Source organism: Diospyros lotus, chromosome 8 (assembly GCF_014633365.1).
Source record: "Diospyros lotus cultivar Yz01 chromosome 8, ASM1463336v1, whole genome shotgun sequence".
Classification (NCBI taxonomy): Eukaryota; Viridiplantae; Streptophyta; class Magnoliopsida; order Ericales; family Ebenaceae; genus Diospyros; species Diospyros lotus.
Window position 1 is genome coordinate 5413641 of NC_068345.1, and position 144179 is coordinate 5557819.

General features: G+C 34.4%; 7 protein-coding genes, 1 long non-coding RNA gene and 1 pseudogene across 15 annotated transcripts; 3 read left to right on the top strand and 6 right to left on the bottom strand.

The window, feature by feature from the left end:
• The first annotated feature begins 8198 nt into the window (after nucleotides 1–8198).
• On the top strand, nucleotides 8199–19405 carry LOC127808125 (putative transcription elongation factor SPT5 homolog 1). Its single transcript, XM_052346511.1, has 22 exons — nucleotides 8199–8635; nucleotides 12512–12750; nucleotides 12840–12986; nucleotides 13102–13263; nucleotides 13395–13478; nucleotides 13786–13856; nucleotides 13952–14309; nucleotides 14425–14580; nucleotides 14675–14772; nucleotides 14863–14911; nucleotides 15205–15357; nucleotides 15454–15597; nucleotides 15734–15827; nucleotides 16024–16185; nucleotides 16268–16316; nucleotides 16404–16498; nucleotides 16582–16660; nucleotides 16926–16977; nucleotides 17063–17180; nucleotides 17259–17402; nucleotides 18542–18642; nucleotides 19025–19405. Exons 1-22 carry the CDS (start codon nucleotides 8308–8310, stop codon nucleotides 19268–19270), a joined length of 3129 nt encoding a protein of 1042 aa, XP_052202471.1. The 5' UTR covers nucleotides 8199–8307; the 3' UTR covers nucleotides 19271–19405.
• Nucleotides 19406–23119: 3714 nt separating this feature from the next.
• On the top strand, nucleotides 23120–28302 carry LOC127807183 (auxin efflux carrier component 6). 2 transcript variants are annotated; one of them, XM_052344844.1, is made up of 8 exons: nucleotides 23120–23680; nucleotides 24187–24546; nucleotides 24666–24925; nucleotides 26576–26786; nucleotides 26932–27017; nucleotides 27155–27328; nucleotides 27430–27506; nucleotides 27815–28302. In XM_052344844.1, exons 1-7 carry the CDS (start codon nucleotides 23235–23237, stop codon nucleotides 27468–27470), a joined length of 1578 nt encoding a protein of 525 aa, XP_052200804.1. In that variant the 5' UTR covers nucleotides 23120–23234; the 3' UTR covers nucleotides 27471–27506; nucleotides 27815–28302. The 2 variants fall into 2 exon arrangements, with proteins under 2 accessions (XP_052200804.1, XP_052200803.1); XM_052344843.1 differs by having other exon boundaries at nucleotides 23121–23680; nucleotides 27171–27328; nucleotides 27815–28300.
• Nucleotides 28303–52255: 23953 nt separating this feature from the next.
• On the top strand, nucleotides 52256–55200 carry LOC127808826 (alcohol dehydrogenase 1). The gene is made up of 10 exons (XM_052347476.1): nucleotides 52256–52423; nucleotides 52769–52905; nucleotides 53030–53076; nucleotides 53399–53724; nucleotides 53846–53928; nucleotides 54128–54203; nucleotides 54290–54351; nucleotides 54451–54546; nucleotides 54634–54795; nucleotides 54878–55200. The coding sequence occupies exons 1-10, from the start codon at nucleotides 52393–52395 to the stop codon at nucleotides 54992–54994; spliced, it is 1137 nt and encodes a 378-aa protein (XP_052203436.1). The 5' UTR covers nucleotides 52256–52392; the 3' UTR covers nucleotides 54995–55200.
• Nucleotides 55201–60070: 4870 nt separating this feature from the next.
• Nucleotides 60071–65314, bottom strand: LOC127808752 (uncharacterized). The gene is made up of 2 exons (XR_008024968.1): nucleotides 60726–65314; nucleotides 60071–60626 (listed from the first exon to the last, which is right to left on the bottom strand). It is a non-coding gene; the product is annotated as an uncharacterized LOC127808752 (long non-coding RNA).
• A 1172-nt stretch (nucleotides 65315–66486) lies between these two features.
• On the bottom strand, nucleotides 66487–68448 carry LOC127808751 (stearoyl-[acyl-carrier-protein] 9-desaturase 6, chloroplastic). The gene is made up of 2 exons (XM_052347337.1): nucleotides 67813–68448; nucleotides 66487–67185 (listed from the first exon to the last, which is right to left on the bottom strand). The coding sequence occupies exons 1-2, from the start codon at nucleotides 68407–68409 to the stop codon at nucleotides 66616–66618; spliced, it is 1167 nt and encodes a 388-aa protein (XP_052203297.1). The 5' UTR covers nucleotides 68410–68448; the 3' UTR covers nucleotides 66487–66615.
• A 2638-nt stretch (nucleotides 68449–71086) lies between these two features.
• LOC127807576 (protein TRACHEARY ELEMENT DIFFERENTIATION-RELATED 7-like) lies at nucleotides 71087–72053 on the bottom strand. The gene has a single exon (XM_052345549.1). The coding sequence runs from the start codon at nucleotides 71718–71720 to the stop codon at nucleotides 71292–71294; it is 429 nt and encodes a 142-aa protein (XP_052201509.1). The 5' UTR covers nucleotides 71721–72053; the 3' UTR covers nucleotides 71087–71291.
• LOC127807574 (protein trichome berefringence-like 7) lies at nucleotides 71347–99747 on the bottom strand. 6 transcript variants are annotated; one of them, XM_052345547.1, is made up of 5 exons: nucleotides 99522–99746; nucleotides 98558–99418; nucleotides 97290–97448; nucleotides 96685–97000; nucleotides 78511–78854 (listed from the first exon to the last, which is right to left on the bottom strand). In XM_052345547.1, exons 2-4 carry the CDS (start codon nucleotides 99394–99396, stop codon nucleotides 96700–96702), a joined length of 1299 nt encoding a protein of 432 aa, XP_052201507.1. In that variant the 5' UTR covers nucleotides 99397–99418; nucleotides 99522–99746; the 3' UTR covers nucleotides 78511–78854; nucleotides 96685–96699. The 6 variants fall into 6 exon arrangements, with proteins under 6 accessions (XP_052201505.1, XP_052201503.1, XP_052201504.1 ...); XM_052345545.1 differs by lacking the exon at nucleotides 78511–78854 and adding an exon at nucleotides 71347–71495 and having other exon boundaries at nucleotides 96696–97000; nucleotides 98558–99745; XM_052345543.1 differs by lacking the exon at nucleotides 78511–78854 and adding an exon at nucleotides 71347–71495 and having other exon boundaries at nucleotides 98558–99744.
• A 3057-nt stretch (nucleotides 99748–102804) lies between these two features.
• On the bottom strand, nucleotides 102805–104388 carry LOC127807738 (putative UDP-glucuronate:xylan alpha-glucuronosyltransferase 3; annotated as a pseudogene).
• Nucleotides 104310–112483, bottom strand: LOC127807721 (pentatricopeptide repeat-containing protein At3g09040, mitochondrial). 2 transcript variants are annotated; one of them, XM_052345765.1, is made up of 2 exons: nucleotides 108512–112483; nucleotides 104310–104781 (listed from the first exon to the last, which is right to left on the bottom strand). In XM_052345765.1, the coding sequence occupies exon 1, from the start codon at nucleotides 112301–112303 to the stop codon at nucleotides 109211–109213; it is 3093 nt and encodes a 1030-aa protein (XP_052201725.1). In that variant the 5' UTR covers nucleotides 112304–112483; the 3' UTR covers nucleotides 104310–104781; nucleotides 108512–109210. The 2 variants fall into 2 exon arrangements, with proteins under 2 accessions (XP_052201725.1, XP_052201724.1); XM_052345764.1 differs by lacking the exon at nucleotides 104310–104781 and adding an exon at nucleotides 107816–108271.
• Between the last annotated feature and the right edge of the window lie 31696 nt (nucleotides 112484–144179).

A 144179-nucleotide genomic window follows, 5' to 3' on the forward strand; every position in this document is an offset into this window, starting at 1 on the left:
ATTATGGCCTTCACCATTATTATTGGACACCTAATAATCCCCTAGAAAGCATAACGTTGCCACAACCCATGCCCATGTAGGGACGAACAAACAAGGGGGCAGAGGTGGGCCTAATGGGTTTGGATCTGGGCCCAATCTAATTCATTGACAGAGGTATAAACGGATTAGATCCCTGGGAAGATGTGAGATTTTTTATTTTTGACTTGGGATTATTGTTTTTCGTGGTCTTCCGTTACTCGTATTTTCGATTTTGATAAAAAGATAAATTATAGGTGGAGACTTTGTCTTATAGCGTAGGGCAAGAAATCGAACTCACGATTTACTGGTGCGAATCCTATCTTATTGTGATCTAATTATTTGACCTATATCTTGAAAGTTTTTTTTTGTTTTTTTTGACTGGCTTATATGTTTGGTTGTAATTTAAATTGTTATCGCTCTTGATGTAATACCCCAAGAGTTCAGAGAAAGGTTTATATATCGAGAAGTAAGGAAAGGAACAACACCAGTTGAATACCTTTTGGACTAAATGTAGACAAAGAACTCCTAGGTTAAACGTACTTGAGCTGGGGAAGTTTAAGGATGGGTGACTCTTGAAAGTTCGTATAGGCCCATTAAGGTAATTAAGTTGTTCCCGTCCTTTCTGTTACTTGACGCGGATGTTACAGGTGATATTAGAACTAGCATTTGGAGAAGGCGGTCCAATGAAGGCGAGGAATGGCGCGCGGGGCTCGAGGACCTGTACAATGAGCGACTTCTGGTAGGCTTTTAGAATGGCAGTCTCTAAAGGGAAGAAGATCTGTAACCAGTTGTAAGGTCACATGACGAGAGCGTCATGTGCTCAAGGGGAGAGAATGTAATACCCCAAGAGTTCAGAGAAAATTGTATATACCGAGATAAATAAGGAAAGAAACAATACTAGTTAAATACCTTTTGGGTTGAATATAAATAAAGAACTCTCGATTAAATATACTTGAGTTAAGGAAGTTTAAGAATGGATTATCCCTTAGAAATTCGCGTATGCCCATTAAGATAAGTTATTTTGATCATTCCTATCACTCGACGGGGGATCTTATACTTGATGTTGTGAATTCTAACATGATACAATTTAATTTAAAATATTGTTATATTTCTTCACTTCTTATTGCATTGCATGAAAAAAAAAAGAAATGAGTGTAAACTTAAAAAAAAAAAAAAAAAAAACTAGAGAGGTGGTCCATGCAATGCGCATGTAAAAAAATAAATAAATAAAAATACATTGGTGGGCGTTGGATATATGTAGTTTATTTTTAATTTATTTTAGACAATATTTTAAATAAAATGAGATTTTATATAATGATAAAATTGTTTGAAAAATTAATTAGAACTCACGAGTTTAAATTTGTAATGTATTTTAATTTAATTTTTTAAGTAAGATACATAATGGGAGAGCAGAAGATTACATAGATAGGACCTAAAAATTTCAATTTTTTTTTTAACAATTTTGACTAACTTTGATTGAGATTCTAATTCCTGAGTTTGAAGGAAATGTAATTTCTATTCTTATTCTTTTTTTTATTCTAAACACATGAATTCATTAAAACTCGAGAATTTGAATTTTACTTTCACAATTGTTTTACATTTCTCAAAAAGCTAACATATTCTTTTTGTCAATTATAGAAGAGATGCTAGCCGTAGTAAACACATTAGTCACGTAAGAATAAGCCAAGGCCAATAAAAAGAGGTTGCAGTTAAAATTAGAGTTAAATTCAACTATTTAAGTTGTACGAAAACATAAACGAAAAATAGATATGATATGAAATAAAAATTAAAAAAAAAATAATATTTTTTCAAAAAAATAAAAAATATAATTTTTTTTTATAAATATAAAGTATTGAATCCCAACAAGTTTTTAATATTTTTTTAATATTACAAAACGACCCAAATGTTTTCAAAATTATGAAAATTACTCGAAAATATTTTTTGATGTTTCAAGATAAAGAAATATTTTGGAAACACAAAAAAGGTACCATTTTGATGTTTCGTTTATCAAAGTCAACTACAACCATCTTTGCTTGAAAAAATATCAATATTTCAAATTTGTATTTCAAAACTATCTCTAGTAGCCATTTACTATACCTTATAATAAATTCAAAGTTTAAACAAAAAATTACCATTTATTTTTTTAAATTTAATCAACCTCTACCTTACAAAATCATTAAATGAAATTTTATTTTAAAAAAATTAAACTAAATTACAACCATGGAGAAAGCCCATATGAAAGTAAGCTCTAATTTGAAATTATCATCTTTTGTTTATTGCTATAAAGAGTCATTTAAGTAGCATGGGGGTCAAGGGATGACCTTTCATCCACTATCAGTGCAAGTATGCATCCATAGTGGCATTGGTGCCTTCCCTTCTTGGTTATAATAGTCAGTGAGCATAATTAGTCAATTTAGCTAAAAGTGACCCTCAATAAACAGGTATTGCATTTTATGGCATAATATGCGTGAAAATGATTTTTAAACTTTACTAAAGAACAATACTCATCACAGCACATTCAATGTGCTATATTTCACAAGTACCAGCAAAAGGGAAGAGTTTAATCTTGAATTAAATCAATTTTAGTTTTTGAAAAATTTAGGAAAAAACAATTCAAAGTTGACTTTAAAGTCACGAAACAATTAAAAGGAACAACTCAAACATAATAGTCAAACACGAAAGACTTGACCGTCCGCACTATGATAGAAGAGAGAAACAAAAACGAGATCAAAAGTCTCGATAGTCTGTAAACGACTCAAACCTAACAACCCAATTTTCAAGAAAAAATGAACACGTTTTGTGTGTGATAAGTCAAGATATCGTGCTCCGTAATGTAAATACAAGTGGACAAACAACCACCTTGCTAAACTAAATACAAATTTGGTTGATGTAGATGTCATTGGTGCAGTTGTTTCTCATGGTTATGATCTCTGACGTCAAATGTTAGGAGGTTGATTTTGAGGTTACCATAGACATTTGTGTAAATGGAAGCATTTTTATCTCCTACACAATGGTAGAGAATGAAGAAGAACAATTTTTCATGGGTGATTCCAAAACTGCCCAAAGTGTTAGGTAAGGGAAAAGTTTTTCTTATGCTGACTTTAGGTAAGACTCTTATCACTTTTTGATATGTTGGAGGATTATAAAATTGTCATGACAAAAAGTAATATCTTTGTTGGTAAGGGGTGTTGTGATTTGGGTCTATTTTATCTGAATGTTTTGAACCATATTTTAATCAAATTACATCCACTTTTGCTTATATAATTGATTTATGTGATTTATGGTATGACTGATTAGGACATGTTAGCATTTTTTATATAAAAAAAAAATAAAAGAATCTGAATTAATACCATGCTCTAATGGTATCGTGGGTAAATGTAAAATATGTGTAGAAGCAAAATTAACTAAAAAGGTCATGTAAATCAGTTGCAAGAGAATCTAATTTATTAAATTTGATTTACGCGAATTTTAGTGATTCAAAACAAACATAGACTAGAGGTGGAAGAAGATTTTGTATCATATTTATTGATGATTTTTTAAGATATGTTAAAGTTTATTTATTTAGATCTAAAGATAAAGCTTTTGAAATGCTTTTTAAATGTAAAGGAAAAGTAGAAAATTAATTAAATAAGACAATAAAAATAATTAGATAGAGGTGAAGAATATGAATAATTAATTGATTTTTTTTAAAAAAGAATATAATATATAAAACGACACCGCCATACTCTCTAGAATCAAATGGGATAGCAAAAAAGAAAAATAAGATGTTGAAAGAAATTATAAACTTTATATTAGCTAAAAGAAAACATAGGGTAATGAAATTTAAACAATCTAATCGTCAATAAAATTTTATTTAAAAAATTAAATTACAATTATCGAGCATTTAATTTGAAATTATTATTTTTTATTGCACGTGCACAAGCAACCTTCTCATATCGAATAAATGAATTAAAAAATTTAAAAGAAGTCATTTTGAAAAACTTAATTAGTACACTAAATTGGGGGTTTGCTTAAATTATTTGAATAGGAGAATAAATGGGTGGGGCCGAATTATTGTAATTCTTATTTTAACAATTCGGACTAATTTTGATTGAAATTTTATTTCCAAAATTTAAAGAATGTGAAATTTGGATTCCAAATACAAAATGCAAAATAAAATAGTTCTTTAAAACTCTGGAATTGAAATTACAATTCTAGAGCTTTTTATACTTTTAAATGGTTAGGGGATTTTTTTTATTTTAAATTTTAAATTTATTTTTTATTTTATATGTTAAATATATATTTTGATATTGTTAAAAATATATTTTTTTATCTGTAGCATTTTTCTTATTTTAAAAATTTTAAGTGTGTTTGTGGTAAAAATAATCAAAATAATTTTTTTATTATTTTGAGTTTTTTTATAATTTTTTTATTTTAAAAGTATAAAAATAAATATATTTTTAGTGTTTTAAAAATTAAAAATGATATGAAAATAAAAAAAAAAGAATATAACCTTAACATCTTTGCAAACGAGGAAAAAGTAATAATATCTCCTTTACCTGGTCGATAATCTCCCCATAATACACAATGCTACCACTAATATAGAAAGAAATGCTATTGTTTTCTATTCTCAAATGAGTTCTTCTACAGGCATTGTTGTTAAAATCCCGATTTTATGCATACGATTTTACGATTTTACGATTCGAAGACCCCCAAACGATTCAAATCCCATGTAAAATCTAATTTAGGATAAAATCCTATAAAATCTCGATTTTACATGTACGATTTTACGATTTTACGCTTCAGAGATCCCCAAACGATTTTACGATTCAAAGACCTCCATTGATTTAAGTTGTAATTTAGAGGATGCTTCCAACGTCTCAATGTCACATAGCATCTGACATTGGAACTTATGCAATGAATTGTTATATTTTGCCTCTAAATTGGAACTTGATTTAACATTGATTGCATAAGTTCCAATGTCACATAGCATCTAACATTAATTGCATAAGTTCTAATTTACTTGATTTAAATTATAATTTTTACTTGATTTAACATTGATTGCATAAGTAAATCAAGACAAACAAGTAATTAATTAATGGACCACCCAACTCCAAATTGGGATATTACTTGATTTAATCAATGTTAAATCAAGAAAAAATTACAATCTAAATCTAATGGAAGACGTTGGAAGCATCATCTAAAGAATTTTAAGCTATATTTTACCTCTAAATTACATATATTTTGCCTTTAAATTGCCTATACCAACCTGTTAGTTTTTGAGCTATATTTTGAAAATATCATCTTTTGAATTATAATAAGGAATAATTAGGTTATTAAATGATATTAATTCATTTTCTACAAAATTATGTTATTATAAACATATATTTACAAAAATTAAAGGATATTTTTAATTATCTCTAAAATCTTACGATTTTACGATACGATTTTATGGACCCTTTGTCGATCTCACTTAAAATCCCGATTTTAACAACCTTGTCTACAGGACCAAACAAGTTGATAGAATGAGCGTTAAAAGACTAAAATACTCTCACTCACATTGTATTAGAAAAAATGTAATGTAATGTGGACGATGGTATTTTAATTCTTTAACCCCATTTTATAAACCTATTTATCAATCTGTTTAGCTATCAAGAATTTTCCTCATTGAATAACGAAGATGGTTTTTTTACAACATTTTTGCGCAAAACTTGCAAAAGAGGTAAATATTGCAACTGTTGATGATTTTCGTTTTCAAATCTTTCACTACGTTTCCTATTTTCTTTTTTATTTTCTTTTTAAATAGTATTTGTTAAAATAAATAAAATAAAAATTTATCAATATAAGGTTATAATATTTTTTGAATCAAGATATAAAATGATCAAGATAAAGTTGAGAACTATTCCAAATTTTTTATCAAACTATTTGTTAAATTTTTTAAAATATACTAGAAGATACAAGTATCATTTTTTTCTTATCTATAAAGATTAAGATATGTTTATCTTGAGAGGAAAGAGAGAGATAAGCATGTATAAAAAAATCAAGATAAGAAGTCATGTGACTTATTTTTCAAGGGTCATCAGATAAGTTTAACTAATACGTTGAAAAAACACACATTTAGAATATTTCCCATGATCTTTTCCACTTCATATCTTAGTTAACAAATACTACCTTATAATATAAATAAAATACATTCGGTTGATTTGGCCATACCAACCATTTTGGCTAAATTGATTTTAAGAATTTTAGTTTGGTTCAATTTTTACCTTAAAAACACAATTAATTTGATTTGGTTACCAATTTCCTAAAAAGATTGATTAAACTAATCAAATATTTCCAAACTGATGATACTGGACCGATCACTGAGGTCTACCTCAAACCAAATATCTGCAAAGGCGGGGCTTTAATCTCCCGGGAGGACTCCAAAGCTCAAGTCAATAGAAGAAGATACCCGAAATAGAAAATCACTCAGTAGTTAGATACCCATACCTGTAGAAGTTGACCTCTATTTAAAGATGACGTAGAACTTACTCTGAAAGAGATATAATAACCTTTAAAAAAGACGTTAGAGAGAATCTCGGTTGATCGAGTCACTTTCGTTCAAAATCAAATATGGGATGAAGATCTAGAGGACACGTGACGTTTCCTGAAATAGGTACGTGGTGGCACTAGGTTGTAGTCTTTGAGAGTAGTATAATAAATTTGCTCTTAGTAAAATATTCCTTAACCACAAACCCTCAATTTAGGTATGAAAAAAAAAAAAAAAAAAAAACCAATTGAGAAGTTCGGGGGACGTTAAGTAATGGGGGTAAAGGGTTAGAGATAGATTTAATGGGGTTTGTCTAATTTTAGACAGTCTAATTAAGATGCTGTCTAACAATATTAACCTAATATGAATCTTATCTCGATTTAGTGGGCTCTCTTTGTTTTATGTGCATTGATTGGTAGTTGCTTGTGTTGTGCTTATATTGTCTATCTGTGAGCTGGAGTGATGAATGTTACTACCAAACAGCACTTCCAAATTTAGTACTAATAAATTGGCATTTTATTTTCTTTAGATTTTTTTTATTTTTCTTCTAATTAATGAGTGAAATTAAAGACGAGACTAAAAAATTGTTATGAAATTATTTAGATATTTAAAAAATAAAATTTAAAGGATAAATGAGTATGAAAATGACTGAGTTAAACAAAATATTTGTCTTTAAGAAAAATGGGATACGAGTACAAATACGAGGTGAAGGATTTCTTGTCCAAACTCTTCCCACGATCTTCTCCTCATGTTAGATGTACATCATTTTTGTATATCTTAGACTAACAAAGGAGTATTATGACCAAAATATCTCACTTCTATAAGTCTCACGCGCTTCTATGCGTTTTATGAGCTATATTTTTATCATTGGCACACTTTTGTGTAGTTTAAAATGTACATAAAGGTGTACGAATAACATTGTTCTTTAGAGATTCATCTTTTTTTTTATTTAAATACTCAATATAGGGTTATTGATTCGTTCTCTAATTTTTATTTCTTTGAGTTCTTTTTTTATATAAAAAAAAAAGGATTGGACGAATAACATAAAAATCTTTCAAGTACATATTTATGACAACTCTTTTTATATAGAGTTTGTCAACCAAGATATAAATTGAAAAATGTGGAATACGAAAAATATTTTGGACAAAAATATTTTTATTATATTTGTTAAATTAAAAATAAAAATCACATAATTTGTTATCTTGTACTTTAAAGATAAATTTATTTTTTTTCTCCTTCGAATAACTTATTTTAAACTTTACAGATAAATTATTTTAATAAAAACTTATATTATTTATTTTAACAAATATTACGACATAAAAATATTCACTTTAAACTATAACAATTGTTAAGAAATCGACCAACGTAATCACCCCTTCAAGTACATAATCACCCCTTAGACTATACTATAGCGGTGGTGATCTGTCTTCTTAAGCTTTTCTTTTACTCGCTTCTCCAATCTATCTTGTTTTCTGGCTATTTCAGATCAAATTTGGTATCAATTTTTAGCAATCTTTTGCTTCTTCGTAGTCAAATTACTTGCTTTTCTCAACACCGCGTTAACAATACAACCACGTGGCGCAACCGGACCCAACCCAACAAACCAATTCCAAGGACCAGGACGTAAAACTTGACCCACCCGACCCGAGTATAAAAACTCACGGCCCAGGGTCCGGAAACAAGGACCCGAGATCACTCCATCACCGCCAATCTCTTTCTAGGGTTAAACACACTCTCTCTCCTCTCATACACATCTAAGTTTTTGATCGGGAAGTGCCGCGATGCGTCACCGGCGGCGAGACGAAGACGAGTACGAGGATGAGCTGGAGCCGGAGGAAGATGAAGAGGAGGCTCTGGATGAAGAGGAGGAGGAGGACGAGGATGAGGGCGGCCGCGGGGGCGGCCGTAAGCGGCGGAGATCGGACTTCATAGACGATGTGGCTGAGGAGGACGATGAGGAAGATGAAGAAGACGACGAGGACGAGGACTTCGGCGGTGGAGGTCGTCGCGGCGACCGCCACCGCGCGAAGAGACGCGGCTCTGAATTCTTCGACCTTGAAGCAGCGGTCGACAGCGATGATGAGGAGGAGGAAGAAGAAGGGGAAGACGGTTAGGGTTCCTTTCTTCATATTAATTGCTGTTCTTTTTTATGCCTCTGTGTGTATATTTGCGTACAGCTGAAATTTGGGATTTTAATTTTACTATAAGCTTAAGCCAGTGTGAACAAGTTGATTGATTCCTACATTCTTCCGCCGAATTTCATTTTGAAGGATTGGAATTGTGACAAGTAGTGAAGTGCATTCGAATTGTTATGGAGTTGAGTACCAGATCTAGTATCGCTGGAATTCGCTATTGGGGGGAAACATTTTAAGTTCCTCAGGAAATTATTTGCTGCAATGAAGCTCCTGTAAATATTTCTTATTGATATCTATCCTATTAAGTTGGTATCAGTTTCCCCCCTCGATGCCAATTTTTTAAAGTTCCCAGTCACACTTGCTTCTCTTTAGATTCATTGCTTAACTAAGGTTTCTAGTTTTCAGAAGTGTTATGAGCAGCAACTATTTGCCACCTAATGGTGCTCTTTTGTTATACCGTACATTGTAGCACTTAATTCATTGTAGCACTATTTGCCACCTAAGGTTTCTTGTATGTACAACACTTCTCCCCCGCACGAACTTCTCGTTTATGTCTTTACCTGAGTCCCATGTTTCCCTTTGCCTCTTTCCTCTTTCTCCCTAATCATGTGCCCTCTTTCATGAGCTATCATCAATTGATGCTGGTCTCATGCTATTTTTATATTTTACCAGTGGTGTCGCATACTTGGTCCATGCTATTAATTAGCTTATATGTAATAAAATGGAGACTCATGTTTGTAAGTACAAATTTGTTTATAACTTGTTGCAACAGTACCCACTCATGTTGAATTGACATGGAAATGTTATCAATAGCTTCTGCTTCCTTAGTGACATGATTTGTGCACTCTTATGGGAACCAAGGGGTGATAGCTGGTTGCCTGGTCTGTGGAATGCAGTATGGGTTGTGGTGCACCACTTTTTTTGGGGGGGAGAGGGGGGAGGTCTTTCACTCCTTAATCTATTCCTAATTTGTCTTTCTTTATTTTCTCCTTAATTTTAGGCTTATCCCCCTTTCTTCCATAAAATAAAATTTAAGACTGATGTTTGTAAGTACAAATTTATTGATAGCTTGTTGCAACAGTACCCACCCATGCTGCCTTGACACGGAAATGTTATCAATAGCTTCTTCTTCCTTAGTGACATGATTTGTGCGCTTTTATGGGAACCAAAGAGTGATAGCTGGTTGCCTAGTCTGCGGAACGCAGTATGGGATGTGGTGCACCGTTTTTTTTTTTTTTTTGGGGGGGGGGGGGGGTTGTTCTTTTACTCCATAATTTATTCCTGATTTGTCTTTCTTTATTTAGGCTTATCCCCTTTCTTCCATAAAATAAATTTCAAGACTGATGTTTGTAACAACAAATTTATTGATAACTTGTTGCAACAGTACCCACTCATGTTGCCTTGACATGGAAATGTTATCAATAGCTTCTGCTTCCTTAGTGACATGATCTGTGCACTTTTATGGGAACCAAAGAGTGATAGCTGGTTGCCTAGTCTGCGAAACGCAGTATGAGATGTGGTGCACCACTTTTTTTTTTTCTTGGGGGCCCCCGGGGGGGGGGGGGGTTCTGTCACTCCTTAATTTATTCCTAATTTATCTTTCTTTATTTTCTCTCCCTAATTTTAGGCTTATCCCCTTTCTTCCATAAAATAAATTTTAAGTTTTCCATTAAAATAACTAAATGTAATAAGTTATATATTTGTTGTTGTTCCACTAAATAATTTTTATGTTTTTTCCATTTTTACTAAGTGTAAAGACCACTAAGTTTTTGGGCCTTGAAAAAGAAAAGGCCAACCAGAGAGGCTGGCCTATAATGACTGAAACCCTACTGGGGAGGGTAAAAACCTTCCCTCTTGCTGCTGCTACGGCCTTCCATTTTCGCTCCTCCCTTTTCTCTCCCCCCCCTCCCCCCTTCCCAACCCACATTTTTGTTCTCTTTTGGGTCATTATTCTCCCTTCCCCACTCCTTTTTGTTTTCTCTTCCCCCACCGCTTCTTTCTCCCTCTCTCTATATATATTTATATATATATATATATTTATTATTCAGTTGGGATGGCACCAGAGCTTGAAAAAGAAAAACCCATCATTGCAACATCTCTCTTCTGTTCTTTTTGATCTGGATCTCTGATCTAGACAAATTTCAAGATGCTAAAGCACCGCGTTCTGGTGCATGGGAAGTGGGAACTCTGTTCCCAGGGGTAAGGGGACCCTGGTAACTATGAGCTGCATTATTAGGTCATGTGTTCAACTAGAATGATAGATGGAAACTTGTGAGCAGTAGATTGCTGGAAAGTTGTCAGTACTGGAGATGTAGTCGATTTTAGTGGTTAAATTAGGGTTATTTGGGTTTCTATTATTATGGACCAATGGCAAATTTTTTGAAGTCCATGGTTAAGTTGCCTGTTGTGCCAGAGGCTATGGTCCACTTAGCTCCTTCTTTGTTCAAGTTTCAAATAGAGGTGGTGGTGTTGCTCTTCAAGAATACAAATCATCCAGTACATATTCTGATCATACAGGATGCAATTATTTGGTGTAGGAATTCTCCTCTTTGAATTTTTCAATGAATTTTTGTGGGACTCAGATTTTTAAACATCATTGATGGAACTGTAGTCCTTCAGGACTTGCCATTGAAATGAAATTCATTTACCTGATGTCACGACCTAGGGTTTGGATGGGAAATTGAGAAGAGTATGGGGAAGAATTAGACAGAAATGGAGGGAGACAGCAAGAATAGAGGGAGAACAGAAGAGATCGATTGGGAGAACAGAGGAGAATGGGAGAGAGAAATGTAGAGAGAGAAAACAGAATTCAGATTATTATTTCACAATAATCCTTTCTTTATAGCTCCAGTAGCTTTATATAGCTATTACTCCTAGGTAAGTATTTCTGTTACAAAGTAAAGAGAAAATATAACAACTAAAATAACAAAATAACTACTCCTAAAGTACTATAATACGAGACTTTAGGAGTGTTATAGAGATGAGAATATTATAGTGGATGTGCAAATATACAAGAAAAGATAAAATTAACTATAATGTTATCTATAATGTTAGGCATGGGATGTTATATAATGGTTGTCTACTAGATATAGTCATTGATTAAGATGTTTTGTGAGTCAGAAGTCATGAATATAACCTCACCTAGTGGGAAATAGGCATTAGAGTTGGAGATGTCCGAAGCTGGGTTGACATATCTGGTTTATTTTGCTGATTTTTTGGTCCATTACAGAGGAGGTTGGCTGGGTGGTTATGAAGGCTGGTTCATACTTTTCTGCAGTGGATCTCTTAAAATTGGGCCGGGCCACTATTCTTATGCCACTGAGATCTTGTTTCTAACATCTTCATTTTTGCTAGTAATACACCTACCTGTTAAAATTCATGCACATATTTTGGTTACCAGACAGTTAAATGCTACACCTTGTGTTTAATTTTGAAATCTGTACCAACCACATAGAAGATGGTAGAATATGGGTGGGGCCTGGTGCTAAGACTCTTAGTTTGAACCACTGAAGTTTATCTTAAATTTTTTAACTGAATGTTTCTACCTAATCACATAATCAGCATGATCATATGCATGAAATAATGTAGATTAAGGAGCAGAATTTAATTGTTTTTGTTGATAATGGAGCTTGAGCTTTTATGTTGCATAGCCTCTGAGATTGTTGATTCTCCTCAACAACTTAAGTAGTAACTTTGAGGTTTTTTTGCTTGTGATATGTTTCACATGTTTGTTTGGCCATTCTTGCTCATAATCATCCGTGGTTTGTCATGGATGTTTATGCATCTTATATGGTCATTCTTGCTTTCTCTACATCATCCAAGTTGATCATTTGAGCATCTTAACTTGCAGACTTCATAGTACACGAGGGAGCTGAGTTAGCAGATGAAGATGACAGTAGAAGGATGCACCGTCGCCCATTGCTTCCAAGGGAGGATGATCAGGAAGATGTTGAAGCACTTGAGAGAAGTATTCAGGCAAGATATGCCAGATCAAGTCATACTGAATATGATGAGGAGACAACAGATGTCGAACAACAAGCTCTTTTGCCATCTGTCAGGGATCCAAAGCTATGGATGGTGAAATGTGCGGTATGATTGTTATGCTTATGCCATTGACAATTTACCATTTCTTCTATATATCAACATATTGTGTTGATTAGTTTTTTTTTTTAATCTAGATTGGTCGAGAGCGGGAGGCAGCTGTTTGCCTAATGCAGAAGTATCTTGATAAAGGATCAGAGTTACAAATTAGGTCAGCTGTAGCCTTAGATCATCTCAAAAACTATATATATGTTGAAGCAGATAAAGAAGCTCATGTGAGGGAGGTATGTATTATTAACCTGCCACATGTTTTCATCTTACTTCATTGCGGAGTATGATTGCGCGTACTTCGTGATGCAATTGGTAACTGATCTTATCTCCATCTTTATTTTACTTCAGGCTTGCAAGGGTCTACGTGTAATATATACAAATACGAAAATAACACTTGTCCCAATCAAAGAAATGACTGATGTTCTTTCAGTGGAAAGCAAAGCAATTGATCTTGCAAGGGATACCTGGGTGAGAATGAAGATTGGAACATACAAGGGGGACCTTGCAAAAGTATTGACCTTTACATGTCTTATTCTTTCCTTTTTTTTTTTTGTTTTTTTGGGCAGAGCAGGCATGGAGGGGGTCCAATATTTTCCTTCCAAGTTTTTTGTTACCTAACATTTGAGTTTCTATGTGTATAGGTTGTGGATGTGGATAATGTGCGTCAAAGAGTTACAGTGAAGTTAATCCCACGTATTGATTTACAGGCCCTCGCAAATAAATTGGTATGTACATATCCATAATTTATTACTTAGATTCTTCCTTTGTAAAGTTTAACATTTACAGTTAGTAACTTAATATGGGAAGTTTATCTATTGTTGTTTATAACTGGTCTTAATTTGTTTTGACCAATAACAGATTGTTGGGGATTTGTTTTTTTTTTTTGACTGAAAATATGGAAGGATCTCAGATAGTCTAAAAAGCCTCATTCTCATCCCTAAATTTGGGGTCACTATGATTCTGACATTGAATGCTTGTATACTTTAAACTCTTTACATTTTTTCTTACAATGGTTAACATTTTCTGTTTTAGGAAGGTAGGGAAGTTCCAAAGAAGAAGGCATTTGTTCCTCCTCAACGTTTTATGAATGTAGATGAAGCTAGGTATACTTTAATCTGTCATCTCGAATTCCATCACAGATGGTATTCAATCTTTGTTTGGGTAAGTTTTTGATTTATCGCTTGCATTTCATCTTCAGGGAAATGCATATACGTGTTGAGCGTAGACGAGACCCAATGACTGGAGATTACTTTGAGAATATAAATGGCATGATGTTCAAAGATGGCTTTTTGTACAAAACTGTATCCACGAAATCAATCAGTACTCAGAACATACAGCCGACTTTTGATGAATTAGAGAAATTCCGGCAACCTGGTGAGAATGGGGATGGAGACATGGCCAGTTTATCAACTTTGTTTGCCAACAGAAAGAAAGGCCATTTTATGAAGGGTGATCAAGTTATTATCATCAAGGGAGATCTCAAGAATTTGAAGGGATGGGTTGAGAAAGTTGAAGATGACACTGTCCATATCAGACCAAATGCAGAGGGCCTTCCAGTAAGACATCAGTAGAAAATCTTTTGTCATTTTTCCATTTCCTTTTTTAATGGCCATCTCAATTGAAACTCTGTAAATGTTGGGTATCATATTAATTAAATTTGCTTTCCTGCAGAAAACACTTGCTCTAAATGAAAAGGAGCTCTGCAAGTACTTTGAACCAGGGAATCAAGTGAAGGTTGTATCTGGTGCATCAGAAGGTGCAACTGGTATGGTTATAAAGGTTGAGGGGCATGTTATTATCTTATTGTCTGATACGACTAAAGAACATGTAAGCTGTTCCTCCCCCCCCCCCCCCCTTCTCTCCAGGGCTTAATAATTGTTATATTTGTTCTTCCAAGGCTAATGCCAGTGTTTATTTCCAGATACGTGTGTTTGCTGATAATGTTGCAAAGAGCTCCGAAGTAACCTCTGGTGTTACCAGAATTGGGGACTATGAGCTTCATGATCTTGTGATGCTGGAGTAAGCTCTGTTTTGGCCCGCACCTCTTTTCTTGTTTTTAGTTGAAATCTTATGTGTTTATTCTTTTTCATTTTTTTTTCCTTTGAGCAGTAATATGAGCTTTGGGGTAATCATTCGTGTAGAAAGTGAAGCTTTCCAGGTGAAGTAGCTGTGTTGAACAATTCATAGAGGCTAGACCTGTACTGCATGATATGCTCTGTTCCTCTATTATTAATTTAGTTTCTTTGTACTTTAACATCAGTTTTATTAATTTTGAATCCAGCACCTATTACTCAATGAGAAATATTTAGTAGTATTGGCGATTTCAACCCACCTCCTTCCATATTTCAATAAGGATTCATGCTAGAGACACAGAATGACATGGATAACTATGTATTTGATCATTCAGTGGCTTCCTTCTCACATTGCTATGACTCTGTGTATGATTTGCAGGTGTTGAAGGGAGTGCCAGAGAGACCAGAGGTTGTACTTGTCAGATTAAGAGAGATAAAATGCAAGCTCGATAGAAAAACCCATGCACAAGATCGGTCCAAGAACACAATATCTGTGAAAGATGTCGTTAGGATTGTTGAAGGTCCACACAAGGTGAGATGCCACCAGTGATTATCTGTTGACATTGTGTTGTTGGTTTACTTATTTATTATTTGAACATCAAGGTTTTTACTGTTCTATTACATTCAGGGAAAACAAGGTCCTGTTGAACATATTTTTAGAGGAACTGTGTTCGTTTATGATCGCCATCACCTTGAGCACGCAGGTTTTCTATGTGCTAAATCTCAGTCCTGCATGGTAATTGGTGGATCACGTGGGAACAGCAACAGAAATGTACACATTTCACTATTAGTGTATATATTTTGTTACTTTATATAGATTGAGTTGGCTGATTTGTTAGATTTTGTTGTTAGATTGCCCATTTCCTGATGCTCTTATACCAAAGGTTGCTTTTACATCCTTTTTGCAGGCTGGTTCACTGACTTCAAGATTTGCTCATCTTACAACTCCTCCTCGTGTTCCTCAATCTCCAGGAAGAATGGCTCGAGGCCTTCCAGGAGATTGTATGTTGCCAATATAATTATGTAGAATGATGGACTTCTCTCTGCTGGCGCCCCACCCCCCTTCTCCTCCTTCCCCCACAGCACACACAAAGAAAAGCTTGCATGCAATCTGATCTTGCCATTGTTCTTTATGGTCTCATTCAACAAACCCATTTCTGTAATCATCCTTCTTAACTCTTCTTGGTTTTAATTACAGTTCGAGGCAGGCATAGAGGTGGGAGAGGAGGACATGATCCTTTGGTTGGGACCACTGTAAAAATTCGTCAGGGGCCTTTCAAAGGATATCGGGGTCGTGTTGTAGATGTTAAAGGTTCATCAGTCAGGGTTGAGTTGGAGTCACAGATGAAAGTTGTTACAGGCAAGTTTTTTGTTCAAGGAGCTTGTTATCTTTCTGTTTTTATTTTGTTTTATTTGTAGCATATGACTCCTGTTTTGTGCAGTTGATCGCCATCATATTTCTGACAATGTGATTGTTTCAACTCCATATCGGTAATCATGATCTCTTGCTTTGTTTACTTTAAATCTCTTAATAGTGCAGATATCCTAACAGGTTCTTTCCCCCCTTCCCTCTACCAGTGATGTACCTCGATATGGTTCGGGTAGTGAGACCCCTATGCATCCTTCTCGAACTCCACTGCATCCATATATGACTCCTATGAGAGATCCTGGAGGTTTGGTAGATCATTTTGAAATTATGTTGTTTGCAACTGTGTTTTAGTTAGTAATAATAAATTTTTCTGTCATTTTACGACAGCAACACCTATTCATGATGGCATGAGGACACCTATGCGTGACAGAGCATGGAATCCATACACACCAATGAGTCCACCAAGGTTTTTTGCTGTACTTGTTGATTTTTTATTATTTAGGCTAGCAGGTGAAGAAGGTCTGCAACATGAATTACATTAAAACAAGGGCTTGTAGCTAAATTTTTATTTATTTATTTCAGTTGGATAGATATTTTCCAAATAACACGTGCACACACAAAAAGTTTATTCTCTATAAAACATGAAGCAATTCCATTTTCTGTTCCGTTGGCAAATTCTAGTAACAACCAGAGCATTAGTAACAACCATGCTTGGCATGACTGCAAATTAGGGATTGGGAAGATGGAAATCCTGCTTCCTGGGGGACAAGCCCACAGTATCAGGTTTGCAACCTTGCCTCCCAATTAAGATGCCTTTATCAAGTGAATTATTGTTTCTTATTTGGTATTGGTGTATACCATCTTTCAGCCTGGAAGTCCACCTTCACGAACGTACGAAGCACCTACACCCGGTTCTGGTTGGGCTAATACTCCTAGTGGCAATTACAGTGATGCTGGAACACCAAGGGATAGTGGTCAAGCCTATGGTAATCAAACGAACAGCTTCCTCTTCAGTTACTTGGGCCTGCCTTGAATTGTAACTCTTTATTCTTGTTTCTGTGCAGCAAATGCCCCAAGCCCTTACCTGCCATCTACTCCTGGTGGACAACCGATGACACCAAGTTCAGCTTCTTATCTTCCTGGAACTCCTGGAGGACAACCAATGACACCAGGTGGCGGCGGTTTGGATATTATGTCCCCTGTAGTAGGTGAGTTTACACTTTTTGGGTATGAGATTCAGTAATGAATATCCTACTCTATTTGTTCATGACAATCTTTTATTATTGATTATAACCTGTTTGAGGGAAGCTGTTATTTGCGTTACAAGTCTGCAAGGTTAGTCCTTGGTTTCTGAAGAACTGCCGTAATTACATGGTTTTCTATTCTTACTATCATGTCTCTGCTCTACTGCTGCCACTGCTTTTTGTCATATTGAATTATATTTTTTCTCCACTATGTAATGTGTTGGAACAACCTTGGTAGCAATGGTAAAGTTGTTCTTTGTGATTTGAAGGTCACTTGTTTGAGTAGTAAAAATGATCTCTTTGCAAGTAAAGGTAAGGCTGTGTACAAAAAGTACTCTTTCCTGACCCTCACAAAGGAGAGAGCCTCGTGCATTGGGGTGTGTTATGTGATGTTGGGAAGTATAGGTCATAAACCTTTACAGTCCACTGTATCAATGGACCGTAGTAGATTGTGGCATCTAATACAATTTACTATTTGTTTCCAGTCTTCCTACACTTCCTCTCTTTGGATACCTGTTGTGGCCTAGGCAGCATGGACTTTGGGATGTCAAACCCAATGCTTGACATTGTATCAGGCAGAGTACCTGCCAAACATTGGATACGAGCCTGACACATCAAATTGCATGTCCTAATGTCTTGTTATTTGATTCAGTTTTGAACATGCCTGGAAGATATTCATGTTTATTTGTTTGGCGTACGACACACACCCCCTGAGGGCTCAATGGGGTTTCTATTAGAGTTCTTAGATTTTGGTGGGGCAAGATGTACAAATACAAATTGTGCATAATTATAACTTTGACAAAGTAATTAACTTTTTTTTATGTTGGATAATGTTTATATTATCATTATTATTTATTAAATGCTATTTTTATATTAAGGAGTTAATAATTTCGTATATTATTTTTATATTAAATCTTTGTCACTTTTTCAATATTGTCTAACATTTTTTAATTACCATGTTCATGAACACTTCTAGTAAAAAATATATATTTTTTGTGTCATAATTCTTGTATTTTTTGATAAGTATATTCTTGTGGAATTCATAAACATTGTATCACTATGTTTTTGTATCCGTATCTATACCTCCCATCTATTATGGACAGGTGGGGACAATGACGGACTTTGGGCAGTGCCAGACATATTGGTCAATGTGCGAAGGCCTGGTGAAGACTCTGTTGTTGGAGTTGTTCGAGAGGTCCTCCCGGTATGTTTGTGCCTGGATTTCAATCCTTAAATAGCTTGAGAAATATCATTGAATTTGAATTTCGAAATCTGGTTTTTAGATACATTAATGTTGAAACCTAGATTTTAGACCCAAAAAAAAGAAGAATTTGAAATGCAATTATTTCAAATTATAAATTTCAAATGACATTTGAACTTCCTCTATCCAAACGCAACCTAAGTGTATAAGATGCTACCAGCTTCATTCCACAGCCTTGGGTTTTGTGGAAAGTATTAATTGAAAAAGGAGTTTACATTGGTTTAAATTTTATGGTCGTTCGTTTTTGAGAAGTGACACCAACTAGGACATATTGATCTGAAACATTGTTGAGAGAGTTCCTTGACACTGCTACTTTATCTTGCAGGATGGTTCGTGTAGAGTAGCCCTAGGATCAGGCGGCAATGGCGATACGGTGACGGCGTTTCCCAATGAAATTGACCTAGTTGTGCCCAGGAAATCGGACAAAATTAAGATCGTTGGTGGGGCACAGCGTGGGGCCACCGGAAAGCTGATCGGTGTTGATGGCAGCGACGGAATTGTTAAGGTAGATGATACTCTTGATGTTAAGATATTAGACATGAACATTCTGGCAAAACTAGCACAGCCGTGAAGATGAAATCAATATAAGGCATTTAACATAATTTAGAGCCGTATATCTGTCTCAGTTGCAGATAACAGTTGCTTGTAAAAGTATAGTGTATAAATTTGCCATATTTTGCTTATGGATTTTGAATGGTTAAAGCAAGCTCTTTTTTTTTTTTTTTTTATACTCCCTCTCTCTCTCTCTCTCATTCATATCCTTTGCTAACGTTTGTATAGATTGTTCCCTTTATACAACAATTCGTGTAGAGATTGATGTTGGAATACGTGTATGAAGTGTTGCATGTTTTTGTAGAATGAAATTAACTATACCATCTAAGGTGGCAGTAGCCAGTAGTTCCATTTTTGTAGTCTTACTAATGTTTCTGTTACAGGGTCTATTAAGTTTTAGTGAAAGGAGCAATGATGCCTCCTAGGAGGAGGTTAGGTTTTAATACAGTATGCGATGGTAGAAGAGGGTCGTCGTGTGAGGAAAATTTATTGTTTTTAACTTTTTTTAGCTTTTGCATAATCAATATGTTTTTTGGAAAGCCGACAAATGTTATATAACTTTAACTTGGTTTGTTGGGACAAAGTGCAGATGATAATAAGAATTCGACAAGAAAATACGGTAATTTTGTTAGTCTAGCAACAAGCATTTAAATGTGTTATTTTTAGAGCATATATGATGGTTGCCCGGAATGGAAGGTGGTCGGTGTTTGGCCTTCTAATCATCAAATCATGGTATGGGTTTAACTGTTGCTTGCTTAGCAAGGAAGGCCAGGAACCCATGGTAACTTGTTTGTTCTATTCACGAGGTTTTAAATTTAGCACTGCGGCTTTGCTTTAGGCTGATTAACTCCCACTCCATCGTAAGCCAGCCTCCCTCTTTATATCTACTTATTGTGTATATGATTATGTTCATTTGTCTATATGCACCATTTGTTATTTAAGATTTAAATTTTGAAGTGATTTATTTAGATATATTATATTAGTGGGTGTTTCGTATTATATATGTGTAAATAAAAAAATAATGAATATTGGGTGACATTCAACATTTGTCATCTATCGTCACTCTTTGTATTATTCAAATTTATTTTATTTAAAGAGTAATGTTAGAATTCATGATTGATAATGATTTCATTAGTTATGTGTCGCATTCTCAATAAAAAAATGTGTTAAGACAGAGAAGATAATGTCATATGATCTTCTTAACCTTTTCAGTGAAGAGACGTCACATAATTGATAACACTGTTATCAATCATGACTTTTAACATTATTTAATAAATTTTGGTAGTATTATAGTAAAGTTAATTAAAAAATTCTTTATTATTTAGAAATCATAAATTCACGTTTTATTAATATAATTAATTTTTATTTTTAAACAAGATATATAAAAATTATCTTAAAAAATATTTTATCTTATTTTTAATTCTAAAACAATTACATTACTTGATTAATTATTTTAAAATACGATGTACCTATTATAAACCAATAAGATTATTTGAATATTAAAAATAAGGTATAATAAGTACACAATATTTAAAAATAAAATATATTCAGTACATCTTAATTATTGTTTTTAAGACAATTATTAACATTAGCTTCTAATAAATAAATAATTCTTAAAAAATTGCTTTCATTTATGTATATTATATTTCAACTTATTTCTTTACATTTTAGAAAAAGTCCACAATATTGTTATAAATCCTTAACTAAAATGGACATTTAAATCATTATCTTAGACTACAATTGTAAAATTAAATTTATTATAGTTTATGAATTATCAACTACTAATGTAATGTGTATAGACTTAACAATAAGAGGAAATTGCTACATACAATACAAAAAATGGTTAGGACATAAATAAATACATATAAATTTACGGAAGTTTGACTGAAGTGAGAAAGGAGGGATTTGTTAGGTGTAAAATGTAATAATGGAAACAAATGGGAAAGGGGACAAAGAGTGATGGGCCGGCGCACGCGTGCCAGCGTCTCAGGTGTTGGGCCTTGGCCCACTTGTCTTTTCGCTGTCACTATATCCCAACCTCGCAACCTAACGCTGCCCTAAATTCTCCCAGCAGTATCACTCCTTTCAAGTCCCATCACCCCTCTCTCTCTCTCTCTCTATATATATATGTATGAAAAACAAGTCTATTTTAATGGGAATTAATTAAGAATAAAATGAGTTGTGCCCAACAAAAACTATAAACAATCTTGCTTGTTACGATAACCCTTTTAAAAAAACCCATGTTGACACGTATGGGTGTGTCTCTAAGCCATAATATGCAACACCTATGTTGATTGTGCTTTACCAAAAAAGAGTTTAGGATATGATGCAACGAAAATGATGAAATCCAAGGAAATGAAATGATGGTGGGCTATGGCTATGGCTATGGCTATGGCTATATATATATATTTTTTTATTATATGTATAAAGATAAAGTTTGTTTGACTTGTGGGGGGGTGTGACACAGACACAGACACAGGTATATAGAGATACTAAATAAATAAATAAATTGTGTATGTATAATGCAATGAAGTAGCGAATAATATGGCACGAAGCACAACGCATGCTCGCCATCTTTCTTTTTAATTATTATTATTATTAAGTTTATCATGGATCATGAGAAAGAGAGAGTACCATCCATCCATCCATCCATCCATTTTGTCTTCCCAAGCGTGCCCACAGCAGTGTCTGCTATTGGAAATAGCAACTAGCTCTCCCTCCTTCTTCCTTCCCTTGGCTTGGATTTGGAATGTTGGGTGGGGTCAGGTGGGGATTAGATTTAGAGCTCTTATTATTATTAATTGTAATGTGAATCATGATTAACATAAGGGGTCCATCCATCGACTTGGCTCTCTCTCTCTGGTCAGTTTATAATCATAATCATTAATTTGTTAAAATTAATTACACCACAAAACACTATTTAAACACACCTAATTAAAATTTAAAACTTTAATTGTAATTAAAATATTTAATGAATCAATTCATTTATTTAAATATTAAAAATAAGGTGTAATATATATATATATATTTTTTTAAAACAATAGTTATCAAGTATAATTAATTAATTGTCCTAAAATGGATCTATATATATTTTGTTTAGTCCATACATAGTTCTTTTTTTTTTTTTTTTAATAAATTACATTATTATATATTCTCCCTAAATTTTGAGTAAAATATATCTAACGCCTCTAAAATTTTATATAAATACAAAGAATATCCTCTCATGTTCTACAAGTACACACACTTAACTACGTACTCTATTATTTAATTAAAGGGTAAATTACAGCCCTCATATTCTCAAAGTCATCATAAACAACATTAATTAATGACTTTCATTACCTTTATTAAACTCAATTTATCTTCTTACGTACTTTATGTCGTCACATAACTATTATATATATATATATATATTATGATATAACAAATATATACCCTCACAATTTTGCTTTTTCTAGCCTCCCTTCCTCACTCACTCGATCTGTGTATGTATAAACCCATCTAATAATCAAAAATTGCCATGGTAATGGGATTTGGTTGAACACACAATCTAGGAATTAATGGGGATCTACTTTATGGGGTTTAGCCAGAGAAAGAGATAGAAATTAATTAGGAGAGGGATTGGACCATGGCTATAAAGTCTTCGTCTTCTCAATTTGTATATATCTGTCGATGCTCTTAATTTACATTTCAATAGATATCTTTGAAATGAAAATCTGTACAATTTTTAGAACGTGAAGAATATATACAAGGTATATATGTACTACTAATTTAGTAACATCTCTCTGGAAATTTATATTATTTAATTGGCTTAAAGAAAAAAAAGAAAAGAAAAAATATGCACCAATCTTGTCCCTAATCTAAGTTTCTATATAAACTGCTCCATGCTTCCCAGTCTCACCCTCTTCCATTAAAATTAACCCCCACGAACCAATTAACGAGCTGCTGAGCTGACACAGAGAGAGAGAGAGAGAGAGAGAGAGACGATGATAAGCGCAGATGATTTCTACAAGGTGATGTGCGCAATGGTGCCGCTGTACTTCGCAATGCTGGTCGCCTACGCGTCGGTGAAGTGGTGGAAGATCTTCACGCCGGAGCAGTGCTCAGGCATCAACCGCTTCGTCGCCGTCTTCGCCGTGCCGGTGCTCTCCTTCCACTTCATCTCCCAGAACAACCCCTATCAGATGGACACCAAGTTCATCTTCGCCGACACTCTCTCCAAGCTCTTCGTCTTCCTTTCCCTCTCTATCTGGTCCATCTTCTTCAACACCCGCGCCGGCGCCGGCGCCGGCCTCGACTGGCTCATCACCCTCTTCTCCGTCGCCACCCTCCCCAACACCCTCGTCATGGGAATCCCTCTGCTCAACGCCATGTATGGCCACTTCACCCAGTCCCTCATGGTCCAGCTCGTCGTCCTTCAATGCATCATCTGGTACATATATAATACTTACTCAGGCACCCACATATATCATTATTCATTCACATTGCCAAGGTTTTGAGTTCGAGTTTATTACAAAGTAGGGAGATATAGAATCGTGGATATATTGAAGACATGCTAGCTTTAAATTTTCTCCTCTCCGTCAATATCAGCTTTATTCCCATGTCTAATCAGCCAATCTTTTTGAGAGCCAGCTGAAAAGTTTGAAAAAAATGAAGAGAACACACATCCATCCAAATGTTTTGTACGTAAAGTAAGTTGAATTTTAGTCATATATATATTGGCTGGAATAATTTAACCTAATTAGTTAATCTACATATAAAAACTCGATCTTTAATTTTGGAGATGGAATATTAATTCAAGATTGATTGAACAAACCCAACTTATTTCGGATATATATTAATATCTTAATTTTTTTATCAGAATAAATAACAGAAACAATTTAACTTGAGTAGTTGCATTGCACACACATATAATAAATTTTGTGATTTTTCATGCAGGTATACATTGTTGCTATTCCTCTTTGAATATAGGGCGGCTACCATTCTGATCCAAACCCAGTTCCCCGGCCATGCGGCCGCCGCCATTTCCAAATTCGAGATCGACGGCGACGTGATATCGCTGGACGGCCGAGACCCGCTTTTAACGGAGTCCGAAATTGACGGCGCCGGCCGTATCCGCGTCCGCATCAGACGGTCCGTATCGTCCGCCCCGGATTCCGGGCTGTCGTCGTCCATCGGAATCACTCCCCGAGCCTCCAACCTCTCCGGCGCCGAGGTCTATTCCATCAACACCCCGGCGCAGCCCCACGACTTCCTCCACCCCAATGCCGACATCAACTTCGGCGAACTAGCCTTCGGGTACGACTAGATAACTTCTCAAATTCAAATATAAATAAAAGGAGGTCTATCAATGCACACGTAATAGTTCTTTTGGAGAAATTATTTTGTGTGTAATGTATACAATTTGATCCCAACAGCTACCGCTCAGCCAGTCCCCGGCTGTCCGGGTACGCCTCGTCGGACGCGTACTCGCTTCAGCCGACGCCGCGGGCCTCCAACTTCAATGAAATGGACACGATCACCGCGGGGAGCACCCCAATGTGGGTGAGGTCACCGGTAGCCGGCGGAAGGGTGTTCCGGCAGGCATCGCCGGCGGTGAGGATGGTGTGGGAATCCCCTGGAAAATGCCAAGGCGGTGGAGACAGACATGGATACAGCTGCAAAGATGCTGTCGGAGGTACGAAACGTATTGTCACCTTAGTCTTCCTGTCACTGTCGACCTCTGTGTACCCTTAGGGTTTTTTCACGTCTGCATGTACATTATGTCCATCGAAATTACAGAATCCAAACTCGTTTTGTCCTGCAATATGCTCTCCTGACCAAACCCTGATCTGCTCTTGGCTCGTGACCACATTGAAAGTGAAAAGTGAAAACAGCTTCTCTCAGAAGTTGCAGCTTTGTTGTCAATAACCCACAACACAAAAGTAACAAATTTCGTCATTAGTGTACAAAATTTTTCGTTTTTCGAGAATGGTAGTAGAGTCATCGTGTTTATACGTTCCTTAATATTCAGCTTTACTATTTCTATCAGAATTTGTCATAAAACAATCTCTAAATATATGTAAGTATGTTATCAAAAGTCTCTTTCAAGATGGATCGATTCATTATATATGCTTACCGTATGCATAGACGTCTTGGCTTTCGTTCTGCTTCCTCTTTCTCCAATTATTCCCTCTTTGCCATCTTCTGCTTTGTTTTAGAATCGCTACAATTAGCAGAACCAACAAGAAAAAGAAGAAAAAATCTATGGCATTTTTGTGAATCCAATTATAGTACTGTTCTTTCATATCTCTGTGCCAACACATTAAAAGTTGTGCCTATCTGCTCTTATTTTACTTCATTTTCTTTTCATGTTTTTAGTAAGAAAAACTCAAGATTTCGAGCTGTTGATTAATTTGCTAATTAATGGTTGACAAACTAACTAAAATTTTATTTTCTGGGACATTACTTGTAGACAAGAGTATAGGACATACATTGTAGTATTTTTATAACTATAAACTATTTTAACGGAAATTTTCTAATTTTCAATTATCAATAAATTATATGATTAATTTTATTATATATTAAATTATATACAAAATCAATTAGGAATGATTTTTTTTTCTATGTTTTTACTAGTGGGATTTATTTATAGATATGGATGCTCGAGTACACGGTATGAATCTATATACCTATGTCGGGATACCACTAATTCAATCCACCTCAAAGTCAAACTCTTCATTGATAGGTAAAATCATTACTTAAAAGCACGTGTGTCTTTGTGGGTAGAATAGTGGAATGAAAAAAAATAGTATTTTTATATTAAAATATTAATAAAATAATGATAATATACAGTATAGATTCCTTTAATAAATATAATAATTTTTATTTATCTATTTTATTTTTTATACAATTAATTTTTTATTTGTGCAATTTTATACAGCATGTTTGGTATATATCATAACGCGCAAGCGCATAATCTGATAGCCTCATTATTCCATTTGTTGTCCACCAAATCTAATTCTATTTATTACCTTAATTTGCTCTCTGCTTCGTGGACAGACGGGGAAATGAAATGTAGAAAGCATGCTTGGTGGCCCCCCCGGCCATTGATGGATTAATTGAAAATGACATCAACTGTTTAATTTGGTGGAATATATGAAACAAATCATTCATTAATTTCCATCATCAAAACAGAGTAAAAAAGAAAAACACTAATAAAAAAGTACCTTTTTTTTTTTTCAATCGTACATGTTCTTAATCTTCTGTTGACTATTTTATATGATTTTTGTATTTTAGATTTTATGGCTAATGAACTGTGATTGAATCTTGATGAATGGATCCGCAGAGAAAGATCTGAGCTTCAGAGACTGCTCAAAATTCCCGGAGCATGACGTAGAAGTAGCAGATCCAAAGGAGGCAGCAGGATCCAAACAGGAGATGCCCAATGCCGTCGTCATGCTAAGACTCATACTGGTCATGGTCGGAAGAAAACTTTCTCGCAATCCAAACACCTATTCCAGCGTCTTAGGCCTTCTCTGGTCTCTCATCTCATTCAAGTAAGCTTTATCTATCTATCTATATATATTATATCTGGCTACTTTTATTTCTCCCCGGTACTGTGATCAGTCCTTTAATTATATAGATGTTGGGTTACTTCTGTTTAATGAATCAATCTGCATGGTTCTTTGAATTGTGGAGCAGATGGAACGTTGGGGTTCCCAGTTTGGTTAAGTATTCTATAAAGATTATTTCAGATGCAGGCCTTGGCATGGCCATGTTCAGCTTAGGTATGCGTTCATCATTTTATATTTTCTTGTAACTTATATAATATTCAAGTGTCTTCCATTAAAGTTTTTATGGCCCGTTTCTCTATTTTTTTATCAGTTGCATATTTGTTTTATTCTATCTACTCTCCTTCTAAAAGAAAGAGAAAATTGTAGGATTATTCATGGCCCTTCAGCCGCGGATAATTGCTTGTGGCACAAAAATGGCGTCCATAGGGATGGTAATCCGGTTTCTCGGCGGTCCGGTGCTCATGTCCGCCGCCTCGTTCGCTGTTGGACTAAGAGGAGATCGGCTGCACACCGCCATAGTACAGGTTTGAACCTTCATCTTCATTGAAATTTCACAAGTGAAAACATTGATCAAATTTTTACTTAGCCAAAAAAGGAGAAACATTGATCAAAACTGTCTTTTCAGGCAGCTCTTCCCCAGGGAATTGTACCATTTGTCTTTGCTAGGGAATATGGGCTGCATCCAGACATCTTAAGCACTGGGTAATTCTAATACGCATCTCATAACCTCTAGTATATATTTAAACCACTAATTTCGTGTTTGTGGGTCAATGGGGCCGGTAGTGATATAAACAGAAAATTTCAATCCACATTCCTACATGGTTGTAAAGTTTACTTGTGGAGTCTTGGAGTATACTTTTGAGTGTGTTTGGGCTTAGCTTAAATTTTGATTTAAGGGAGCTTATAAGCTGTTTTAAGAGTTTAAAATTTTGATTTCAAGTGGATGCACGTTTGGCTGACTTGGTGTTACATGAATACTTAAACACTATCTCTTTGCTCTCTTTCTGCAGGGTTATATTTGGCATGTTGGTGTCCCTGCCGGTGACCCTCGTCTACTACATACTGCTAGGCCTGTAAAGAGAATTAATTAATCAATGTGGAGCCTCAAGTTGTACACATCCATTGCGTGCAGCTGATGAGATATATATATATATATGGACTCTGATGATTCACGGTGTCAGGCCCTTCAATTCAACTTGAGGCTTTGGAAAGACCAAAGATAGCCCCAAAAGTAGGACTTAAATTCTATGTATAGAATGGTGGTGGCCGAAAGGGAGATGGGCCGCGATGATGGCTAGCCATCATTAAGTTAGGAGACTAGCTACTTTCGTTGTTTGTTGTGAGGAAGAAAGTTACTGCACACCAAATGTTTATTATTTTGACTGATCGAAAGAAGAAAAGGTAGCATCATTAGTTCCATCTCTTGTCTTGCTTTTCTTCCTAGCTAGCTCCTATGGTGCGCCATTCTTTCTCTCTGTCGTTTTGGTTTTGGAAACAATCATTTTCGTAAAGTGGCATTGCTTTCTCGAAGTTCTTTGATACACATATATATATTTATATGTATGTATGTATACATATAAGAAACAAAGATCATATTGCCTTAGAACTGAAGCTTGATTCCCAACTTTCTTTGTCGTCGCCAAAGAATGGGCACATTTCATGTCAATGCAATCATATATGCATGTTGCTCATCATATAGTGTCAAGAAAAGGTTGGCAATTCTAAACAAAATTTGGGATACTTATAATGTGCACATGAATTAATAATTTAACATATTATTTGGTTATGTTCCGCATTTACCTTTAAAAAGAGCCCAAGTAGTAGTCTAGTGAAGTTCAATTAATTATCACACTAACAAACATGCATGAGACACCGTATCTGACTCAACCCATAATTTTGGACATAGCCAACAATATTTATAGCACGGGAGAAGTGGGCAAATGGACCGACCATCGGCAACACACACTAACGAAAAAAAGGCAATATGCTAACCACTCAACCAACATACATCCATATATTATTATTTCATGAAAGAGATATATTGCATCAATGCTTCTTAGATCAAAATGGAACAACGTACCGTCTCCTTCTACATTCATTCATTGCACCCAATAACAAATTAATTAAATATTTCTAAACAAATATATATTGTGGATTTCCTTAAGATGTTTGGTGGCAAATCCCACACAAAATCTATTATTTTAGTGGGTTTTGACAAATGGAGTGGAAGCATAATAATGTGTCTATTTTGATCAGTATCTACACACACACACACACGCGTGCACACACAAATATCCAAATCTCTACCTCCAATCAAAATTGGTCAGTTCCAACCATGTGACTTTAAAATGGATAAAGATAAAATTATATTAAAATAATATTAAAATATTTTTTAGACGAAAAAATAAAATGATTAAGATAGTCTGAAAATTATTTTAAAATTTTTATCAAATTATTTGTTAAATTTTTTAGAATGCACTAGAGGATATATGTATTATTTTTTTATTCTATAAAGTTCAAGATATGTTTATTTAGAGTAAGAAGAGATAAGTATATCTAAAAAATACTAGATAAGAAGTCACATGATTTTTTTTTCATGGGTCGTCAAATAATTTTAACAAACATATTAAAAAAGATAAAAATTTAAAATGCTTTTCATATTTTAATATTTTTAATTTATATTTTAATTAACAAACAATATCTAAATAAATATTTCCATCAATCTCCGTTTCACAATATTGTGGATGGACAATGTTTGGTTGTGTATTTAAAAATTAGAATTTTAATCTTAAAGCTAGACAATAAAAAAGGCGCATTTAATAAAATAACTTAAAAAGTAAGAGGATTTTTTATTTTCTATTTTTTCTAAGCAAAACCAAAAGGTCAAAAATGAAAATAAATTAGCATAACCATCCAACACTCTGGGCCGAAAATGAAAATGTTTGAGTCCAGCCAAACAGGGCCCAAGACGAGTTTCCCAAGCTCTGAGACCCAAAACATTATAGAGTAGCCTTCTTCGGTGAATAATAGTATATTATCCTCCTTGTTATTATTAAACACTTAATGAGGTCAAAATGGTAATTGCATCGCACGGCCACCATTTATTTTTATCAATTAGTTGGGTCAATTAATTTTTGTTTCCTTATTAATTATTGATTTTTTTAGTTTTCAAATTTAATCATTTACAAACTATAATTAGGTACATGATTAAGTTTAAAAAATATGAAATAAGAAATAATTAGTACATTAATAGAGTGTTAATTATTTAAGTTTCAAAGGTATTGTTGAATTGGTATAAAATTAAAAATTTAAATGTAAAAATAATAATTTTTAAAATTTATGGTAAAATTCATCATAATTTAGTAATTTTTAAAAATTAATTATTTAAGCTTTTGTGTGCTAGCTTATTTTTATTTTATTTTTTTGTTTTAGATTTTTGATTTTGGTTAGTTAGAATTAATTATAAAGTTTAATATATATTCACATGATTATAAAGGCATGAATTGTTTGAATGCATTGATTGATTCTACATAAGATGAATGGTTGGAAAGATGCATCTCTAGTAGACATTACAACATATATAATTTTCAAGGAAAAAAATATTATGTGTAATTAACATTATTAGAAGTTAATGTTAATATAATTTTTTGACTAAAATAAATTTATATTGTTTTTGATTTCTAAATAATATTAGATGTCTCAAACTTTTTATACAAGACAGGACTAGTGTCCCCAGATAGGACTAGTCAGAGATGTAATACATATCTCTTATCTTGATCAATCAAATCAATAAATATTTCAAGATTCGAATTAAGAAAATATTCGATCAAATTTATCATATTTATGGTGTCATAATATTCTACATAATCTTCAACTAATATTTGAGAAGATCACAAAATCTCAAGAACTTGGTGATGATTATTTTGTCTGATTGACTTAAACCACGTCTATAAAAAAAAAAAAAAACAAGAACATTACAAGTAAAATAATTCAACTAATCTTTACTTACTACATATTATCTATTAGTATTACGAATTTGACTCTCGAAAGTTAAATTAAACAATCCAATCTCATCTCCTTATACAAATACTTACATTGAGATAGATTTAAACGATCAATCTCAACCATTATCATTTTTATATAAACTTTCTAACCTCGAAGTTCTTGATTGATCATAAGATAAATAGTATTTTTTTTTTTACCAATTTGTTTATTTTTCCTGGAGTGTTAGGGAAAAAGAATGTCCAATTAAATTGTATAAAATGAAAGCATTTGTTTGGATACTTGTTTTGCTAAACTTAAAGTTAGGAAAGCAAGAAATAATTTTAAGGATAAAGAAGTTTAAAAAAAATAAATGGCTAAGGATGCATCGTATTTAAAGCCCCATTGCTAAAGAACCTAATTTATATCATTAGTATTTTGGTAGGTTCCAAGTTTTGTACTTACATTTATGGACGACGAAATAATCCAAAGAGTGAGAAATTAATTTACTATCTCTATGGCCTCATCAACAATTATGTGTTATGTGTGTTAAAGGAAGTCAATATGAGGTCGCCATATGTTTTTATTTATGAGTATCATGTGTTCATTAGATCTCCAAAATCCATCTCTAACCTTAGATTTGACTTGATTTAGATTTGGATCAATTGTTGGCATGGAAGACTCAAACAGACCTAGTCTACTCTTTTAGATTTAGTTAACTAGAAATCTCTTTAATATACCATATCAATGGAGAATTTCTCTAATATATTATCTAACTACTCAAGAATCTCAGTCCAATAGCCAAATTATGCTCCGGATGTCGTTTCATGCCATTTATAAATAGAAATAAACTCCTAGAGGTATAAACATGCTAATAAAAGCCTACTATGTATTTGCTTAACTTTTTCTACTGACTTGAGCATCGAGGTTCCCCCTAGAGACAAAAGCCTCATCCTTACAAGTTCTCAATTCAAGACAAGACCTAGGTGATTGGTCTAATATCATCAGTTGACGCCTAGAGTGGGGTTGATTGCTTTCTCTTGCCTACTAAGTACTCTTTTTGAAGTTCAATTCTCTTTGACCATAGCAATTAGAAGAAAACCCTCATGAGTTGCCACTAGAGAAATATAACAACTCTGATCCAAGTTAGGGCAACCCACCTGAGGGTGGAGCAGGAATGGGTCATTGCCTAGAGAACTTGCCACCATATTTAAATCATCTTACAGAGCTAGAAGGACAAGTACAACACCTAATTGAGCTACTCGTTCATTTTTTAAGACAACAATATCACAAGAAGGAATGCCAAGAAGAACTAAACAATGACAAAGATAAGCGTTGAGAGGAGCATTGTTCGGGTTGAGGTGAGTAGTGATAGGCCTAGGATGAGCAACGATTGACCTAGAATGAGCAACATGAGCACCAAGTTGAGTAGCGCTCAGCTTGATATGAGCAACGCAAATACTGAGATGAGCATTGGGAAAATAAGGAATCTCGTTGAAATGAGTAGTGCTCACTAAGAAGAGTAAGAGAACAGACACTTGAAACACAAAAAAAGGAAACAACATCACTCTCATGGAGACTACACCAACTTGACTCATACCCGGACGGGTGAAACCTTGTAAGAAAAGTGGTTAAGTCTCTTACAAAAAGAGATTGATGAGATGAAGAAAAGAAATGAAAAACCTCAAGCTTTCGATTCAAGCTAGCCTTTGAGTTGGGAGATTACAACAACAATCCTCCCAGAACATCTTCATATCCCAGCTATAGAACTCTTATGGAGGCATCACTAACCCAACTGAGCACCCTGACATCATTACCTCCCACATCATGGTTCAAGTTGCCTCATATGCTATGTGGTGTTGAGTTTTCCTCACTACATTGTAAGGACATGCTTGCACATGGTACTTGAGCCTAGCTCATCATCTAATCACCAGCTTTGAGTAACTAAGAAATAAGTTTTTAGCTCACTTTGATCCCCTTCAAAGACATAAAAAATCTGCTATAGCGTTGGTTAACCTACAACAAAGCTTAAGGGAGTCCTTAAAAGATTTTATAGCCCACTTCAACATGGAAGCATTGAAAATTGAGGATTTTGATTAGAGTATTGCCATGGTGGTTTTCTAGAATGCTTTGAGAGTTAGCCTCTTCACTAAGATATTAGTTCAAATGATGGCAAAACTATCCCAAGAGGAAGGAGGGGTGAATTGAGATATGTATAAATTTTTCTTTTTTCTTAACACTGATTAATGAAAGAGAGCCAGGTTTCAAAATATATGATTTATGTTTCGAAATAAATATTTTTGGTTAAGCAAGTTTCAAATTATACAATATATGTTTCGAAATATATGTTTATGTCTTTTCTTATTTTGAAATCTATAGCTTGTATTTCGAAATAATGGTTTTTTCAAAGATAATTTCCTTAAGAAAAAATATACCAGAAATGCATGAGATCAATGATATATGTATATATATGCTTATACTAAGAGAAAATTCTTTTTAATCTTTGATGATGATTCTTTTGAAAGTTTGAGCAATGAACAATAACAAGCAAAATAATAAATTAAGTGCACATGAGATTTATAGTGGTTTGGTACCCAGTCTAGTTCACTACCTTCAAGTTTTCCCATTTGAAGGATTTTTCAATCTCAATCACTTTCACTAATGAAAACGACAAGAGTTTTACCAAGATTCACCCTAAAACCTTTGCATACAATGAGTTTTGAGACTAAACTCAAACCTTACGACATATGATAAAGTAAATGAAATTTAAGTTTATAGCCCAATAAATAAAAGCCTTACCAAAGGTTGCACAAATCTCTTGAGGTAAGGAGAACTATGAGTAAATTATTTTCTTAATCAAGCTTGCTTTTCCTTTAAACATTTAATGCACATTCAATGAGGGCCTAGAGCTTTGAGAGCACATTAAATGTTCTTTTGTAATCTTTCTATTGTTGTCTTCATTTTCAAATGCCTGCCATTTATATGAAGATATAAAATTTGGTCGTTTCTAGCTGATAGAGACAAGATTTCACGAAATTTTAAGACAAGTTTCGAAACGCAACTAATCATGTTTTGAAATACCCCAATTTACACTAAGGTTTCAAAACATATACCACATATTTCGAAACATCTGACCATTACAACTAGTCTGCAAACAGGAAAAGCATTTAATGGTAGACAAGGGGTCTCTCAACTACCACAAATGCAATGATTAACTTTTTAAATTTGAATTAGCTTTCACCAAAATGGAATAAAGAGATTGAATTACATTTAGACACAATACAAAAAAAATTCACACAAACATGAAACATAATCAAGTTTCGAAACTAAGAAAACATTTGAAAACATAATCAAGTTTCGAAACATATATGTAAACATGTGAGGTTTCGAAACATAGATAACAAGTTTTGAAACATGAAACATAATCTTTAGATTTTTCAAATGTTTGAATTTTTGAACAAAAAACTTTCATGGATGTTTCAAAATCAAAAAAGCTTATTTCGAAACATCAAAACAACATATTTGATTTTTAATTCTAATTTTAGTTTTTCATCAAACACATTTTCTTATTAATCAAAAAATATGTCACAACATAAGACACCCCCATACTTTTATTAAAATCCTCAATCAAGCCACCAAATACTATGTTGAGGAGATGATGTTGGTAAAGAGAGAGTACCCCAAAAAGTAATAGAAAAAGAAGGTTATTGAGCAGGTGACTGACGATAAGCATGGAAAGCAACAAGAGTGGTTTAGTCCTAGAAGGAGTCTAGCTTAGTTTACACCCCTCAACACACTAGAAGCTAAGATCCTAATGGCTATTAAAGATAAGGATTATCGAAAGAGGCCAAAGTCGATGAAAGGTCCTCCCAACAAAAGAAATAAGGAGAAGAATTGTTGATTCTATCCAACCATAGGCACGATACTAAGCAATATCACCAGCTAAGAGAAGAGATTCAAGAACTCTTCAATAGAGGTTTCCTTAAGAGTTTCATGGCAAAGTAGAAGGTCTATCATAAGGTGAAATACTACAATGAAAAGAGCCCAAACTGCATGTTTAACTAATTCAAAGAATGGAGCCATACTAGAGCTTTGCCTCAAAGACAGAGTGAGTAACCCAAAAAAGAGACTCAGCTTAGTCTTCCACACTTTTGCAACTAGGACCATGCTAGGAAAAAATGTAAGAGCCAACTTCATCTTTGATCGATCTTCGGTATCAAAAGTTCCTTACAAAGTGAGATCATTTCTTTCTCAAATGATGATTTATCGAGCCATCCGAACTACAATTAGCCCTTAGTCATCATGGCGAAACTTGAAAAATGAGACCTCAAAAGGATCTTCATTGACTCGCATAGCTCTTCTGAAATCTTTTATCGAAGAGTCTTCTTTGGTATGGGATACAAGATGGAGGAACTAAAGCTATCTTGAGTTCCCCTTATTAGCTTTGATGGATATGTAGTCTATTCAAATGGGATGATCTAGCTTTCACTAATGGTAGGAAGAGGTTTTCAAATTGCCTAGTTTGTGTTGGGTATTTTGATAGCATACCTCTCCTCAACTTATAACTTGATCTTGGGGAGATTCAAGCTTAATTCTTTGCAAGTGATACCAAACCCCTTTCACACGATAATGAAGTTCCCAACCCCCAATGGTATTGGTGAGGTCAAGGTGATCAAAATTATGCTTAGGAGTGCTATGTGGCTTTCCTTAAAACCATTGTGAGTGTTAAGCAAAGGCTCTAAAAAATAGAAAAAGATAACTAAATGGAGGAGCTTGAATAAGAAGTGAATTCCAAGCTAGGGAAGTCCAGTTATGATTAACTTCCTCTTGGAAGGATCGAAAAAAGCCAAAGCTCATCGGGCCTATGGATCACCTCGTGAAAGTACCTTTGAAGGAAGAACAAATCAATAAGACAATCCAAATTAGCATTAAGCTCTTGGATGCTTTGCGACCTCAGATCATCTTCCTTCTCTGCCAATACTCTGACATCTTCTCCTAGTTAGCTCAAGTCATGTTAGGAATTGATCCCAACATGATGACTCATTGATTAGAGATGAAGTTGGGTTATCAGCTAATCAAGAAGAAGAAAAAGACATTTGCCTCAGACCAAATCAAAGGACAACTTGCCACTTGATGAGCTCAACTAGCCCAAGACTTACCTCAAAATCGAGCAATTAGAGGACCATCCTGAAACACCAAAAAAAATAAAAAAATAAATAGAATCCTCTTTGTAACGACCCATTAGTGGGTCTAGAAGTTTATTAATATTTTAATTATGAAAATTTGGAGATTTGCTCTATTAAATTAAATGTTGGGAAATATTCTTATGTGTCAAAATTTATGTATTTAAATTCATGAATTGGGTTGCCCATTTGGGCCAAGTGTTTAAGGTCAATGAATGTGATGGGTTTAGAGAAATCTCATGGGCCTAAAATGAATTGGGCAATTAGTAAAGTGGGCATGGGCATTATATATATTTATATATATATGTACATATCTTGATGTGGCAAAAATTTATATAAATAAATGATGTATTAAATTAATGGATTGGTCTTTGGAAACTTGGGTTGAGCCCAAGGGAAGATTTTGTATATTGCAAGTGTTGTATGATTGTGAAGCCCATTGGACTTAATGTTATGTTGAGGCTCTTTTGGTGGGCTAATGAAAATGGGCCATTATAATTAATTGAGCCAATGAGTTGGGCTTGGGCCCATGTAAGTGTATGAGTGGATTTTTGGATTGGGCTTAGGCCCATGTGTAAAATATGAGAGATGGAATTTAATAAATGAAATTATATATATATATTTATTTTGTGGATTAAAAGAAAAAAAGAAAAGAATTGTATAATGCAAAGTGACCCAATGGTCCTTGCTTTATTGAAAAAAAGTGAGGGCAATTAGGAAATTTCATAATGAGGTTGAATAAAGAAAAGGAGAAAGAAATAAGGAAAATGACAAATTCCAAAAATGGGCATTTGATATTTTGAATTGTGTGAGTGTGCAAGGTGGGCAAAAAGGTAAAATTGGCCAAGGGAGTGGTTGGAAAGTGATAGGCGGCCATTCCTCCCCCATGCTTTCTCTTTTTTGCTTCTTTTTCCATTCTTTTCTTCCTCTTTCTTCTTCCCTTCGGCAGAACTTCTTCTTCTCCTTCTTTTCTTCTTCTTCTCCATTTTGATGTCCATGGAAGCTTGAAGTGAAGTTACAGCTGGGTGCATTCTTCTCCTTGGATTTTTCTTCATCAAAGGCAAGTTTTTCTTGCATTTCTTTTTGGTAATGCAAGTTATTATTCCTCCTATGTTGTTTCATTGCAAGTTCATGTTGGTATTCCTTGTTAATGTAAGCCTTGGGTTCTTTTTCTTTTGGGACAAGTTGGTTTCCTTCTTGGTTCCCTTATCTTCGAATCTTCTATTTTATTAGAAGATCTAATCATGAACTTATATTGATTGGTGGATTATTTTCTCATTTCGTTAGACTCTTGTGTTTTATCATTGATAGGTCTTTTTGAGAGTTTTCGTTAGGGTCTAGTTCACCCTAAATTCTCAAAGGAATGACACTTGATTGATTAGGAATGTTAGAGAAGCAAGGTTTGGTGTATCTTGCTTGGGATGTTGAGTTTTATGGGTTGTCGTTGTTATTTTTAAGTTTCAGGCCTCTATTGGTCGACCAAGTATGTGTTTTGTTCTCAGTTGGTCGACTAAGTATTTTTATTGGTCGACCAAGTTTGTGTTTTGTTCTTCAGTTGGTCGACCAAGTATTTCTATCGGTCGACCAAGTAAGTGTTTTGTTCTTTGATTGGTCGACCAAGTATTTCTATCGGTCGACCAAGTATATGTTTTGTTTTCTGTTAGTCGACTAAATATTTCAATCGGTCGACCAAGTGTTTTAGTCGGTCGACCAAGTAATAATTTAAGCTTCTGTTAGTCGACCAAGTATTTCAGTCGGTCGACCAAGTGTTTTAGTCGGTTGACCAAGTGGGTTGTTAGTCGATCAAGTGGTTTCAGTCAGTCGACCAAGTGATAATATAAGCCTCTGTTAGTCGACCAAGTGTTTCAGTCGGTCGACCAAATGATTTCAGTCGGTCGACCAAGTGATAATTTAAGTTTCTGTTAGTTGACCAAGTGTTCTTACTTGGTCGACCAAGTCCCTATTTAGTCGATTAAGCCTTCTTCATCGGTTGACTAAGTCCCTAGTCAGTTGACTAACTCTTTCATTCGATCAACCAATAGAATGTATTAATTCTCTCTTTTTGGTTCGATTCTTTTCTAATGCTTGTAATTCTTCCCCAAAGCTCTTGTGATGTTTTAGTTGGCTTCGAAATCATCTCGTGGATATGTAAGTGTCCCAAAAATGGGGAAGTTAATTAATGGTGGGAATTAAAAATGAAAATCATGACTTTTTTAAATGGTGAATTCATGTAATCAACTTGTTTGACCTCGAGGAATAGTATGAAAATGAATCCCAATAAATAATGCTAAATCATGTGGTAAAAATACCATTAGCTCATGCGAGGATATAATCTTGAAACGCCTAAGGGCGCACGATGATCATGATGAGAACATTTTTAATAATGAAGCATGTCGATATGTTTACTTGAAAACCTTCATGGGCATTGCATGGTATTATTATTTATGGTATGGAAATGAATCTCAATGAATGATGCCAAATCATATGATGATAATATCATTGGCTCATGTGAGGATAAAATCTTGAAATGGCTAAGTGTGCACGATGATCATGATGAGAACATTGCTAATAATGTAGCATGTTTGATATGTTTACTTGAAACTTACATGAGCATTACATGATATTATTATTTGCGCACTTATTATTTTGCGCGGCGGCTATGTAACACGAGGTGAGTAAAGGATATCCTAAAGAGCGCTTGACGCGGGTAAGATGACCATAAACCCGGTAGGTGATGCTCAAGCCAAGTGAATGGCTAAATGATTTTTCTATGTATATGTATATATGCATGTGAATGAGAGGCCTTGAGGGCCGATATGCTGCATGGAAAATTATATATTTATGAGAAATGAAATGATGCATGAAATGCATAATGGTAACGGCATGGGAGTGATAATAATGATGAGATCTAATGGGAAATGCTACTCGTACTTGGGAAGTCGGGTCTATTCCATTTTGGTTTACCCATGCCTTGACTCTATTGTCTTTATTTGTTGCAATATATACTTGCTGAGCCTTGTGGCTCACCTTGCTTATTCCTGTCATTTCAGGTAAGGGATAAGCTATTGCTGAGGGCGAGTCCAATGAGGCTAGAGCCCAGGTTTAGTTGTGTACAGGGATGTCCCAACCTCAAAATTTATGGGGGTAATGTTGAGAGCAGGAAATAGAGGGTTCAATTTGTTGTTAGAACCTTAGTGCCCTTTTATTTGAAAAATGTATGGGCGGTAAGCCCAAGATGATAATGTTAAGAGTATATAATATTTATTTTGAGCTCCTATTGATAGTGAGCAAATGTGAAGATGTTTTATTTTGGCTCTTAATGATTAGTGAGCAAGTAAAAAAATAATAATAATAATATGGTGTTTATTTTGAGTTTATTGTTCTTGTATCCATTTTGTTGATATTTTACTCTTGTGTTTAGTTTTGATGATGAAAATTTTCAAATGTCTTTTTATTTTCTCTCAATCAAAGCATATGGTTTGGAAACTAAAATCAATTTCAAAGTGCTTTGTTAAAATGATCTATGATCTTTTATATTATTTTGAGATTAGCATAAACAAGTTTTAAGATCTAAAAAGAATCTCCTTGAAATCGTTGGTCAAAATAATTCTAAGGCAAAAGACCAACTAGAACATGTTTTTGAAAGTGTGTTCATTTTAGAAAGTGTTCATTTTAGAAAACTATCTCCTAGTATTTTGATATCTAATATCTCTTGGTAATGAATGGTTTTGATAAATGACTATATGAAAATCAATTTCTACCATGTGGATTATATGAATGAGAAAATGAATTTTTAGTATATAAGTTTTGAAGCAAGATATGAAAACTTATAGAAGAAATATTGAGTATGGATGAAAGATTGAGTTGTTAAGAATAATTTGTTTCAAATCATACTTTTGATAATCTCAACTTGCTTTAAAGATAATCAAAATGAGTTTTTAAAGAATTGAATAAGGATGTATTGAAAATTCAAGTTTTTCTATAGAATAGTCGACTATCAGGATCATTCTGTTGACTATACTTCAAAATAGTCGACTATTTTTGATGTTCTGTCGACTATTTAAGCATCTGTCGACTATTTTAGCATCTGTCGACTATCGAGTAAAAATAGTCGACTATGTCTTCTGATCTGTCGACTATTTTTGTTCATAAGTTTCAAAAATTTCTTCATATCTCAGCATCTGTCGACTATTGGAATGTGTCTGTCGACTATTGAAATTTTGTGTTATAAAATAGTTGACTATTCGTTTTGTCTGTCGACTATTTCTTGCTTTAGTTGTAAAAATAGTCAACTATATATTTCTTCTGTCGACTATTTCTTTTTGCAGAAAGCTCCAACGGCTATTTTTTCAAATCCCAACGGCTCCAAACGGCTATATTTCTCTTCAACTTCGTGGGACACTTATATATACATGTCATAGATGATCAAGAGAAGGCTAATGGACGAGAATGAATTGAATTGAGCTTACATTTTACACTCGTTTCTATTTACATTCACTGTTCTTCAATTTTCTCTCTTCAAGGCTGTGATCTTAATTTGTTTACATTCATTTAAGCCTTGTATCATTTTTGAGAGACATTGTAACTAAGAGATTCATCTCTTAGATTCTCTCCAACTATATATTTCTTGCTTTCCTAGCTTGTATAGCTAGAGGGCCCATTTGAGTGGGAGGTTTTGTAATTCCTAGTCTCGGACTAGAGGACCTACTTAGTTTAAGTAGGGGGTTTTAGTGGATGGTTTGAAAAATTCTTAGTGAGGAGCTAAGGTAGTGGATTAGGTTTGGGTTAAGCCGAACCACTATAAATCTTGGTGTTCTTATGTGCTTGTGTTCTTTAAATCATCTTTATCTTTCCAAGCATTCCTTAATTCCTCACTTGATTCACATTTGTCATTTTATATGCTTCACGTTTTAAATCATTAAAACTTCAACCTGTATTAAAAAGTTTTTCAAGTTCTATCAATTGAGTTTTTAAAATAACCAATTCACCCCCCTTCTTGGTGTGTGCTATAGCATCTCCCGTTCTAACATTTGTGACGACCTCCTTTCGGATTTCCTATGCTAGCGGGATGATCCGGGAGAGGGCTGTTACAATCTTGGTACTTGGGGAAATCTAACCCACCTAACTAAAGGATGTTCCCAAGGGTCGAACTCACAGTGGTTTGAAAACAAGCTCTTGAGTCTTTCACTCGAACCCAAGATATCAAAGATTGAAAAAACTATAGAGCCAAATTTGGTCCAAGGTTCCTTACATTGGATTAAAATCTAAGAAGATAGTTGACCAAAATGATGAAGTCTACATGTGCTCGTGAACGAGCCAAATGAAACTATTGCCAAGATACTTCACTAATCTAGAACTCTGTTGCTAGTTGAAATAAGTTATTTCATTGTTTCCAAGTTGTGGTTCGCCAACTTGAGAATCACCAAATCATTGAACCAAAGCTTGCTCAATAGCTAAGTTAACCCTTTTGAGCTGCCCCTGAAATATTGATTGCTCAATAAAGCTAGCACATTGCCAAGCTTGATTGATCCATCCATAAATGCATTAACATTGAACCGTGCTTAAAGAAACATTCATTCAAATGGGAAGTTCGTGAGGAAGCATAGAAATAACTTATTGTTGTTGCTTGACTATACAATAATAAATTTTTAACGTGGGAATGAGACGTGTGAGGTTCGAAGGGTTCAAGGTATGGTCCAGGTATCAAGTGATCTTGAGAGTTCTAAGTCTGGATGTTAGTTATCCCAAGAGTTTTGCGTATGAGCGAGTGTTTTGATAGCCGGCTACCCTGATTGGGTGCCCTAATTGGGTGTCTTGATAAATGAGTGCCTTGATTGGGTGCTCTGATGACTGAGTGACCTACTGAGAAGAACAATTGATTAGAGGCGTGAGTGAATGTCCTTATGTGAACCTTTTAATGCCTAAGTTAGTCCTTGAGAAAATGAAGGTATTTGAGTGCAGAAGTGAACATACCTGAGTGAGGAGATGACCCTTCTATTTATAGAAGAGAGAGAGGGACACATAGCACCTTACCCATGTTTCTAGGAGAGAATCTCGGTGGCATCTTGGAAGATTCTTGCAGCCCTGGGGAGGGTCTTGGAAAGAGGCTCCTGGGTTTAGGTTATTTGGCTTGAGAGATACCCTGGGAGGGTCTCTTGGTCATGAGAGAGGCTCCTAGGTGTGGCAGATCATGTGCTGAGGCTTGGGAGAGTGAACATGATCGAGTAGGGGAAGCATGGCCGAGTGGCAACTCGATTTTTTGTGTCTTTTGTTCTTCCTTTTATTTATCTCTCAACTTTCTTGCTCTGAGCTTCATTTTGTAGCCTTTAGTGACTTGTTGCTTGACAAACTTGCTTCGGGTTAGTTCCCTGTGGACTAGAGAGGGAAAGGCCACTCATGACTAAGTGGCCTTGCCTCAACTTAGTCATGATTGAGTGGCCTTCAAGCCATTCGGTCATGGTTGAGTTTCCTGGCCTCCACACCTTACTTTGTCTTATTTGGGATTTTTTTTAGCTCACTTAGTCTTGGTTTTAATGGTTTTGGCTTGCAAGTCGCCTGAACATTTATAGGCCACCTGATCATTTGCAACTCTACCGCTTGGATTTTCGTAGACTTAGACTGATTACTAGGCATAACACTTATCATTACTCATAGAATCTTATAAGGTTAAAAAAAAGAGTATGTCAAGAGATAACTAAAACTAATCATCTCTTTCATATTTTCATTCTCCCTTATCAGACTCTGTAGGCTCTTAGATAACTAGGCATACCTTGCCACTAAGCTAGATCTATTTTTAGTTGAGTTGGGCTTCATTTTGGCTGAGTCGGGCACTACTTTACTATTGAGCTAAGCATTAAGTTGGGCATTGCCTTGTTGCGGAGTTAGGCACTACCTCACCACCTTGCTGTCAAGCTGAGCTACCGAGCCTCGTCACCCTGTTGGTGAACTAAGCTACCAAGTTTGGGACATTACCAAGATGCCACTTTGTCTTATCCACCTAAGGTCTCCTTTGCCGAGTTGAGGCCTCATGTTATCAAGCCAGAGCCTCCCCTTGCCAAGTTGCACCATCACACCACCTCTTAATAAAGCTATCGAGTTACTCTACCTCTTAGTTGAGTTAATGCTTTCTCTCATTGAGCTAGGTTACTCCAAATGATGCTCAAGGGTCCTATAGTGTCACGTGAGCTCCTTATTTATAGGGCTCAAATGAGCAAGAAACTAGAAATTTAAAAGTCATATCTTCTAATAAAGCAATCATCCATTACTTTATTACCCCTATGAGCAAGTAACTCCCAGAAAATTAAAAGAGATCAACTTGGTTATTTCTCAAGCTGACCAAGCTACTCAACTCAAGGAGTAGTGGGCAAGTGATGAAGGAATAACCTAAGGAGAAAGAAATTACTCTATTACCCCTATGAGTGCACAAAAAGAAGCCAATCCAAGGGTGCCACGTGTTTTCACTTGGGAGTGCCACATGTCTCCTAGATCTCCAAGATCCATCTCAACCCTTGGATCCAACTTGACCCAAAGTTGGATTAATTGCTGGCATGGAAGACTTGGGTGGATCTGGCCAATTAGGAATCTTTGTAATATCTCAAAAATCTCTATAACCATTCAAGAATCTCAACTTGATGATTAAACCACAATGCAGATGTCACTCCACAAAATCAATAAATATAAATGAACTTCTAAAGGTATGGACACGCTAATAGAAACCTATTTTATATTTGTTCACCTTTTCTTTACTGAGTTGAACATCAAAGTTCTTCTGAAGGAGAGACAAAAGCCTCGCCTTTTGCAGGTACTTGGTTCAAGGTAAGACTTAGGAGATCGATCTATCATGATTATAGATAAATTGTTCTCATTCATTAAACATAGTTGTAAGGGTGTTTCGTATCAAATTTATTGGTATTGATCAAAGTAAATTGTTCATTCATAATAATAAAAGAGAGTAATTCATAATTAACCTGAGTCAAATGTACAAAATTGTTTTTATCCCTTTCATAGAAAAAAAATGTTTTTGATCGTTCAAACAAACTAATTATACTCTATAGCCGCTTTTATGTAAGATACAAAAAATACTTTTAATGAGATTTTAAAATAGAAAACCCACATTGCCCTTAGTCTCATTTACCAAAATACCCTTGTCTCTTTCATATTTTTTTTCCCTTTTCTCTCCTCTTCCAACGTTCACATTACTCTCTTTCTCTCCATTATCAAACCATTCAAACTCAGCCATTCTTTAAACATTCATTTTTTTTTTGCTTGTTGGGTCATTCAACATTTTTCATCAATCACAACGACCTCATTGAAATCCCATTCAACAAGTTTTTTTTTCTCCAACAAACAATTTCACTCACTCAATCTCTAGGGATTAATTTGATTTCTATTTATTTTGTTTTGTGTTCACAATGCTTATTAAGCCTATGTAGTATGATTATGGTTGTGAGTAGAACATATTTTGGTAGATATCATTTCAGATCTGTACTAATTTACGTAAAAAAATAATATTTCAAAACTGCACATCGTCATTGAGTTTTGTGGGCCATAAAACAAGATTTTTTTACTAAAATGGCTTTTTGATCTTTTTTTTTTTTTTTGGGCCATGGGATTTTTCAAAGTTACTCAATAGAAAATGATGTATTTTTACATTTTTCGAGTTAATTGAATTTAGAATTCAGAACAAACAATAATGGAATGATAATAAAACACAACCAATATATGATTAAGTGTTCTAACTACTACAACATTGGATTAAATTGATGTAATGATTATTAAATTTACCAAAAAATAAAAGTATAATTCTTAAACAATAATTTATTTTTAGAACTATTGGATAAATTGGAAAAATTCCATGGCCAAGAAAAGAAAAAAAAAGATAAAAAAAAGCCATTTTAATAAAAAAAATCGCTTTTTGTGGGCCACAAAACCTAGCTCTAAGTTTTGTGGGCAACCAAATCCAGCTCTAACTTTTGTGGCCCACAAAACCTGATTTTTTTATTAAAATGGCTTTTTTTATCCTTTTTTTTTTTTTGGGGCCATGAGATTTTTCAAAGTTATCCAATAGAAAATGATGTATTTTTACATTTTTTGGGTTAATTGAATTTAGAATTCAATACAAAAATATTGGAATGATAATACAACCAATACATGATCAAGTGTTCTAACTACTAACAATATTGGATTAAGTTGATGTAATGATTATAAAATTTACTCAAAAATAAAAGCGTAATTTTTAAACAATAATTTATTTTTGGGACTATTGGATAACTTGAAAAAATCCCATAGCCAAGAAAAGAAAAAAAAATAAAAAAGCCATTTTAATAAAAAAAATCGAGTTTTGTGGGCAACCGAACCCGGCTCAGAGTTTTATAGCCCACAAAACCCGATTTTTTACTAAAATAGTTTTTTTTATCCCCATTTTTTTTTTTGGAGCCATGGGATTTTCAAAATTACCCAATAGAAAATAATGTCTTTTTATATTTTTTGAGTTAATTGAATTTATAATTCACAACAAACAACAATAGAATGATAATAAAACACAACTAATGCATGATCTAAGTGTTATAACTATTAAAAATATTGGATTAAGTTGATGTAATTATTATAAAATTTACTCAAAAATAAAAGTGTAATTTTTAAACAATAATTTATTTTTGAAACTATTGGATAACTTGGAAAAATCCCATGGCCAATAAAAGAAAAAGAAAAAAAGATCAAAAAAGCCATTTTAATAAATGTTGTTGCTAAAATATAACAATTAAAATTTGTGATGTGGGGTCCACTTGAGTTTGTTGTCGGGTGAGGTTAGATTGCTGTAAGAAAAATTGCCTTCAATGGAGTTTGTCGCTAGGATGCTCGCCGCAAGGATTTTGCCACAAGCTTCTGTCGCAAGACTTTTCCACTAGCTCTTGCCACAAGGCTTTGCCACTAACTCCCGCCATAAGGTTTTGCCACTAACTCTTTCGCCACAAGATTTTGCCACTAGCTCTTTCGCCACAAGGTTTTGCCACTAGCTCTCGCCACAAGGCTTTGCCACTAGCTCTCGCCAGAAGGTTTTGCTGCAAGGATTTACCTCCGCCACGAGGTCTCGCCGCAAGCTTTTAGCTTCACTACTAGGTTCGCCGTAACCTTTTGCCTTCACCACTAGGTTTGCCGCAAGGATTTGACCCTGCTGATACTCAAAAAATGGGTTAGAAGGCTGGTGAGAATCTTCCCCCGCGAAGAACCTCTGATGCCAAAGTCAGTCTCGAATCCCAATGACTATTCACGAAAACAATCAAGTTGCATTCAAAGTGTTTAGATTTTAACGAAGTTGGAAGTCCCATTTAATGTCCTATAATTGGGTATTTATAGGGCACGATTCTCAGGGATGGCTAGTGCTGACACATGCCGATTGATGAGTGGGTCAAATTTATCAAAAGGAGGAGGAGGTTGGTTCAAAACCGTCGTGAGGCAGCTGCCCCACGGCTGGCCTTTGTGGCCAGCTCGCGGCCCACTTTTGCCGCGAGGTTGGCCTTCGCGGCCAACTCCTATCGCGAGGCTGACCCTCACCGCTAAACTTTTTTACTCTTTTTTTTTTGGGAAAAAATTCCTCATTTTTTCCCCTACCAATTTTCTATGGCACAACAATAAAAAAATCAAATTTTGTGGGCCCCACAAAATTCGATTTTTTTTATTAAAATGGCTTTTTTGATCTTTCTTTTTTCTTTTCTCGGCCATGGGATTTTTCAAAGTTACCCAATAAAAAATGATGTATTTTTACATTTTTCGAGTTAATTGAATTTAGAATTCACAACAAACAATAATGGAATGATAATAAAACACAGTTAATACATGATCAAGTGTTCTAACTACTAACAGTATTGCATTAAGTTGATATAATGATTATAAAATTATCCAAAAATAAAAGTGTAATTTTTAAACAATAGTTTATTTTTGAAACTATTAGATAACTTGAAAAAATCGCATGGACAAGAAAAGAAAAAAAGAAGATCAAAAAAGCCATTTTAATAAAAAAAATTAGATTTTGTGGGCCACAAAACTCAGCTTCGGGTTTTGTGGCCCACAAAACCCAATTTTTTACTAAAATAGCTTTTTTGATCCCCTTTATTTTTTTGTGCCATGAGATTTTTCAAAGTTAATAGAAAATGATGTATTTTTATATTTTTCGGGTTAATTGAATTTATAATTCGTTTATAATAAACAACAATGGAATGATAATAAAACACAACCAATACATGATCAAATGTTCTAATTACTAATAACATTGGATTAAGTTGATGTAATGATTATAAAATTTATGCAAAAATAAAAGTGTAATTTTTAAACAATAATTTATTTTTGGGGCTATTGGATAACTTAGAAAAATTCCATGAAAAAAAAATCAAAAAATTCATTTGAATAAAAAAATCGGGTTTTGTGCGCAACCAAACCCGATTCGGGTTTTGTGGTAATTGTGTTTTGTTGCTCACAAAACTTGATTCTGGGTTTGGTTGCTCACAAAACCCAATTTATCATTAAAAGGCCTTTTTTGATCTCTTTTTGTGTGTGTTGGGGGGGGGGATGGGATTTTTCCAAGTTACCCAATAGAAAATGATGTCTTTTTACATTTTTTGGTTTAATTGAATTTAGAATTCACAACAAACAATAATAGAATGATGATAATAAAACACAACCAATATATGATCAAGTGTTCGAACTATTATGGATCAAGATGATGTAATGATTATAAAATTTAACCAAAAATAAAAGTGTAATTTTTAAACAATAATTTATTTTTGCAACTATTGGATAATTTGAAAAAATCTCATGGTCAAGAAAAGAAAAAAAAATATTAAAAAAGCCATTTTAATAAAAAATCGAATTTTGTGGGCAACCAAACCCGGTTATCCAATTATTAAATTATCAAAAAATAATAATTATTATTGAAACATAATAATAATTTAATAGTTGAACAATTATTATTATAATTATGATTTGCAATTATTATTATAATTGAAAAATAAAATAATAATAACTGAATAACAATTTTCAATTATTATTATTTAATTAATTTTATTTATTATATATATATATATAATATTATTACATATATATATTTAATAATAAAAAAATGAAGGGGGCGAACCAGCGTGGGTTCGAGACCCACCCAATTATTAAATTATCTAAAAAAATAATTATTATTAAAAAATAATAGTAATTATTAGAAAATAATAATTTAATAGTTAAAAATTTATTATTATAATTATGATTTACAATTATTATTACAATTGAAAAATAAAACAATAATAATTGAATAATTTTTTTTCAATTATTTAATAATACATATATATTTCAATTTTTGAATTATTATTATTTAATTATTTTTATTTATTATATTTGTAATAATACATATGTATTTAATAATAAAAAAGGATGGGGGACCCACCGTGGGTTCAAGTAATTTGTATTAAAAAATAATAATAATACTTTAATAGTTGAAAATTTATTATTATAATTAAGAGGAGTTTCTCGGGTTTACCCTTGGGTTAAATAAAACTTCAACCATTTTGTTTGTTTAGTATTGAGGGTAGTTTGGTAATTTATTGTATTTGTTTTTATTCTTAATTTTTAATTAAAATGTGGAGTTGAAAACTCAAAGGTGGGTCAAAAATGGTAAAATGGCAATTTTTTGCAACTATTTGTTTGTAGGTGATAAAAAAAAATTCTCTAAAAAAGGGATAAAAATGAATTTTGTATTTGTTAGGGGTTGTTTTTTGCAATTTTCATATAATAAAATGTAGTTCGAACTATTTAGGTGTAAATAAAAAAGGGTCATACTATTTATAGATTATTTATGTACACCTTGAATTACACAAGGTATATAAATGACATAAATACCATTTACTTTACTGTACCTCAACATCTTAAGTGAGGGTATTTTAGACATTGGTACATCATTGTGTAACCCAAGGTGTACATAATGATGTACCAATATATTTTTTTTTAAAAAAATAAAATTTTTATTACATTATAATTAATAGTTGTAGTTTAGTTTTTACATTTTGTTAGGCATGGTGGTAAATTAAATTTATTATTATTTGAAGAACATGAGTTCAAATATGTTAATTGAGTTAATTTTGATTTTTCTATAAAAAATATTTTAAATATTCATTCTATTAGCAAGTTTTCATGCACCAAAATATCGTACATGCTTATGTAACAAAATAAATAATCAGCATAATACGAGTTGAATGAGTGATATTGTCTTGCATAGATTTGGGGCAGCCACGAGCAACGAAAATCGAGGCAGCTACCAACAGAAGCGTTGTCGGCGGCAAGGGGCACGAAGATGAACGACGTCATGCTGTCCATTGATTTGGGTTTGTATACGTGTGTATTTGATTATTTTGTATATTTGATTATTGATTTTGTGTATTGTGTGTTTTTGATAAATTTTTATAGTAGTGAAAATTTTAAGCAAGATAAAATAAATAAAATTGAAGTTTATTAATAAATAAATGCAATACGGAATGAAATAGAGAGGAAAATGGAGAGTATAATTTGAGCAAACACAATTTTTGAGATAAAATCAAAATAAGGAATGATTTATTTAGAATAGAATATAAAACAAAATAAGAAGTTGTGTTGGAGTTAATCGGAGGCGAGAACATGATTTATTTTCTAAATTTATATAGCTTTACAATTTGCATTTTTTTTACATATTATAAGAGATTACTAAATTAAATTTAACAAGCAACTTGAACTCATTACGGAAACTTGAAAATAAGTCGGTTGTATATTTCTAAGGTGACATTGCAATACTTGGTGATCAAAATGTATTTTGTTAACATCTCTATAATACATATATTTAAAAAAGTATGGTCTTAGATGTATATTTGAATGGAGACTTCCACAGTCTATGGGTTGAATTTTTTTCAATATAAAAAAAATTAAGTCTAATATGGTGAGCGTGGAAGCATTGGAAAGTCCAATGGTTCCCTTAAAAGCAATTAGAGATCAATTAATATTATAAAACAACTAGTGGTGAACACGTGATACATGGGAGAATTTAATTTAAAAATAAAAAAAATAAATTTATTATTTTAAATAATTTTAATAGAATTGATAATTATAATTTTTTTAATCTTTAATTATTTATCAAAATTTAAGTTTAATTAATTATTCACTATTCAATATGCTAATGAATAACACTTTTAATTCAATGCACTGCCATTCAATGTATTAAAGAACAATTAACATATTAAGAAGGTCACTTGACAAAATACTTATAAGTTTTTTTATTTATTATATTATATTTATTTATAAATAAATATTATAAAATCTATAATATATTAAAGACGTTCGTTATTTTCTATTTATTATATTATAATTATAAATATAAATTAAAATTCTTAAATATGAGTAATAATAAGTTTTTTCAATAATAATAAAATTTTAAAAATAAGAATTTTGATTTATTCCATAGTCTTAAAAATGTGATACCTTAAATATTAATTAACATTAAAAAACTCTAGCATTTGACTACTTTAAATGATTTTTTATGAATTTGTTAAGATATCACATTTTTAAGATTATAATATAATTATTAAAGTAATTAATAATTAATTAATCACTACCTTTGATTTAATAAATTCATCATTGATTGACACTTGACAAAATATTTTGTTTGACTATTATATTTTAATATTATATAAATATATATAGAATAAAGTTATAGAGATAATATTTTAAATAAATAGATAATTTTTTATAACTTAATTAATAGTTTAAGTTGTCTATTAATATTTCTCATAAAACCCATGCAAATTTAATACAAATTTTAGCGGCAAAAAATAGGTTGGCAAATTTTTGGAGGGAACAAAAATTTGCAAACTATTCTACTTTAATATAATATATTATATATTATTATATTATACAAAGATAAAATTTTATTTAGTGAATAATTTTCTGTGACTTAATTAATACTTTAAGTGTCTATTCATATTTCTCATAAATAATATTTATTTTTGATTGATTGACGGATTAATTGATGAGAAGATCTAACAGAAAATATTTATTTTTGATTAATTAATAACATTAAAAAATTCATGCAAGTTTAATACAAATTTTACATGTAAAAAATAGTTTGGTAGATTTTTGGAGGGAAGAAATATTTGTATACTATTCTACTATAATATATAATATTTATATTATATTATTTATATAAGGATAGAATTTTATATAAATGAATAATTTTCTGTAACTTAATTAATAATTTAAGTGTCTATTTATATGCCTCATAAATAGTATTTATTTTTGATTGATTGATGAATTAATTAAATATTTAATATTCACATAATAATGTATTAGAAAACTCATAATTAGCATTGAAAAATTCATGTATTTAAAATTTATTATTAATTTTACAATAATTAGTATATATTATTTCAAAACAATTGAAAGATTTAAATTATTAATACAAATTATAAAATATAAATTACTAATGCAATAAGTACTAAATGTAAATCATTAATGCAAGTTTTGGGAAAAATTTTATTACTACTTATTATTTCAAAGCAATTGAAAGATTTAAATTTTTAATGTAAATTATAAAATGTAAATTGTTAATGTAATAAATATTAATTATAAATCATTAATGTAAGTTTTGGAAAGAAATTTTTTTTTTCAAGATTATCCTACTTTATATATATAAAGATGATTTGATAATTTTGATAGAGATTTCTATCACAGTCATGGAGGTGACTTAACGCATATAACATACAATAAAGTGGAAAAATATTAACAAGTTGGGAAAACCTTAAAACTCACCAAAAAAATGTGGGTGAGTGTGACATGAAATATTGTGCATAAAGCTAAAGTGTTGTTTGTGCTATGCTAAAATTGGCTTTGCTTCTTCTTAATCAAAATGAATAAATCTCAAGAAAAAGATAAATAGAAATTAAAGGGTCAATCTAATGCATAGTCCTCGCTGTTACGAAACTGGTAACGGACCTATTGTTTTGGAACCGGCTTCAATTATTAATTAATAATGAATTAATAAATGCATACCAATTTAACCATGAGGACACGTGGCGCAGACCCCCTTAAAACCCGTAGGCGCGCCCATTGTGTTACGGTTGCGGAACAGGAACAGGAACAGGAGACCGCTAGAATATGGGCTCCAAACCACGGGCGTCCACAGCAAAACAGGATAAAGCAGACGGGTTTGCTGGGACACTTGGCGTCGTCTGATTGCTTCATTTGGCACCACTCTAGTTGCCCGCCAGTATATATAGTATGCCCTGGCCTCACCGATCTTTATTCTGTCTAGTACCGGTTCATCAATTTTCATCTTTCTTTTTCTTCTTCGCACAAGGGGACAAACGCGACAAGCATAGCCAAAAGGGAAAAGTTAAGGAAGGAGAACAGTGTTCTTAATCATGTCTGCTGGTCAGGTCATCCGTTGCAAAGGTGAATTTTCCGGCCACCTCCATGGGAAATGTTTTGTTTTGGGTGTTTGATTTCTGAAGATTTGGGTGCCCCCCTCCCCCGGGGGGGTCTCTGTATCTTGCCGATCCAAGCTCAGCAGATTTAAAACTGATCTTTTGGTGTTTGATCTTTGATGGGTTTGGGGCATATTTTTGTGGGTTCTTCTTTGATTGCTTTGTTTGGTCATCTGATCTGAGACTGAGTGATCCAAGAGGAAAATTTTGGACAATGTGATATGCTCTTACTTTTGGTTTTGGTTTCTTATGTAAGATCTTTCTTTTAGTTAGATCTTGTGTAAGATTTTTATGTTAATCTATGGTGGTGCAGCTGCGGTGGCGTGGGAAGCCGGAAAGCCGCTGGTGATAGAAGAGGTGGAGGTGGCGCCGCCGCAGAAAAATGAAGTCAGGGTCAAGATTCTTGTCACCTCCCTCTGCCACACCGATGTTTATTTCTGGGAAGCCAAGGTAAATATTAGGAATGTTTATTTGTTTTTTCAATTTTTATCCAATTTTTAGTTGAATGAAACCTGGAATCTGACTCTGGTTTTGTTGAGAATGTTGGGGCTGAACTGTGTTCTTCACATTGCAGGGACAAACACCTGTCTTCCCGCGGATATTAGGCCATGAAGCTGGAGGGTATGAACAAAAACCTATCTTAATTTAAGGCTACATGATTTTCAGAGCTTGTTTCCTTGTGATTTTGTGTTTTCTATTCGATTTTTATTGTTTTCTAGACCAAAATTAATGGAAATTTTTAACCTTTCCGGCCCATTTGGTTATGCTTTTCAAAAATCATTCCTTTGTTCGATTCAAAAACAAAAACCATTTCTGTTAACTGTCTGTTTGTTTCACCATATGTGTACCATATGAATAGCAATAACTCATGATAAAGAGTTTATATAATGAGATAAAAGTTCGATGAGATAAAGGTTTGATCTGCTTATTGTTTGTATACCAGAGTTGTGGAGAGTGTTGGCGAGGGTGTGACTGACCTGCAACCGGGCGACCACGTCCTCCCGATCTTCACCGGCGAGTGCAAGGAGTGCCGGCACTGCAAATCCCCGGAGAGCAACATGTGTGACCTCCTCCGTATCAATACCGACAGAGGCGTTATGCTCAACGACGGCCAGGCGAGGTTTTCCATCAACGGGAAGCCGATCTATCACTTCGTCGGCACCTCCACCTTCAGTGAATACACCGTCATCCATGTCGGCTGCCTCGCCAAGATCAGCCCAACCGCTCCTCTGGACAAAGTTTGTGTCCTCAGCTGCGGAATATCCACTGGTATATATATATATTTCTCCAAAACAAGCCACATTTTCATGGTTCATGCTCCAAAAATGGTGATTAATTTCTATAATTGAATCATGGTTCTTATGTGGGTTTCTGGTTTTTGTGCTTGAAGGACTTGGGGCAACTCTAAATGTGGCCAAACCTCCGAAAGGTTCAACCGTCGCCATTTTCGGATTGGGAGCTGTAGGCCTCGCCGTAAGTAAACGAAACAATGATATGTTTAGTCCACCTGGGTGTGCCGAACTGGTGGTTCGATGAGCAAAATGCTCACTATGTCCAATCGGACAACCAATTCAAACTCAGAGGAGGAATAAATATCTAAATAAATTAATCTTGTCGCTTTCTTGTTCCTATTTCATTGTGAATTCTGACGAGTTTTCCGGCCCACTGTCAGGCTGCAGAGGGTGCTCGGATTGCTGGTGCTTCAAGGATCATTGGGGTTGATCTGAACCCGAACAGGTTCAACGATGGTGAGCATTAATCGGTTATTCAGGTTTTCACTTGGTTAATCATCCCCTTTTGATTGCTGATTATGGTTCATTTTCTTGCTTCACAGCCAAGAAGTTTGGGGTTACTGACTTTGTGAACCCAAAAGATCACCAGAAGCCTGTTCAGGAGGTTGCTTAATTAATTTCATAAGATTCATGTTTTGCTTCTACTAATATCAAATAGTTTGTTTGTTTGATTGTTCTTCTGAGACTTGAATTGGGTTTTCAGGTGATCGCCGAGATGACGGACGGAGGAGCGGACCGGAGTGTCGAGTGCACCGGAAATGTCAATGCCATGATCTCTGCATTCGAATGCGTTCACGATGTGAGCAATCGTCTTCACATAGCTGAATTAAAATTTATATAGTCGATTTTTAACAGTAAAATTAAGACCTCATATTATTGTCAAAAGGGTTGGGGTGTCGCCGTTCTTGTCGGCGTGCCAAACAAAGACGATGCGTTCAAAACTCACCCGATGAATTTTCTGAACGAGAGGACTCTGAAGGGCACCTTCTTCGGCAACTACAAGCCCCGCACCGACATCCCAGGCGTCGTTGAAAAGTACATGAACAAGGTAACAACAAATACACAAATCAAACATTAATCTGGTTTAAGTAGAGTCGTTTAAGTAACAGTAGTACTATTTGCGCTCCCAGGAATTGGAACTGGAGAAATTCATCACGCACGAAGTTCCCTTCTCGGAGATCAACAAGGCGTTCGAGTACATGCTGCGCGGCGAGGGCCTGCGCTGCATCATCCGCATGGGAGCTTAGAGGCGGCGTCCGGCGGAGCGCCACCGCCGGGAAGTTGGTTTCTTTGTTTTTTCTTTTTTAGCGGAGATAATTGAGCTGTGTGTGTGTGAGGCTTCGAGATGAGTTGCGGGTTACTGTTCTCCCTGGATTTTGTAATCTACTTTTGTCTCTTAAACAGGAATAATAAAAAAATCTAAATAATATAAATGCCGTTAAATTTGATCCCATGAGGTGGCGGTTTGATATTGGGTTTGAATTGTCGTAGTCGAAAACGCGTCGCAATCCCATGGAAATGTGGGTCCCAAAATTCATATTAGATTTTTAAAATACTATTTTAACGATTTAATATTTTATGCATTTATATTGGTATAATATAAAATATAAAATATTAATATTGAATGTGATAAGTAGTGTGAAACTTAAATAATATTTTTAAAAAATATTTTTTTTTATAATTTAGAAAGGCTTTTAGAGGTGAGTACACTCCTGTTAGTTAAATATTAATTAATTTAAATTAAAATTAAACAATAAATAAAAATTTAAAAAGAAAAAAAAACACAAGTGGCCTGTTACAGCCATTGATTCCGACCTTATTAAATGGTTTTAGTCGAAAAATCTGTTAGGGCTTGTTTAATAGGTCATAATTTTTACAAAAAATGGACATTTTCATGTAAATTCTAGTTTAAGAAATGTTTGATTAGTTATATTTTTCAAGTAATTTAAATTCCAACTTTAATCACGTGAAGGCTTTTTTCTTGTTTTTATTGGAAAATATTTTTTTTTTTGGGGAGAATATATTTTCCAAACAATTCAGATTTCCTTTTTCACTCCCACTCTTTCATTCTCGAGTTACTCTTCTCATTCAGTGTCTTTTTTGGGGGGAGAATATATTTTCCAAACAATTCAGATTCCCTTTTTCACTCCCACTCTTTCATTCTCGAGTTACTCTTCTCATTCAGTGTCGCTCTTCCCCTTGTTTGTCACCATCTCCACGAAACGAGCTCCTATGATTCATCTTCATCTCGTTCAAGGTAAGCTTTCCATCCATCTTATATTTTCATTTTCGATTTTCTCTTCCCCTAGAAATAGATCTACAGTGAGAGAGGGATAGAGAGTAAATGAGATGAAGGACAAGCAAGAGAGAGAAAAACAGTGAGAAAGAGGGTGTGAGAGAGAGAGGCCGCGAGCAAGAACGACGGTGAGCGACCGAGGGGTGGGTGAGTGACAGTGAACGACTGACGGTAAGTAGTCGTTTCCTCTCCACCATCCATTTCCCCTTCATCTTCTCTCTTATAGAGCTCTACAACAACCCTAAGACCCAATTCGACCCACAAATAACCCATCGTCGGTTATGTTCTTTCACTTTTCTTTCTTTATGCGATTCCATGCATATTCATTCATTTGTTGAAATATTCAGAGTGATTTTCTTTGGAAGGCTATATGGATAGTGAGGCCTTCGAATGGTTTGAAGCCAATTTATGAATTTAATTTACAGTGAGCATAAGCATTATGCTTCTAAACAAAGATGCTTTGAATGGATAGAAGCTAATTTATGAAAAATTGTTCACTTTTGTTGCTTTGCTTAATTATGTTTGCTTGATTTCCCATTTGTTTAATTATGTTTGCTTATATAGTTTCTTCACATTCAGGGTTATTCTTTGGTTAAACAGATTTTAGGAATAAAATCTATTTTTATCTCTTCAGTAACTTATGAATGATTGGGTTGTTAATTATTGCTCACAAGTTTTGCACCATTATTTTCTAATTCTTGAATTCATAAGTGTATAATATTCAATAAAAATAAAAGATCAACTAGCTTGCCTTTAAACGGTGTCCTTATTGAGAATGAATCCATTGAATTTGTTGTTGACAAAACCATTATTTGCGTAGAATGAAGTTCCAACCATTTTCAAATGTTATGTTTTGATCAAATAATAAAGAATATGGGTTTGTTTATGATCAATAATAGAGAATATGGGTTTGTTTGTCCAGTTTAATGGCTCCATCAACGAATGTACGTTGACGCCAACATCAACAACAAGGCTTATTTTGGATGATGGTCATGCAAACGCTTACTATATATGATCATATTAGGTGTTGTGACTGATATCTCCCTAAGGCTCCTCGTATAAATTGGAATTCTGAAAGAGAAATGACCTTAACGCGAATGTTTGGGATGAATGACACAATTTTCCATAACCTACTTAGGATAGAAATAAGTCACTTCCAAAGATTGTGTGCTCGTCTAAGAATGTATGGATTGGATGATAATAGATATGTCTGTGTTGAGGAACAAGTAGCTATGTTTTTTCATACGATTGGGCATGATGAACGTAATTGATCTAAAAGCTTCACCTTCTTTAGATCCGATCACACAGTTAGTCATTACTTCTATGAAGTGTTGCGTGCTTACCTTGGATTATATAAAGAAGTTGTTGTTAATGCCACCACTCATAACTCACCTTATGAGAAGACAAATGTGAAGCCTTGGTATTCATTCGTTCATATTAGATTTTCAGATTCCATTATATTTCTAATTACATTAAGTACTCATATTTCATTATCAATAACTAAAAAAATGTTTCCCAAAGGATGTTGTGGGGGTCATAAATGGTACGCACATCATTGCGAATGTTTGATTAAAGGAATAAGCTAGGTACCGTAATAGAAAATAAGTAATTTCTCAAAATGTTCTAGTAGCTTGCACTTTTGATATGAAATTTACATACGTGCTCACCGATTCGAAGGGATCAACACATGACGGTAAATTGTTAAGGAATGCAATATTATGACAACGACATAAGCTAGCAGTACCTGTTGGTAAGTTGTATCCTCTAGCTACTTCATGTTTTATGCTTTAGTTATAATAGTTTAATATTCACCATGTAATAAACCATTATTTCATAGGTAAATATTATCTCGTTGATACCAGCTTTCCAATGGTTCTGGGATATCTTACCCCTTACCGCAAGACTCGTTGCCATTGTATAGACATAGAAAGGCAATGTCTTGAAAATAGTAAAGAGTTGTTCAACTTTCGACATTCATCTTTTCGTAATGTCATTCAAAGAATAATTGGTTTACTTAAAAGAAGATTCGCATACTTGCGACACCAACCCTACCATGACATTGAAACACAAACAAAGATAGTCCTTGTGTGTTATGCCATTCACAACTTCTTATGGATCAACGACGTCAAAGATGTTTGTGATGATGACTTTTAAACTTAAGCAACGATGAGGTTAACCCTACTCATGTTGATGTAGTTGAAAATGAAACAATTAATGTTGACATCTTTTGCAACTGTAGCAACGTGGTCTAATAATATGAATACAATTGCTGATTTAATGTGGGCTGAGTATCACCGCAATGATGATCCTAGAGTGGACTTCCTAGATTGAGTCTGATTGTTTTATGCTTTCTGAACTATTTATATATCAAACATGGATAACTATTGTGTTTTACTTCTTACATATCGGTGCAGACATTATTTGGTTGGCCTTGAAACTAATTCATACCTATGTTGTGATAATATGGCTTTATTTATTAAGATTGTATTTTACATTAGTTTGTTCATGGATATTCGGCCTCAATATTATGTATAGTGAGGAGAACTTGTCTCCAATAATGTAGTGAATCAAATATTGTTTTTCCCTATTTTTAGACAATCAGGTGGAAACTTAATTTTGATTTGAAAGATTGACTTCATGGCACACAATCAACAGTCTTCTACAGCCCCATTTCTTGTGCTAAGAACTCCTAGTACTCCAGGAGTTGAGGACATCGATGTTAGCTCTCCTAGTCCTACTGGGGATGTTAATGAGAAAATCAAACATGTGAGGTGGAATGATGCCATGGATGGTTTCTTAATTACTTCCTTGGTTACCAAAGTGCTAATGGGTAACAAAAGAAGTGATAATGGCTTCTAAAGCTTCTAGGTATCAAAGGCAGTTAATGCCGTCTTTGTAGGATTTGATGATGTGGTGTTGGACAAAAATTTAAGGGCTCAATTGAAGACATTGAAAAAAGAATACGCAGAAGTTCATTACTTATTGAACTGAGTGGTTTTGGGCTAGATCCCGAGATTGGACATATAGTGGCAAATCTGCTTGTTTAAGAGGAGTTGATAAAAGTAAATTATTATATACATATTTTATGTTTTGCTTGATTTTTTTTTTCAGTATATAACACCTTTAACTAAAGTTATTTTATAGGATAATCCTGAGTGCGAAAGGTGGAGGACTAAGCTTTGTAGTCGATATGAGGATATGAAGATCATATTTGGAAATGACTTTGCCACTGGGGACTACGCTATTACCGGTTTTGACACTGTCTCCCTAGTGCCGGGTACTATATGTACTATAAAGTAGTAAATATTTTTTTATATACAAAATGAGTGGCATGCTGTATTAATTCTTACTGATTATTTTCTTTTGTGCCTAAAAATAGTTGCTGACGAAAGTGTTAACGAGGTAGACTCCCAAACTGAGAATGCTAATCCAAGCCCTAGCGATACTCATAAGCGTAAATTTGATGATGGTACAACTAAAGTTCGGTGTAGACATGCGCACAATATGGATGACAATGTATTAACTCTTTCACACATTGACGACTCTTCCACGAAGATTGCCAATGCTATGGAGATGCAAGCAACGTTGGACACGCTCAATCATATCAATTGGCCGGTGGTTACGAAAAATTGGAGTCTATGATCCTGGACGTTGATGATGTCCTAAAAATGATGGAGATATTTCAAGCAGAAAAAGGTTTGGCAAGAGTCTTCAATTTGATGATAGACGTACGATACATGCGTGCGCTGGTATTCAGGAAACTTGGACGTAACTCACCCCCACATGATCATCCCCCACCAACATAGTTTATTTTGGGTTGGTACCTGTAATTTTTGTATGTAATGATTGTGAAAAACTGGGTCCACTTATATTTTATGATGGTATGCTAATTTGTAACTCCTGTAGCCCGCTATCTTTTGCATATAACGTGGGCTCACTTTTTTTGCTCATCATTCATTGTATAGTAGATGCTTGTAATAGTTTTATCATTATAGTCGACCTTCTATTTCTACTATACAATACCTGATAAGAAAAAGAAGTGAGCCCATGTTATATGCAAAAGATAGCGGGCTATAGGAGTTACAAATTAGCATACCATCATAAAATTTAAGTGGACTCAGTTTTCCATAAGCATTACATACAAAAATTACAGGTACTAACCCACAATAAACTATGCTGGTGAGGGCAAGTCACGTCCAAGCTTCTTGAGCACCAACGCACGCATGTATCAAACGTCTGTCATCAGATTGAAGACTCTTGCCAAACCTTCTTCAGCTTAAAATATCTCCATCATTTGTATGACATCATCAATGTCCAAATCTATAGACTCTAATTTTTGCGTAACTATTGGCCAATTGATATGATTAAGCGTGTCCAACGTTGCTTGCATCTTCATAGCATTGGCAATCTTCATGGAAGAGTTAGCAATGCGTGAAAAAGCCAGTACACTGTCATCCATATTGTGCACACATCTACACTGAACTTTAGTTGTACCATCATCAGATTTACGCTTACGAGTATCGCTAGGGCTTGGATTAGCATTCTTAGTTTGGGAGTCCACCTCATTAACACTTCGTTAGCAACTATTTTTAGGCACAAAAAAAAAAAATAATCAGCAAGAACACAATATGCCACTCATTTTGTATAAAAAAAAATTTACTACTTTATAGTACATATAGTACCTGGTGCCGGGGAAGTAATGTCAAAATCAGTAACAACGCGATCCACGGTGGCAGAGTCATTTCCAAATATGATCTCCATGTCCTCATATCGATTACAAAGCTTAGTCTTCCACCTTCCGTACTCAGGATTACCCTTTAAAACAACTTTAGTTAAAGGTGCTATATATTGGAAAAAAAATCAAGCAAAACGTGAAACATGTATATAATAATTTACCTTTGTTAACTTCTCCTAAAGCAAGCAGATCTACCATTATACACCCAGTCTCGGGATCTAACCCAAAACCACTCAGATTCAATAAGTGATGAGCTTCTGCATATTCTTTTTTCAAGCCAAGCCCTTACATTTTTGTCCAACACCACAACGTCAGATCCTACAAAGACAACATCAATTGTCTTTGACACTTGGAAGCTTGAGAAGCCATTATCACTTCTTTTGTGACCTGTTAGCACTTGGGTAATTAGGGAAGTAATTAAGAAGCCATCCATGACATCATTTTGTTAGTTCTAAATGATGACAAATATATCATAAGGGGGGTGAATTGGGATTAGAGTAAATTTTTCAATAGATTAAAGACCTAGTAATGGCAAAACACAATACTTCAAAATATCAAGGAGTTTGTTTCAAAATCAACATTTCTGTTAAGTATGTTTCGAAACCAATATTTCTGTTAAGTATGTTTCGAAACTTTTCTCTCTATTTTGTTTATTTTGAAACTTTTAACTTTTGAAAATGATTCTTTTGAAAGCATGAACAATGATAATAGGTAAGAGAAATAGTAAAGCAAGTGCATACAAGATTTATAGTGGTTCGGCACTCGCCTACTCCACAAACTTCAAGATTACCTACTTGAAGGATTTTCAAGCACAATCACTTTTACTAATGATCAACCACACCAAGGGTTTTACCACGGTTCACCCTAAAACCTTACACAATGAGTTTTTACACGATCAACTCAAACCTTATAACAAGATAAATAAAACTTATCTTTTACAACCCAAGAGTTTTAATGTAATGAAAACCTTATCAAATAGTTGTACAAACCTATTGATATGAGGTGAGAAGAGCTTAGAAGGATAAGATGTCGGTTTCAGTTTGCTTCTCTTTTTCACACCATAATGCACACCAGGAATTGAATGAATGATTCTTCTTTGAGAGCTTGTTGAAAGGATTTCGTTCACTTGTGATTGAGAATGTGGCAATGTCTCTTGTTGTTGTATACTCGTATATGTGCTTGTAGGAGATGTACTTCTTATTTTCAAAGAATTGATATATATATGTCAAAGAGATAGAGTTTTGGTTAATTATAACCATTAGAGACAAGATGATAAAGTAGGTTTCGAAACATACCTCATAGGTTTCGAAATATCACACTTTTACACTGAGGTTTCGAAACATACATCTCATGTTTCGAAACATCCAGCCTTTACAGCTAATTATTCACTTAGAGACAATACTTTTAAAAACAAAATAATTATGTGTTATTCTCCAATTTCAAAATATTTGAAATTGAAACATCAGGATATGGAGATTAAGTCGAAAGATAACTTTTAAATAGCTTTTGAATTAAAATGCAAAAGCATGTCAATTTTTTAAATATTCTGCTAATAAAGTCAAATGTTTCGAAACATGTTATGAAAATTTCAAAACATATATCAAAACATATGCAACATATTTTTTAAATGCTCAGCTGACAGAAATAACAGAGGTTTCGAAACATATTATATATATTTCGAAACATATGTTTAGATTTCCAATAGGTTTCGAAATATAGCATAATAACTTAGCAAACATTGAAACCTTAACAAAAAATATTTCGAAATATGTATAGAAATATGGTAGAATGATGTTTCGAAACATGAAAACTTAGTTTCGAAACATGATGCGTGAATTTTGAATTTTTCAAACATTTAAATATTCGCGTCAAAACACTAATCATGCTTGTTTCAAAATATGAAAAACTTATTTCGACATATGAGATTCTCATAAAGAATTTTCATTCTAAGTTCAATTTTTATATTTTTTCATATATAAAAAAATATGATACAACACATTCCACCTCACACGTTTGACCTTCACATTAACATGCCCGGTAAGAGAGCTAACATTGATGTCCTCAACTCCTGGAGTATCGGGAGTTCTTGACACAAGAAATGGGGCTGCAAAAGACTGTTCATTGTGTGCCATGAATTCAATCTTTCAAATCAAAACAAAGCTTCCACCTGATTATCTAAAAAGGGAGAAAAACAATATTTGATCCACTACATCATTGGAGACAAGTTCTCCTCACTATACATATAATATTGAGGCTATACATATAATATTGAGGCTGAATATCCATGAACAAACTAATGCAAGATACAATCTTAATAAATAAAGCTATATTATCACAACATAGATACGAATTAATTACGAGGCCAACCAAATAATGTCTGTACCGATATGTAAGAAGTACAACACAATAGTTATCCATGTTTGATATATAAATAGTTCAGAAAGCATAAAACAATCAGACTCAATCTAGGTAGTCTACTCTAGTATCATCATTATGGTGATACTCAACCCACATTAAATTAACAATTGTATTCCTATTGTTAGACCACGCTGCTTCAGTTGCAAAAGATATGTCAGCATTAATTGTTTCATTTTTAGCTACGTCGACATGAGTAGGGTTAACCTTATCGTCACTTAAGTCTAAGTCATCATCACAAACATCTTCAACGTCGTCGGTCTATAAGAAGTTGTGAATGGCACAACATACAAGGATTATCTTTGCTTGTGTTTCAATGTTATGGTAGGGTTGATGTCGCAAGTATGCGAATCTTCTTTTAAGTAAACCAATTATTCTTTGAATGACATTACGAAGAGATGAATGTCAAAAGTTGAACAACTCTTTACTATTTTTAGGACGTTGTCCCTCTATGTCTCTACGATGGTAACGAGTCTTGCAGTAAGGAGTAAGAAATCTCGAAACCATTGAAAAGTCGGCATCGACGAGATAATATTTACCTATGAAAGAATGGTTTATTACATGGTGAATATTAAACTATTATAACTAAAGCATAAAACGTGAAGTAGATAGGGGATACAACTTACCAACAGGTACTGTTAGCTTATGTCATAATATTGCATTCCTTAACAATCTACTATCATGTGTCGATCCCTCCCAATCGGCGAGCACATATGTAAATTTCATGTCAAAAGTGCAATCTACTAGAACATTTTGAGAAATTACTTGTTTTCTATTACGGTACCTAGTTTGTTCCTTTAGTCGAACATTCACGGCGATGTGCATACCATATATGGCCCCCATAGCATTCTTTGGGAAACATTTTTTTAGTTATTGATAATGAAACACGAGTACTTAATGTAATTAGAAATGTAATGGAATTTGAAAATCTAACCTGAAAGTATGAATACCAAGGCTTCACATTTGTCTTTTTGTAAGGTGAGTTATGAGTAGTGGCATTAACAACAACTTCTCGATATAATCCAAGGTAAGCACGCAATACTTTGTGGAAGTAATGACTAATTGTGTGACCGAATCTAAAGAATGTAAAGTTTTCAGATCGATTACGTTCATCATGCCCAACCATATGCAAAAACATAGCTACTTGTTTCTCAACACGAGCAGATCTATTAAATATAGCTACTTGTTCCTCAACACGGGGCAGATCTATTATCATCCAATCCATATGTTCTTAGACGAGCACGCAATCTTTGGAAGGGACCTATTTTCATCCTAATTAGGTTATGACAAATTGTGACATTCATCCCAAACATTTGTGTTATGGTCATTTCTTTTTCAAAATCCCAATTTGTACGAAGAGCCCTAGAGAGATATCGATCATGACGCCTAATATAGTCATATCATCCAAATAAGCCCAGCCATTGCTGTTGGCGTCGACGTACATTTCTTGATGAACCTTGAAACTAGACAAACAAATCCATATTCTTTATTATTGATCCCAAACAAACCCATATTCTCTATTATTTGATCAAAACATAACATTTGGGAATGGTTGCAACTTCATTCTACACAAATAATGGTTTTGTTAGCAACAAATTCAATGGATAAAAATAGAAAATATGGTGCAAAACTTGTATGAGCAATAATTAACAACCCAATCATTCATAAGTTACCAGAAAAGATAAAAACAAATTTTGTTCCTAAAATCTATTTAACCAAAGAACAATCCTAAATGTGAAGAAACTATATAAGCAAACATAATTAAAAAAATGGGAAATCAAGCAAACATAAAAATCAAATTCATAAATTAGCTTCAGGCCATTCAAAGGCTTCACTGTCCATATAGCCTTCCAAGGAAAATCACTCTATATATTCCAACAAATGAATGAATATGCATGGAATCGCATAAAGAAAGAAAAGTGGAAGAACATGACCGACGATGGGTTGTTTGTGGGTCGGATCGGGTCGAGTCGAGTCTTAGGGTTGTTGTAAAGCTATGTAAGAGGAAAGGGGAAAAGGATGGCAGAGAGGAAACGACTACTCACCATCGACCGTTCACAGCTGCCCACCCCTTAAAACCTCTCGGTCGCTCACCGCCACTCACTCTTTCAAACCCCTCGATCGCTCACCCACCCCTTAGTCGCTCACCCCTTCAAACCCCTCGACCACTCACCGTCACTCTCGCTTGCTTCCTCTTGCTCGCTCGCTCGCCCTCCCTCTCTATCCATCTCTCGCTGCAGATCTGCTTATAGGGGAAGAGAAAATCAAAAATTAAAACATAAGATGGTCGAAAAGCTTATCTTGAACGAGATGAAGATCTCAGAGTTCGTCGTCTTCGCAGAGATGGCGACGAACAAGGGGAAGAGTGACGCCGAATGGGAAGAGGAACTCGAGGATGAAGGAGCAATCGAGAGTCAAAAGGGAGTCTGAATTACTTGGAAAATATATTCTCCCCCATCCCTCTGAGAATTTGTTAGAAAAAAGGCCCTCACGTGATCAAAGTTGAAATTTGAATTACCTGAAAAATATAGTTAATCAAACTGAAATTTACATGAAAAATGATCATTTTTCTTTAAAAATATGGCCAATCAAATAAGTCAGTTATAGTTTTTGATTTGACTTTATAGAACTAGCAATCAAAGCACAGTAAGGACAAGAAGCAGAAGAAAAAGATGGTATGGGTTGTGAATGACAATTGGGTTTGAGTTTCAATTTTTGGTTGGCGATGGTGGGGGCAGGGGAAGGGGATATGACGGTTTGGATTGTGCACAACGGAACGACGAGAGTAGTTTGGACCAAACTACAACAATGAAGGTTTCCTTGGTCGCGGCAAAAACACAGAGGAGATAGTAAGGGTGCAAAACAAAAACAGGGGCATCTTAATTTGGTGCAGCGGTGAGAAAGGAAGAAGAAGAAGACAACACAATTATTGATGGGCAACAAAGAGGAAAGATGAGACACACCTGATTCTTTCGCTGCTGCTGCTTCTTCTTCTGTCTCCATCTCTCTCTCTTTCCCAAATCCATCCCCCACGAGTTCTCAGGTTAAAACCCGATCAGGTGAAATAGACTTATCGCCAAAGGTAATTATTAATTATTAAATCAAAGGGATTAATTTGGACATTAAATCAAACGGAAACTGAATATTTTGTATCTATCTCAAAAGAAAAAAAAAAGAAAAAAGAAAAAATCATGTTTTTGTTAGATAAAAAAATAATATATATATATATATATAATCCATGGAGACGAAATAAAAATATAAAATTAATAGGCCTCTTTCTGATACCCACAAAGGACAAAAATAAATAAATAAATAAATACTTTTTTTAAGTACAAACCGAAACTAGACAAGAAGGAATTAAAAAACACAAGAACAAGAAGAAAAGCCAAAAGACACTCTAGTCCCTGATTCATTTTATATTCTCAAAGCAGTGCCACTTCCTTGTTGAAGATCCAACTGAACCCGACCCCACGCGGACCCATCTTTCTTGCCCGCTCATCGGCTCGCTCCTGCAGCCGCCTAATCCTGGGGGCCAACCCACACACGAACTCCTGTGCGCTCCTCGCCTCCGCCGTCAGCCCCTCCCTCTTCTCCAATCCCCACCGTCCGACCAAAAACTCCAGGATGTCCGCGTAATCGTCGGCGGTGTAGACCCCCGTCCTCTGCGCCACGGCCGCGAAGTGGTCGAAGAGGTGAGGGTCCCGGCCGTCGTACATGAGATGCGCCGGCATGGTGATCTTCTTCCTCATCATGTCGGCGATAGCCAGCATGGCGCAGCTGGGGTCCACCTCCAGAAGCTTCTCCACGATCCGCGAGTAGGCGATCTCGTGGCGCCTCTCATCCGACGCGATGGTCCCGCATATGCGCCCCAGCACCGGATCACCGCCCTCCATGGCTAGCCGAGCCGTGTTGCCGTGCGAGATGAATGTGGCTCGCTCTTGGAATGACGTGTACACGAAGCCCAAGTACGGATTGTTCTCTGTCCCCGGATCCTGAGAGCCAAGTACAGATACAGTGCGTGCAGTTGGGTTAGATCCGACGGCTCAGATATTCTCATCTCAGCTCAAATTTTAAAAAATTAAATAAATTGCACTAAAAACGCGTGATTTTTACCATTTTGCAACGAGAGAACTTTAATTTAAATAAACGTCTTTTACATCCCTGTGATTTGCTTTTGTTTGCAAAAAGATCCCTTCCCTTGGTATGATAGTTAATTAAGCGCAAATAAATTATATTCAGACCCTTAATTTGGGGCATTTAAGATGAACTTCCAAATCACTGGGGCTCATCACTAAACATTCAAAATAGAAGAAATCTAAATGTAATTTAGACCGCACTTAATTAAGTGCATTTTCCAAAAAAAAATAAAAAAATTAAGTATTAAAGACATTTTTAAAATGGGGTCTAAATGCAATTCAGAAAGGATAGTAATGCCATTGCAATTAAAGCAATACTTAAGGTGTCATTAAATAGCTCATCAAAACATGGTGCGTTTTCCCATTTTTAACAATCCTATTAATTGTTTTAATTTTTTAATAACCTTATTAGTTGACTAAAGATAATGGTTAATATTACTAATTTGTAATAATTATATTATTTTAAAATAAGAATGGGCTTACCATGCCGGCTCCGATCAAGTACTGGACAGTCCGCTCAACCATCAACATATCGACCCGACCCGAGAGGTAGAGGTAGGATCGGAGCAGGTCGCCGTGGCGGTTCTCCTCGGCGGTCCAGGAGCGGGTCCAGACGGCCCACGGGCACTGGCTCGCCCCGCTTTCATCTCGGACCCCGTCGAGCGTGTTGATCATGGTCTGGTAAGTGGGCAGAGCATCCTCAGTGATCATGTCGCCGACCAGCACCACGAAGTACTCGTCCGGAAGGCCGGAGGTCCGGTCGCGGAGTTCCCAAACCGCGTCGGCAAACTCGTCGGAGGGCAATGCCGGGTCGGGCAAGAAGTCCTGGGGCTGCCAGCACTGCTCCACGGGCTTGAGGAGGGGGAGGACAAATTGGGTAGCCCAGCCCTCCAGGGACTTGAAGACCTCTGCCTTTTCCGGCGGCAGCGAGTGGGTGAGCCTCGGTACTGGTGAGGGTGCCACGGCGGATATCGGCGGCGGGCGGAAAAGAGTGAGGTGGGGGCGGGGGCGGGGGCGGAGACGGAGGCCAGATGGCTGCCACGCAGAAGGGCGGTGGAGTGAGAGGGCAGAGCACCGCATGGCTACCTAATGTTTCTTTCTTTCTTCTCTGGGGCTGCTGGAATCTAGCTGAGCCCAAAATATATACAAGCCCATATTATACATTCGACCTTCCAAGCGCTATTTGTTACAGTTTTGCCACTGGAAATAGATGTCCCTGATCTTTTGTGGAAAATGAACTTTATCGGCTAATGACTTGTTGGTTTCAGTCAAAGGAAAGGGTTCAAATAATTAAGCCTCAAAATAAGGGAAAAGAAAACACGGGCAAGTAGGAGGTGTTTTTTGTAATTCAAAATTAGAAAATAAATAAAAGGAAAGAAACCAGGGGTGCAGTGGTTTTGGGGAGAAGAGGAAACTGTGGGCATAGATGGAAGGGGAAGTCCAAAAGAAGGTGGGACTCTGGCAGATAGATAGATAGATAGATGTGTGTGTATTAATGCTGTTGCCACACGGCAAGCCTTCATTACCTGTTTGTTGAAAACCATTCTGAATAAATAAATCAAAAACACATTTATTTGTGGGAATGAGAACTGATTACAGCTACATTACTCGACTACGCACGTTCGATGGCACGTGCGTGGGATTGGGCAGAGAGACCCCTGATTATGTATATATGATACTGTGGTTTAGCAATAATAGTACACCAAAACTATTATAATCACTTATAACGTCTCGTTAATTATACTCATAATCACTTAAATTTATATTTTATTATTATTTAATTATTAAATTTTAAAATATTATCCATTAATTATTAATATTTCAAATCTGTTACTATTTAGTCACTGAATTTTAAAATATTATCTATTAGTTATTACTATTTTAAAACTGTTTTTCATTCGTCACTTGTGTACTTAAACTTCTATGACTAATTGAGAAATAATTTTGAAATATTAATAACTAATAGATAATATTTTAAAATTTAGTGATGAAATAATAATAATTTTAAAATATTAGTGATTAACATGTAATATTTCAAAATTCAGTAATCAAACAATAACAGAATGTAAAATTAAGTGATTATTAATTAATATAATTAACTCTCTAACGCCTTATTATTTTACTCGTATCAAATAACATAATATTTATTTCACATGCACAAATTAAAAGGAGAGTGAAAGAAGCCGACTCCGGCAACATAACATTCCTTATTAGCAAAAATGCCATTGTCATTTCTTTCAAATATTATCTTCTATATATATATATATAAATAAATAAATAAATCTAACCATAAAAATTCATTTCTTTTGTTAGATACTATAAATAAATATTATTTATATCATTTTTTTTTTAAATTACGCTCGATCACTGGCGCCCTTATCGCTCAGCCCCTTGATTTTGACAGAGAGAGTAAATCACAGGAGACGTAGCTGGCTAGAATCGAAAATGAGACATGCAAACTTTGCATGGAGATCATGTTCGTGTAAGATCCCAACCACTAGACTCAATCTTGGGAGACATTTATTTATATCAAGTTTTACTTATACCAATGGGTAACCCAAGGCAAGTGGGGTGATGGGTATATGATAGCGTCCGTATCAACCTCAATATTTAATAAGGTAATAGTTATTAAAATAAATAAAATTATATTAAAATAAAGTTTAAATATTTTTTAAATAAAAATATAAAATAATCAAGATAAGGTTAAAAATTATTTTAAAATTTTTATTAAATTATTTATTAAATTTTTTAAAATTCACTAAAAAGTAAATGTATTATTATTATTTTTTTAATCTGTAAAATCTAAAATATATTTATTTTGAAGAAATGAGAAATAAGTATATATGAAAAATATTATTTAAAAAGTCACATATTTTTTAAATAAAATTATATTAAGATAAAGTTAAAATACTATATGGATTAAGATATAGAATTATTTTAAAATTTTTATCAAATTATTTGTTAAATTTTTTAAAATTTACTAAAAAATACAAATATAATTTTTTTATTATTTATAAAATTCAAAATATACTTATCTTGAGGGGATAAGAGATAAGCATATCTAAAAAATGTCAGATAATGAGTCATGTAATTTTTTTTTTTAAATTATCAGATAAGTTTAACAAACGCATTATAAAAGATAAAAAAATAAAATATTTTTTATATCTTATCTTTTCTAATCTATATCTTAATTAATAAACACTACCTAAATATATATTTTATTTTATTTATACTAATACATAGGTAAAATAAAAGTTTGTTAATATAATTGCAAAAAAGGGCTAACGAGGGGATGCACTCATGCCCTTGACTTTGTCACCGTCCTGAGATTTCAATCGAATTTTGATTAGAATGAAAATTAAACACAACTTTTCTCTATTTTACACTTAAATCAAAATAGTATGAATACATATTTTTTATTTTTTATATAAATTAAAAAATGGATATCGGTTATTTTATGAATGCAAAGTGCAAAGTAAAGGCAAAGATGGTCCATAGGCATTCCTGCTGGCGGTACCAACCCAAGGAGGAGGAAGAGATCTCTCTTTGCTTGTTAATAAGGTTCTGCTGCATTTAGTCCTTAATTAGCTCGCCCTACCAACAGCCACGACAGCTTTGTTTAACCATTTCATGTTTAGTCCACAAGAAGCAAAAATCAACACAAAGAACAAAAAGAAAGTCTCTAAGGGGCATTGCCAATTGCCAACAATTTTGCTGAATCAGCCATCTTTTATTAGTCATAGTGATCCTTTGGTCATAAAAAAGAACAATCTTACAATTCCAACTACTTGTCATGCATGATTTTTAAAATGTATTTTTACACAACAGGGGGAACATATATATATACATGGAAATTACAAGACAGCGGATTGTGTTTATTTGACAATGTTACTGAGAATCAGAAAATGTCCAGGTTGAAACGAACAGAAACAGCAGTTCCTTTCCATGCCCATAATCAGGGTTTATTTATGATCCAGATGATCATCATGGCCCCTACTGTGAATATTAGATCCTCCTTCCTGACTAGCCATTTCTACAGATTTAGCTTGCATACCTTCCAGGGATTTCTCTTTTTTCAAGATCTCCTCCCCAACATGAACATCTTCCTCGACTGACAGCACCACGGCTTGCGGTCCATGGGGACCTGGCACGATGGCCTCCTTCACCTTCAAGCGTTCATCAACATGTACAATGTCAGTTTCTTGTACCATCTTCTTCCTCTTCTTAATGAAGCAACAGAGAGCAACAGCGAGGAATGCCAGGAAGAGGAGACCGCCAAATGAGACAAAAACAATTACTATAACAGTAGTGGAGCCATTGTCCGATGGTGATGGAGGTGGCGGTGGGGGAGGATAGTGTGGGAAGTCGAAGTTGTTTAGAGGAGAGGCCATTTTTCGATGCTGTTAAAACCTGATGCTTATGGATTAGCTTGGTGTGGAGAAGGCAGTGCTCGTGGCTTGTTATTTGTAGTGAGGGTCTGATTATGATGTCTACTGCATTGCTTTTAAGGTTCCTGAGACTTGACACTCATGCTAAGATATGGTCTGTTGCTTTTGTTCACTGCAATCCAAAACACTTACCTAAGTTTCTCATCTCTAATTTAAGAGACTTTTCATCCTGACCACCAGGGACATGGACAATGGATGGATGAATGTCTGTCTCACAGCACTGACAGCTATGACTCAGGTAGGGGGCAAGTTTGTGTAGCCCTAACCCAACCCAACTAGTAAAGTCATCTCCCATACATCAGATTCCATCCTAAAATTCCTTGATCGCTTACCTCCTTATGATAGAATTCATACGTACACCATTTAAGTTAAAACAGATTGTGCATAGGTTTCGGTCCAGCGTCTCAGGTTAAGTCTTATATAGGAATGATACTAGGTCTTGATAAATATCAAGAAAGATTTAACTAGGTGGGTTTGGAGCAAAACAAATTATACTCAAACCCAGCCTGAACCTGCATTGAATTTCAACAAAGCCTCCACAACCCCCCTTATATTTATGGTGCACTCTCACATTCGTCTTATTAGGGTTAGGATCAGGTCAAAGTTCTGGATTCTTGGGTCAAATTGTCATCCCTATCGGATAGGTCCCTGTTATTCTCATCAAATGGTTTTGAGTTTGAACTTGCAAGTAGATTATGTTGGGAGTAAGTTGTCGCTCTCTCACTCTCACAAACACTTGTGTGTGTGTTATCAGACTCAATGAAGATGAAATTTGTTTTCTGTTTCTGGGTGGGTTATCTCAAATGACTGATCACAAAGCCTATTTCTAGGCAAAACATTGAACAAAAAAAATAGGTACAGAATAATAAATCTTCTCTTATCTTCTACTTGGAGAACACAACAGACTGCTGTCATGACCCCAAGGGCATAGGAGTAATTGTCTGGTTACATGTATTTTTCCTTTGTTGTACTTGAGGCTGTAGTAGTATTGTACTTTCAATCTATTACTAACTGAAAGCATGTAATAGCCTATAAATAGACTGAAGAAGTGAAGAATAGGCAGCATATGAATGAATTTGAATTATATTTCTCTCTCTCGATTCTCTGAATTCCTCCTCCATTCTTTTGAATTCTCCCTCCTCCTCCTTGTTTCTCCCTCTATTCTCTCACTTTCGATTTATTACCTAATTCCATTCAGTCCTAGGTAAATCCTAGGAACGTGACAATTGGTATCAAAGCCAACAGTCCTCAACTGCTGAATTGAGATTCCAATGATTACGGTGGCACGAAGTGGAAGCAAGCCTTGGGGTGAATGCTCAATCATAGCAATCGCAATAGAGTCCGAGTGATCTTGAATCTGCAGTAATCGCGATCAGTTGCAGTGGTTTCCCGACGACTGGATTGGGTTGGGGGATTGCGAGTTGCAACCGCGATCAGTCTTTGATCGGCGATCAGTCTTTGATCGACGATCAACTGTAGATCAGAGGAGATGGTGGGTACAGATCAGAAGTGATAATTCGGTGCAAACTAGAGTGTTGTAGAACAGAGAAGACAATTCAATTGCAGATCAAAAGAAGTTGTTCAGATGAGGTTGAGGCGAGAAGGAAGGTGCAGTCAGAAGCGGATCTTGAGCGATCGCTGAACAACGATGAGTGCGATCCAGGAAGGTGACTCAGATTAGAGGTGCTGTAATTTAGGCGATTATCTAGAGGCAGTACTTACAGTTAAATTGAGACAATAATTCTGAAGTAAATTGTTGTAAAAGAGATTCCAGGAGGTTGAACAGTTCAATAGTCTAGCAGTAATTTCGATTGCAACAGGCGATTCAGGAGGTTGAATCACTTCGATAGCCTAGCCATAATTCTTTTTAGAATAAAGGCTGATTCAGATCTAGGCGACTGTTAGTGGCAATTTCTAAAGTGGACTAGGTTTGCTAAACTGGAAGCAACAATTGCGGCAGCTTGGGTTTGCTGAATTAGGTTTTAATGAATTTAGGTTCGCTGAATTTTAATATCGGAATAAGTTCCTAAAACCAGACAAGAAAGAAAAATACCTTCACTTATTCACATAAACAAACTAGAACCTCTTATATACCAATTAACCTCACTGATCCTCCTATCTTTTGAAACTAAATCTTCACAGAATAAGAAGAGTCAAAGGAATCAGAAGAAAAAATAGAAAAGAAAATAGCAGCACAATTTGACTGACTAATGCAGCATAATTTGTTGACAAATGATCCCATAATTTGTGGGATCATTATTCAGTTTTCTTACACTCTCCCTCAAACTAAAGAATAAACGTCAATCATTCCCAACTTGCTAATAGAGATATCGAAACTTGATTTCTAAAGAGTTTTAGTTAGAACATCAATTTCCTGGAACTTGGTAGAAATGTAGAACAAGACAATAGTCCCATTCTTAATCTCGGTCTTGATAAAGTTTATGTCAATCATCACATGTTTCATTCGATCATGTTGAACTGGATTATGGACTACATTGATGGCTAATTTGCTGCCATTAAACAACTTCATAGGTCATGTTATCGGCATGTTTAAATCTGTCATTAACCTCTGTATCCAAATAAGTTCACATGTTCTTTGAGTTCTGGCTCTATACTCCGTTTTTACACTACTTCGAGTAACCACAAACTATTTTTTGCTTCTCCAAATCACTAGATTATCCCAAACTTTTGTATAATACTCAATTGTTGACTTGCTATCATCATCAACTCCTGCCCAGTCTGCATCTAAAAAACCAACATCATTCCTAACTCCAGTCTTTTAAAACAATAATCACTTTTCCAGGATTTCTCTTTAAATACCTCAGAATTTCGTTTGATGCCTCCATGTGTCTTTTTGTGGGAGAGCATGCATGAACTGGTTTACCACGCTCACACTAAAGGTAATGCCTAGTCTTGTGAGTGACAAGTAGATGAGTTTTCCTACCAAATGCTAATAGCTCTCTTTATTCACTAGAGGATCACTATCTGACACCTTGTGCTTCCAGTTACGTTCCAAGGGCATACTAGAAGGTTTACACCCAAGTTTTCCTGTCTTCCTAAGTCAAGTGTGTACTTTCTTTGTGAAATGACGATTCTTTTGTGACTTTTTGCAACCTCCATTCCAATAAAGTATCTAAGTTCTTCAAGATTTTTTACCATGAATTTAGCTTGAAGTCTCTTTATGAGATTTCCAATCTCCATTTCATAATCACCTGTGATTACCATATTATCTACATATACAATGAGTATTGCATGTTTTCCTAATTCATTCTTCTTCACAAACAAGGTGTGATAAGCTTGACCTTGGTTGTATCCAAGACCCTTCAGAACAGTGTTGAACTATGTAAACCAAGCCTGAGGTGATTGTTTCAAACCATAAAGGGCTTTTTCAGCTTACATACTTTGTCTGGATCTCCATTAGCTTCAAATCCAGGAGAAACTCTCATATATACCCCATCCTTTAATGTGCTATTGAGAAAAACATTCTTAATGTTTAACTAGTGTGGTCTCCAATCTAAATTAGCAGGAATAGTCAATAGAATTCTAATTGAGTTAAACTTGGCGACTGGTGCAAAAGTTTCTTCATAATCAATTCCATAAGTTTGAGTAAAATCTTGTTCTACTAGTCTTGCCTTATACCGTTCTATAGCTCCATCTGGTTTATACTTCGCTGTGAAAATCCATTTATTGCCAACTATTTTCTTCCCTTCTGGTAACTTCACCATCTCCCAAGTCTCATTATCATTCAACAAATAGCACAACTCTCTTCCAATTCAAATCTTGAAGTGCCTTATGAACATTTCTAGGAACTTGAATCTCATCAATCTTTGCAACAAAGGCTTTGAAATTTCTTGATAACTTAGTATATGCAACATAATCTGATATAGGATACCTGTAATTTCTCATACAAGATCTTACCCCTTTCCTTATGGCAATCGAAATATCAATGTTATTAATAGGCTCTTCTTCCTCACATCATGGCTCATTCTCCTCATCCTCCTCTTGATTGTCCGTAGTAATGGGATTTGTCATCGGTTCATATTCTTGAGTTTGCATTGGAGCTTGTGATCTCCAAGAGTAAACCAGAATTGATTTTGGGTCTATAGTGTTGGATTCTCCCCCTTAACCTAAATCACCACCCCTTTTTGGCTCCAAATCAGATTAGGAAGGAAAATATGAGGAGATCCAAGGGAAGGGCTCGAAAAAATTGAGATCCCAATGTTTGTCTCCTTGAGTATCATTCTCCCCCTGGAGAAAAACTTGAGGGTAGAAAGTTTGATCTTCAACAAAGAAAACATCACGTGGGGTCAAGAACTGTTTCGTAGAAGGATGATAGCACTCATAGCCCTTTTATGTGGAGGACTAACCAAAAAAGACACATTTGAGGGCTTTAGGATCAAACTTGCACTAGTTGCGTTGAACATTATGAACAAATATCACACATCCAAACACATAAGGTTCAAGAGAATTATGAACCTAAGAGAAAGGAAAGACAAATAACAATGCACTAAGGGGTGTTTGATATTGAAGGACTTTGGAGAGAACACGACCAGTGTTATTAAAGGTGTGCCTTGATACCAGGCACAAGCCTGGTGCCTAAAAACAAACCAGGCGGGTGAGATTTGCCCAGGCATGCCTAGGCGCACCCAGGCCTTCAAGCGTAGCCTTGGGCTCATAGATGTTAAATGCGCGCCTCATGAAATTAGCTATCAAGCAGCCCACTACCCACCGAAACTAGCTGCCATTCTTGGTTCCAGACTCCCCTCTTCTCGGTTTTAGCATGTATACATTACAACATATTTACATTTTCTTTAATTTATATTTTACCTTCCATTTACTTTAATACATAAATATAAATAAGAAAGTAACTCTCATTTGGATTCAATAAAAATATCTAAAAAATCAAAACCCATAACAATAAGAAAATAAAATTTTGATTTTAGTACAAACTCGGGATTTAGCGATTTTATCACCCCAAAATACATACCTACTATTTCTTGAAAAATTCATTAAAAATCATTTTAACAACAATGAATATTAGCTATCAAAATACCGGGAGATAGTTTTTCAAAATGAAAACATTTTCTTATATGTCTGCTTATAATGCGCTAATCTTCCAGACTTAAAAAAATAGCATTTTTTAAAATGAAAATATTTTCTTGATTGTAGACTTGTAGTGTTTATTGATTGTGGACTTGTAGTGTTTATGTGTTTGTTTAGAACTTTGCATAATGATTGGTACTTGTTTGAGTTTGAGTATTATCTCTTTGTTTTTTTTAAGATGGTCTTTAAAGTGGTATTGTTGTTGACATTTTTTGTATCTTGCAGGAATAAAAAATTTAAAATGTCATTCAACACTATTGATCCTATTAGAAGAAAAGATCCAGCATGGAAATATCATAGTTAGCATAAGTTGAATTTTATATTTTTTTTATAACATGCTTGTTAAAATATTATTAGAAGTTATGACCTATTTTATACCTTTTTCTTCAACTAGGACATATTTTTATTTTATTTTATTTTTATTAACTTGCGCCTAATTCCACCAGGCTCGCACCTTGCGCCTCAAGCTCCAAGACCCTTGTGGACCTTAGTACGTCTTAGGCCTTTAATAACACTGAACACAATAGACAAGAAATGCTGATGTAAGAATGACTTCATCCCAAAAAGAGAGTGGAGCATGACTAGCAACCCCATTTTGTAAGAAATGCACATGGATCAAGCAACTTCCAATAAGTGATGATTTTTTCTCTTAGCAACCTCATTTTGTGGAGGAGTATATGTACGTGAACTTTGAAAAGTATTCCATATTCTAGGAGATATTCATTTAGTTCATAAGAGAAATATGATACCATTATCCATTCGAAGAATATGGATGGATGACTGAAAAATATTTGTGACAAACTTGTGGAATTGTTTAAAAATTGTAGTCACTTTCAGATTTTTCTCTCATCAAGTAAGCCTAACATACTCGGGTATGTTCATCAATAAAGGTAACAAACCATCATTCCCCGATTAAATTTAACACTCGTGATGGTCCCCACATCACTATGAATTAAACAAAATGGAGTAGAAGGTTTGTATGTGTGAGGTGGATAAAATGCATGGGTTTGTTTGGTAATAATACAATGATCATACTAAAATAATGAAGGATCTTTATTAACGAACAAATGAGGGTACAAATGCTTTAAATAAGAGAAACTGGAGTGGCCTAATCTATGATGCCACAACAAAACTTTGGAATTAGAAATCAAAGAAAAAACAGTAGGTGACTTTGGATTTGAAGGATAACCAACACCTAACAAGTAACAGAGGTCATTTCGCTCCTCAGCATTCCCAATCGCCCTCTCCGATGACAAATCTTGAAATTTACAACAAGAAAGAAAAAAAGTTACTAAACAGTTCAAATCTTTGGTTAATTTACTTATTAATGGATCGAGCAACTTCTAATAAGTGACGATTTTTTTCTCTTAGCAGCCCCATTTTGTTGAGGAGTCGCACATGAACTTTGAAGAAGTATCCCATATTCTTGGAGATATTCATTTAGTTCATGAGAGAATTACGATATCATTATCTGTTTGAAGAATATGGATGGATGACTGAAAAATATTTGTGACAAACTTATAGAATTGTTTAAAAATTGTAGTCACTTCGAATTTCTCTCATTAAGTAAACCCAACATACCCGAGTATGTTCATCAATAATGGTAACAAACCATTGTTTCCCTGGTTAAATTTAACACTTGTGATGGTCCCCATACATCACTATGAATTAAATGAAATGAAGTAAAAGGTTTGTATATGTGAGGTAGATAAAATGCATGAGTTTGTTTGGCAATAATACAATGATCACACTGAAATGATGAAGGATTTTTATTAACGAACAAATGAGAGTACATATGATTTAAATAAGAGAAATTGGCTGGCCTAATCTATGATGCCACAACAGAACTTTAGAATTAGAAATCAAAGAAAAATCAGTAAGTGACTTTGGATTTGAAGGAGAACCAACATTTGACAAGTAATAGAGGTCTTTTCGCTTCTCAATATTCCCAATTGTCCTCTCTGATGACAAATCCTGAAATTTACAACAAAAAGGGAAAAACATTACTAAACAGTTCAAATCTTTGATTAATTTACTTGCTGAAAGTAAATTACACTGTAGATTTGGAACATGAAGAACTGAATTCAATTTCAACCCATTGAGTTCCATATCTCTTCTCCCTATTGTTGTGCACATGAACTCATCTGCTATAGTAATACTAATATTTTCCTTAAATGGATTATAGTTATTGAATCCTATATTGGAGCTTGTCATTTGGTCAGAAGCACTTGTGTCCACTATCCAAGTATCATGTGGGTCTTTACATGACAATAAGAAAAAAAATACATTTATATGTTGTAAAAGTTACGGAGCTAGTAGAGATTGATGGGACAAGTTTGGACACATTTGTAACTGATGAGGAAGTCATCAGTTTTCGAAGAATTTTTATTTGCTCTACTGAGAATGGTTGAAAGACAACACCAGTTGTTGTTTCAGCCACATAAACATTATTTTTTCACTAATTTCGTGACTTCCAATCTGTGGGCTTGCCATGAATATCCCAGCATATGTCTTTGGTATGGTAGGGCTTCTTACAATGTTCACACCACAACTACTTGATCTTTCCAGGAGTTCATTTTGGATTGTATCCTTCATTTCGGTTTACTGCTAAAGTAGATCCTCGGACTACTATCTCTGTGGCTGAGCTTTGTATCTGAGAGGACATCACTTTTCTCCTTGTTTCTTCACGCCAGATTTCAGCAAATACCTCATTTAGTTTGGGTAGAGGTTTTATGCCAAGCATACGTTCTCGAACATCATCAAGTTCTTAATTCAGACCTTGTAAAAAATCAAATATTCGATCTCTTTCAACCATCTTGTTGTATAAGACTCCATCATCCAGACACTTCCAATTAACATTGTGAAATAAATCGATTTGCTGCCACAATTCTGAGAACGTATTAAAACACTCGGTGACAGATAATATACCTTGTCAAGTGTTTCGAATCTTAGAGCAAACTTCAAAACTTTGTGATATATTCACGTCGGCGACGATGGTCTGTTTCTTGGTCGACCATCACCATCAACCCTAGCAACCGTAGTAACGAGTAAGGCCATTGCAGTCAACCTAGCTGCTATCACTGCAACCACTGTCGACCAACCAGCAAACCATCATCACTAACATGAATACCAGCAACCACCATTACCAATCAAATGGCCAACTCCACTTCATCCACAATGGAATCGTCTAGGATTCCGACTGTCTCCAATCCCCAATTATCCATAATACCTGGTCATTCTGAAAACCCCTTAATACAAATCCCCTCTCATAAATTAAATGGGAGCAATTTTAGAGAGGTATCAATCGATATTGGTTGTGATCAAGGGAAGAGGAAAGATGGGATATTTGACAGGAATAACGACAACACCTCCATCAAATTATGCCACCTACAGTGTATGGGAAGCAGATAACTCAATTGTGATGACATAGTTGATAAATTCAATGGAGCAAAGGATTGGGTGCATGTATCTGTTCTACCAAATAGCAAAAGAAGCGTGGGATGCAATGAAAGAGATGTACTCAGTACTCAGATCTTGAGGATATATATCACAAAGTTTTGAAGTTCGCTCTAAGATTCGAAACACTTGACAAGGTACATTATCTGCCACCGAGTATTTTAATACACTCTCAGAATTGTGGTAGCAAAAGTGTCCGAATAATAGAGTCCTATACAACAAGATGGTAGAAAGAGATCGAATGTTTGATTTTTTACAAGACCTGAATCAAGAACTTAATAACGTTCGAGGACGTATACTTAGCACAAAACCTATACCTAAACTAAATGAGGTATTTGCTGAAGTCTGACGTGAAGAAACAAGGAGAAAAGTGATGTTCTCTCCAATACAAAACTCAGCCACCGAGATAGTAGTTCGGGGATCTGCTTTAGCAACAAATCAAAATGAATGATACAATCTAAAAGGAACTTCTAGAAAGGACAAGCAGTTGTGGTGTAAGCATTGTAAGAAGTCCTACCATACCAAAGACATGTGCTAGGATATTCATGGCAAGCTCACAGACTGGAAACCACAAAGTTGGTGGAAAAAGAATGTTTATGTGGCTGAGACAACAACTGGTGTTGCCTCTCAACCATTCTCAGCAAAATAGATGAAAATTCTTCGAAAACTAATGATTTTCTCATTAGTTACAAGTGCGTCCAAACCTATTCCATCAATCTCTACTAGCTTCGCAGCCCTTACAACACATAAATGTATTTTTTCCTTGTTGTCATGTAAAGACCCACATGATATTTAGATAGTGAACACAAGTGCTTTTGATAAGATGACAAGTTCCAATACAAGATTCAGTAACTATAAACCATGTGAGGAAAATGTTGGTATTAATGTAGCAGATGGGTCCATGTGAACAACAACAGAGAGAGAAGATATAGAATTCAATGGGTTGAAGTTGAATTTAGTTCTTCATGTTCCAAATCTGCAATGTAATTTACTTTTAGTAAGCAAATTAACCAAAGATTTGAATTGTTCAATAATTTTTTTTCTTTCTTGCTATAAATTTCAGGATTTGTCGTCGGAAATGATGATTGGGAATGCTGAGAAGCGAAATGGCCTCTATTACTTGTTAGGTATTGGTTCTCCTTAAGTCCAAAGTCACCTACTGTTTTTTCTTTGTTTTCTAATTCCAATGTTCTATTGTGGCATCATAAATTAGGCCATCCCAATTTCTCTTATTTAAAGCATCTATACCCTCATTCGTTCATTAATAAAGATCATTCATCATTTCGGTGTGATTATTGTATTCTTCCCAAATAAATCAGTGCATTTTATCCACCTCACGCATACAAACCTTCTACTTCATTTCATTTAATTCATAGTGATGTGTGAGAAACATCACGAGTGTTAAATTTAACTAGGAAACGATAGTTTGTTATCTTTATTGATAAACATACCCAAGTATGTTGGGTTTACTTGATGAAAGAAAAATCCGAAATGACTATAATTTTTAAACAATGCTACAAACTTGTCACAAATATTTTCCAGTCATCCATCCATATTCTTCGAACGGATAATGGTATCGTATTTCTCTCATGAACTAAATGAATATCTCTAAGAATATGGAATATTTTGACGCAGCGTGTAGCGCGAGTGTGAAAAAAACACACCAAAATAAACACTTGAAAGAGCAAACTTCAATGGCCGAAGCTTGGCTTTCAAGAAGATGCAAAAACAAGACTGTTTTGCTAAGAAAACCCAAATAGGTTGCTGAAATTTAATTAAGAAAAACTTGATTACAATCTCTAGATCTTAGGTATATTTATAGTGTTTGGCTAATCCAAATCTATCTAATATTTGGAAAACAAAATCCAACTAGAATTCTAATAGAAATAAATCCTAAATAAAAGTCAACTAGAATCTTAATAAAAATAAAACTCTAATCAAATATGAAATAGAATCCTAAATCAAGTAGAAACATGAAATAGAATCCTAAATCAAGTAGAAATATAAAATAGAATCCTAAATCAAGTAGAATTCTAAAACTTAAGAAATATTAAAATAACATTATGGCACTACTATTTTGGTGATACTATTTCGGTTTAGTTGGGTCAGCCTTGGGTCGAGTCTTGATTGGTGACCGCATCATTCACCTTCACTTGAAAAAAAATTCGACCTCGAATTTTGATCCTGTTTGGACAAATCCACATTCGATAAGTACGAAGAGAGATTAGCCACTTTGAATGTTTAGAAATACCCATATGATTAGGCAAATCCACAACATAAGCATTGTCATTGGTCTTCTTTGGAATCTTGTAAGGACCATACTTCTTTGGCTTGAACTTGTTATGCTTTCCTGCTGGAATTCGTTCCTTCTTCAAAAAGATCATAACTTCATCTCCAATCTCAAATACCTTGTGCTTTCTATGCTTGTCAGCTATCGCCTTATATTTCTTATTTGTGCAACTTTTGCTTGACATCTTCTTGAACTGCTTGAACTTTTCTGCTAAGGGAACATAAGCAAAGACATTCCTTCCCCTCTTAGCCCTATCTTCGTTGGCATGGGTCCAACCATCACCATGTTTGTTGCCCTCTGCCTCCATTGTATTATTATTGTTAGATTGAAGACGTTGAACCTTCCATCTTGAGCGCTTCTCTAATCTGGTAGATCTTATTGCCTTCGATTCAACCATGCTAGAGCTTGAATAAACTGTAGAAGGATTTGCTACCATGACCTCCATCTCCTTTACAGTTGCAAGTCGATCAGAGGAAACACCATCATCCTTGGGCTGCGAAGCAATGCTTGAGCCATCGGGATTGGAAAATACCCCAGTATAAGTCAATAACCTTGGAGTTTCTGTCATGTTAGCAGCATAAATCAGACCTGAGTTTGCAAACGTTGAGGTTGCTGGGACAACATAATCTTCGAAATCAAGCTCCACTTTAGAAGCTTTGGTTTGATTCTTTTCCACGGGTAACAAAGTATAACACACACCTTCTTTCTCAAGCTGATATGTGTTCTTCCTACCCGAGTGCGTAGCATGCACATCAAATTGCCAAGGCCTCCCAAATAAAATATGGCAAGCATCCATATCAACAATATCACAATAGACTTCGTCGGAGTACTTACCAATAGAGAAAGGCACCCTGCAACGTTCATCCACATGTATGCCACAAACTTCTTTGATCCATCCAATCATGTAAGGGCTTGGATGTTTTTCAGGAGTTAACTGCATCTTTGCCACCACGTCTCTTCCTATGATGTTCTCCTGACTTCCACTATCAATAATCAACTCAAAGATTTTTCCTTTCACCGTACACCTCGTGCGAAAAAGCTTATGCCGTTGAGTAGTATCTTCATTCTTTTGAGATAGCATTAACTTCCTCACTACACAGGTATATTGCTCATGTCCATAATCTTCTTTGTCATCCTCCCCATCAAGCCCGCAATATACTTTCTCTTCAGCAACATCTTCCTCTTCTTTTTCTACAATGTTAACTCGAATGTTTCCCCTTATTGTAGCCTTATTAGGGTTGACTGTATGGGGTGGATTGGAGGGCTGCGCTCCTTGAACCGACTTGCCTTTATCAAAAGCTGGTTGTTTATTTTCATTCCCACTATACCAACGATAGTTGTCATTACGAGATCTCTCACTTAACATTAACTCAGCCTTTAAAGCTAAGTTCCTTGCTTCTTGCACACTCAGAACCATCTGAACCCCAATTTTATCACGAATAGCAAGCTTCAATCCATTCAAGTAACGAGCTGCTTGTTGATTGTCACTTTCTGACAATTGGTTTCTCTCCGCCAATCGCAGAAACTCAGAGGTATATTCATTCACACTCTTCATTCCCTGTGCACATCTTTGATAAGCTTCAAACATATATTGTTCATAGTCAGGGGGCAAAAACCTACCTCTTAACAGCTGCTTCATTCGTCTCCATGTCTGAACTGGCAGTCGGCCTTCCCTCAATCTCGTCTCTCTTAATCGCTCCCACCAAACAGATGCACCGCCTTTCAACCTGTAAGCCACTAACTTTACTTGTCGTTCATCTGGGATCTCCATGTATTCGAAAAAACGGTCAACCTCAGTGATCCAATCCAAAAACTCTCAATATCAAGATCTCCACTAAAGGTAGGAATATCAACTTTTAGTTTATACTCATCGTTGCCCCAGTGGTTGTACTGATGCGCATTCCTCCTAACCCCTCTACCACCAGGGTTAGCTATTGCTCGACCAAAATCATTCTCTTCATCCCTATCTTCAATCACTGGTCTTCTAGGATTAACAAGGACATGATTAATGGGTGATCTTCCTGCTCCGACTTGATTCACCCCATTATTCAGGTTCCTGTTATCATCAACTCGTAGTAAGGTGCCCAATTGGTTGCTATGTTGCTCCAATCGCTGCTGGATAGTACGAGTTATTTCCCGCTGTTCTTCGATTGCTCTCCAAACTGCGGACAACCCCTGATCACCGTCACGAGGCTGGTTGCTACCGTTACCTTTAAGATTGGCCATCTGATTGGTTGATTAACCGCTCTGATACCACCTGACGCAGCGTGTAGCGCGAGTGTGAAGAAAACACACCAAAATAAACACTTGAAAGAGCAAACTTCAATGGCCGAAGCTTGGCTTTCAAGAAGACGCAAAAACAAGACTATTTTGCTAAGAAAACCCAAATAGGTTGCTGAAATTTGATTAAGAAAAACTTGATTACAATCTCTAGATCCTAAGTATATTTATAGTGTTTGGCTAATCCAAATCCATCTAATATTTGGAAAACAAAATCCAACTAGAATTCTAATAGAAATAAATCCTAAATAAAAGTCAACTAGAATCTTAATAAAAATAAAACTCTAATCAAATATGAAGTAGAATCCTAAATCAAGTAGAAACATGAAATAGAATCCTAAATCAAGTAGAAATATAAAATAGAATCCTAAATCAAGTAGAATTCTAAAACTTAAGAAATATTAAAATAACATTATAGCACTACTATTTTGGTGATACTATTTCGGTTTAGTTGGGTCAGCCTTGGGTCGAGTCTTGATTGGTGATCGCATCATATTTCATCAAAGGTCATGTGCATATACCCCTCAACAAAATGGTGTTACTGAGAGAAGAAATTGTCACTTATTGGAAGTTGCTCGATCCATCATGTTTCACACTCCTTTTGGGATGAAGCCATTCTTACATCAGCATTTCTTGTCTACCGTGTTCCCTCCAAAGTCTTTCAATACCAATCACCCCTCAATGCATTGTTATCTATTTTTCTTTCCTCTCAGGTTCATAATTCTCTTGAACCTCGTGTGTTTGGATGTGTGGTATTTGTCCATAATGTTCAACCCAATCAAGGCAAGTTTGATCCTAAAGCCCTCAAATGTGTCTTTCTTGGTTACTCCTCCACACAAAAGGGCTATACGTGCTATTGTCCTTCGATGAAACGATTCTTGACCTCACTGTTAAAAAAGGCTCCTTATGGTTTGAAACAATCACCTCGAGCTTGGTTTACAAAGTTCAACACTATTATGAAGGGTCTTGGATACAACCAAAGACAAGCTAATCTCACATTGTTTGTGAAGAAGAATGAGTCAAGAAAACATGCAATACTCAATGAGAGACTTCAACTGAATTCATGGTAAAAGATCTTGGAGAACTTAGATACTTTCTTGGATTAGAGTTGGATCGGCTAGTTGTAACTAAAGACTCCAGCAAAGAAAAGAGAATGGATAAGGATATCAGTAAGGATCACATTTTATATTTGAAGGAAGCTGATGAAGTAGCATTGAAAGATGATGATGGCAATGAAGATAGCTTCCATGCGCTAATAAGAGACAAGCATGCAACGAGGACTTGGACGAAAGAAAGAAGCTGGAGGCTAAGGACTTGCACAGTCCTATTGCCGCTTTGAGTGTTTTTTATCTTGAACAATGTGACAGTCATGCTGTAAATGGTGTAGACCAGTTACGAGTGATGGCGCTAGTAGAAAAGGAGCTGTTGAAACTAACTAAACAGGAGAAAAGCCATATGGTTCAGAAGATGATAGAAAAGAAGGTTGTTGCCATATGGTTCGAGAGTTTTGACACTAGAGAAGGGAGCTTTGACATGGAGATCCTTAAGGTCTACAGTTCATGTCTACAGGGAAAGAAAAAGCAAAAGAACATAAGAGCGAAGAAAGAAAGAAAGAAAAATCAATCAGATTGCGAAGGCAGGGATTGGATGAAAAACCATGGTCAATAGCTATAATTTCTTGAGGACAAGAACTTTCTCAAAGAGGTGGGAATTATCATGACTCCAAGGGCATAGAAGTGATTGTTCTATTACACATATTTTTCCTTTGTTGTACCTTAGGTTGTGGTGGTATTGTACTTTCAATTTATTATTAACTGAAAGGATATAACAGCCTACAAATAGGCTAAAGAAGTGGAGAATAGGTAGCATATGAATGAATTTGAATTCTATTTATCTCTCTCGATTATCTAAATTCCTCCATTCTTTTGAATTCTCCCTCCTCCTCCTGGATTTTCCCTCCTTTTCTATTCTGTCACTCTCGATTTATTCCTTAATTCCATTCTTAGTCCTAGGTAAACCCTAGGAACATGACAACTGCATAGAAATTCCAAGGGTGGTCTCCATTTCATCCTCTAAGAAACTGGTTCATTGTGTCAATCTCTGTCCACGCAAAGCTCCTTATTCTCCATTCTTCTAGATTCATTCTCCACCCTTTGATTCCCATGCAAGTTTAAATGCCAACATTCTCCCCCTCTTAAACCTGCACCTTTGACAACCTAAAGCTTACTTTGCTCAGCAATTCCAAGTTTGCTTTGGAGATGCTCAAGTGCTTCAATCCTCAATGGCTTAGTGAATATGTTTGCGACTTGATTGGTTGTCTTCATGCACTAGCTCAATCTCCTTAGCCTTGATTTGTTTTCAAATAAAATGGAACCAAATATCAATATGCTTTGACCTCTCATGATGAACCGAATTCTTAGCTACAACAATAGTTGACTTGTTATCAACATGTAACTTTGTTGAACCTTCTTGCTCCAACTTTAACTCTTTCAATAACCTTCATAACCAAACCACATAACATGCACACGATGCTCCTGCAATATACCAGCTTCACAAGTTGAAAAAGGGACTATAGACTGCTTCTTCAATGACCATGTAAAAGCAATCCCTCCAAAATAGAACACATAACCTGTAGTACTCTTTTAATCATCAGGACTTCTGGCCCAATCGCCATCACTATATTCGATAAGCTCCCAGTTCTGCGAGAAATAGTATAGCCCATATTGGACTGTTCCTCTAATGTAGAGCAAAATCCTCTTTGTAGCCCTTAAATATGAACTTTCAGGTTCCTCATGCATCGACTTACTAGTCTAACTCCAAATAGAATATCTGGTTTGGTACATGTTAAGTAGTGCAAACTCCTAATCAGACTTTTGTAGTAGGTTGGATTCATCGGCTTTCCTTCAACTTCCTAGGTCAATTTCACACCACACTCAATTGGAGTACCAACGAAATGACAGTCTTCCATGGCGAACTTCTTCAAAATCTCTTGGGCATATTTGGATTGTGATACAAATTTTCCATTGTTATCTTGCTTTACTTCAATTCCTAAGAAGTAAGCCATTAGTCCCAAATCAGTCATCTCAAACTCCTTTTCCATTGACTTCTTGAATTATTACCAGTAAATATCAAATCATCTACATAGAGGCAAACAAGTACCACATCACCTTTGAGTCCATCTTCATGTATAGGACATGCTCATAGGGACATCTTGAAGCTTGCTTAAGCCCATAGAGCTCTTCTCAATCGATAAACCTTCTCCTCCTGCCCTTTGCAGATAAATTCGAGGACATATACCTCTTCTTCAAGATACCTATTCAGGAAAGCTAACTTCACGTCCATCTAGAAGAGCTTTTAGTTCCTTTGGGTTGTAACTGAGATCATTAATATAACTATGTTAAGGCGGGTTACTAGAGCAAACACTTCCTCCATACTTTACTTATAGCCTTTTACTACCAATCTCACCTTGTGTTTCTAGACCTCTCCTTTCGCGTTACTCTTAATCTTGGACACCCACTTGACATCAATGGCTTTGTGTCCTTGGGAAGTATGTAACAAGCTTCCAAGTATTGTTTTTGTAGATTGCACGTATCTCCTCTTTTATGGCTTTCCTCCATTTTGTTTCTTGCCAAGCTTCCTCAAAAGTCAATGGATCACAACTTGCAAACAAGCAAAACATTGCAAACTCGTCATCTAACTCAATCTTGTGAGTGTGAGTAACGTCATAGATAACTTGAATACTTGTCCTTCTTGGGATTGGATTACTAGATTCACCAACTTCCATGTGACCTTGGACTTGGGATGGCAATCCTTCTTCAATAGTTTGATCTTGTTGCTCATCTAATATGACTTGCTTTTTCTTTTCATCCTTCCAATCCCATATTTGCTCCTCATCGAACTTAACATCCCTTGACCATACAACCTTTTAGCAATACAGTTGTAGAGCTTGTAGCCGCTTGAATTCTCACCATATCCCAAAAATATGCATCTTTGGCTCTTGTATTCAAGCTTCATCATCCTTTCTTTGAGTACTTTGGCGTAAGCAATGTTACCAAAGACTTTAAGATGATCAATCCTTGATTTCCTTGTACTCCATGCCTCATCGAATGTAACATTCCCAATCCTTTTTGGGGAAACCTATTCAGCAGGTGTGTTGTGCACACAATTGCATCTCCCTGAAATCCCTTTGAGACTCCTCTTTCTTTCAGCATGCATCTAACCACGTTAAGAATGGTCCCATTCTTTCTTTTTGCGACTCCGTTTCAATGGGGAGAATAGAGCAGTGTACTAATGAACTATCCCATTTTGCTTGCAAAACCCTTCAAATTTGCGTGAGGTGTATTTCCCACCATTATCAGTCCACAAATAATTAAGATGGCATCCACTTTACTTCTCAACCAAGTTCTTGAATTCTTTAGCCTATTAAAAACTTCTCTCTTCTCTTTCAAGAGATAGACCCATGACTTGCCACTAAAATTCATTAGTAAAAACAAGGATATACCTATTGCCACCAATAGTAGTAGGAGTGATAGGCTTGCAAACGTTTGAGTCAGTGTTGTTAAAGGCCCAAGGCGCACTAAGGCGCAAAGAGTCTTGGAGCCTAAGGCGCAAGGCAAGGCAAGACGAGAATTCAAGAATTCAACATATATTAAATAAATCACAACATAAACATACTTCATGACATACCTGTAAATTTCAGCAAATTAAATCCTACTATATTTCAACAAATCAGAAAAAGGAATCGACATTTAAACACCACAAATAAAAAACAAAATTAGTATTTGACATATATAATTAAAAGACAACAAAATAGTACTAAAAATGTCATTAAACTTAAGCAAAACCCACCAAAAAATGTTAGTTTTAAAACTTTAAGTTGACAGTCTTAAAGACTTAAAACAGTGTAAGAAGAAGAAGAAGAAGAAGAAGTTTAGCAGCAACGGAAGAAGAAGGAGCAGGAGGATAGCAGCAACGTAAGAAGAAGAAGAAGAAGAAGAAGGATAGCAGCAACGTAAGATTAAGAAGCAACCGCGTAATAAGAAGAAGAAAAAGCAACAAGGATTGCCGAAGAAGAAGCAGGCTAGCAGCTGCCAGCAGCGTAAGAAGAAGAAGAAGCAGGGATTGTCGATATGTTACCTTAGCCTGGAGAAGCAGTGAAGCACCTCAATCAAAACTGGAGAAGAACTTGAGGAGTTGTAGTTGCTGCGTTGCGTGAGAGAAGAGAGTGTTGCGTAAGAGAGTTGGAGACTTGGAGGTGTAGTCTCTTGGCCTTATAGAAATCAGATGAGCTGGAGCATGATATTTTTAAGTTTTGTTGACTTTTCAATATTGTATTTTATTATTTTCTTTTTCTTTAAGTTTTAACAAAAAAATGTTTAAAAAATAAAACATGCTAAAAAATCAGTTGCGCCTGATGGATGTGCGCCTGAAAAGCCTAGGTGCCCCTAGCTAGATCTCGCCTCACCTGGGCATGGCAAGGCGAGATGGCTGCGCATTGAGGGGCCTTGCACCTAGGCGCGCCTTTAACAACACGTACTAGCTCCAAGTGTTGAGATGCTCTTTTTGAGACTTTGCTTGGGAAAGACTTTCTTTGTTGTTTTCCCATGATGCACACCTCACATCTTTTGTTGGGGCGATCAATTTTGGGCAAAATAGACATCATATTTTTCTCCTTTGGGATCTTCAAAGCTTCAAAATTTAGATGCCCATATCTTAGATGCCATAGAGTAGACTCATCTTCACCATTTGCCTTTAGGCACTTTGAACTGCTCACACTCAAATAGAGTGGAAACATTCGATTCTTACCCATCTTCACAAAGGTGACTAGGACATTGTTCTTGTCACGCATCAAGAGAGTAGAATCTCTTATCTCGATATCCTATCCTCTTTCTAACAATTGCCCCATGCTCAATATGTTGTTTATGTTAGGTACATAGTAAACATTGACTATGAACCTTTGATCACCATTTTTCATTTGTAACAAAATCTTACATTTTCCGTTAACCGGTCTTTGTGACAAATCACCAAAAGTGATACTGCCACTATGTCCCTCATTGAGTTCAACAAAGAATTACTTTCTTCCACACATATGATTGGATGCACCCATGTCCATAAACCAAGTACTCGAATCACCGAGATCCGCATTATTGTAGGCCATGAGCAAGACTCCATCATCTCTCTTTTCCTCTTGATCAACAAAATTCGCTTCATCTTCTTTCTTCTTAGACTAACACTCTGAAGCATAGTGGCCAAACTTGTTACAATTATAGCCCTAGATCTCAGATTTATCATAACTCCAATTTGATTGGCATCCACGGCCTCTTCATTTACCATGACCTCATCCTCTTTAATTGGATGAGTTTTCAATTTCACCTTCACTGCCTTGCTCTTTGCTTTGATATGGACCACCTCTTCCTTTTCGACCATTTCTTTTTCCTCTTTGAGAGCCTCCTTTGCTTGACTCAACTTTCTTTCCTTATACTATCAGGTTTGTTTGCATTGCTTGTTCAAGGGGCTTATCAACTTCCTTCAATCTCTCCTCATATGCTTGAAGTGATCCCATAAGCTACTCCATGGTCATTTGCTCCAAATCATTTGATTTTTCAATAACTATTGACACCATTTGATATTGACTCTAGTGACCTTAAGATTTTCTCCATGACCTGAATATTGGTGATATCTTCTCCATTTCTTCTCATTTGATGGGACAATTCCAATTACTCATGAAAAATAATTGGACATTAACTTCAAACTTTCTTGGCACGACGTCTCAAATTGAGATTTTAAAGTTTGAAGGTGGATTTTCTTTACCTTATCAACTCCATTGAAGGCTTTTTTTAAGTAGATCCCACGCTTCTTTAAAGTTTCACGACTAATTCAAACATCGTCTCATTGATTCCTTGATAGATTGTGTGAGAAAATAATTAGGAGGGAGAAAAATCTAAGAGACTAATCTCTCTTAACTTGTTAATTATAATAGGCATAATGAGTCTTAAACACCTATGGGCTTAATTTAATTACAAATAAACACACACACACAATAATTATAATATACAATAACACTAATAATTCTAATACTCCCTCTCAAGCTGGAGCATAGATATCATATGCACCAAACTTGTTACAAATATATTCCACTCGAGAACCCTTTAGACTTGGTGAAAACATCTGCAAGTTGATCGTTGGAGTTAACAAACTCTGTAACAATAACACCTTCAACCAGCTTTTCTCTAATAAAGTGACAATTAATTTTAATATATTTAGTCCACTCATGGAACACTGGATTGGAAGCAATGTGTAAGGCAGTCTGATTATCACACACAAGTTCCATAGGGGACACTTCACAAAACTTAAGTTTCTGCAGAAGTTGTTTAAGCCAAGTGAGCTCACAAGTTGCATTAGTCATAGCCCGATACTCTGGTTTCAGGCCGGAGAGAGCAATAACCATAAAAAACTTATCTCGTTGATCAATGTGTTCGGTGCGGGTCGTAGTAAGAGGAAGAAGAGCATCAAATTCTTGCATGAGAACCTAAACCTGCCCCAGATAAGATTCCATGGACGACTCCTGCTTGAGATTCTTGATATTAGAGACTACAGTGTACAAACATTAGATGTCGTTTGTATAATACTCTTTAGCTTCCTTCTACACAAGTTTTAAAGGGGCAAAAGGGCTGCATGATGGACGATTCAATAGACTGTCATAAGAGACTATATAACTGGGCATCAACTTGTTCTCATCTACCCTGATTAGCTTCTGACACACTTTCAGCCTTTGTGGTAAGATGATTCGCTTGACCTTGCCCTTTGAACCACATTTTGACAGAGACTACCCACGAGAGATAACTGGCAGACCCTAAACTTGACAGTGGTAATATTGGTCATCCCAAGATTGGAGACAGTAAATGATTGAGAGGCAGCAGGGGCAATAGAAAAAACTGGAGCGGGTGTAGCGCCGGTAGAAATTGCGTCACTGAAATTAGACATAGCGAGGACTTCGACACCGAAAGTAGCTTTTGGGGATGTCGAAGGTTAGATCTAGAGAAGCTAGAGGAAAACAACTAACGAACACACTGTCATGCGTCAGTGCATGGAGGCAGAGGCAGCACATGGGTGGTTCGGCGACGATGATTCTTCGGCGGTCGACCGATTTGATGGCGGCGAACCCTAGGGTGGTGGCGGACAGTGGGGTTCTAGTATAGGCAGTGACGGTGACGATGATGGCTGGGGTTTGAAGGTTGTTGGAACAAGATACACAGCAACGGCAAAGGTTTTTTTTCTCACTCGTGGTGATGTGGGATTCTCACACTCCCCCCCACGCCGAAACTTCTCCAATACATGCCCAAGTAATCAGGCAGGGTACTAGTCCATGACCACAACCGAGGATAGTCCCCCAACCAAGGGTTGGCTCTGATACCATGTGAAAAAATAATTAGGAGAAAAAAAAAAAAAACCTAAGAGACTAGCCTCTCTTAGTTTCTTATTTATAATAGGCATAATAGGCCTTAAACACCTATAAGCTTAATCAAATTACAAATAAACACACATACAATAATTATAATATACAATAATACTAATAATTCTAACAGATTGTGTATGGTGCCTTTTTGTCCTTTTTCCAAGAATTTTAAGCTCCTTCTTTCCTCTTGATTTAAGGCAGCTTCAACTTCAACATTAGCTGGCTCATCATAGCCATCTTGGACCAACTCTCATGCATCAAGTGATTCTAAAAGCGCCTTCATTTGGACACATTGATGAGAGATCAATATTTCCTAAATCTTAATGAATTATATCCCCATTTTGGCTTTATATTTATGCTTAAAATAAATAATTATTTGCATTACATATTATTACAAGATGAAGCAAGGAAGTTGACTTCTACAATTAATTAGGGGCATAAATCGAAGACGTTGGATTACCCATTATTGTTGCTCAAATTCATGAGCAAACTATGGAGTCTAGATGATGTTTCAAGTGCACTTGGCCCAACTATCAAATAGAATCCAACATAAGAAAGGCCCAAGACCAACCAAAGGCCCAAGACCAATCAAAGGCCCAACAAAGCCCAATTTGTAGAAGAATTTTCTTTGTTTTGTATTTTTTTTACAAGTGATTTACTACCTAAAGTCTTTTGTATTCTTATGAGTAGTCCACCACCTAAAGTCTTTGGTATTTTTTGTCTTTTACCTAATTTTCTTCCATTAGTTAGGTGAATGTTTTGTGAGTGCCCATTAGATATAATTATGTTTAGTTGAAGAATTGTGTGGTTTGTATTGCATCTTGTGGGCTATAAATAGCTCACTTTGGTGCATTTGTGTGGAGGTTGTTATTACTTAAATCAAAGTTTAGTTTTGTTCTTAGAGTTTCTCTTAGAGAATTGCTCTTATTCTCTCTCTTGTTTTCTCTTGTAATCTTACTTCTTTTCTTTCTTCTTTTAAATTCATGTCATTTATTGTTACTTTATTATCCACCGCCTAAATAGCCGGTTAATTTCTGCCTTTAAATTTCTACAATTTTAATTCTTGTCTTTTAATTATCCACCGCCTAAATGGCTGGTTAGTTTCTGCTATTTTAATTCTTGTCATTTAAATTCTGTTATTTAAATTACGCCATTTAAATTCATGTCAATTAACTTTTAAATGGAAATGAGTAGCTAAATCTAATCTTGGGTTAAGGCAAGGACAGTGTCCAACGCCAATGATTCCCAAAGAAAGCTGCGCTTTAAATAAGTAACATTAATTTAAATTTCGGCATGAGTGTGTTTTAATTATTGGAAAATCATTAGGTTTGGATTGGAGCATAAGCCTAACTTAGAGCTTTCATGTCACGCATGGGAGTTACTAGAACTGGAAACGCTATCATACCCAAACCCGGATGATTAATTTAGTTGTTTTGTATATTAATTGTAATTGGATTTATGGTAATTGCTTAAATTAGAATCCCGCATATCATGTATGGGGATTGCTTAAACTAGAACTATCATCATCTCTAATTGCATTTAGTAACAAACCCTCATATTTGAAATTAAATTAATGTTACTAACCTTATCTACTAAAATTTGAGAATCAACGGGTTGGTGCTGAAATTGTCTTAACTCAAGTGCTATCTAATTTTATATCCTCACATTAAGTATTTATTTCAACTTCTACCTTGCTTTATTTTCTAGTATCTGTTATCTAAAAAATCATAAAAAATCTTGTTACCAATCCATCTAAATGCGTGTGCGTGTGTGACATTCTTTTTCTTTTGCCATAAATAAATCTCTCAGTGGACGACCTGAACTCATCCAAAAAGTATAAATTTAAATTTGGACTACAATTGCACTTATACACTGACGAGTATAAACATCTCACCTAAATAAACAAAACAATATAAAATTTTTATTGTGTTTTGTTTTGTGTTTTAATTGCAGGGTGAGAGTGCAGTCACACCAAATATTATAAATTTGCTTCATGAGTTTTGGAGGTGGAAACCCACTTATAGCCATTTTTTACTTTTCAAGCACAACCACCAACACCAAATGCAGAACCACACTTGCTGCCACGTGACTCCACTTCTTCCTTTTTGAATTCTTACTTCCTCCACTAATATTCAAAATATCTTCTGCAATTACACATTTACTGAGGCAAAAACTCACTTTCTTTCACCTAGCAACTTTTGAAGCTCAGGAGGCTTCAAACTACTCAAGACTTCCGAATCTTTAAACTTCCGAAGCTTCACCTCTTCTACTAAGGCTTTTATTGAGAAAGCATTTTAATTTTTTTGAAATCTGTCTGGGGTAAACAACGACTTCAAGATCTTGCTGGACCTTCCACAGCTCTTATACCACCTGTTGGAGTAAGTTGTCACTCCTCTCCCACTATCACAAACACTTTGTGTGTGTCATCAGACTCAATGAAGCTGAAAATTGTTTTCTATTTCTCAATGGCTTATCTCGAATGATTGAAAACAAAGCCTATTTATAGGAAAAACATTAAACAGAAATAAATACAAAATAATAAATCTTATCTTCTACTTGGATAGCACAACAGACTGCGTTGAAATTCCAAGGGTTTTCTTAATTTCATCCTCCAAGAATCTGGTTCATCATGTCAATCTCTTCCCATGCAAAGCTCCCCGTTCTCCTTTATTCCAGATTCATTCTCTGCCCTTTGTTTCCCATGCAAGTTTAAATGCCAACAGATTATGGGGCAAAGGCAGAGAAGTGAGGCAATGGTGGCTTTCATCAGCTAAAAGTAAGTGATAATAGGTATGCGAACAGAAGACCTTGACCAGATAAAAGTAATGATTGACTAATGATTCATTTGCATTTTTTTTTTAATTTTTGACCCCCCAAAAAACAAAAACAAAATGTGGCTAGCCCATGGAACAAGGTAGCTAGAAACTACGGGGTTGCAAGCAACTATCAAGGGGATAAAACTAGAGGTACTTTTTGAATAAATTTACATCTCAAAACATCAGCCAAAGCAGGGGAATAGTTTGAAACTAGAGGATTGTTAAGAGAATTAGGAAACTTTGTCTTCATATATGTCAGGAAACTGACCTATGGTGTATATATATTATATATATATTGTTCTCTGTTGTAATATAGAGTGATATATATACAGTCTAGTCATCCCTAATTGGGGATGGGGTTTCTTTGCTTCTCAACTGTTTTCTCCTACTAGGATAATTTCATTTCCTATTTAAGTGACAGATGAGCTCAAAAACAGTGCATACATGTCAAAAGGAACAACAGAAAGAGATCATATATCATATAAGAAGTGAAAAGGATTTACTTACAAAAAAGTTACCACTTCAACGAAGGGAAAGCCTCTGCTCTGGAAGCAGATAAGAGAAAATAAGTTCATTCCACGTATCAGGCAGACCAGGCAAGCACCAATGGCTACAATCAGGGACTGATGGATTGTCACTCCAGGTACCCACATGTGCATCCCTTCGGAGTGCACTCATGGGAGTAACATGAAGTACCTCTACTGGAACTGACAAATTCTTCACCACATTCAGTATGATGTCTGAGAACGGGCTTCGCTCCTTGCCTTTGATTTTTGATGAAGGCCGTCGAGTTACTTTGCACGTCTGCCGTGTTCGACCACTACTATAGATATGAGCATCAATATCAGTCAACTATCATGCGGACATAGTTGCACATATAAGAAGAAAGCTAGCAGTTGCAGGGGTTTTACACTGAACTGATGTGCAATGTAAATTATAACAGGAAGAGAGAGAATGGCGAATTTTTTTGCTTATGAATAATATTTACTGCACCTCCAATGTTGGATTCATAGTTGTGGTATCCACTTTAGCAGCCAAAAAACATTGGTTATGATAAGGCTGTTAAATTATGAAATTCAGTGCACGTAGGCAGTGAAATTCATGAAACGCACCTCCAATGTGAGGACTCAAAAGTCCGAAAGAATACTCGTGTCCTATTTGTGTCTACCATATTCTCAATCCAGGATGCCCAAGTGGATAATGCTGTTTCAAAGGCAGCAGTAATTGGCATTCCGAGCTTCATCCTTCCACCATCCTGGAAATAGCAACCCCTGTCTGAACAATCATATTAGGAGCAATCCACATAATTAAAAGGAGAAAGCAGTGACTTACTTCATAGAAGCAGAAGCCAGCAGTTTAAAATTTGAAACTTTTGGAAAGCTTAATAGAGAACTATAAATCCGCTCATGGGTTTGTGTAATCCCCTTAATACTTATAATGTTGAGGCATTTCTCTTATTCACTACTGGTCCCAATCTTGGATAAAAGAGGAGGGTTGTTTTAGGTAATAAGTAATGTAGAAATAGCCAGATCTTATATCATGAATTTTAGACTAACTTTTGGAAAGCGTAATAGAGAACCATAAATCCGCTCATGGGTTTGTGTAATCCCCTTAATACTTATAATGTTGAGGTATTTCTCTAATCCACTACTGGTCCCAAACTTGGATAAAAGAGGAGGTTGTTTTAGGTAATGAATAAGTAATGTAGAAATAGCAGGATCTTACATCATGAATTTTAGACAAAAGATAACCCACCTAGTGGGATTAAGCCTTGATATTGCTGTTGTTGTATGAAAAGTTTGATAAAGAACCCTTAATAAATTAGACACTAGATTGCATTGAAAAATTCGAATGTTTGGTCTCTATGTTTAGGTTAAACAGTTTTACTGGTACTCATAATTTTGGATCAATGTGGGGTACATGGATTATACACACTGAGGCAGTTGAGGGTAACATAATAATTTAAACATTTAACTCTTTGGACCCCCCCCCCCCCCCACAAATAATAAATGTCACCCTCCACCCCTGCATATATAAGAAATGCAATAACTCTATGAAAAATTTAAATGATAAAATAATTTATAATTAGTACAGGAAGACGAATGTGCTCATACTACCCATTTTGTTTCTGCTGTTAGACATCAGTAGAACTTAAAAGGTCCTATGTCACATAATAAGGCTGGTGAAACTTCAATTCATTGGAGGGCTCAAATCATAGAGAAGGGTTAAGATGATTGCAAATCTCGCAATTAGGACAGATATTAACATCAACATATAACATCAATTCAGCACAACATGGCACATCAACTCAAAAATAGTTTTAAGCACAGAATCATGAAGTACTACTTTGCAAGCAATCTACAGAAACTAGAGAACTCACATTTCGAAAAGCTTCCCTGGTGTCCACCAATGCCCAGAATTAAATATCAAAACATCAGAATCAATCCACTCTTTGCTGATATCATCCAGCACATCAAGTTTAAGTGTTGATTTAACCCTCTTTGGTGCACGTTTAGGTACAGAGCCAGGCTGCACCAAGAAAACTGAACGGTAAAACTCTACAGTAAAATTGAATGAACTAAACCGAACGCCTAAATGCCTAATCCTCTTGGTTATCTTATTCCCATTAACTTCATACACACTCCTCTTGTCCTTCACACCAGTCATGAGCATACATATCATAGACTCCCATTGAGTTCTACTCAAAGAATCACCAACAAATACAACCCGTTTCCCACGAAGTCTTTCCAAAACAATCTCAACATTAAACCTTGAAATATCACAATCCTTCGGCTTCCACCTCCATTTAAGATACCCTTTGTCCTTCCGCCCATTTGCCAAACAATTAAAGCCCCGTTCAGCGAAAGGACACTCTGATGCATTGTATAAAGGGTAACTCTCATCAGGCACCCATCTCCCATCATAAACATTGCATTCACCACTCATATCAGTGCGATCAGGAGTCCCATAAGTCAAATCACTGGACTCAGAAGGCCCATAATTATCGACAACTGCACGAGAAACTGGGAACACATACACAAAACCACAAACCATGGCCAAAACAAAGCACAAAAAGGAACCGACTATAGTGAGCCCATTGAATGACTGAAAAACCCAACTCTTGCAATGACCCCCAGCAACTGGATTGCCAAAACCCAAAACCCTCTTCGCACAGCTCCTCAAGTAGTCAATTAAACTCAAATTTAATCCACCCACCATCTCATACACATCCCAACTGCCTCTACACTTGCAAAAAAGCAAACTCAACTGTCACGACAAACAACAGCGAAAAATGAAGTCCATAAAACCAATACAAATGTCAGATCAGAACCAGAAAAACATACTTGAATACAAGACCAGAAACTTAGCTGCTGGACCAACTCAAGGAACCAGACAATGTTTAAGCAACACAATATGAGACCGAGAGAAGTAAGAAGAAAGGAAAAATCTTGCGGTTCGTGGGATTGTAGAAAACCCTGGGATCCTACATCACACGGATGGGAAAGCTTCTGGTTAAGCACGAGCAGGTTGTACCAAAAGGGGGAAATAGAGTGGAAAATGGAGGGTATTTATGTCATTTCACGTGGGCTAAGAGTGATCTCTCAACCAAATATATAATGCGGCTGTTACAAAACCACTGGACTGGTGTCGGTGGATTATTTTGGAAGGAAACAAAAATTATAGAACGATGGAGGATAGATCCAATGCGGCTGAGACTCGACAGGTTTAAAGAATCTGATTGGACGAAAGACCCATCTGGTTCGCCCAACCAGTAATTGCCAAAAATACCACTTTGTATCAAAATTGATTCTCAAACTACCGCCTTTTATTATTTTACTTTACTTGAATTAGTTAATGTACAGATAACTAAAGATATAAAATATCAAAAATATTCTTATTTTAAAATTATTGCATGTGCATTTAAATAAAATTTAGGTAAATTTTATCATACATGAAACTCGCCCGAATTGAACTGTTCGACTTCATCTGTGATGAAATTCGCCCACACTCACAAATGTTGAAGTCCGCCCGACAATTTTTTGATAAATTTGTACATCAATATCTTTCAGGACACTATAGCACAACTGTTGCAAATAATTTTCAAAATAACACCTTCTCAACATTTATAAATTTTAAATTCTTAAAAACCTCTGGGTTTCTTTGATAAAACCGCTGTCTCCACCCGCGGCTTTCAAGCTCACCATGGGTGTATTATGGGAATTATCTTTCGAAGGTGGTGTTTTGATAATAAATTTCTAAAAGTGGTATTAGAGCTTCTATTCGCCCCCACTCACCAGACACATGCTTCCATTCCACTCATTCTCTCCAAATAATAATAATAATAATAATAATAATGTAACAATCAAGCTTTTTTTTTCTTTAATGCAATGATTCAGTCAAAATATTATTTATTTTTATTGTATTAAGTTGCTTAAATTTGAATTGGAACGAGAATAAGTGCTTGATTGAAAATATTATAGGACTATTTAGAAGTATTTTTAAATTAATGTAATTATTTTTTTATATTTTTATTAGTGTTTGATTAATATTTTTAAATTAGTATAGCTAGTATTTTACAAACAGATAACAAAATTTTACATTAAGATGAGAGAGACTGGCCAACCTTTTGAGAATGAATAATTAACTGGAACACAAAGCACATGCTTAAGCACCAATGGCAATGGGAAGCTTCTGGGTTTCTAGTGGAAGTTGAGAAGCAATCTCTCAACATTAGGTACATCAAACTTGCCAACTAACTAAAGAGCAAATTGGTAATAACCCTCGTCTTAATATAGAAATGATTAACGATGATCAACATGTAATCAAGTTTAGGTTATGGAATAAAATCTTGATGTATTATCCTTGTCTTTTCATTTGATTTTTGAGAGTCTTAGGTTTGAAATACTATAATTTAAAAATTTAGTTTGAATTTGAAATACTTTTTTATTCAATTAAGATTTTAGTGATTTAAAAACATAAGACGTGTAAAATGACAAATGTAAAACCAGAAAGATAAAAATGTGAACCAAGTGAGGAATAAAGAAATGATGAATAGATAAATATATCAAAGAACACAAGTATAAAATAATACAAAGATTTATACTGGTTCAGCTTAACCAAGCATAGTCCACTACCTTAGTTTCTCACTAAAGATTTTTCAATCAATTCATTAAAATCTCTTACTTAACCAAGTAAGCCTTGTAGTCCAAAATTAAGAAATTATAAACCTTTTGCTTATACAAACAAGTCATTTAACACCTGGTTAAGTATTTCAACCCCTTACTTTAAAAAACTAGTCCTCTAATACAACAAGTTAGGAAATATAATATTTCAACAATAAAAGAGAATTTAAGAGATGAATTTCTTAGTTACAAAATCTCTCAAAATACAAAACAAGGCTTAATGAATTGATACAAATTAAAATCAAAACATTTGAGAGAAAATATTAAAGCACAAATACAATCGAGATGATGTAAATTATTTATAAACTCTTTTCACTTTATTCTCATCCATTAATCTTCTCAAGATCTCCTTGATTTGTATTTATAAACCTCAAAAAGTTTTGCCCAAATCTAACCATTTTTGAGCCGTTGGAGATTGAGAAACTAGCTGTTGGAAGTTGTCAAAGACACAAATTGTTGACATAATAAAATGATTAGTCAACAAATTCAAGCCAATTACAAGACTTAATCGACAAAATAAATGAGTTAGTCTACATAATCACAATACAATATAAGAATTAGTCGACAGATTGAAACTTTTTGTTGACAGAACTAATACATTGATTCTGTGAGTCAACAGAGCCTAAGGCTTAGTCGATAGAATGAAGGCATTTAGTCGACAGATCATGGCCACTTAGTCGACAAATGCTACAAATTTGCCTTTAACTTTATTTTCTAATATTTTAAAATTTAATTGAAATTTAATACTTTATTTTTCCAATCGCCTAAATCATAAACAACACATCTATATTAGAAAATACTTTGACCAAACTTCTTTGAAACTTGAAAACCAATATGAAGAACTTTGGGCAAATAATATGAGTTCATTTAATTTGGTGCATCAAGATAATTATCATTAATAATTTTATCATCAAAATACAATTATTTTTCATCATTAAAACTATATCAAAGCAAAACGTCATAGAGAACTCAAGCTTTTGTCGGTCTCAAACTTAGAGAAAAGAACTGGGCAACCGAGAAAACCAATGCTGGCAATGAAAGATATATAAGAGTGGAGAAGACTACTTGTCGATACCATTAACCTCTGCTTTCTGAATAAACAGGAAAGGACTACAATTCACAGGATTGAATTTCTTCAAACTGGATGAAAGGCCTTTTCCTACAATGGGGAAGAAGTTAATCATCCTTTCCCAAAGAGTATGAATACAAAAAAGAGAAACAATCTAACTTGGCACAGATTCCAGCTAGTTTAAACACGAAATTCATCATTTTCGGGTTTTGTCTATGAGCTGCATAAACTGCAAAACAATGTGTGGTGGACTATTACTAAGGAAAAACCTAGTGTCCCTGAATCTAAATATATTGGTGTTAGTGTCTTGAGCAGAAGCAGCAACCAGGTCAAGGGGCAAGAGTACTAGGAGACCTTCAAGCCATACCGAACCCTTTATTGGAACGGGCACGGAAATTCAAGCCACTCCAACGCCGCCTACTGCTTGGACCGGAGAAGGCAGAACTTCTGCAAGTTCTCTGGCATCGCGTCATGAACCTTCCACCACCTTTTGTGCGCGACATCGCTTGCAAACTCATGCAGTATGTCCACGTTCCAGTTGCAGTCGTAGTCCCGGAAGCATAGCCAGGGTTTCAGACCCAAGTAATGGAGGACGTAAAGTATTGGAGGATCGGCTCCAAAGAGGCGCGTTTTCATCTCTTTCCTCACCTCCTCGTCGCCTTCCCAAAAGTGCTTCAAGAAGTTCATGTGCTTCGGGATCCTGTGCCACCATGTGAAAATCTCGTTCAGATACCCCTGGTCCCCGCCATTGTAGGACTCAATGTCGTTGATGTGATCCATCAGCAGTTGGAATGTGCAGTTTGATGGTTCAACAACCATCACACCAGAATTGAAGAGTGTGCCATTGTTTCCTGTTGCCGAAATCTCTGGCATCTCAAACAGGAAATCGATATTCCTCAGTATGAGCAGGTCAGCATCGATGAATATAATCTTGTCATAATCTGTTAGCTGCCATAGCCGGAATTTGCTGTAGTTCCATTCGTTATAGGCATCCTTTTCAGCTTTCGGATTCCTGATTCGTTGGATTGTACTAATTTTCCACCCTGCAGCCGCCAGGCCTCCCCTGTGACAATCACTGGTCGTTTCATCAACAAGAATCATTTCTTTCCTCACACTATCATCGTTTAAGTGTTTATTCATATTCCATTGAAAATCCAAGTCAACTCAGAAAGCCTTATTTCACTCATTGCAAAATGTTAATAGGAATAGGAAATAATGCTTGGAAAGCAAGCTGTCTATATAAAACCTTGATGACGAGGACTTTACCAGTACTAATTGCAAGAAGATACCAGTTTGAACTCACCTTTAGCTTTGAGAGGAACCGCTAGTTCGCAAGACCCAACTGGCAACTGGATCTTTTCTCCCAATGTGCTAGGGTTGGGTTTGTATAGCCATGCGTTGCCTTCACGTACAAGAAGTTCTTTGCAGGTAAAAAGATTTGAGTTGGGAAGCAATCAGTCACCAAAAGTAGATGCACAGGATGATTCCTTTGGCAGTGGCAGCGAGCTCGGCTGCTGCCAGTTGCAAATGGAGACGAGCTACATCTCTTGACCAGTCCCCTGTCTTGTTGCAAGGTAGTTTGACCACAATAAGATCTATCCGTGGTTTTCCAGGGACCTGAACTCTTGGTATAGTAGGACAAACGGGAAACTCAAATTCTTCTTCCTCATCAAACCATTCAGGATACAGGGACTCCCAAGTGATATTGTTTGCGACATGATCAAGGCATAGAATGACATGCTCTGCATCTGGTATAAGCTGCTTGAACTGCTCAATTTCAGTGTCATTGAGGTTCAACAGACCTACTCCCTGATACTCATTCTTGTCGGTCAGTTTCTCAATTACGTTCAGGATGTTGTCCCAATTAATATCCAGTGACATATAAGCATGGTCTACAGAAGAAGTATCACTGATCCACAAAACTCGGCCTGTATACAAGAGCCTTTGCCTTCCAAGACATAGTTACAAGAAATATTAAGGACTCAAACGGCTTGTTGTAGGAAAAGACAGGTAAGCGAAATCAGAAACAAAGAAAAGACAATGGAGGGAACCTCTGTGTCTGGAAAACAAGTTCGTTAAAGTAAAAAGGTTGAAAATGGTACTTAAAAGATCAAAATAAAAGGTGTATATGGTACGACATAACTAAATCCAGTACTGGATGGATGGTCAGCAATATGAACTGATGGAGAGTGCAAGAGTGTAGAAAATGTTCCCAAAACAATAATGACCAAGACAAGTTTTAAAGTTGGAAATTTGTAGTTCAAGTTCCTGTCTTGGCCAGATCCATGGAACGGCTTGTCACTGTCATTCAAAACTCTAATTTTTAGAGACCTCCTTTTGTTTGCGTCTTCACTGGACCATATTCAAGAACAAATTAGTACAGAAGCAGGAGGAGATGGCCTAAAATATCAGGAAACAACATTTATAATAATTAAAGACAGCATGAGACAGATTTATAACAAAGCATGTTCCTGTTGAGACAGATTTATAACAAAGCATGTTCCTGTGTTGCATAAGTTGCGCTATAGGATATTATAATGTTTGCAACAGTAAAGAAATGCAAACAGCAAATATACAACTTTACAAATGGAATCAATCATATAATTTCATTATGATCAGAAGTTGCATTCGGAAAGAAATTAGTTTCATCAGTGACAGCAATATGATAAAATCCAACTGGCCAATATCACAAGGTGTCCTGAACTAAAGTGAGAAAGTTCAGGTGACAACATCTTTCTTATCCATAAGACTTCATTTTTTTTCACTATCCATATCCTTAGGTTAAGTACTAATACGTGTTCCCTGTACTCTTGCTTTCATCAGGCCATCTTCATTTTTACTACCAATCCTTCACTCACTCAGTTTAAATTAGTTTGAGATCTTAAAATTTATGAATTCAGAACTGTCACTGGTATAAACAGATAGAGCTAATATACACTATCCATCCCAGTAGCAATAACAACAATCACAAGCCTTAATCCAACGAGGTGGAGATCCATCCCTATGGCAAATTCTATCAATTTAGATTACACTATGGTCATATTATCAAATGTCAAGATCTCACTAATGTAACCAAGAAGAGTTGAATTATATTTTCAATCCATTGGCAAAGTCGATCAAATTAAATTTCATGATCATCATGCTAAAAATGTGACTTGAAGGTCACAGGATTGATTTGTGAAAGCAGCATTTTTGCAAAAACAAAGATGAGGCTGTGTAAACAAACCATCTTCCCCTGATTCTCACAAAGTAGGAAGCCTCATGCACTGGGGACACTCCTTTTTATCATGCTATCAAATGATGTGGGCAAACAACATTGGCACAAAGTAACAAGAAAAATCCTTTCTTTCTTTTGGTGCGGACTAAATGACTTAGAAAATGTCAAAGTTTTGCTTGATTGGTTATGTACTCTAAAATTTCAGTTCTATTAGTTCACCTCCTAAACTTTGACCTCTGTTGTAATTGTATGCTGCTGTCAAACGTCATTAAGATCATAGCCTAATCATTAATCATGTATGCTTACGAGACTATTGCTGCTGATTGTTCAAAAAGCAACGTGTGAGCATGTAATTAACAGTTTGGGCACGATCTTCATGGAAGTTAAAGGGCAGCATAACACTGTAATAAAATTCAAAGTTTAGAAGGTGAACTGATAAAATTGAAGCTTCAAATTCGTTTAAAAAAGGCAAGAGTTTGACAATTATTTTGTTATCAACATTTTCTATTATAAGTAAAGTTCAGTTCCGTAATGCATCATTTTTTTCACTAGTCAAACAAAAATGTGATTACATTTGAACCCTTAGTTAAATATATGGACACAAGAGAAGGTGAAAAAAGGACTGCAGATACAAATGCACGGGAAAACATTGATTCCACGTAGGAAAATACCAATTGATCTGCAAAATATGAGTTAGCAAATAATCATTAACTCACATGATAGTAGATTATGGCCACATGATAGACTCCTGAAATCACTACATTTTATAGAAATGCATTGCACACCTAAAGGATTATTTTGTGGCTGGTGTAGATCAGCTCAGCATTGTTGGATATGCTTTGCTCCTACAAGTAACATCTCTCGGAAGTTGGGGCTCTCGGCAATCATTCAAAAGGCTTATTTCCTATCCTCTTTCCCCTATTATAAGATCCAAGGTTGCCTTGTATTAAATGTATTGGGTGTATCTTTGATGTATTCTATTTGTATTTTATGTGTACAGTTAATTGGTTAGTTGTGCTTTTAGTTAGCAGTTATGTTAGAGCAGGACATATAGCAGGGGCAGGGAACTTATGTATTTAAGCTGAAAGCAGCTTCCTTTCTTTCTCATTATTGAATAAACGAGGTATTCTTTTCTAATATTTTCCTCTAGCTTCAAAACCTTGTAAGCCATAGGGAAGCCATTGAATATGAGCCACTACAATTGAATTTCCATCTCAAAACCACTCCTTCAGCCACTTAGTTACCCTTGTCAACAACATACCAAGCCTTAGCCTTTTATCACACCCGCGGCTTTCAAGCTGGCCCTGGGTGTATTATGGGAACTATTTTTCGAAGGTGGTGTGTTGATAATAAATTTCTAAAAGTGGTATTTTGGCAATTACTCTCTCTCAACAATACTATTCAACCAATTAGAGCCTCCATTCGCCCCCACTCACCAGACACATGCTTCCATTCTACTCATTCTCTCCAAAAAATAATAATAATAATGCTGTAACAATCAAGCTTTTTTTTTTCTTTAATGCAATGACACAGTCAAAATATTATTCATTTTTATTGTATTAAGTTGCTTAAATTTGAATTGGAACGAGAATAAGTGCTTGATTGAAAATATTATAGGACTATTTAGAAGTATTATTAAATTAGTGTAATTAATTTTTTAAATTTTTATTAGTGTTTGATTAAGATTTTTAAATTAGTGTAACTAGTATTTTGCAAACAGATACCAAAATTTTACATTAAAATGACAGAGACTGGCCAACCTTTTGAGAATGAATAATTAACTGGAACACAAAGCACATGCTTAAGCACCAATGGGAAGCTTCTGGGTTTCTAGTGGAAGCTGAGAAGCAATCTCTCAACATTAGGTACATCAAACTTGCCAACTAACTAAAGGGAAAATTGGTAATAACCCTCGTCTTAATATAGAAATGACTGACGATGATCAACATGTAATCAAGTTTAGGTTATGGAATAAAATCTTGAGGTATTATCCTTGTTTTTTCATTTGATTTTTGAGAGAACTCAAGCTTTTATCAGTCTCAAACTTAGAGAAAAGAACTGGGCAACTGAGAAAACCAATGCTGGCAATGGAAGATATATAAGAGTGGAGAAGACTACTTGTTGATACCATTAACCTCTGCTTTCTGAATAAACCGGAAAAGCTTTGAATTCACAGGATTGAATTTCTTCAAGCTGGATTGAAGGCCTTTTCCTACAATGGGGAAGAAGTTAATCATCCTTTCCCAAAGAGTATGAATACAACAAAGAGAAACAATCTAACTTGGCACAGATTCCAGCTAGTTTAAACACAAAATTCATCATTTTCGGGTTTTGTCTCTGAGCTGCATAAACTGCAAAACAATGTGTGGTGGACTATTACTAAGGAAAAACCTAGTGTCCTTGAATCTAAATATATTGGTGTTGGTCTCTTGAGCAGAAGCAGCAACCAGGTCAAGGGGCAAGAGAACTAGAAGACCTTCAAGCCATACCGAACCCTTTACTAGAACGGGCACGGAAATTCAAGCCAAATACTGAATCTTCTGGAGGATCATCAACCGAAACCTACCCAACCTTTATTCTTTCAATTCATTTTCCTTGCATAATCTGGAGGCAGAAAATGTTTCACTGCAAAATACATGAAATTATATAACTCATATTATGTAAATTTGTGCAACAATTAGATAGTAACACACTGTTACTAGTTCAACATCATGGCATTTAATGTTGATACAAATATTCTCAGTAGTTATGAACTCGAGTAATGAGAAACAATTTCTATAACGGCAGCTTATAAAATAAAAGAGAGATGCCTCAAAAAATCTGCTGAGTCAGTGTACAAAAGTTAACTGCAGCCTAGTATGTTACCTTCAGAATGTAATGATTGTACAAAGAAAAGCTATAACATCTTGTGTGCAGAAGTTTCCAGAAGAGATAGTTCATTGAACAAATGCCTTTCTATCTTGATCTTCAAGAAAATGACAATTCCAGATTTAGAGAAGATAGATATTTGTTGCCCACTTTTCTTCATCATCAACTGTCGTGTCAAAAGGACAAGCCACACAATCCCAATTATAGAAGAACAGTCTTTTCAGATTTAGAGAAGACATATTTGTTATCCACTTTTCTTCATCATTAACTGCTGAATTGTAAGGACAAGCCACAGAATTCAAGTTATTGAAGAATATAGTCTTGTCTTCTTGCTGTTTTTCCCCCAATGTGGAGAAACTGCCAATAATCTTCAGAATTGACAATCAGTGAAAAAAGGATGTTGATGTTCAACCCTGTAGACCTAGGCTACTTAACCTTCTAGTATGTTCTTCAGTGAAAACATCAATAAAAAAGATCAAGAATTTACAGCAATTTGACTTCCTAAATATAGCCGTATAAATTTTCATCTCAAATTCATCCCAATCGAATGTTGGAAGAGCTATTTGCAACTCTTGCAGATCCAGGGTCTACCCCCCAAAATGCAAGGTCCTACTCCCGCTCTATTCCATCTGCAAACAGCAGAAGACTTAATCGCTACTTGCTTTTTAACTTACCGAAAAAATAAAAGCCACCATCTTATTCTTCCATGTGAAGAAAATATTTGATTTCAGAAACAAAATCCTCATCTTTCATCAATGCTGCCAAATCCTTCAAAACAGAATGTATTTCACCAGCACTGGGATGCAATTCGTCCCCTGCAACAAAAAAGTTTGTCTTATGTCCCACCAAAATCCAGCTACATCCAGGAAACTTTTTGAGACCTTTTTCTTTCATTGTTCTTCTCACAGTGTTAACACCATCCCAGTTCCCTGCTGCGGCATGCATGTTAGAAAGCAGAATATAGGGAGAACAATTTTCAGGTTCCAATTCAATGAGTTTCTCAGCTGCAAGCTTCCCTCTTTTGTCATCCCCGTGAATTCTACAAGCACCAAGAAATGCAGCCCACATCATAGCATCAGGTTCAAACTCTAGTTTGTCGATGAACTCTTGAGCTTCATCAAGAAAGCCCCATCTACCTAGAAGATCAATCATGCAGGCATAGTGATCAGCTCTAGGTTGTATTTTATAGTGACTAATCATAATATCAAAGATTTGACGACCTTCAGCGACCCTTCCTGTGTGACTACATGCAGTGAGAACACCAAGGAATGTGATATCATCAGGTTTCACATTGGTTTGTTTCATTTCATCAAAGAATCGTAGTGCATCTTCTGCATGCCCATTCTTGGCAAGCCCAACTATCATTGAGTTCCAAGAAAAAACAGCATTTTTACTGCCCATTTCAACAAAAACTTGCACTGAACTATTTACGTCCCCACATTTAGCATACATGTCAATCAATGCACTACTTATTAACTCATCCAGATCATAACCAGTATGGAAAATTACAGAATGGATCTCTCTACCATGTCTCAAAGAAGCTAAGATGGCACATGCTCTGAGGACACTGGCAAATGTTGCTTGGTCTGCCAAGGCATTCCACCTTCTCATTTCTCGATACAACTGCAGAGATTCCTCACTGCAATCACTTTGAGCATGTCCTGAAATGATAGCAGTCCATAATACTGCACTTTTTGGATTGGGAAAATCTGAGAAGAGAATTTTTGCTTCTGTTCTAGAATGGGAATTCATGTACATGCCCAAAAGAGAGACACCCAAGAAATCAGTATCCCATAAAAGCCCCACCTTTTGTATAAAGCTATGTATTTGTCTTCCAAGATTTAGTAGAGAAGGTTCAGTGCATGCATCCAGAAGGCACACAAAGGTGACTTCGGAAGGCCTCAAACCTTCAACCAGCATAAAATGAAACAATATTACTGATTTCTGTAAATTACTTTCAGAACATCCAGCAATCAGAGCATTCATGGAGGCCACACTTCGCTCGGGCATGCGACTGAAAATTTCATATGCTGCACCAATGGCCCCACACTTGGAATACATATCAATAAGAGAGCTTCCACTATATAGGCTAGTTTCTAAACCATATTTGACTGCTAAACAATGGATTTGCTTTCCTTGATAAACTGCTCGAAGATTTGCACAAGCACTGAGTATGCTGGCCAATGACACTTCATCACATGTAATGCCATCTGAGTTCATTCTGTGAAACAATTTGAAAGCCTCATCCTCATTTTCTTCCTGCACATAACCAACAATAATTGAATTCCAAGAAACATTATCACGATTCTTCAACAGCTCAAATTGTTGCCTTGCATCATCTAGAGCCCCAGATTTGGCATACATATCAACTAATGCATTTCCAACAAATAAGTTTGCTTCAAGGTTGTTCTTGATTACACAACAGTGTAGTTGCTGCCCAATTCTTGAATTTTCCAAGCAACCACATGCACTTAAAATGCTAGTGTAGGTAAATTCATCTAGATGGAAACTGGAATCCTTCATGCTGAAGAATAACTCTATGACTCTGTGGGTGTACCCATTCTGTGCATAACCTCCAAGCATTGCATTCCATAATATGAGATTCTTCTCATCTAGAGGACAAAACACTTTCTCTGCAGCCTCCATTTTCTTACATTTGGCATACATATTAATTAAAGAACTTCCAACATAAACATTATCATCCAACCCTTGTTTTGTTGCTTGACAATGAACCTGCAAGCCATACTCAAGATTCTCCAAACTTGCAATGGCACTCAAAACGCTACCCAATGTGGATCTTGTGGACTTAACACCAGCTTTATTCATATTTTGGAAAAACATGACAGCCTCCCACTCATAACCCATCTTGGTATGCCCTGAAATCATCACATTCCATGCCACAGCATTCGGGTTACGCATTAGGGAAAAAAACTGACAAGCATTATCAAGCTTCCCTAGCCTCATGCAGGCACTAATGACAGTTACAAATGCTACCTGGTCTGGGGTGTGTCCTAATCTCTGCATATCTTCAAATAGTATCAGTGCCTCCTCAGGAAAACCAATTTGAACATACCCTGCAATCATTGCAGTCCAGGACACTGTATCCAGCTCCTCGGCACCATCAAATATCCTACGAGCATCCGTTACACTATTAAGTTTAGCATACATGTCAATAAGAGAACCTTCACAAAAGGAACTAAACTCAAACCCTGTTTTAATGACATTACAATGCACTTGTTTCCCAAACTCAGCATCCATCAATCTAGCACAAGCAGATAAAACAACCGAGAAAGTGAACTGATTTCGTGACACCCCACCATTTTGCATCAACCCAAAATGCTGAATAACCTGTTCCAACAATCCCAGCCTCGAGTACATTGACAAAACTGAATTCCAAGCAATAACATCTTTGCTCTCAAGCTGATCAAAAGCCCTCAAGGCAAACTCCACGTTGCCACACTTAGCATACAAATCTACAACGGCGTTTCCTAACCTCCCTTTCAATCCAAACCCAAGTTTCAAGCTCTGTGAATGGACAATCTTACTGGCTTTCGAAGCATATGCAAGTCTTTCAGGCATTTCGTCGAACACCCTGCGGGACTGAATTCGTTTGCATTGCTGCATACATATGTTGAGAAGATGGGTGTATATAGGATGCTCATAAGTTGAACTGGCATTAGAGTATATCCATCGCCTTGTTTCTTGAGGGATTCTACAGGAATTCGGTTGGTGACGGAAGGAGTGAGAGTTCGATTTGGGTAACACTCCGAGATTAGCTCTGTGACGCATTGACTCGGAGGCCGATCAGACATGACTCAGCCAACCTATGGCCAAGTCAATGAATTTTGAATCGTTGGTTGTTACCGTTTCCCTCTTTAAGTTTGAAACCAATGGCGCCAATCATGAGTTAACCTCTTGCGTGGTTTCATACTGTCTCCATTCACAGTTGAATCAGTTCATTGCGTGCTTTCAAATTGAATTGTTTTTTGTTTTCAAAATTTCATATACCATCCCTTCAATTTGTTTAAATTGTACCAATTATCTTTATATTTTAAAAAATAACACACATCGCTCCTAAATTTCATAGCTACATATTACTCTCCCCTATTATTAGTTAATAATTATAATTTATTTCTGAAACATCCCTTCTCTCTCCATTATTATTACAAAAAATACAATAAATAAGATAATCATTCGTCACCACCATCGTTGAGACTAGGTTTTCTTTTTCTAGAAAAATCAACCCAAAAATCTAAAAGTTCAAAGCATAAAAAAAAACCAAAATTGAATGGAAATCAACCAAAAATTTAAGAATTTGAAGAAAGACCAGAAATCAAATTTGAAAGCTCGAATAAGAACTAGAAATCAAATCTAGAAGTCTGAAAAATAACCAAAATCATTGAACTCATAAATTAGTTGTTCTTCGTTTGAATGAGAAGAAACCCCCCCAAAACCCAAATTTTTGGGTTCAATCAATAAAACCTAGATTTATGGGTTTCTTGGAAGAAACCCATAACCAATGTTTCTAAGTTTTTTCGAAAACTCTCGATTTTGAGTTCTTTGAAGAAAACCCATGAATTTGGGGTTTTTAATGGATCAAATTCAGAAAAATTACATTGAAAGAAAGAAAGAATTATGATTGATAAATTTTTTACTAAAACTCGATCAATCAAGAGAAAAAAAAAAAGGAGTCACAACTCATGGGACTTCTAGTAAAAACCCCAACTAGATCAAGTTGTGCGCGCGCGTGTGAACTACTTGGGGATCGTGATGGTTAAGATCATCCCTTCCCATATCAACCTAAGGGAGAAGAAAGTGAGACGAGGGAAAAAAATAAAAAAGATAAGATGTATAGATATTCAAGCTGTTGAAAAAGAAAAGTCATTAAATAATGAAAAAAATAAAGATCTAGATTGTTGGAAAAGAAAAAAAAAAGATAGAAAATAAATGCTCAAGAAATAGATGTGAGAGGTGAGTTCTTTAAATAGATGAATAAAATGGTTAGTTTTTATATTCAATTAACTAAAAGATATGTGTATACCATTTTTAAAAATATAGGGATAGTTGGTGCAATTTAGACAAATCTCAATAGTATTGTGTGAAATTTTCTTTCTCTCTCTCTCTAACATGTGTTATTCCAATGGGAAGATTTCAAGGATACCTCGATTAGCTTGAGTCAAGTTTAGCATCTATATATATATATATATATATATATATTAAACTAGGTTAGTCTGACCAAGAAGGTCAATAGTTTTTCTGCCTTTTTTTTAGTTTAACCGTGTTTCTGGTTTTCAACCAAATAGTTTTAATCGCGTTTCTGGTTTGTCAATATGAACGGATTTTGTGTAATAGCTTAATTATTTGGAAGTCATCCCAGTATTAAGCTTTTCAGTTAATAGTTATTTTTTTAACTTTTTTTATTACTTTTGAAAAATTTTGACTTGTCTTCAATGTGACAATTGATTGTCAGGAGAAATATGTGAAGTAATATATGAATAATCAACCCATTCATCCACCGCCACTTTGAATGTCAAATTTTCTTGTGAATCATGTATTGGATTATGTGTTGTATTGTATATAATTGGTTGAAAACACAATTTAAGCCCACTTTATCACTTCACACACTGCTCTTTTGCTCTGACCTGTTTTGATAGAGTTACATGATGAAGTTATAAGTTTGTTCATTTGCATACTTTTTTGTCCAGGTTTGTTACCATATATATTCATAATTTTGTAATCTCTTTATCCCGTTTACAGTGTTGCAATATGTAACAATCACTGTGAATGTTTTTCCTATGTTGATTTTTAATTTTTTTTCCCAATTTGTTCTTCGGGTATAACATGACACCATTATTCAGTCAAGTGAATGATGTGAATGCAACTAAAAAAAATTGGGCCTTGAGGGTTCATGTGGTACGCTCGTATAAGACAACTGCACGTGAAAATCTAGAAGAGACGTCTACCTTTGAATGCATATTTCAGTATAAAGAGGTTGGTTATCGTTTCTTCTTTTCTTTTTTTCTTGTTATCGTGTAACTTTTGTATTTTTTTACGCATTGCTTATTGTATTACATGTTAATTTAGATTTATTTTTTACATGATTTTGGGATCGAGTTATGCGCTTTCAACTTTCAATTTTTTTTAAACTGTTTTGAGTACATTAGTGTTGTTTGCTTTCTTTCATTATTTTAAGTTTTATTTTATTATTTTAATTTTCTCTTATCGTCCAATTTTTATATTTTCTGTGTTTTTGTTATTTGAATACATATTATTTTAGTTTTTTTTTCCTTTTAAATATTTTTCGTGTTCTATATGTGTGCTCTTAATTGTTTATGTAATTTTTTTTTTTATTTTGTGCAGATTAGTATTTTTTTTTTTTTGTATTACAGAATATTTTCTGTAATTTTTTTAAAAATTTCTATACATTAGTGTTGTCTACTTTTATGCATATGTATTACAGAATGTTTTCTTTAATTTTTTATTTTATAGAATATTTTATTTAATTTTGATCGATTATGTTGTTTAGTCTTTATTTCATATAGATTAGTGTTATTTATTTACTATTTTTTTAAGTTCCTTTGGGTATGGATTATGTGGGTTTAGTTGTTCGATAGTGTTTTTTTTTTCTTTATCTAAGATTGTGTCATTTTGAGTTTTAATTTTCAGTTTTGAGTTTTAAATTTATTTTCAGTTTTTTATTTTGATAGTCTGTTTTCAAAAAATTGAAAACATGTTCTATTTGTTATTTTAAAAAACTGTTTTGCAAAACATAAAATTAGAAAAAGCATTCTGTTTGGAATTTTGAAAATAATTTTTTAATGACATTTTATTTAATAAATTTGATTATTTAGTAAATTAAAACTATTTAATACTAATATATTATTAAAAAATATATATATTTTAAAGTTAATGAATCTTGCAATATTTTTTTCCGTTACAAGAATAAAATACGAATAAATAAATAAATTATCCTCTCTTTTATGTGTTTTGATTATTTTGGTTAAAAACAGTTTTGTTGTTTTGAGTTTCTTTTACAATTTTTTTTCTTATTTTCAAAAATACGTTTTTAAAAATAATAAAGTAAATATGTTTTCACTATTTTAGAAAATTGAAAATTAAAAATAACTTGAAAACAATAAAGAGAACGAGTTAGTTTCTAGAGATTACTGTTGCTTCTTTTGATACATGTGTGTTACTATTGTTTTATTTAATTATACGGATTCTGTAAGTTAGTTTTAAGCCCTCATTTTCGAACGCTCTTTCGGATAAGTTAGTTTTAAGCCCTCATTTTCGAACGCTCTTTCGGATTCGAGATGTGTGCTTTAAGTTGTTTGCTAATCTTTTCTTTTTTTTATTTAATATTCATTTCAGTTTCTGTTTTTGTGTGTTTTCGTTTGGATTTTCTTTTAAATTTTTTAAATGTTTGAGTTAGATTTGAAGTTATTGTTTACCTTTTCATTTGTTAATTAATGTTTCTATTATCCGCAAAATTTCTTAATCTATGGTTGTTTTGTTCTAATCAATTTATTTATTTATTTTTGGTATTTTTTGTTCCTTGATCTAAGTTATTTTTATCTTATGGGAGGAATTGACTATCATGTACCTTATGGGGTCACTACGCATGTGAGATGAGTTCCTATTTGGATACTGCCAATGGAGAGCCAGTTGTGTTTATTATGCAGCTATGTCATGTGAAAAACTATAATGGTCTTTATACTTTTATCTTTATAAGTTATTTTTTATAGATTTAATTTTTTTATAATTTTCAAGTGCATGTTTAAACCACATTTTTTATTGCAGAGATTATGAGGATTTGCAATACCTTTCATATAACTAAAGTGGTGATGAATGCGTCAATTGACGAGATCAATGAGTTTCGTAAAAAGTATATTTTGTTTCTATTATAAAAAACTTTTCTAATGACAAATATATATATATATATATATTGTTTGAAAAGAAAAGAACTGATGACAACTAAGTGGATAATTCATTTTTTTTTTTTAAATGGACGTAAGGCTGATTGTAATACCCCAAGAGCCCAGAGAAGTTAGTATATATCGAGGATAGTGTAAGGAAGGAAACAACACCAGTTGGATACCTTTTGGGCTGAATGTTGGCAAAGAACTCCCAAGTTAAGCGTGCTTGACCTGGGGTAATCCAAGGATGGGTGACCCCCTGGGAAGTTCGTGTAGGCCCATCAGGGTGAGTTGTTCCAGTCCTTCCTATCGCTCGATCGGGATGTTACAAATGGTATCAGAGCCGACCCCCGAGCCTCTGAGCGCGATGGTGGGGCAAACCTCAGCGAGGACGCTGAGTCCCCGATGGGGGGTGCGTGTAGGCACCTTAGGCGAATCCCACATCGGCCATGCATCGGGGGGAGATCTGGGACCGGTTGTAAGGTCGCATGACGAGGACGTCATGTGCTCAAGGGGGGGAGAATGTAATACCCCAAGAGCCCAGAGAAGTTAGTATATATCGAGGATAGTGTAAGGAAGGAAACAACACCAGCTGGATACCTTTTGGGCTGAATGTTGGCAAAGAACTCCCAAGTTAGGCGTGCTTGACCTGGGGTAATCCAAGGATGGGTGACCCCCTGGGAAGTTCGTGTAGGCCCATCAGGGTGAGTTGTTCCGGTCCTTCCTATCGCTCGATCGGGATGTTACACTGATTGTTGATAAGGATAGTAGCTTCCAAAGAATTAGTCATATATCTTCATCGTCAGTCTATACTAATATTGATGAGCTTGCTAGTGGGAATGGAGTCATAAAAACAATTAATCAACTGACTCAGACAAGAGAAGTATCCTATATTGGATTTATATTGCCTTGTCTTTGATAACTTAATTTGTGTACTGACTTTTTTCCTTACTCAAAATTTTTAAATGTATTTTTTTTTTAATTTCCTAGCTTGGAAGTTTCTGGGTACTTGCCACCGTTATTGCGATTGAGACCGATCGAGAATGGTGCTACTTATCTTGAAAAAAATGTCCTAAGAAAGTTAACCCCGTTGGAAAAAAGTTCTACTGTAAGCGACCGCTACAATAAGACGGGTTATGAAAGGTCATTTACATTTAATTGTCATGTGTCAAGTTTTTTACCATGGTGAACGGAGTACTAACAAATGTGCCTTGCGTTTAATTGAATTTTATGTCAAGTTCAAGTTCCAACTAAGGGTTGTTGACCGTAGTAGCAATGCATCCTTTTTGGTATGGGACCGTGAGTGTGTACGTAGAATTGTTTGGAAAAATTGTGGCCGATGTAAAGGACGAGTTGCGTAAGGTATTGGTAAACACGTACAATTTTTCCCCCCAAACATGTGCTTGATTTTTTTTGCATTAAAACAACGTTCTTTTGTTGTTTCAACAAAAGAATGAAAAACGTATCCCGACTGAGTTTGAGTCATTGGAAGAGAAAGAATTTTGTTTAGAGTGCAGGTTCGAGCAGAGAATATTTACAAACGTAGTGAAATTTTTAGTGTAATGAAGTTGATAGTTAACCTTAATTTGATCTCTAAGTGTACGAGTATGCTAGAAGCAAGTCAGGTTAGTATAGTGTTTAAGGTTTTAAAGTTTGCAATGTGTTAAGAATTACTATCTGCTAAAACATATTCTAATGTGTGATGTCCACCTTTCTCAACAACAAAAGTCTAATCTTTATTCAAAGATTGAAAAAACCGATATTGAGGAGGAAAAGATTCTTCATTAATTTTTAGAATTTAATATCTATATTTGTAAAATAAGTTTGGAGGTTCCTAATATGTACGACATAAGTACTAATCAATGAGATTATATTTTAGGTTTCTTCATCTAATGATGAGTTTACTACGTCGTTGAAGTCAAGTCGTGAGTTATCAAATACATTGGAAAACCATGAACGGTGTTCTGCCAAAAGGGCTCTCCTTGACAATTTGTCGACTAATGCAAGAAGGTTCGATTGGTGATCAAGAAGGAGGATGGCTGAAAAAAGTTTATCTGATTGGTTTAGGACTATAATGCTTTTTTTTTTTTTTTTATGACCTATTCTTATAAAACTTTTGGGGTTGTTTTGTTAATTGTTGCTGAATTTTATTTGTTAGCTTTTGTTATAATTTCTTATGCAAGGTACACTTGGTTTGCTAATTTTTTATTTTTAAATATTTTGGTTGTTGCTGGATTTATGTATAGGCAACTTGTTTGATCTACATGTTTTTTTTTTTTTTTATTATTTAATTTTTTTACTAGTTCACACTTATTTATTTGCTCATTTTTTTATGTTCTTTCACTTCTATTTATTTGTGCATTTTTTTTAATCCACTAATTTATAGTGGGAATTTAAGGTTCCTAAGTACATTTCTAGCTGCATTTTTTTTTCCCACTACACAAATTATTCATTTTAGCATATTGCACAAAAATTTGTCATAATTAAGCTATAGTTTGATAGCATATACAATATTATTGAAATCATAACAAATAGGGCGAGAAACATCTTCAATCAAATAATCTTTATCTTTATATATATAAAAGTAGGATAGTCATGAAAAAAGAAATTTTCCCCCAAAACTTGCATTAATGATTTGCAATTAATACTTATTGCATTAATAATTTACAATTTATAATTTACATTAATAATTTAAATCTATAAATTGCTCTGAAATAATAAATAGTAATAAAATTTCCCCCCAAAATTTGCATTAATGATTTGTATTTAGTACTTATTACATTAATAATTTACATTTTGTAATTTGCATTAATAATTTAAATCTTTCAATTGTTTTGAAATAATATGTACTAATTATTATAAAATTAATAATGAATTTTAAATACACAAGTTTTTCAATGCTAATTATGGAATTTCTAATATATTATTATGTGAATATTAAATATTTAATTCATCCGTCAATCAATCAAAAATAAATACCATTTATGATAAATATGAATAGACATTTAAACTATTAATTAAGTCAAAGAAAATTATTTATTTATATAAAATTTTATCTTTATATAATATAATATAATAATATATAGTAGAATAGTATGCAAATATTTCTTCCCTCCAAAAATCTGCTAAACTATTTTTTACATCTAAAATTTGTATTAAACTTTTATGAATTTTTCAATTTTATTAATTAATCAAAAATAAATATTTTCTGTTAGACTCATCAATTAATTCGTCAATCAATAAAAAATAAATACTATTTATGAGAAATATGAATAGACACTTAAAGTATTAATTAAGTCACGAAAAATTATTCATTAAATAAAATTTTATATTTCTATAATATATAATATCTTTATATATATAAGAGTAGGATAGTCTTGAAAAATGAAATTTCTCCCAAAACTTGTATTAATGATTTACAATTAATACTTATTACATTAATAATTTACAATTTGTAATTTACATTAATAATTTAAATATTTAAATTGCTTTAAAATAATAAGTAGTAATAAAATTCCCCCCCAAACTTGTATTAATGATTTGTATTTAGTACTTATTGCATTAATAATTTACATTTTATAATATGCATTAATAATTTAAATCTTTCAATTGTTTTGAAATAATATGTACTAATTATTGTAAAATTAATAATAAATTTTAAATACACGATTTTTTCAATGCTAATTATGGAATTTCCAATACATTATTATGTAAATATTAAATATTTAATTAATCCGTCAATCAATCAAAAATAAATACTATTTATGAGAAATATGAATAGACACTTAAACAATTAATTAAGTTACAAAAAATTGTTTATTTATATAAAGTTATATCTTTATATAATATAATAATATATAGTAGAATAGTATGCAAATATTTCTTCTCTCCAAAAATCTGCCAAACTATTTCTTACATCTAAAATTTGTATTAAACTTGCATGAATTTTTCAATGCTATTAACTAATCAAAAATAAATATTTTCTACTAGATATTCTCATCAATTAATTCGTCAATCAATAAAAAAAAATACTATTTATGATAAATATGAATAGACACTTAAAGTATTAATTAAGTCAATAATATATAATATATTATATTAAAGTATAATAGTTTGTAAATTTTTGTTCCCTTCAAAAATCTACCAAGCTATTTTTTGCCTCTAAAATTTGTATTAAATTTGCGTGGGTTTTATGAGATATATTAATAGACAACTTAAAATATTAATTAAGTTATAAAAAATTGTCCATTTATTTAAAATATTATCTTTATATCTTTATTCTATATATATTTATATCATATTAAAATATGATAGTCAAACAAAATATTTTGCCAAGTGTCAATCAATGGTGAATTTTTTCTCTCAAAAACTTAAATTAAATCAAAGGTAGTGATTAATTAATTACTAATTATTTTAATAATTATATTATTGTCTTGAAAATGTGATATTTTAATAAATTCATAAAAAATTATTTAAGGTTGTCAAATGCTAGGATTTTTCAATATTAATTAATATTTAAAGTATCACATTTTTAAGACTATGGAAGAAATCAAAATTCATATTTTTAAAATTTTGTTATTATTGAAAAAACTTGTTCTTACTCATATTTAAGAGTTTTAATTTATATTTATAATTATAATATAATAAATAGAAAATAACGAATGTTTTGAGTAGATATATTATAGATTTTATAATATTTATTTATAAATAAAATATAATATAATGAATAAAAAAATTTATAAGTATTTTGTCAAGTAACTTACTTAATGTATTAATTATTCTTTAACACATTAAATGCAGTACATTGAATTAAAAGTGTTCTCCATTAATATATTGAATAGCTAATAATTAATTAAACTTAACTTTTGATAAATAATTAAAGATTAAAAAAATTATAATTATTAATTCTGTTAAAATTATTTAAAATAATAATTTTATTATTTTATTTTTAAATTAAATTCTTCCGTGTATCACACAGGTTCACCACTAGTTAATAAAACGGATTGAAAAATTACTATTTATACTGAGTAATCAACTACCTTGCCACTGATAGTTAAAAATAAAACATGCCACATTTTTAGTATTTCGTGCATCAAAGCGAAAATAGTGTGTTAAAAATGGTAGACGCTAACCTCACTCTAACAAGTCAAGAATATTTTAGACATTAGATACAATCTTTTGTTAAAGACGCACATATGTGTTAGTAGAAAAACCATAATAAAAGTATAAAAAATATTAAAAAATAAAAAATATCAAAAAAAAAAGGGGCATACATATTCTAGAGTAATTGAATAACTAATTAGCAACCAAGTGTTCAGAATGATGCAAGTAGCATTTATAGTGTATCGTGCTCCAAATTCAAAAGAAAACCAATAGAGATGCGAGATATTAATTCTAATCAAACAATTTGCGAAGATGATAAGTGTTGAATGCATTTCTAATTGGATAGGCACGTATTAATTAATGTATATAACAACAAAACAAGAATAAAAAAAATAAATAAATAAATAAAAGAGTTCTGTGTAACATTTGGTAATTGAATAACTATTTTCAAGCTATAAGTATTTAGTATTATGGGCCACAACATTGGTTCACAATATTTTTATGACTCCTGTAAATCTTAATTCTCTACGTGGACCCAATTATGTTCTCCATGCATTTATGATTGTTGATTAATTTTTTTTTTCTTTTTATTTTTAGTTTTAATACTACAATGAATGTCATATATGCGTGACATATCATCTTGTTCATTAACTCTCAATTACTGATATCTGCACTATAAAAAATAAATTAATTCTTCATTTTTTTTTTTTTTTAGTTTTGAGTGTAAATCAACAGGCTTCCTCCTCAAAATAAAGTTTGTATTTAAGCATAAATCACACAATTTTTTAACCCAAAATAAATAATTAGACTAATATATGAAAAATAAGTTACACAGAATATAAAGTATAATTCTAGAATTTTTGTAGTAGTCATTCTGGATAATATAGTCCTATAAGATGAAAAATTAGATAACCACAGTATTATAAAATAATAAAATAAAAAACGAAAATCAAAATAAAAAAAAAGGGATGAACATGGATTGAATGTTTCTATTTTTTTTATACGTTTATTGAGGTGACTCAAAAGCCCATGCAATACACAAATTTGCCATTTTCAAGTGTTACCAAATAATTAAATTAAAAAAATTAAAAAGAAAAATATCATGTCACACCCGTTATTTAATTTTCTTAAATAGCTTATTTTTAAAAAAAATAAAACAAAAAAAAAAGTACCAAATGTTGAATGTTTCGGTTATGTCACATTGTTCATCTCTAGCATAGAGTTGAAGAAGTATCTTCTTTCTTATACGGTTATAAAAGTGCTTGATAAACTTGATCGACACACATATTTAGCATTTTTTAGTGGAAAAAAAAAAGAGAAATAAAAAAATGTATAGACGAAAAATACTTATCTTTGTGCCAGATCTTGCTACTGCCTTCCCGTGCTCTTAAAATTTGGAGTGTACTACATCAGCTACTCCTTCTCTTCGAAGTTTGATGAATGTCGTCGTGAAATTTAGAGAATTTTTTAAAGAATTTTAACGTTGCAGAAGTGTATCGATGCATCTACATAGAGTTAGAGAAATTTGAAGGAATTTCTAGATAATTTAGGATAATTTTTCTTAGTTAAGATTGTATTGGTGAATCTAAAGAAAAATGTTGATTATGAATGCAAGAAAATCATTTATTGGTTTGAATTATTTGCGAATTTTACAGACAATTGGTTGGGAATGGAAAATTTTGGATATGCGGCTGTGTGGTAGCCGACATTGAGGTGTGGGTTTCTTTAGATTTTAGGATTTTTTGGTTTGTATATATTGCATTGAAGTGTGGGCCTTATTACTTTTTTTTTTTTTTTTGCATTTCATATTGTTGGACCATGAAAAAATTTAGTTGGCCTTTCTATGTAATGGTTGTAAAATGTTTATTTTTCTAAATTATTGGTGTTTAAGCAATTTAGAATCAAGCCTTTAAAATGTCTCTACTCAAATAAAGTTACATACTTTAATTTTGTTTTTCTTTTCGGCATGTGAATAATATGGTATGCTATAAAATCAACAGAGAACTCTGAATCTGTCACAAAGCAAATAAACGGATGTGTGAAAGATAACAATTTGCACACGAACAAAATGAGAAGTTCATGTGAAAATATCTCAAGCCCATTGTCTACATCGCCTTTAAGCGATATCACTAATAATATTTTTTTGTGTATTTACAAAGAGAGTTCACCTTTAAGCAATATCACTAATAATATTTTTTGTGTAATTACAAAGAAAGTTCAATATTTACAGAGTGTTTATTTTTTATGAATTAACTATCCTCAATTTTCAATGTAGTGGGTGTGGGCCGATTTTATGTTTCGAGTCATTTTGTGCACAACAATTAATGTGGTCAAGTCAAATGCTACAGCGACCGACAAACACTATTCAATGAATTCAGTTAGTGCAAATGGAAGTGTTAATCCCTCGACAACTAGCACATTGTGTAATGGAAGGACCGTGGATAGTGCTAATTGTGGATCTGATTTGCTGGGCACTGGTATTGAAGAAATTATAGATGATCGAGTTGGTAGATTGGATGATCGTAAGTTTTATCTTAATTTGGTCTAAGAAATTGAATTGTAGTATTAACAACATTTATTTATTTATGGTGTTTCCTTTTTATGTCAGACATCACACTTGATGATGAAGCCAATGTCAATGGTACATGCTTATGTGATGAAGCCAATGTCGATGGTACATGCTTACCAACCTATTCGCTTTTCATAATGGTTTCATATCTTGATTTTTTCGTTATTTAATATGATATAACTATTTTCAGTATTCGATTTTGTAGGAGATGGCTTGGAAAGTGATGTTGGGAATAGTTATTTAATATGATATAATTATTTTCAGTACTAGTGGATCACCCATGATGCATGGATGAATGGATATCGTAAATAAAAAAACAATGTTAAAGTAAAAATTATATAATTTAATAGTGACAATAAATGAAAATCACAATAAAAAAGTAAAAAATAAATAAAATAACCGTGTTACAATCATGAAAATACAACAAAAAGATTATAGATTTTGAAAGATTTCCTTATATGCATTCAAGAGTAGACAAATAATTAAAAGCACATAACTCTATTCTGAAACCATGTAAAAATAAACCTAAATTAACATGTAATACAATAAGCAATGTGTAAAAAATAAAAAAATTACACAATAACAGAAAAAAATAAATAAACGATAACCAACCTCTTTATTTTGAAATATGCATTCAAGGGTAGACTTTTTTGGGGGGAGATTTTTACGTGTATTTGTCTCATATGTGCATACCACATGAACTCTCAAGGCCTAATTTTTCTTAGTTGCATTCACATCACTCACTTGACAGAATAGTGGTGTTATGTTACACCAGAAGACCAAACTGGGTAAAAAAATACGGTTAAAATTTACTAAATAAAAGTAAAAAAGAAGAGAAAATTTGAGAAGAATAATCGAGAAAGGAGAAGAGAAGAAATGGAAGGGTTGAACGGGAATGGAGAGGAAGAAGAGAGAGAGATATTTATTTATTTTTATTAATTTCTCTTCATTCAAATTCTCCTATTTCTCTCCATTTATCAAATCATATGCCACCATTAAGTTTCTCTTTTTTCTCACGCTTTGCCACACAATTTGAATCTTACTCACTTAACATAATTTTCAAAACACAAATTTAATTTGCATTTAATTTCTCCAAGTCCAACATATAACACATCTTCAGTGTAGACTAATGGAAAAAAGGAGAATTAAATAAATGACAATAATCAATGAAGTTGAAAAATAAAATTATGACATTTAAAATTATAAAAAATAAATTTAAATTAATTAAATTGTATGTAAAATAAAGATAATTTAAATAATTAATTAATTATATAAAATAATAATAATCAAATTTTCAAAATTGATTATCCATACATCACTTTACATACTTCTCCTAACAATTAATTATCACATTTAAGACATGTCAAATTTTTAAGGAAGTAAAAAAAAATTAAAAATAAAATTATAACATTTAAGTTTTATATAAAATTATAAGAAAATTAATTTAAATTAATTAAACTATATATAAAATAAAGATAATTTAAATAATCAATTAATTATATAAATAATAATAATCAAATTTTCAAAATTGATTATCCATGACTTTACATATTTCTCCTCGCAATCAATTATCACATTTAAGATAGGTCAAATTTTTAAGAAAGTAACCAAAAAAAAAGAGTTAAAAAAATAAAATTATAATATTTAAATTATATATAAAATTATAACATTTAAAAATTTATAAAATAAATTTAAATTAATTAAACTATATATAAAAAATAATTTAAATAATTAATTAATTATATAAATGATAATAATCAAATTTTTAAAATTGATTATCCATACATGACTTTACATATTTCTTCTGATAATCAATTATCATATTTAAGACAGATCAAATTTTTAAGAAAGTAACAAAAAAAAATAAAGTTAAAAAATAAAATTATAACATTTAAAATTATAATTTAATTTAATTTAAATTAATTAAACTATATAAAATAAAGATAATTTAAATAATTAATTAATTATATAAATGATAATAATTAATTTTTCAAAATTAATTATACAAACATGACTTTACATATTTCTCCTCACAATCAATTACCATATCTAAGACATGTCACACTTTTAAGAAAGCAACAAACAAAAATAAAGTTAAAAAATAAAATTATAACATTTAAGTTATATATAAAATTATAACATTTAAAATTATAAAAAAATAAATTTAAAATAATTAAACTATATATAAAATAAAGACAATTTAAATAATTAATTAATTATATAAATAATAATAATCAAAATTTTAAAATTGATTATCCATACATGACTTTACATATTTCTCCTAACAATCAATTATCACATTTAAGACAAGTCATATTTTTTAAAAAGCAACAAAAAAATAAAGTTAAAAAATAAAATTATAACATTTAATTTATATATAAAATTATAACATTTAAAATTATAAAAAAATAAATTTAAATTAATTAAACTATATATAAATAAAAATAAAATAAAAAATTTACTTGACAGTCAGTATTCAACAGTATTACCTAATATCTCAAAATTTCTCCCGATTTACATATCTCAGATATTCCTATTTGTTGTGATCTTTTTTTTTTCTTCTTCTTCTTCTTTTGATCTCATGAAGTGTTCATAAAATAGATTAGCTTTTATTAAGTTTTTTTTTTATTTTTTTAATAAGTGTTGTACATTTTTTAAAAAAAATTGTTACAATTTGTTCCTTTGAGCACTAGGACCAAAACGACTTATATAGCAGTTTGAAGTGATATGTATACCAATTCATTATATCTACAATCATATGTTTTCATTACTATATCAAATGGTTAACATCTAATTTTATATTTGTTATATTTTGTGAAACATAAAAGAGGCCCAAGTCTGGGGGGCCTCTTGTGGCAACCTGGGCAACCCTTTTGGGCGCCCACTAGAGGGCCGCAAGATGCAGCCAACTTGGGCCAAGCCCATTTCTCATAGCTCTTGATCTTTTGTCGTTTTGCCTGCTGCTGCTCCTTTGTGCACGATTCAATCCAGACCATCGGCGCTGCTTTTGCTGAGCCAATCCGAGCCATTCATTTCGTTTATATCTCGCCTCGAGATTGCCGTTTTCTGATTGCATTGAAGACGAGCTTGAATGAGGGGGTTGGGAGAGGGTCAGTCATTTTCTAGGGTTTTCATCTTTTACTCTCTCTCTCGTTCTCTCTTTGTAAATGCTGTATAGTTCGTCTTCTGCAAGGGCTTCCTAATTTTGTGTTGTGTAAGGAAAGCTCCTAATTTGTAAGTGATTTTGTGGCTTGCTGTTTTAAAAAATCAGGGTTGTTTTGTTATTGTTTTTCCTGTAATCAGATTGAATCTATTTAGTGGAAGTGAGCTCTTCTCACCGGAGCTCAAGTGGACGTAGCCCTAAAATTGGGGTGAACCACTATAAAATCTTGCGCCTCTTGTTTCTGGTTTATGTTTGAAATACTGTCAATATTGGTTGCGTTTAACCTTTCAGTTCGTGTGAGTTCATTTGTGTGAGATTTTGACGGTGTGTTTGTGTTTGGAGATTTTGCTATCTCTGTTTGTTTGTAACAGTGGTATCAGAGCTCTCTGGTTTATCGTATCCAACGTTTTAGGGTCAAAATCTCGACCGACTCTGTTTTTTTCGAAAACCTAGGGTTTCCTTTCCTTACTGTGTCAGTGTTGTTTTTTAAAAGAACTCTAGGGTTTTCTGAAGAAAGCCTGTCAGCGTGAGTTTGCTGTACAAGTCTCAGTCAGTAAACTAGGGTTTTTTGTTTTGTGAAATTTTCGTGTATTACGAAAATGACAACAACCTGATTTGAAATCGGTACATTTGATGGAAAGGGGGATTTCGGTAGTTGGAAAAAGAAGATGAGGGTACTTCTCTCTCATCACAAAGTGCTTATAGCACTTGAGACAGATGACCGGAAATGGTCACCTGAGCAGCTGGCCCGAACTGATGAAATCAGAGAAGAGGCATTTAATTTGATTTTTCTACATCTTGGTGACTCTGTAATCCGTAAGGTTGACGGTATATCTCTACCTCTTGAACTTTGGAATAGATTAGAATCTTTATATTCTGTAATGTCTGCTCCAAATTTAGTTTATTTAAAAGGCATGTTGTTTAACTTTAAAATGAATACATCTAAGTCTATGGATGAAAACATAGATGAATTCACCAAACTCACTTTGTTATTGAGAGGTACTGATCAGGCTTTAGGAGATACTAGTGAGGCAATGATCTTGTTAAATTCTTTACCTGATGATTATGATGTAGTGAAACATGCTTTACGTTACACTGGTATAGTACCTAATATGGAACTTGTTATATCTGGTATTAAAGCTAGAGAACTAGAACTTAGTACATCTAACAAATCTGGCAACAATTTGTTTGTTAAAGGAAATATAGATAAAAGAAATTATACTGTGAATACTGAACAACACAATGGGTCAGGGTATAAGGGAAAAAAGAAGGAAAAGAAGGGAAAACAAAAACAAAAGTGGAAATGTTACCACTGTGGGAAAGAAGGTCATATAAAGAAATACTGTTACGATTACTTGAAAAAACAAAAGCAAGGGGGAAATGTAACAGTAGCAACTAGTAGTTCTAATTGTTTGGCTGAGGTACTTAATGTTTCCTCAAGCTCAGTTTTAAATGAATGGATTATGGACTCTGGCTGTTCTTTTCATATGTGTCCTAATATTAACTGGTTTCACAACTTTAATAACAGAGAAAGTGGATTAGTGTACATGGGAAACAACCAATCTTGTAATGTTCAGGGTAGATGAGACATAACTCTTTAAGTTGCATGACAACAAAATTAGAACTCTTACTGATGTAAGATATGTCCCTGATCTTAAAAGAAATTTAATCTCACTTGGTACACTTGATGAGTTAGGATTCTCATACAAAGCTGAAAATGGATCCTTAAATGTTTTTAAAGGAGATGAACTAATCTTAACTGGTTTAAAGAAAAATGGTTTATATGTTTTAAAGGGCTGTTTTCATTCCTCTATTATATCAAATTCTGCATGCTATGTTAACACTGATAAGACTGATTTGTGGCACTTGAGACTTGGCCATATGAGCCTGAGAGGTATGCAGGCACTGTCAAACCAAGGATACCTTGGTCCAGTGTCTGCTGAGACCCTCGGTTTTTGTGAACCATGTGTGCTTGGCAAGCAACACAGGATGAGTTTCCATAAGGGAACTCACCTGGCGAAGGCATGCCTTGAGTACTTACATGCAGATCTGTGGGGACCCTCCCAGGTCCCCACCCATGGTGGCAACAGATACTTCCTTTCTATCATTGATGATTATACTAGGAAGGTGTGGGTTTTTCTATTAAAATCAAAAGATCAAACACTAGAAAAATTTAAAACCTGGAAAATCTTAATAGAAAACCAAGCTGATAGGAGAATCAAAACTCTTAGAACAGACAATGGTTTAGAATTCTGCAATAAAGAGTTTGATGATTTCTGTAACTCCCAAGGAATAAACAGGCATAAGACAGTTAGAAATACACCCCAACAAAATGGGGTGGCTGAAAGAATGAACCGGACCCTCCTTGAAAAAGTGAGGTGTCTTTTGTTCACATCTGGCTTGCCTAAATCCTTTTGGGGAGAGGCCTTAGCAACAGCCGCACACCTAGTAAATAGAAGCCCCTCCACAGCCCTTAATTTAAAATGCCCAAAAGAAAAATGGATTGGAAGAAAATTAAACTTCAACTACTTAAGAACTTTTGGCTGTGAAGCCTATGCTCATCAGTCAGAAGGTAAGCTGGAACCTAGATCCACTAAGTGTGTTTTTGTTGGGTATCAGGAAGGAACTAAGGGATATAGGCTATGGGAAAGGCAATCTAAGGGTATAAAAATTATCATCAGCCGAGATGTTATATTTAATGAATCAGTCTTCCCTTGCAAATTATCTAAAACTGATGACATAGATAATTCCACCAGTTTAGGAGATACCCAAATAGAGGTGGAGCATCAAGTTTTAGATAACAATCCTTCAAATGCTCCAGCTATTCCAATCCTTCAACCTGAAGGAGACCCTACATCAAACCAAGATCAGACCTCTGATCATGAATCTGATCATGAGGAACAAAATGATGAAACAGAAGTTGAGGTGGAGCAATTTGACACCCCTCAACATAATCTGGAAAACTATCAACTTGCTCGAGATAGAAGCAGAAGGTCTATTAGACCACCTTCAAGGTATGCTTTCTCAGATTTGGTGTTTTATGCTCTAGTGGCAGGTGTTGAGATGAGGAGCAGTGAGCCTTCCTCTTATGAGGAGGCTGTCAGCTCAAAGGAAAGTAAAAAATGGCAACAAGCCATGGATGAGGAAATGGCCTCTCTGATGGCAAATGGAACTTGGGTACTTGTCCCTCGTCCAGAAAATCATAAACTGATCCAGTGTAAGTGGTTGTTCAAGTTAAAGGAAGGTATATCCATAGATGACCCTATTAGATATAAAGCAAGACTAGTAGCTAAGGGGTTCACACAAAGGGAAGGGATAGATTACACTGAAATTTTTTCTCCTGTGGTCAAATTTAAGACAATTCGCATGATGCTTGCAGTAGTAGTTCAATTTGACTTAGAACTTGAACAATTGGATGTTAAAACTGCATTTTTGCATGGAGACCTAGATGAACACATTTACATGGTTCAGCCAAATGGTTATGTTGTGTCTGAAAAATCTGATCATGTTTGTTTGTTGAAAAAATCTTTGTATGGCTTAAAACAGGCCCCAAGGCAATGGTACAAAAAATTTGATAATTTTGTTCTAGGGGCCGGGTTTATTAGAAGTCAATATGACAATTGCTTATATTTCATGCTTACAGAAATTCCAGTTTATCTACTGCTTTATATAGATGATATCCTTCTTATTAGCAAATCTAAGTCAAAGATTAATGAGTTAAAATCTATGTTAAATTCAGTTTTTGATATGAAAGACTTAGGTCGTGCTAAGAAAATACTAGGAATGAAGATTGAGAGAAATAGAAGCAACAATAGCCTTAAGATACATCAGCATGATTACTTGATGAAAGCTGTTCACAAATTTGGAATGGGAAACTGTAAAACTGTCATAGTTCCACTGGCAGGACATTTTATTTTATCAAAATTACAATGTCCCACATCCAACTCTGAAATAATAGAAATGGAAAATGTCCCTTATGCAAATGTAATTGGAACAATTATGTACTCAATGATAAGCACTAGGCCAGACCTTGCATATTCAATTTCATTACTCAGTCGATATATGTCTAACCCTGGTAAAACTCATTGGGATGCCTTAAAACATTTGCTCAGGTACATAAATGGTACTGCATGCATTGGTTTAAATTTTAAGAAAAGATTTGACACTCTAAATCTTGTTGGTTATGTTGACTCTGATTTTGCTGGAGATAGAGACTCTAGAAAATCCACCACTGCTTACTATTTTACTTTGGGTGGAAATTGTATAAGCTGGAAGTCTCAGTTACAGCCTCTTGTAGCTCTGTCCTCCACAGAGGCAGAGTATGTGGCTGTAACAGATGCCTTTAAGGAAGCCATATGGCTTCAAGGCATACTAAAAGAAATTCACTTGCTTCAAAGCAAAGTGATGGTTTTCTCAGATAGTCAAAGTGCCATCCACTTGTCCAAAAATCCTGTGTATCATGATAGGACCAAACATGTGGATGTGAAGTATCACTATGTAAGAGAAATGATAACCAACGGAACTGTGGGAATTCAGAAAGTATCTTCAGCCAACAATCCAGCTGACATGGGTACCAAGGTATTAACTGCAACTAAATTTAAGCATTGCTTAAAATTGTTGCATATTGATGATGGCTAATTTTCTGGTCATCTAGAGCTATGAAGGTGAGAATTGTAGCATGTTTTACTTATATTTTCATATCTGATTACTTAGTCTTTTTTATGTTTCAAGGTGGAGTTTGTTATATTTTGTGAAACATAAAAGAGGCCCAAGTCTGGGGGGCCTCTTGTGGCAACCTGGGCAACCCTTTTGGGCTCCCACTGGAGGGCCGCAAGATGCAGCCAACTTGGGCCAAGCCCATTTCTCATAGCTCTTGATCTCTTGTCGTTTTGCCTGCTGCTGCTCCTTTGTGCACGATTCAATCCAGACCATCGGCGCTGCTTTTGCTGAGCCAATCCGAGCCATTCATTTCGTTTATATCTCGCCTCGAGATTGCCGTTTTCTGATTGCATTGAAGACGAGCTTGAATGAGGGGGTTGGGAGAGGGTCGGTCATTTTCTAGGGTTTTCATCTTTTACTCTCTCTCTCGTTCTCTCTTTGTAAATGCTGTATAGTTCGTCTTCTGCAAGGGCTTCCTGATTTTGTGTTGTGTAAGGAAAGCTCCTAATCTGTAAGTGATTTTGTGGCTTGCTGTTTTAGAAAATCAGGGTTGTTTTGTTATTGTTTTTTCCTGTAATCAGATTGAATCTATTTAGTGGAAGTGAGCTCTTCTCACCGGAGCTCAAGTGGACGTAGCCCTATTTTTGGGGTGAACCACTATAAAATCTTGCGCCTCTTGTTTCTGGTTTATGTTTGAAATACTGTCAATATTGGTTGCGTTTAACCTTTCAATTCGTGTGAGTTCATTTGTGTGAGATTTTGACGGTGTGTTTGTGTTTGGAGATTTTGCTATCTCTGTTTGTTTGTAACAATATTAATATTATTTTTAGATATACTTTCCAAAATTATAATGTGTATATTTCAATTATAATCTATAATATATTTAAATATTTTCAGATTACTGCCATGTTGGAGATCCTGTCCACAAATGTCAATTTTGCAGAGCTATGTTTTGGTACGGCAAGAGAGTAAATCGACACTACAAATTGTTGAAGCTAAAATTTCCTTTTATGTTGTATGTAAGGAAAAGTTCAGCTACCACATATGCAGAGTCCGCCTTAAGTGCTTGATGAATTGTTGTTTGGGACGAATGAGAAGAGTAGACATTTTATTGATAGCATTTGATCGTACAACAATATGTTCTGCTTTACTTTGATGGGAGGAAATATAGATCTGAGTATAAACAAAAGAAATTATCTTCTTGTGTTTAGGTTGCATGGCCAAAACTATCATTTAATTAGAAGTCTATTGCCACCTGAAGGTTCAAACCCAAAATTTGCTCAGTTGTATATTTACGACACTGAAAACGAAGTCACGAACAGGATGCAATCTGTTAGGTGAATAACTCTTTCTCTACCTTGAATTATTCCAAACAATTTCCATTTCTGTTAGATTGTATCAGAATTGAAGTCTATGTTAGATGGGAATAATGTCTAGGTGAAGTCGTTCAGGATGGTTAGGGATAGAATGTGATAAAGATTGCTTGAACCTAAGGCTCAAATTGATTGGGAAAAGGGATCGTGACGTAAGGAGGTATAATATGCCAACTATTGTTAAAGTTGCAGGATTACTTCTCAGCGATTTCGGTACATTTCTTGGTGACAAAGATATTGTAGTAGAAACTCAGATTGGATTATTGAAATGTATCAATGAATTGCATCCTTCTTATCTTGGCTTACAATATCCTTTGCTTTTCCCATATGGTCAAGGTGGTTATATTGAAAATATTCTCCTTACAAATGCAAGTAGAAAAAAATCAAGTAGGAGAAAAAAGGTTAGCACGAGAGAGTATTTTGCATATAGATTGTAAGAAAGGGAATGTGAATCGCAAATACTTTTATTCTCAAGAAGGCTTTTCCAGCAATTTGTGGTGGATGCTTACACAATGGTTGAGTCGTCTCAGTTACCTTACTTGTGAAGTCATCAAAAAGATGTGAGATCAAATATGTACAGAGGTCTAGCTGATGCAATTTTGAGAGGAAAGACCAATCCATCAACACAGGACAAATGTGTCATTAGAGCCGGCCCTATAGTAAGGCCATCAAGGCCGCCTGGGGCCCCCAAATTAGGAGGGCCCCAAATTTTAAAAATTTGTTATATATATATATTTAATAATAAATATTTTATTAAAAAATTAAATATAAAATACAATTTGATGAAAATATCAATGATGATAAAACAAAATCTGTTGAAAAATCCTTTAGAGTTGATTATTTTATGTACACAATTGATCAAGTAATTTCTTCACTTTGAAATAGGTTTGAATAATTTGAAATATATAAAAAGAAATTTAGATTTCTATGTAATTTTAAGAAATTAAAAAAAATGGATGAAGATGTTTTAAAAGGATATTGTTTGAATCTTAAAAATGTTCTTAAATTTGATGGACTTTCTGATATAAATGATTTAGATTTATTTTTAGAATTGAGAGTGTTAAGAGAAACTTTTTAAGACGAAAAAAATAGTATATTGAAAATTCTTCACTAAATCAAAATAGTCGATTATTTTTCAAATGCATATATTATATATTGCTTATAAAATATTATTCACAATTCCAGTTTCAGTGACTTCTGCTGTAAAAAAAATTTCAAAATTGAAATTGATAAAGTCATATTTGAGGTCAACTATGTCGCAAGAAATATTAAATAGATTAACTATATTATCTATTCAACATGATTTATTAGATAAACTTAATCATGAAGATTTAATCAACGATTTTGTATCTCAAAAGGCAAAAAAATTTAATTTTACATAAAACTGAATATAGTTCAACGCATATTTGTGGAATAAAATTTGCTCATTATTGGTGAACTTTACATTTTTAATGTTATCAGTTTAATACTTTATTTTGTTTTCTTCTATAGGAAAATCAGGAATGTATAATTTTTTACTCGAGTTGCACGGACCTTCTTAGAGTTTTAAGAAAAAATTAGTTTTGTTTTTAAATAGGTTGTTTAGTATTTTTTAATCTCTGAGATATTATATTTTAGTTAAAAATTCACTATCATTAACAAATTATCAGATTTTGTGGTTGATTAAACTTCAATTTTTTTTTTAATTTAATGAAATGATACATTTTTTTAGTAAAAAAATAAATTATTTATTTTTTTATAAAAAAATTAATGCTCTTAAGAAGGCCTCGATAAATTTTTTCGCCTAGAGCCCCTAAATTGGTTGGGCCGGCTCTGGGTGTCATATTACCATCTACTTTTACTAGTGGAGCATGATATATGGTGCAGAACTACCAAGACGCGATGATTATATGCTGATGGGTTGGTTATTTTGATTTGTTCATCACTTTTATGTATAATCCAAGGTGGTTGGAGATAATACGTTTTTTAAGAAACATAGGTTTGAGACCTGATGACCGACCTAATATTGTGTGTCAGATTTTCAAAATGAAGTTGGATGGTTTGATTAAGGATCTTAAGTAAAATAAAATTTTTGGAACAGTCAGATTAGGTATAATATCTACTCTTCTGCATAAGAATTTTATAAAATTTTCAACATTATTTAGTTTTGGTTACATATAATACAAATGTTGCTTACACCATTGCACCTTTGAATTTTGATGCAATTATATACATTATAGAGTTTCAGAAACGTGGGTTGCCGCATGCACATATTTTGTTATTCCCTTCATCAAAAGATAGATATCCTACGGTAGATGATATTGATCCGATAATCTCGGCCGAAATTCTTGATGAGGTCTCAAATCCTCATTATTATAAAGCCGTGAAAGATTTCATGGTGCACGGACCTTGTGGCATTGCAAGGAGTTCTTCGTCATGCATGGCAAACAACCATTGTACCAAACATTTTTTGAAGAAAATTGTTGAATTTACCAGTATTGATGAAGATCGCTATTTGTTGTATGAAATGAGGGATGATGGATGACAAGTTACAAAAAATGGTATTGAGCTTGATAATAGATTTGTGGTTCCTCACAACTGCTATTTGTTCCTTAAATACGGTGCTCATATGAATATTGAGTGGTGCAATTAGTCTTAATCAATAAAGTATTTATTCAAATATGTTAACAAGGGAAATGATCGCGTTACAACAACTTTTTACAAGAGTTCTGCAGATGACAATTTCGAAAAAAATGTCGACGAATTAATATGTACTACGACTGTAGGTACATATCACCTCGTGAGGCTTCTTGGAGAATTTTTGGATTTGATATTTAGTATAGAGACCCTCCAGTTGAACATTTGAGTTTCCATCTTCTAAACGAGCAAAATGTCATTTTTTCATATTTGGATCCAATTGATGAAGTACTTAGTAGACCTACTATGAACCAGAGTATCTTTCTGGCTTGGATGGATGCAAACAAGAAATATGATGAAACAAAGGAACTAACTTATGTTGAATTCCCCACAAAGTTCGTATAGAAGCTGCCGTTAAGAGAATGGCAGCCTAGGCAACGCTAGTTCTCTATTGGATGTATCTTCTTTATTCCTCCAGGCTACGGAGAGATGTAATATTTGAGGAGTATTTTGAACATAGTCCGTGGACCAACTAGCTATGATGAAATGAAAAATGTAAATGGGGTTAGACACAATTCGTTTAGAGATGCTTGTTATGCCTTGGGTTTGTTAGATAACGATAAAGAATACATCGATGGAATTGCCAAGGCGAGCCATTGGGCATCTGCTGATAGTCTACAAAGACTTTTCGCCACTCTATTGTTGTCTGAATCTTTGTCATGAATCGAGTATGTTTGGAAAAAATGTTGGGAGTATCTATCGGATGATATACTATACATGCGAAGAAATGTTTTGCAACATCAAGGTATTATATTAATTGCAAAATAGTTTATTTAAAATTATAAAAAAGTTCAAAAATTATGCTTTTTTTTATCCAAAAAAAAGATATTTATTGTTTTTGCATATATGCAGAATGAGTGCTGATGAAATAAAAAATTATTCTCTTGTGGAAGTTGAAAAGATATTGCAAAGCAATGGGAAAAGTCTGCGAGAGTTTCGATCAATCCCATTTCCAGGTTCTGAATACTTTTAAAGTTGTCAGAATAGACTTATACAAGATGAGCTGCGATATGACCGAAAATCTTTGAGCACTGAGTACAAGATATTGGTTTCTAAATTAAATGATGAACAACATGTTGGTCCCTTAGATAATGGCCACTCAAGAAATGAGGGGTGAATTGAGTGATTATATAAAACCTTTTCAATTATTCCAATATTTAGATGATTATTCACGTACCCTATATCGAACTATATCTATTTTACAGCAAATAATGATACAAATATGAAAACAATAAAGGACAAATAATAGACAATGCGATATATAGTGGTTCGGTGTATTTCAAACACCTACTACACTCTCCCAAGATCTCAACCACTCTTGGGGTTCTATTCGCGTATTCTTTCCTGCAAGTGAACGGAATCGTAACAAGTAATATAATGATAAATAAAGTATCGTTCCCATGAGACTTAGCTTTTGATCCCTACTTTAACCGCTATTAACTTTAATAAGTCACACACAATTAAAAGAATACTCAATGGAAGTTTTATATTAATTAAAACTAACTCACCAAATGGAAAACACAAAATAATTTTTTAGGTTTTTGAATATAGAAATCTAATGCACTAGGTTCATGAATCCACTGTAGTTCTTCAATTGGTTTAATCTTTCAGTGATCGGGTATTATAATTCTTGCTTTGAGATAAAAATCAATGATCCTAAATTAATCAAAAGCCTCTCTCGATGGTCAATCGAATCTATACTTACATATGAGATTAATTATCTCTAATTAATCTGCAAATATACAAACATGCATTTATCCACAATGATCATCAAAATAGGATTTCACAAGGCATAACGATATCTCTACCTATTATTGAACCTTATGTCGTTTATTACCAAGTGCTAATCTATATTGAATCTCTCGAAAGCAATATAAATCACAAACACGTTCTAATGGCGGCCAAGTATCAAAATGGAATTAGTGCATAACAAACGATCAACTCGAAAGACAAGAATATAATAAAACCCAAATACTTTTAATTAAACCATCATTGAACTAGGTTTCATCAATCACCCTAGCCACAAAGTACTTAGCCTAACATAGTTTCAACCAATGAAAGAATAATAAAAACGGAGTTCATGATGTTGGAGAGAAGAAAGAACAGAAAAATAAAACCAAAATCGAAGATCTTCAAGAAAATCTCCTTCTTCTTCCTTGACTTGCCGTCTTCTCCTCCTCTCCAAAGCTCCTAAATCTATCAAGAATCATTCCTTATATAGTGCTTTTTAGGTCTTCAAAGTCGTGCCCTTTGAGAAAGCCCATCTCCACTTGATTTGAAAGGAAATGGATTCAAAATGGCATTTTCGCGAAGCCTAAAGCCTTACCGCTGTCTTACCACAGAATGCTTTCTGCGATAAGGTTGTGAGCCACAAAATGAAAATCTTGTCATGAGCTTACCACAGAATGCTTTCTGCGATAAGGTCGTGAGCCACAAAATGAAAATCTTGTCATGAGCTTACCACAAAATGCTTTCTGCGATAAGGTCATGAGCCACAGAATACTTCTTCAACCACCGCTTTATCACGGAATGCTTTCCGTGATAAAGGCCGTGAGCCACAGGAAACAATTCTTACCACGACCCTACCATGCAATGCTTTACGTGACAGCGTCGTGAGCCGTTTCTCTTTGATTTCCAACACTTCACCAATGACGTCATTCTTCCGGTGCTTTGCGACATCATCATCCTCGACTCCAAATAGACCTTTGACCTTGCCTTTACTGCCATTTCAGCTCCAAAAATACGACATCATCATCACTTTTTGCTCCAATTGTCTTTAACACATGCTCCACATCTACATAACCATATATAAAACCAAATCAAGTAGAAATCATGCTCATTGAATGTATAAAATTCTAAGTTTATAGACCAAAATAAGTGTATAAAAGACACTTATTAGGTTCCACTAATCCAATCAACGCCAAGATTTTCCCTTAGCTTACCTTGGGACTACACACAAACACCTAGATTTTCAACGGATCCAGGAAACCAAAACAAACCACACAACAGTTTAACGGTTATAAGGATCGTCCTCACAGTGACACAAATAAATCACAAAAAAATATTACAAGACAATAAGAGAATAAACTAATTATACCCTCAATTGATGGAGTAAAAAATCGATCTCTTTTCAACGCTTCAACTCTCAATTGCCTTGGGCTTGATGTTAATTGAGCAATCGAGCACACAAGTTCTTGAATCTTGAATGAAAGAATAAGAGCTTTTAGAACTTTTTATTGATAGCTCTTGGAGTGCTTGAACATGATTAAGAGAGGCCACAAACCGAGCCTAAGAAACTTTTATACTCCTTAGGGCTACCTGTTTTTCTTTTAAACTTTTTTTCCCGTTAGATTCGAATAGTCGACTAATCAGAACCTTCAGTCGACTATTGTTGAGTCTTTAGTCTACTAATGAAATTCAATAGTCAACTAATCTGAGGTTTAGTCGACTAATACTGCATGGAAAAAAAAATATTTATGCAGAGATGTCCTCTGCTTAGTCAACTAATGATATATGAATAGTCGACTAATGATCTAAAAATGCTGAAAATAAGTTTTCTCCATTAAAAATATTTACAAAATGATTTAAATAAATAATCATATTTTATTTGAATTAATGTCATAAAAAATTATTAGAAAATAAAATTGGGGGTTAACGATTTGTACATAGTTGAAAAATGGTCTTTTTGTTAATTATCAAAATCTTAAAATAAATATAATAATACAAGTTGGCTCAACACAACGTCGTGAATATGATACAATTACGAGGATAGTGGAATTTAACAAAGGTAACGTGTTCTTCTTATATGGTTACAATGAAACAGGGAAAACATTTGTGTGGAAAACTTTATCTGCAACTCTAAGACTAAAGGGAGAGATTGTACTTAATGTGGCGTCAAGTGGAATAGTGTTTCTTCTATTACCTGGTGGTAGAACAACTCATTCTAGATTTGCAATTCCATTAAATCCAAATGAAGATTCAACGTGCAATATTAAACAGGGGAGTCCTCTTGCAGAATTAATTGTAATTAAAGTGTAAACTCATTATTTGGGATGAAGCACCTATGATGAATAAGTATTGTTTTGAAATATTAGATAGGAGCATGAGAGACATTTTGAGATTCAGCAATCTAATGAGTATGGAATTACCATTTGGAGGGAAGACAATAGTTTTTGGAGGAGATTTCCTACAAATCTTGCTTGTAATTTCTAAAGGAAGCAGACAAGATATTGTCCTTGCATTTATCAATTCATCATATTTGTGGAGAGATTGTATAATTTTGAGGTTAACTAAGAATATAAGGTTCTAGAATCTTGAATCAGGTAGTGAATGTGCCCAGTTGAAGGTGTTCTCCAAATGGATTTCTAGCATTGGAGATGGTACTATAGGTGGTATAAGAACCCATATTTTCATGAGGTTACCACGTAATTTAAGTAAGTTTAGAATACTGAAAAATTGACTTGATAGCAATTATAAATACTGAATCGACTGTAGGGAATGCCCTGGAGCCGAGATATCTAAGGAAAATGATACGATTTTGTCGAGCATTTCGAGGCATGATTTATGGTATCGGAAGAAATTGGATTCAGAATGAGTTTCGGTACAGCTAAAATACAGCTGTCATTTAGGCTGCAAAACTGAATTGTTATAAGCGACTTCTAGGAAGTTAACGGAAGGTTGAGGGGGCTTTGGTTTTTCATAAGGAACAACCCTTCAGTTGTTTCAGGAAGAAACGAAAGAGTTTGAGGCCAAAACGAAGATTCAGGCCTAAGTGCAATTTTTTGAAATTACCGGAGAAAGGTCAAAATGACTTTTTTTCAGAATCTTCGAGGGTCAAATGAATGTTTTAGGACATGAGGGTCTTAAATGCAATTATGAAAAGTTGATGGGCTTCGTGAAAATGGGCCAAAGTGAGAAAGCCAAAGTTTGAGGTGCCAAAGTGCAATTTCAAGAAACTTTCAAAGCAACAATGGCCGACCAGCCCATTCCATTTGCCAAATTGGCCACGGGGAACCCACGAGCAATGGTCGGGGATGCCTTTGGGTCAAATCTTAGCTGGCAACAACCACATGGATGCCTGGAATTCAAAGAAAATCCAACTAGAAAATTGGCCGATTTGTCGCACCTGTAAATGGGTTTTTATGGTCGGATAAGGCTCGCTCAAGGTCGATCTAGGGCAGGTATATGCTCTAAGGCTCATGGGTTGGCTGATATCGAGCATTTGAAGTATCGAAGATGCCTATAAATAGGGGTTTCGCAATGGTCGAAATGGGAGAAGTTTGAGCCTCAAATCGGCCACGAAATCGAACGAACTGAGCAATGGGAATAAAGGGCTTTTGTTTCCCATGAGGTATGTTAGAACGGGAGATGCTATGGCACACACCAATAGGGGGGTGAATTGGATATTTAAAAACTTAAATGATAAAACTTGAAAAACTTTTTAACCCAATTGAGGTTTTAGTGATTTAAAATATAGAACATATGAAATGACAAATGTGAAGCAAGAAGAATAAAAAACACAAAGGATTTATAGTGGTTCGGCTTAAACCAAGCCTAATCCACTACCTTAGCTCCCACTAAGGATTTTAAACCAATTCACTAAAACCTCCTACTTACACAAGTAGGCCCTCTAGCTACACAAGCTAGGAAATACAACCTCCCAATTTAATGGGCCCTCTAGCTACACAAGCTAGGAAAATAGAAACAATACAAATGAAAGAGATAAGCTAAGAGTTAACACTCTTAGTTACAAGTTCTCTCACAATGAAAAACAAGGCTTAACAATAAATTTACAATGATAGAATAGCAAAGCCTTGGAGAGAAAAATAAAACAATGAAAGCCCAAACACTGTAAACTCGAATAAAATTATTTGCAATTGCTAGATCATCTCGTTTCAGTCCATTAGCGTCTCCTTGATCATCCATGAGTTGTATATATAAGCATCCATAAAGATTGAAGAAGAAACTAGCTGTTTTTGTGACTGTTGGAGTTGAAAAACTAGCCGTTATAAAATCTGTGAAACATAATAGTCGACAGAAGAAAAGATTAGTCAACTATTTTTACAAGTAAAACTAAGAATAGTCGACAGACATATACTGATAGTCGACTATTTTTAATACAAAAATCCAATAGTCAACAGACATACTTGAATAGTCGACAGTTGCTGAAATGTGAAGAAATTTTTGAATTTCATGAACAAAAATAGTCGACAGATCAAAAGGCATAGTCGACTATTTTTACTCGATAGTCGACAGATGCTAAAATAGTCGACAGATGCTTAAATAGTCGACAGAACATTAAAAACAGTCGACTATTTTGAAGCATAGTCAACAGAATAATCCTGATAGTCGACTATTCTTTAGAAAAACTTGAATTTTCAAAACAACCTTATTCGATTCTTTAAAAACTCATTTTGATTATCTTTAAAACAAGTTGAGATTATCAAAAGTATATTTTTGAAACAAATCACACTCAACCTTACTCAATATTTCTTCTATAGGTTTTCATACCTTGCTTCAAAACTCATATATTAAAAATTCATTTTCTCATTCACAAAATCCATATAGATTGATTTTCATATATTGATTTTCATATAGACATTCATCAAAACCATTTCATTACTCAAGAGTAAAATATCAAGGTAAAGGTGTTTTCTGTGCATTTTGAGGTATTTTGGTTAAGGTTTAATGAGGTTTCGGGGCCTCGCCGGAAATAGGAGGCGGTTCGCCTGGCCGAGCCTTTGGCCGACAAATTGGACCTCTTCCAGTGCTCCTTTGGAGGCCCAAGATGGACCATCATGATCGATTCATCAAGGTGAGCAAGTTAATGGAGTTGGCCTGAATCGCCAACAAGCCGTCGCTGGAGAAAACGATCGACGCGTGGTCGGCACGCGCTGGTCTTCACGGGCCACCAGTCACCCTAATGCGTGGGGACGCATGTGAGCGCGTGGGAGATCCGAAAAAAAGTTAGAAAAATCAAGAAAAATATTTTATGGGAGTTTGTGCAAAAAGATTTCATGTTTGCCTTCCCGATGTCTCGGTTTTTGCATCGAATAGCCTCATTTAGCGTGAAAAGGCAGCATCCGGGTAAGTTCAGTAATTTTCTCTTAAATCTTGTAGGTTATTATTAATTGTTGTGGAAAGAGATTTGAGAAAATAGTTTAAGAAGTATTTATTTGGATTTTTAGAAGGGAAAATGAAAGAAAATGCATAGAAAATGAGGAAATTAATGTTTTGAGATATTTAGTGATTAAATATGATTTATAGGGTTGTTGTGCTCAAGATAAAGTGATTGGTGTAACTTTTGAGGGTTAACACAAAAATTAAGGTCAGACATGAAAATCGAGGTCGGACACGCAAATCGAGGTGATGTGCATTTTTAGAGATTCGTGCTAAAGGTAAGTGGTACTTCCCAACTCGATTTAGTTTTATGATCTTATCATATTGTCATGTCTTGTTGTGAGTAAGTCATGTAGATTGATATGCATATGAGTATGATGAGATTCACAGTCATATATTGTATGGGTTTGGGATTAGATACTGGCGTCGTTGCTTTACCAAGGGTGCACCCATACACCTCGGTCTGGGAGGAAGACTGAAAAAATGGTGGGTAATCTTAAGGTGCAGTCGACCCAAACATGAGAGTTATGATGTTATGTGCATTACATACATACATGAGCATTAAATATTTTGTTCTCTTACTTAGATGATTCATTATCTAATTTGGGTTTTGCCCCTGTAATATTCAAACGTTCCAGATGGAGATTGTAGCAGAAACGATGATGAATGAGGCATGAAATGACACTTAGTAAAGTGCATGATGAGTTGTATAATGAGTTGAATGTATGTTATGTAGCTTATATATTTAAGTTCTGCTACTTTGAATTCTGAACGTTTTGAGGAATGATGATGTAGAACCCTATTTAGGGTTAATGTTAGTTGAGAACTTATGTTATGTATTAAGTCATGTTGAGAAATTTATGTTCCTTTAATCTAAGAACTGATTTATGATTAATGTTATGATGTTAGGTTCGATTCTAGCTTCTGCATTTGATATTTATGATGATTCTCCTTGGAGATAAATGAATGAAAATTTTGGGATGAATATGAGGAGTGATATGGTTTAGTTTTAGTAGTATTAAAAAAAAATTATTATCCTAGAATTGTCCTAAATTATAACGTGCTCGGAAAACTAGGCGTTACAGGC

What these genes read in the sequence shown, in the direction of transcription:
- LOC127807574 (XM_052345545.1), bottom strand. Translation starts at nt 99,396, where the DNA reads ATGGTGGGTGGATTAAATTTGAGTTTAATTGACTACTTGAGGAGCTGT. An exon ending in CCAGGGAAGCTTTTCGAAAT is followed by an intron (nt 97,449 to 98,557) that starts GTGAGTTCTCTA and finishes TTGTTCAGACAG; the next exon opens with GGGTTGCTATTTCCAGGATG. An exon ending in TTTGAGTCCTCACATTGGAG is followed by an intron (nt 97,001 to 97,289) that starts GTGCGTTTCATG and finishes TCATATCTATAG; the next exon opens with TAGTGGTCGAACACGGCAGA.
- LOC127807576 (XM_052345549.1), bottom strand. Translation starts at nt 71,720, where the DNA reads ATGGCCTCTCCTCTAAACAACTTCGACTTCCCACACTATCCTCCCCCA.
- LOC127808125 (XM_052346511.1), top strand. Translation starts at nt 8,308, where the DNA reads ATGCGTCACCGGCGGCGAGACGAAGACGAGTACGAGGATGAGCTGGAG. An exon ending in ATTGTTTCAACTCCATATCG is followed by an intron (nt 16,317 to 16,403) that starts GTAATCATGATC and finishes TCCCTCTACCAG; the next exon opens with TGATGTACCTCGATATGGTT. An exon ending in ACACCAATGAGTCCACCAAG is followed by an intron (nt 16,661 to 16,925) that starts GTTTTTTGCTGT and finishes ACTGCAAATTAG; the next exon opens with GGATTGGGAAGATGGAAATC.
- LOC127808826 (XM_052347476.1), top strand. Translation starts at nt 52,393, where the DNA reads ATGTCTGCTGGTCAGGTCATCCGTTGCAAAG. An exon ending in TCAGGTCATCCGTTGCAAAG is followed by an intron (nt 52,424 to 52,768) that starts GTGAATTTTCCG and finishes ATGGTGGTGCAG; the next exon opens with CTGCGGTGGCGTGGGAAGCC. An exon ending in CATTCGAATGCGTTCACGAT is followed by an intron (nt 54,547 to 54,633) that starts GTGAGCAATCGT and finishes TATTGTCAAAAG; the next exon opens with GGTTGGGGTGTCGCCGTTCT.
- LOC127807183 (XM_052344843.1), top strand. Translation starts at nt 23,235, where the DNA reads ATGATAAGCGCAGATGATTTCTACAAGGTGATGTGCGCAATGGTGCCG. An exon ending in CTGCAAAGATGCTGTCGGAG is followed by an intron (nt 24,926 to 26,575) that starts GTACGAAACGTA and finishes ATGGATCCGCAG; the next exon opens with AGAAAGATCTGAGCTTCAGA. An exon ending in CATGGCCATGTTCAGCTTAG is followed by an intron (nt 27,018 to 27,170) that starts GTATGCGTTCAT and finishes AGAAAATTGTAG; the next exon opens with GATTATTCATGGCCCTTCAG.
- LOC127807721 (XM_052345765.1), bottom strand. Translation starts at nt 112,303, where the DNA reads ATGCGTCACAGAGCTAATCTCGGAGTGTTACCCAAATCGAACTCTCAC.
- LOC127808751 (XM_052347337.1), bottom strand. Translation starts at nt 68,409, where the DNA reads ATGCGGTGCTCTGCCCTCTCACTCCACCGCCCTTCTGCGTGGCAGCCA. An exon ending in ACTTGATCGGAGCCGGCATG is followed by an intron (nt 67,186 to 67,812) that starts GTAAGCCCATTC and finishes CTTGGCTCTCAG; the next exon opens with GATCCGGGGACAGAGAACAA.